At 38.6% G+C, this 122,465-nt stretch overlaps 1 protein-coding gene across 3 annotated transcripts; it reads right to left on the reverse strand.

The window, feature by feature from the left end:
- Nucleotides 1-31,856: 31,856 nt before the first annotated feature.
- LOC149846890 (omega-amidase, chloroplastic-like) lies at nt 31,857-99,451 on the reverse strand. Of its 3 annotated transcripts, XM_089998193.1 has the most exons (11): nt 99,077-99,412; nt 86,955-87,071; nt 76,390-76,456; nt 76,232-76,260; nt 75,921-76,014; nt 64,934-65,008; nt 37,623-37,701; nt 33,949-33,964; nt 32,511-32,591; nt 32,320-32,402; nt 31,857-32,232 (listed from the first exon to the last, which is right to left on the reverse strand). In XM_089998193.1, the coding sequence occupies exons 1-11, from the start codon at nt 99,350-99,352 to the stop codon at nt 32,151-32,153; spliced, it is 999 nt and encodes a 332-aa protein (XP_089854319.1). In that variant the 5' UTR covers nt 99,353-99,412; the 3' UTR covers nt 31,857-32,150. The 3 variants fall into 3 exon arrangements, with proteins under 3 accessions (XP_089854319.1, XP_089854318.1, XP_089854320.1); XM_089998192.1 differs by having other exon boundaries at nt 76,232-76,456; nt 99,077-99,413; XM_089998194.1 differs by lacking the exons at nt 31,857-32,232; nt 32,320-32,402; nt 32,511-32,591; nt 33,949-33,964 and adding an exon at nt 37,212-37,364 and having other exon boundaries at nt 76,232-76,456; nt 99,077-99,451.
- Nucleotides 99,452-122,465: the final 23,014 nt, after the last annotated feature.

The following is a 122,465-nucleotide window of genomic DNA, read 5'->3' on the forward strand; positions in this document are numbered from 1 at the left end:
ATGTTTTCATTTAATGCATTTACTCATTGTTGAATACATGTTTTTTCTTGAGTATGCATATTCATGTAAATTGCATGATATCAACAACTTGCATACACCTATCAATGCATGTTTTCACCATATGCATACATACTTGTCAATGCATATGTTTCTTTGAAATAACATCACATGCTCATTTTTATCAAGTGCACATGTACTGTAAATGCACTAATTCTATTTGAAACAAACATCAATGCATAATTCTTCTTCAAGTGCATACATAGTTGTAAATGCAATGCTCCCTTTTGAAATGCACATACACAAATCATACTACACACTATAAGTAAATTGTTTCTCAATGACCTGGACAACAACGCTAGCACAACACATTTATTCAATTCAGCACATGTATATGGGTCAACTATACATTACTTTGATTCAGCACATAACATCAATTCAGCACCCAAAACTTTTCATTCATAACAGGTATTAGAATTAACACACATGTACATAAACCTGATCTGGAATTTAACAAGCATACCAAATGTAAAATTTCAGATTTAATTAACATCAAGTAATATATAGAAATACTCCTTTTTTTTAACATATGCCCAACCGATTACTCAGATGGCTCAGCTGCCAACATAGCTCGGTCTGTCAGGCCAGCCGAACTGGGTTCGGTTGGTCTGACAGCCAGCCTACAGAAAAAGAACAACTCTCTTTTTTTTATAAGGCACTGCCAGCACTCAGCCGACTAGTTGGGCTCTGATCCAACCTAGCCGACTGAGTCGGTTGGGCCTGGCAAGGCACAACAGAGCGCAGGCTGAGCCTGCACATTATCTCCCAGAGTCTAGCAGTCAGTTGAGTATCACTTAGCTGGCTGCCAGGCGACCTATGCCCCCAAACACACCCTTTTTTTTGTTACCGTGACCCACCCGACCTAGTCGATTGGGTCTAGCCTGCAGCCAAACCACCCAGTCGGTTGGGCTGACTGCCGCAGGGACCTTGTCGGCTACAGGTCGGCTGGCCCAGCAGTAACCCAAAACAGAAAATATATATTGTTTTTTTTTCTTTTAAAACTATGTTAAATATACTTATAAGAATCGGAAATACTTACCAAGATTTAATTTTATCTTCTCAATCATGAAATCACAGATTTATACACAGTTATGCATGCTTACACCATGGATTTCACATGCTTTTTCATGCATTAACTGTATTAACATGTAAAACACAAAAAGCAACAAATCCTACCATGAAATAAATTCTGATTTAGTTCTAAAAATTACTATGCACAGAAAATACAGTTTCAAAAAGGTTTAAAGAATCAAAATGTCTTCACGGAAGAGGAATACATGGATTCTCTTCCATGTACTTTCAAGGGATCATATGGATCTATGTTTTTACCATTGTTTTAGACCATGGTAAAGCATGAAAATCGAATCGGTATTCAATTTCTCACTTAGGTCAAAGGAAGAAACCCGTACCTTTGATCAAACTAGAAAAATAAAGAGAATCAATGGTGGAAAAGGTGGTTGAACCGTTGGAGAAGAAAGCACTTCTTCTTTCTTATTCTTCTCCTTCCCTTTCTCTCTCTCCTCTTTCCCTTTTTCCTTTCTTCTCTCTCTCTCTTTTTCTCTAACTAAAGAGTGGGAGAGGGGGGTGACGCCCTCCCCTTTTTCTCCAGCTCTCTCTCTCTCTAAGTGAGAGTTCCCAAGAGGTGAAACTTTCCCTCTTAGTTTCCTAATTTTTAGAAGGAAAACTACCAAATGTTGACTTTTCCACATTTGGTAGTTTTCCAACTTTTTAAAGCTTTTAAAACTCTATTAAGTAAGTATGAGGGCTCTCTCTTAAGGAGTCCCACTATCCCTAAACCAAAATTCGGAATTAATGTTATTTAATTAATTAATAATTAAAATTATCTAAAAATTTTCAAAAATTACCAAATTAATCCAAGATGCTGCCTAACCTTATTTAACCCCAAAATAAAGCTTGATATTCAATTTAAAGCTAGAAAAATGTTAGGCTTGAATTTGGATCCAGATCCAAGATCCAAACCCATACCCAAAACAAAAAATTTAAAGTAAGACCTGGATCAAATTCAGATTTACGTAGGACCTAAATAGAACTCAAATCAATAAAAATTTGAATCTTAGGCCTTGGATCCAATCTGATCCAACTCTGGACCCAATTCGACAAATTGCTCAATTTTTAGAAAAACATGATTTTTGGGCCAATCGAAACTCAAATCTAGAAAAGTAAAATATCATCGCGCTCAAAATTCTGAGATGCATCCAACGATATATTACACAAATACCAATTTCCAAATTTCGCTAAAAATAACTCAAATTTCGCTTAAATTTAAAGGTCAAAATTAAAACTCTTTCTCACGCTTCGTTTGGCTCGCCTTGACCTTGTCGATGAGACCTGGGTCAAGCCCAGACTCAAAGACTTCAGTCTAAAAATTGAGCCTCAAACAATTTTTCTTCTAGACTTAGCCAAATTTTTGAAAATCTTCAAATTTAACTAAGTGTGAAAATACGCGATATTACATGCACCCTCTCATTACTAATGTATATCCCAAGGAAAATTGAATCTTTTAAAATGTAGCTAAATTTTTTCAACACGAGAATGATTGGACCCCCTCAATCAAAAACAAAAAATGTTGATAGGAGTGACTTCCCTTAGCCTCTATCCCTTGCCGAATCTTTTTTTTTTGTTTTATGATGAAGGAAATATTTGATCCAAATAATGGATTCAGTTGGGCCATAATGGTCTCACAACTGGAATCTGAACATCAACACTAATGGTGGTCTCTAAACTCACCATTAACCAAAAATGTATGAAATAATTATGTACATTAAAACACAATAAAACAGGGATAGAAACGGCTACACCAAGGGAGACTTTAAATTCATCCTTGTACTTACGCTAAGTGCATAAAATCCATGTGTGATCCCTCTTGACGGAAGTCGTTTCCCAAACACAAATTTCCTTCTATCTTCTTCCGTTTGTTTTCTCTTACCTCATTGCGCACACACCAGTCCTAAAAAACCCAACAGTGGTATCAAAGCTTTGTTACCGGGTGTGTGTGGGGACATCATGTAAGTGCATCTTGCACCAACCATTAGTAGTAAATATGACAGTCCTCATGCTCACATCAATCATGGATATCATCAGGTTGTGTTGGCACATGGTGTCCCTCCTCTAGATCTATCATCGATCCAGCTTAATGTCTTGTTGTCATCGACAATCGAGACCAAGGTGACCGTGAGTCAGGCATCAAGTACAAGGCAGCCGTAGAGGGTCGTTTGAGCTCGACAAAGTTGCTGGAATGTGACGGTTGTATAGCAAAAAACAAATCTAAGAAAAAAAAGGGCAGAAATATGTGGCCTCTTGCTATATTGGTGTGAGGTTGATGTAAAGAGGAGCACCACCGTTCTCAGTGGTTCTTGCTAATGGTTGCAACAAAAAAACTAAGGGAGGTAAAACCCCCAATTCAGCTACCTAGTTGCAGATGTAAAAAAAATAGGAAGAGCGCAAAAAAATGCATAAAAAGCAACTACGCATAAGGGTTGGATTGATGTCAGATGGATAGGTTGTTATGACACTCAAGTCGTGCATGATACTTCAAGTACAAGGTTTTGATGATGAACAAGTAAATCAACTGCATTTCAGCTAAGGCAATGAAGACATTGAAGAATTTGATGAAGAATCTTTGAAGACTAGTGTGCAAATGTTGAATTCATTAAAAGTCTTAGATTCTTGCAAGAGCCTTACTTAGAGTGCATATTTCAATTGCATTTCACCTAAAAAGTCTTTAGAAAAACTTTTCTAAAAGAACCCCTCATGAAAATCTTTTTAGAAAACTCTTTTCTTAAATTTTTGTGTTTATTAGTCGACCAATAGACTCACCAGTCGACTAATCCTTTCGCGCCATATTTTCTAAAAAGTCATTTTTGTCAAATTAGTCGACCGAAGGTTTTATCAGTCGACTGGATAGAACATGTGTTTTCTGGAAATTTAGCAGCAGTCGACTAATGATTTTATCAGTCGACCGGACAGAATGTATGTTTTTCATAAGATTTTAGCACCAGTCGACTGAAAGGTTTTTCAGTCTACTGATGATATTATCAGTCGACTAACTTTTCTCTAGTCGACTAAGTTTCAAAAGTTCAGATTTTCAAACGGCTCGATAAACAGATCAGTCGACTGACGATAACTGTGAGTCTACTAATAACTAACTATTAGTCGACTAACTACTATTTCAGTCGACTAATTTTGTCATTTTTCCTGAAACTTCAAAAAGGCGTGTCTTTTCATTTTTCAAACATTTTGATCGTTCAAAATGGACTGTTTTGACATCCTTTCATACCCTCAACATATGGAAACTTTCAACTATAAATATGAGTGCATTTTACACTCAAAATAACTTCAATTCAATTAATTTGAATCAATTACTCTTTGCTTTTCACTCATATTCATTTTCTCACTCACGTAATATTTTTCACTTCAGTTTTTCACTCAAATTCCTTTGAGAGATAGTGAATTCGTGAGTAGAGTATTTCTACAACCTCAAAAGCCAATTGCATCTCATTTGCATTCAAAAGAAGGGCTCATAGGTTGTATTGTAAGTTGTTACTTATTTCAATTTTCTGTAAAAGGAAGGACTCCTTGATTTAAAGAGTTATTTGCTTTCAGTAGGCGTGTTACTAAAAGTGGGACCGGATTTGGTCTATATGATCTTGTAGTTACACAAGGTTGATAGTGGAATTCTCAAGCGAGTTTTGCTTGGGGACTGGATGTAGGTCGGGAAAGACCGAACCAAGATAAATTCTTGTGTTTCTTTGTGTGTCTGCTTTTCAAATTGCAAAATTTGTTTATATTCTGCAGACAATTTTTAAAAGCACTATTCACCCCCCCCCCCTCTAGTGCTCGTTGCCTCGATCCTACTGCACTTTCATTTGGTATCAAAGCAGGTTTGCTATTATTTTGATTTGATCATCATCTAGCATGACAACTACAACATCTCAGCACAAAGAAGGATGCTCCTTTGTTTGTCCTTCTGTCTTTAACGGGACAAACTATGGATATTGGAAAGTGAGAATGACAATATTCTTGCAATCCATGGATCTCGATATTTGGAGAGTTGTTTCAGATAAATACCAAACTCCATCAACTGATTTCAGCTGATGGACTGATGAAGAGAAGAAGACTGCTTCACTTAATGCCAAGGCGATGAATGCATTGTATTGTGCCATTGACAAGGTAGAGTTCAATCGTATCTTTCAATACTCTACAACAAATGAAATATGGCATACTCTTCTCGTGACTCACGAAGGTACGTCAAAGGTAAAGGAATCTAAAATCGCCTCTTTGGTTCATAAATTTGAATTATTTAAAATGAAGCAAAATAAATCTATATCGGACATGGTAACAAGAATGACTGATATAACTAACACTCTGAAATCCCTTGGAAAAGAATATTCACAAGTGGATTTAGTCAGAAAGATCCTAAGATGTTTAACTCTTGAATGGGAGAGAAAAACCACTGCTATTGAAGAGACAAATGATTTAAACACTCTCACTCTTGAAGATTTGGTTGGTAACCTAATGGCATATGAAGTCCAACTTCAAGACAGACGAGAAGAAGAACCCAAGAAGAAATCTCTTGCTTTTAAGGCTACTTCTGACTCTGAAAATTCAGAAGAAGATGAAGATAAAGATATTGCCCTCATCACAAGGCAATTCAGAAGATTCATCAAAAAGGGAAGATTTCAAAGAAAGGTAAAGAAAGCGGATTCTTCCAATCCCAATGAAGTCAAGTGTTTTAATTGCAAAAAGGCTGGACATATCAAGAAAGATTGTCCTCTTCTTAAAATCAAGCCCAAGGACCAATTCATGAAGAAAAAGGTATTTCAAGCATGTTGGGATGATAATGACTCCTCTTCAGATGAAAAATCAAATAAAGAAGTCGCCAACATGTGTTTTGTAGCACAAGAAGATTCGGTAAGTCAATTTGACTATGATGAGTTATTAGAAGCATTTAATGATTTATATGCTAAATTTAAAAGTCTAAGTTCTAAAAATAAAGGGTTAAAAACTGAAAATTTAACTCTTGACTCTCAAAATAAAGTGTTACTTCAAGAGATAGAAGATCTCAAGAAGGAAAATTCTTGCCAAGCATTTGAGATAAAAGAAATTGGAATTAGAACCAATCTCTTACAAAAAGAAATAACTAGTCTAAAAGAAAAATCAAATGATCTTCTTTCTATAGTGACCAAATTCACAAATGGTCAAGAGAATCTAGAAAGACTTCTTGGTTCTCAAAGATGCTCGGTTAATAAAACCGGATTGGGATATAGTTTTTTTGATACTCAAAATAGACCAAACTATGTTGTGAAAAATCAAAGACTATTCTCAACCATTTATTCATAGAACTAAATTTTCTAGTTCTAATAGAAATGCATCTAATCATGAAACTTATAATCCTAGACATGATTATTCTAGAAATGCTAAATCTTTTTATAGAAAGAATATTTATTATCAAAGGAAACCAAAATCCAAATGGATATAGGTACCTAAGACTAACTCTCATGGACCCAAAAATAAAAAGGGGTCAAATTCTCTGTCTTCTAATTTTGTTGTAGGTACACAAAATAAGGAGCAAATGGATATTGGACAGCGGTTGTTCCAAAGATATGACTGGAAGGCTGGAGTTATTTTTCACCCTTCAAAATAAGGATGGAGAAACCGTCATTTTTGGTGACAATAACAAGAAAAAAGTAATAGGTATTGGTAATATTGGTAATCCAAAATTTCTCTTGATAGAAAATGTTCTTTTAGTAGATGGTTTAATGCATAATTTATTATCTATTAGTCAATTATGTGATAAAAGTTTTCATGTTTTTTTTAAAGTGATTTATGCTTAATTTCTGATTTTTAATCTAAAAAGATCAATTTTAAAGGTAAAAGAAGGAACAATGTGTATGAACTATATCTAGATGAGTTACCCATTTTTAATAAAAAATGTCTTATTGTTTCAAATGAAATTCAATGGTTATGGCACAAGAGACTTGGACATGTTAACTTTAAAATTATTTCCAAGTTATCCAAGAATGATCTTATAAGAGGCCTACCTAGAATACCATATAAGAAAGATCACTTATGTGATGTTTGCCAAAGGGGTAAACAAATCAAGAGTTCTTTTAAAGCAAAAGATATAGTTTCAACAAAACGTCCTCTTGAACTTTTACATTTAGATCTATTTGAACCATCTAGAATTCAAAGTTTAAATGGTAGCAAGTATGCTTTTGTTATAGTAGATGATTATTCTCGATTTACATAGGTGATTTTTCTAAAAAGCAAAAAAATTGCTTTTTCGGAATTTTCTAAACTTTGTAGAAGAATTACAAATGAAAAATCTACATCTATAATTAAAATTCGTAGTGATCATGGTGGTGAATTAGAAAATGAATCTTTTCTAAAGTTTTGTGATTTACATGGTATATCTCACAACTTTGCTTTTCCTAGAGCGGCTCTACAAAATGAAGTTGTTGAAAGAAAGAATAGAACTTTACAAGAATGTGCTAGAACCATGCTTCAAGATAAAAATTTACCAAAATACTTTTGGACTGAAGCAATAAATACAGCATGTTATATTTTAAATTATGTTCTTATTCGACCAATCTTACATAAAACATGTTTTGAATTGTATTATGATCATATACCAAAGATCTCATATTTCAAAATTTTTGGTAGTAAATGTTTCTTGTTAAATACCAAAGATAATCTTGATAAGTTTGATTCAAAATCAAATAAATCAATATTTCTTGGATATTCTTCTAGAAGTAAAGCTTATCGTATTTTTAATAAAAGAACATCTTGCATTGAAGAATCTTTACATATAGCATTTGATGAGAATTGTGAGCGGGTTATACCTCTAAGCGAAGGAGAAGAAGTAATACTTCAAGAAGAACCCTTGATAGAGAATACTTCTCAAGAAAATATTCCTCTTCAACCAGTTTGGAAAGAAGTTCCCAATCATCCACATGAACAACTTATTGGAGAAATAAAGAGTGGTGTCCAAACTAGAAGGCAATTAGAAAAATATATTTCAAATGTTGCTTTCATATCTAAAATAGAACCAAGGAATATCAATGAGGCTTGTGATGATGAATTTTGGCTTTTGGCCATGTCTGAAGAACTTAACCAATTTACTAGGAATGATGTTTGGGATCTAGTTGATAGACCAAAGGATCATCCTGTAATTGGAACAAGATGGGTCTTTTGAAATAAGCTGAACGAAAATGGTGAAGTCATTCGTAACAAAGCAAGGCTAGTAGCACAAGGCTATAATCAAGAAGAAGGCATAGATTTTGATGAAACCTATGCACCAGTGGCTCGATTGGAGTCAATTCGAATGATGCTTGCTTTTGCTAGTTACATGAACTTCAAGTTATATCAAATTGATGTTAAGAGTGCATTCTTAAATGGACATATCAATGAAGAAGTTTATGTAGAGCAACCTCCAAGCTTTGAAAATGAGAAATATCTGAAAAAAGTCTACAAATTAAAAAGAGCTTTGTATGGACTTAAACAAGCACCAAGAGCGTGGTATGAAAGACTACGAAATTTTTTAGAACAATCTGGTTTTTCCATTGGTCGGGTAGACTCCACTTTATTTATTAAAAATCTTAATTTAGATATTCTTATTGTGCAAATTTATGTTGATGACATAATATTTGGTTCTACTAATGATTCTCTTTGTAAAGAATTTGCTAAAGCTATGCAGGAAGAGTTTGAAATGAGCTTGATGAGCGAATTAAACTACTTCCTTGGACTTCAAATAAAGCAAACTGAAGAAGAAATCTTCATCAATCAGGCTAAGTATACAAAAGAACTTCTCAAGAGATTTGGGATGGACTCATCGAAATCAAGAAGGAATTCTATGAGTATAACTACTTCTCTTGATAAAGATGAAAATGATAAAAGTGTAGATACTAAGCTCTATAGAGGTATGATCGGATCTCTATTATACTTAACTGCTAGTCGACCTGATATAATGTTGAGTGTTTGTATGTGTGCAAGATTTCAAGCTAATCCAAAGGAATCTCATTTAACTGCAGTAAAACAAATTTTTTGTTATTTGAAAAATACTTCAGATTTCGGTTTGTTTTACACAAAATCACCTTCCTTTGATTTAGTTTCATATAGTGATGCAGATTTTGCAGAAAGTAAATCTGATCGCAAGAGTACTAGCGGAACTTGTCATTTCTTAGGAAATTCCTTAGTCTCTTGGTTTAGTAAAAAGCAAAATTCAGTGTCACTCTCAACAACTGAAGCAGAATATATAGCGGCTAGTTTAGCGTGTTCATAAGTACTATGGATAAAACAAACCTTAAAAGATTTTGGTTTGAATTACTCCACAATAACTATTTATTGTGATAACACTAGTGCTATAAATCTTTCGAAAAATCCTGTTCAGCACTCAAGAACTAAGCATATTAAAGTTAGACATCATTTCTTAAGAGATCATGTGTTAAAAGGAGATATTTCGTTAAATTTTATTTCCACTAAAGAACAACATGCCGATATCTTCACTAAACCACTTAAAAATGAAGATTTTATGAGAATTAGGAGAGAACTAGGCATTTGCTCATTTTTGGATTTATAAAAATGTTGATTTTTGAACAAAATCTCAAAATCGCATTATATTAGTCGACCGATAAAATTTCTAGTCGACTGATGTTTTAAAAATTTTAGAATCAATCGCACCATTCTTAGTCGACCGATAAAATTTTAGTCGACTAAATTTTTTTTTTAAAATTTTAACTAAAGGGACCTGATACCCCTTGGATTTTTTTTAAACACCGTTTTTTTGGCATCGTTTCACTTTTGCACCTTTTTTTTTTAAAGGAACGAAACCGTTAAAACAAAACCCTCTCTCTCTCTCTCTTTCCTCTCTCTCTTCCAAAAAACCCTCGGAGTGTCGTTCGAACCTATCATCGCCGGGATTTTCTTGCTGTGACAGGGAACGTTGGAATCATCTTGCAGTAAACGGCGCATCTTCAGATCTCGCCGGAATCCTCTTGTCGTGACGGTGTATCTTCAGCCATCGTCGAAATCCCCTTGTGACAGCCTTCTCACCCGCCGCCAGCCACCATATCCTCCTTTATTTCTGTTGCACGACGCCGGACAATATTTTCCCTCTGTCGGACGTCATTTGGAAGTCAACATCATTCTCTGCAACTATTTTTTTTTAGATGAATCTATTTTTTTTTTACCATGCCTCGTTCGAAGTCTGTATCTGCAAAAGGTTTAGGTTCTCCTCCTTCTACACCTTCTTCAAGACATGGATTTTCTCTCAGATTACTTTGAAATCCTCTTTTATATGATACTTTTGGATCGATTTTTGCACTACCTATTTTACCAGGACGAAATGTATTGTTTCATTTGTTTTCTCGTTACAAAATAAGAGAATTATTTCCAGGAATTTCACATCTTTTTTATGCCTATGCAGATACTCTTCACTATCCTTTTTTATTCACTTTTTTTATACGAATTTATATTTTGATCATGAAACTGGAGTTCTGTCCTCTCTTGTTCGTGATGTTGAAATCGAGTTTGATTCTAAACTACTTGGAGAAATCCTAGATCTTCAGACACTCTTTTCAATACTGTTGAACTGAATGATGAGAGAATTTTTGAACAAATTCTTCTTCCAGGAGCACCTCACTGCCCTCCTTTCAAAAATACTAATCTTTAAACTCGTGCATGCATTGCTGGACGAATCCTTGCCCACAATGTTCTACCTAAAACTGGCTCTTTTGATTACTATTCCACAGATCTTTCTACAGCTTTTTATGTTTTATTTGGAAATATTTTTGTAAATTGGGCCAATGTGTATTTTACAAATTTGTGGAAACAAAAACCATTTCTTCCTTATGGATGTCTTCTAACTCGTATTTTCAGACATTTCAAAGTTCCTTTAACAAATGAAAAATATATTGAGCAAAAGGAGTTCTTTGATCAAACAATTTTTAAAAGAATGAAAATTAAATATCTGCCTCCTTTAAATGTTGATCAAACTGAACCATCTGATCCTACTGAACCATCAATTTTTGAACCCTCACCATCTTTTGTGACACCTTTATCTCAAGCAAAAAGAAAGAAATTTTCTACAAGTCAAGACAATGATGAAGTTTTGCAGCGACTGGAAGCTTTGGAGCTGCATCAACGCACTTTTCGTGAAGATGTGACTCAACAACTTTCTTTGATTCAGAAAGATGTTACTGCAATCAAGGACTTGCTCAACTCACTTTTTTGATCTTTATGTTCTGTCTTTACTAAACTTTGATACTTTATGGGTTGTAATATTTTAAACTTGTATATCCATTTTGCTTATGCTATTTCTGCCCTTACTCTTTTGATTCTGTCTTTTTTATTCTAACAAAGGGGGAGAAAAAGATAAAAATCGAAATTGCAGGAGATCTTGCATGATGAATGGAAATGCAAACCAATCAATATGTGATATATGTGCTTTAAATGTACTAACTTTTAATGTTTTGCAGCATACATCTCAATGCTTCATCTTTGATTAAGTTTGTCATCATCAAAAAGGGGGAGATTGCTACGACACTGAAGTCGTACATGATACTTCAAGTACAAGGTTTTGATGATGAACAAGTAAATCAACTGCATTTCAGCTAAGGCAATGAAAACATTGAAGAATCTTTGAAGACTAGTGTGCAAATGTTAAATTCATTAAAAGTCTTAGATTCTTGTAAGAGCCTTACTTAGAGTGCATATTTCAATTGCATTTCACCTAAAAAGTCTTTAGAAAAACTTTTCTAAAAGAACCCCTCATGAAAATCTTTTTAGAAAACTCTTTTCTTAAATTTTTGTGTTTATTAGTCGACCAATAGACTCACCAGTCGACTAATCCTTTCGCGTCATATTTTCTAAAAAGTTATTTTTGTCAAATTAGTCGACCGAAGGTTTTATCAGTCGACTGGTTCAAATTGCAAAATCCGTTTATATTCCGCAGACAATTTTTAAAAGCACTATTCACCCCCCCTCTAGTGCTTGTTGCCTCGATCCTACTGCACTTTCATAGGCTCTACCAGACGACTGAGCCTTGTTGATCGGTTGGGTCCGGCAAAGCCACCGGAGAGGTGGGGGCTATATATGAGGTTGAAGACTAAAAAGAAAGGAAATCTAAAAAAAAAGAGGGAGAGAGGAATAATGGCCAAGAGGAGGAGAAGGGTATCTCGGTCAGGCCGCCTTGAACGGCACCGGAGGGAGGCAGATGTAGGTGGAGATTGCTATGCTTCCGAACGGAAGAATTTGGTGTCTTTTGACCACTATTGTGAGGAGGTCTGGTGAAGAAAATCAACTCTCCCCCTGCCACCGATTGACCAAGACAGCCCAATGTTGGCATTCAGCAATCAGCGGTGCACGGTGCCCTGTCAGAGTTGCTGCCAGAAGTGACTCAATGGTGAAGAAGAAGAGAAAAAAATAAGAGAGAAGGAGGTTAGAGTTTATCAATTTTTTGAGAAACCCTTCCTTTTATAATTAAATCCTTGGTTTTTTATATTCAGCCCTTAATATTTCTTGATATTACATTTTGGTGCATTTGCCTTTTCAAAATAGGAGCTCTATTTCTGGACAATTCTAGAAACAAGACTGCTCTCTCAAAAATACCTGAGACAGGGTCAGTTTTTTTTATTTTTACGAATCAATATTTAAACTTTCAAATATTGTTGAAAATCACCTGAATTATTTTGTTTAACTCTATAAGTTTTAATTATTATGTTTGAAGGCCCTGATTTGTTGTTTTGCCTATAATAGTCCTCTAATTTTTTTGGATTTACAGAAAAGCACTTTGATTTATTGAATACCTCGTACGCCTTATTTTGACTAAGACAGGTTTGGATCTATTATTTGGATCTTGAATTATTTCATGAATTCGGTATCAAGTTAAGGTAATCTACATGGGTTTAAATTTTTATATTCAATTTTATTTTATGACTCCAAAACTCATGGTTTGTTTTATGGATCCAGTTATAAAATGGATTAAGTAGCTACTCTAATAACGGAGGGTTTGATATTTCATATAGACTCATATTGGCTATATGAAGATCCAGAATATTTTATGGGTTTGCATATTGTTTATAATATACTTGTTTTTTGTATCTTTTTTAATCTTATTAATATATGGATCTAGTTTGGTTCACTTGTAATGGATCCATTAATTTGCATTTAAGCTCATGGTACGGTTTGGATCAAGTTATGATCCGGATTGAGGCTTTACTTAAAAAAAGATAAGTTTAGATTTAGATTACCATGATGGGATCCAGAATTTGTTAATATATTGGCATAAATTGATCTATAGTATCAAGCCGGATATTTGGACCTAATAATATATTTTTGGTATGTATCTAGTTTTGATTCAGATTTTTGATAGATCTAAATAGTACCATGCTAGATACATTTTAGATCTAAGTGCGGATAATCCTTTGCTTTTTGTGGTGTGGATCATATTTTGGTCCTAATTTATATGGATCTGGTAAGGCATAATATTGATCCAGTTTTTATGATGGATCAAGTTGAATTAGATTTGATGCTTGGATCAATAAAACTAACATGGGATTAGGTTGGATCAAGTTGGAACAAGTAGAATTCTAATAGACCTAGTTGGATCCGGTAAAGTAATATTGAATCTGATTGAACTTGAATAGATTTGAATAAATATACTTGAATGTGTCATCTTATGAGTTTTGAGGTTATTTAAATGTTGAGCAAATAACTCAACATGGATCAAGTATTGAGATCCAGTTTTAGAAGACTCAAAGCCCATGATATTATATAAACCCAATATGGCTCAAATGAAATATGTAAATGATTGTCATTCAAGTTTATTTAACTTGGTTATGTGAAACTATGTGTGGTTTTGATGCATGTATATTTTGGATAGTTCCTTATTGGGTCCGCTTATTGGACAGATCTAGAGATAGATCTAGAAAATATAATTTTGGTTATGGATCCATTTAAATTCGGAGCCTATGGATATGGATTTGGGCTATGGTCCTATGACACATTTTTGCTTTAAACTTACATGAGATCCAGTTTTACTATAGATCATGTTGGACTCAGTGATAACATCTCAAGTCAATTTTGGATATGGGTATAGATTTTTTTAGTGTATTCAGTAATGAATCTGAGCTTATATGTTGACATAATTATGGTTTAAATTGTTTATTATCATATTTGATCAGATTAAAACCTTGGAATGTGCTTATCATAATTGGCATATCCAAATGGTAATAGGACAGAAAATGATAACTCTCATTGAATATGGATATGGTGCATATCTAAATTGAATATGGATACGAGAACTTAAGTTTTATTGTTAATGCATATTGCTTCTAGTCTGTGATGTCTTTATGCACATATTGCTTAATTACAATACATTAGAAAAGTGAGAGTTGAATTATACTTTCATAATATGATGTATTTGTTTGAATATGATATTACACATTAAGGGTTATGATTTAAATTGTGACATGATGAAAAACTCATATGGTTGTGAGAAATCAGTGCATGAAATAAAGATGTCATGGCTAACCCATATCATATGTTAAAAGAATTATGGTTTGTATGATAATATAAAGACCACATGACTATGTAAAAATTAACTCATAGCATGTGTGAAAAATATCATACTTGAAAATGAAGAAAAGTGCACATAGTTTTGTGATAAATAACACCTAGCATGTGCAAAAACCTCATACTTGAATATGAATGATGAAAAGATCCAAATAACTATGAAAAATAACCCACAGCATGTGCAAAAACCGTGTACTTGAAAATGAATGATGAAAAACCATATGAGTGTGTTGAAGAATAACTTATAGCATATGAAAAAAACATCATACTTAGATATTGATATAACTCAAGAAATTGTGCAAGTTTATTTGATGCATGTTTTGTTATAAAGTGTTAAATGTGATACATGATACACCAATATAATTTGGTTGTTCGTCCTATATAATCAAGTGGAAGATGCTAGATCTAGATAATGGATTCAGACTGAAATCTGAACGGCTACACAAATGGTGGGCTCGTAACTCACCATTAACAAAAAAATGTATAAAATAATTATGTACATTAAAACACAATAAAACACTAATATAGAAGGCTACACCAGAGGAGACTTTAAATTCATCCAAGTACATATGCTAAGTCCATGAAATTCATGTTGTTTCCCAAACACCAATTTTCCTCTCTCTCCTTTCCTCTATTTTCTCCTCACTCACTGAGCACACACCGGTCCTAAAAAACCAACAAAAAATCCTTTGCAGAGAACCGGGTCATTTAATGAGCTTGCCACCCCTCAAAATGAAACTCAAGCCTTGTCAAATCTTAAATTAGTCTCTTAAATTAGTTATATATATATATATATATATATATATATATATAGATAGAGAGAGAGAAGCTGCTCACAAAATCGAAAACCTAGTCGTGCTGGACCTGTCTGACAGCATAAAACGTGGGCTTAACCTTGCCCCTAGAAAGTTGCCACGCTTTGGCTTGCTCATAAGTTTTCGGTATCAGGAAAACTGTGCAAAAGAAACAAAGGGATTGATGCTCCTTTGGCAACAAAGTGGAGGAGAACCTAAGAGTCCCCTTTTGACATATTCTACAGTTTGCTCCTTTGATCGAAACATAGCAGATCCTATTTTCGCCACGTTCAAAAGGGAATACCTTTATTGTCCTGTGGACCATGGAACAAGTGGGCCCTTAGTGACACCTTTCACTACACACCTGCGTCTCAATTTGAATACAAAATAAATGCTGGTTAGACAGGTCCACATACGGTCCTGAGGGGTTTTGAATTGCTCTAAAATGATGAGCTTAGTATCAACAATTTTTTAAAGCTTATGACTTATGAGTTCTCCAGGCGTCAATTTCATGGACATAGGCGGCACCTCAGAATAACAAACAGGTCTAGTTCATGGACCCCCACCCATTGGGCCTATACTCGCGCAGAGAAGAGACACTACGAGAATTGAAACTTGACCACCCGTCTCGTGGCTAAGGCCCTACCCCAAACCCCCGTTGGGGCAAAAACAAAAACTTAAACATGGTAAAAGAAACAAACAAGATATTACCTTAACTGCCTCCATTTATGGTCACATATATCGCACTATTTTTTGAAAAACTCGTGGTTTTACTGTAAGATTTTCCAAAAACTATAGAATCCTATGAAAAACACAATATTTTCAAAATATCACAATTTTATCCCGATACTATAGTGTTATTAATGTGATATTTATATTTTTATATTCTTTATATACTTTAAAATTTCAAATATACGACTCAAGAGGTCTTTGTGCCTTGTAGATTCAAGAACTCTTTTTTCTTTCTTCTCAGGAAAGAAAAAAACAAGGTGTTTTACCCAATGATTCAAGGAGCCTTTGTAGATGGGTATATTTGATGCATCGTTCCTAGCGTGATTCGGACAAAAATCACATTGAGAACGATGATTTTCAACAAACATTGGACGCGGCGGACAGCATTCCCCGCTTCCGCCGCGTCCTTATAATTATGCTCTTTTCATTCCACCCTCCCCCTGTTACTTTTTGTAACAGGGACAAGGAGAACACAACTTTTTCGACGGGTGCGCCTCTCCCCAGAAATTTTTTTTGACAGGCCTGTGAAGAGGTTGCTGTCGAGGAGGAAGGCGTATAGGCGGGGCAGGTGTCTCCCTCCGGCTAGCCTATGGCACGATTTGGGCGAGAAGAAATGCTCGATTCAATAGCAATCTGGTTTTGATTTTGCCTACAATTGCTTCTCCTCTTAGGTTTTCTCTAGGGTTCAATCACTCCGAAGGCTTCCCCTCTTTGCCTGCAAATTGATCCGTTGCGTCAAATGCGACTCGGTGGCACTGGCGGAGCAGGCGGACGACAGAGATGGTGGCTCAGAGAGGTGCCATGTGAAGGAGAGCAAGGTCTAGAGCAACAACGATGATAATGAGAGGAACAGGATCGGCAATTACAGTTACGATGAGGCAGAGGCTCTCACGGAGGAGATTGAGGAGGAGTCTCAGATTGTGGGTAAGGTCCTCAGGATTAGAGCGGTGCTAGAGAGTTCTAATGAGTTTTAAGGATTAGTCCTTTCTTTGTTACATTGGTGAAAATTTTCTGAGTTTTGGATGAATGATTTTGGGCAATGAAGAAATCGGTGCTTGACTCTGCTTGTTTATTTATTAGCCTTGATGGTGTACATGTTTTGATCAATGGGTTTTTGCAAATGCACAGTGAATTAGCTTGTCTTTTATTGTTATTGGTGGTCAGAGAGATGAATTTCTCTTTTTGGTTTCATTGTTTTATTTTGAAGGGGATGAGTTAAAGTTTTTTAGCTTCAAACGACGTTGCAATTCTTGATTCATGATGTATGTTGTGTATGGTTTTTTTCTGTCAATTGGGAGGAAAATGAGATGGTGGGCTAAAATTGTTTTCTCTTATGCGGTTGTGATGGATGTTTTGCTTTGTTTCTTGAGCATGGTACTCTCTGCAAAACCTTTTTGTGCTTAGGAGATGGTTGTTCTTGTTCGCTATCATAATTGAGTATTTTGTCATGATGTTAGTGTCTGGTTTTCTATCTTGGTATTTCTGTTTTGATAGTCTGATGCTTCCTTGTTCGACTCGTTGAGGAGGCTGCAATTGGTGTAGCTCTGTGGACACCTTGAAGGTGGACATAGCATGATCTTTTGGTTCTTTTCTTCCTATTAGTTTGCTTTGGCAACCATGATTGAAGTGGAACTTTGGTGAATTTTGTGTCCTTTTCTCAGACCACAGAGATTGAAAGACCTGATAACAGTTGAAGAAGCATGGGTCTAAGCAGATATGAAATATAGCAAAGACGCTTATCGGGTAAAACCAGTTATTCTTTTCGTTTGAGATGGTTCAAATTATTCCCACCTCTTTTCGTAATTGGATCCATATCCAAACAAAAACTCATAATAAACTTGTTAAAACATGTAAAATGGTGAACGGATCGGGTCATACGATCCAAAATGTAGTAATTTGACCCATTATCCATGGCTGTCCAAGTTGTCTGCACATCATCATCAAACAACAGACATTTGGAACATAGCATTTGAGTACGATCCAATCAAACGTTGGACTTTGAACAATTGTTACAGAATGAACAGAACCAATGTTCTATTCCATTCTTTTTGTTCATTTCATCCAACCCTAGACAAGCCATCAAACATACCCTTAAGTAGGGGTGGCAAAACCTGACCCAACCAGCCTCTTAGGCGGGTTCGGGTTTGGCTTAACTTAACCAGTTTAATAAACGGGTCAACCCGCCTAACCCGTTTATTAAACGGGTCGGGTTCGTGTTAGGGGTATGCCAACCTGGTTGACCCGTTTAATAAACGTGTTAGGCGGGCGGGTCAACCTGTTTACCCGAACCCGACCCGCCAACCCGTTTACCTGACCCGCCAACCCGTTTACCCGACCCAACCCGGGTCGTGTCGGGTTACCCGTTTAATAAACGGGTCGGGTTCGTGTTTGCCACAGCCGACCCGTTTATTAAACGGATCGGGTTCAGGTTGAGGTATGCTGACCCGCCAACCCGACCCGATTGCCACCCCTACCCTTATGGACAGACAGAGTACATGAAGGTGCAATTCTTTTTTTTTTTAGGAAAGTTAAAAGATTACATTCATCATGGTGATGAGGGATCACCAAAAAAATTGTCAGGAGTCAAATACAGCTTAGAAAGGGGAAGAGAACCAGCACAAATGAAATACCCATCAATCAAGGAAGGCATCCGTATGCTGTGAGTTGCTATGGTTGATCCGTTTCAGCCAAACGCAGATCATCATTAGGCTACTTCAAGGAAGCAAACATCTGGACAGCTTTCATAACAATGAGAAGAATCCAACTTCTTGCTATGTCATCCCATTGCTTCTCCCACAGTCCTTGTCTACCCTTTTCCAATATGATCTTTCCTAATGGGTGACATATTATAATAGAACACAATTTGTATAATATATAACGCACTGTTTTTAAGAAAAAATGGATATCATGTATCTTTTGTTTTATTTTAAAATAAACGATATGCAATATTCAGAATGGCATATTATACCATAAAATCATCGAGATGCCCTCATGTAAGAGCGATCAATTAAACAATATACTTTAATGACCATGAAATATGAGGACTCTCCATTAGCAGATACAATTTATTCTTCTATAGGGAAAAAATACTCAAGATTACATCACCTTTTCAACTTTCTCACGCGACCAACATAATAACAGAAACTCTCCTTTGTTAACAGAAATGGAAAAACAAGAATACATACCGGCAGACGTCATGGATGAAACCAAAGTTGGTATAGGTGCACGACGTTCTCCTCAGCCTATCGACGCCCACGATGAGCCCAGGTCATCAAGTCGATGGTGAGTAGGATCCTGGACCCAAATGAGAGAAAGAGAACACACCTTGGTTGCACTCATCAAGCAACCATGCCTCTTCATAGACTTTTGAGAAAAACCTATAGTAGGAGGTTGTAGTGGAAGGTTACCACAATCAGTGGTTATCATGCATGAGCAGTTGCAATAACTATCTTGTAACTCTCATGAATCATGTTATCCCATGATGTACTCATGTCAAACCGAGTCACATCAGGTTGGATACGATTTATATTTCAACATTCTCTCACTTGACCCATTGACATGAAAAATATTTCATCAAGGTTTTACTATTATCTCGATTTAATTTTCATGTGGATTCGCAGGCTATCCTGTATCACAAGAATGAATCTTACGAGTCATGGAAATGAACATTTATTTATGAAATATCATATTTCATGCATTATATTGCATTATAATATAATTCATTTTCAGTGTTTTAGCATGTTAAAATTACATTTATGAATATATTGGTCTCTAACTCATTCCATTGGTCCTTTAATATTGTTATTCTACTATTCTCTCTACCCAAATGAAAGATTCTTTAAGTAGAATCAATAATACACAAAACCATAAAGAATCAATTTAGTTTCACAAATGTGATCACATATAACCATAATGCATTGTCATACATCAGAAGGAATCAAACAGACTCGTCTCCTTTACATTTTAAGAATATAATTTCGGTGCTAGCCCTTTAGTAAGGAGATCCACAGTCATTTTTATCGTACTGATTATATCAATACACACTAAATGATTCTCAATCTTTTCTTTAGCAATAAAGTACTTTAACTCCATGTGTCAACACGAGGTTAAGCTCTTGTTGTTATTCGAGAATGACACAACAGCTTCATTATCACAAAAGATCTTTAGTAGTCTCTCAATAGAGTCCACAATCCCAAGACCCATAATAAAGTTTTTTATCCAAATGACCTAAGATGAAGTCGCGTATAGAGCAATGAATTTCGCCTCCATGGTATAAGCAGCAGTTTTAGACTGATTTTCGCTTCTCCATGAGATGGCACCACTTGTTAGTAGGAAGATGTATCTAGTAGTAGACTTTTTATTGTTGAGACATCCTCACAAGTCCGCATCAGAGTATTCAATGACCTTTAGGTGGTCAACCTTTATATATGTCAACATATAGTCTTTCATTCTTTGCAAATAGCGCATGACCTTCTTCACTGTCTTCCAGTGCGCAATATCTAGATTAGACTGATATCTACCAAGCATTCCCACAGTAAATGGAATATTTGGTCAGGTGCAGGTCTATAGGTATTGTAAACTCCCAATTGTCTAAGCATATGGGACAGTTGTCATCTGAGTCTTTTCATTATCATCCTGAGGACAGCCCTTTAGACTCAATTTATCTCTTTTCACTATAGGTGTCGAACCAGAAGAACAATTCTTTATCCCATATATTTTAAGAATATAGAATTTTTTAGAGAAGCCAAGGACACCCTTAGTTCTATCATGACGGATTTCAATTTTAAGGATATGTGCAGCCTCACCCATGTCCTTCATGTCAAAATGAGAGAAAAAAAAAATCTTGTATCTCGTGATGTATGTTCAAATCATTAGTTGCAAAAAGAATATCATTAACATATATAACCAGAATTATAAACTTACTCCTACTAGCCTTAAGGTATATGCACTGATTCATAATGTTTTTAGTGAATCTAAAGTTCAAAATCACCTGATTGAACTTTTTATACCACTAGTGAGAGGCTTGTTTAAGTCTATAAATTGACTTCTTCAATTTACAAACTAAATTATTTGAGTCATCTACACTTAAACAAGGAGGTTGTTGCATATATACTTCTTCTTCCAGATCGTCATTTAGGAAATCAGTTTTCATATCCATTTGATGTAGCTCTAAATCAAAATGAGATACAAAGGTCATGATTATTCTCAACGATTTCTTAGTTGAGACAGAAGAAAAAGTCTCATTATAATTAATGCTCTTCATCTGTGTGAAACCCTTTGCAACGAGCCTAACTTTATACCACTCTACTTGCCCTTTGGAGTCTTTTTTGGTCTTAAAGACCTACGTACAACCAATAGGTCTTACTCCATCAAATCTAGGTACAAGATCCTCACACTTGGTTCTTTGCCATAGAGTCAAGCTCTTCTTTCATGGCATTGATCCAATGTGTCGATCTTTCACTTTCAATAGCTTCTGTAAAGGTAAAGGAATCATCATCAATGTCTATGAAATCATTGGATTCTTACAAATACACCACAAAGTATGGATGGATAGCAGACTTTTTGGTCATCGTAGTCCTCCATACAAGTATTACAGGTGGTTAAAAATGAACCTCTACATCATGTTATTGTTGTATATTCTCATCAACAACTTGTTCTATTTGGGATTGACGTTCATTGACAAAAAAAATTCTGACATTATCCAAATGGACAATGATAGGAAAAACTGAGCCCTTATCCTTCGCAGGTATGAAACTTAAATCATGTATCTCCTCAAATTCAAAACTTTGAGATTCATCTATTCTAATAGAACTATTTTCAAGAAATTCTTCTTTATTTGTTTCTACTATTTGCGGTGTATGAGATGGACAATAAAACTTAAAACCCTTTGATCTTTTTGAATAACCAATAAAAAATTCACTAATTGCCCTAGGATCAAAGGTTTTTATATGTGGGTTATACAATTTAGCTTCAGCTGGACATCCCCATATGTGCATATATGAAAAATAAGGTTTTCTACCAGTTCATAACTCGTAAGGAGTCTTTTGGATAGCCTTCGTAGAAACCTTATTCAAAATATATAATGTTGCCCTAAGAGCTTTATATCATAAGGTCAAGAGAAGGTTTGAGTGATTCAAGATCACTCGAACCATTTTTTAAGCATATGATTTCTTCTTTTAGCTACACTATTCTGGTAAGAATTACCAGACATGGTATATTGAGGTACAATATATTCCTCTTTTAAAAATTGTGTTAATGGCCATTTCTTTTGTCTCATCTCAGTGAAATGACCATAATATTCACCACCTCTATCAAACTTAACCACTTTAATAACTTCATTGATCTGTTTCTCTACTTATTTCTTAAAGTCCTTAAAAACGTAAAGGACTTCTAATTTTTTAAATAATAAATAGAGATGCATATACTGTGAGTAATCATCTATAAATGTGACAAAATATTTTTCACTCCTATAACATGGAAAAAAAAAAGCCCGCAAACATCCATATACACGATTTTTAATTTTTTATTATTGTGTTTGGCATCTTTCTTATATGTGTTAGACTACTTAACCTTTATGCAGTCAACACATAGTTCTGTATCTGTGAAATCAAGAGATCCAAGAATTCCTTCTTTTATAAGTCTTTGAACTCTCTTTTTGGAGATATGTCATAACCTTCGATGCCAAAGCAAATAGGATTGATCCTCTTTTAGGTCATGCTCATTACCAATCATTGTGTTCTCAACGAAGTGAAATCTTGAATTTAAAATTTGGTTTTTAAATGATACAAACCATCATACATATATAGAACCTATAAGAATAGAATTTTTAACAATAATAAGCTTGGAGTTTTCAAATTTAAAAACAAAACCAAACTTATCAAGTTTTAAAATTGAAATAAGGTTTCAACTATAGAATGGAATATAAAATGTATCAACCAAATCCAAAATAAATCCTGACTCCAACAAAACTCTGCAGGTCCCAACGTTCTTGACATGCGAATGCATCTTATTTTCTGAGAAGATGCTCCTTTCATGCTTTGTTGGTTCCCTTTTGTTTAGAAATGCCTACAAAGAGTTGGCAATGTGCATCGTGGCACTAGAATCAATCCACCAACTATCTAATGGAACATGGATTAAATTGCACTCATGAGAAACAAATTACTTGTTACCTTTATTCTCGAGTTATTTCTTATGCTTCAGGCAATCCACCTTCTTATGTTTTTTCTTCTTACAAAAGAAACACTTTATAAAAGAACCTTCTGCCTGGGATTTGGCTTTTGCCTAAGAGTTTGAACTCTTTTTAGAGATTTTCTTCTGATTCTTCTTCTTGAAGGAAATTTTCTTTGCCCCTGGCCTATGTTTTTTCCGATGAGAGGCCATATGTGCACTTGGCACCCTCTCACCCTTCAGTCTTTCTTCCTCTTCAATACACTTGGTCAATAGGTCATTAAAAGATCATTCATCGTCATGTGTGTTGTAGGAGATCTTGAAGGGTCCATATTCAATAGGCAACAAGGTCAAAATCAGATGGATCAGAAACAAGTCTGAAATAGCAAACTTTATGTCATTTAGCTAAGATGCAATGTTTCTCATCTCTAAGATGTGTTGTTGGATGTGACTATTACCAGAATATTTTATAGACACCAACTTGGACATCAGTGTACTAGCCCTAGCCTGATTAGAACTAACGAACTGAGCCTCAATAGCTCTCAGGAATTCTTTCACTGTCGTAAAATGAGGAATGATGTTTCGAATGTTCTTAGCCACTCGAGATTGAAAAAACAACAGGCTAAGACTATTCGAGCGCTCTCAAAGGTAGACTTATGCTCGGTTGTACTCTGCTCTATAATAGTGGGAGGTTCGTCAATTCTAAGAGCCAAATTTAGGTCCATGTAACCCAAAGTAAATATTATTATTTCTTTCTAATCCAAAAAAATGGATCCGTCTAAAATAGAGATGTTACTAGAACTGTCAATGATGAAAGAAGTTAGTACTACAAGAAATGAAGAAAAAGAACTAATAATTGATCAAATGAGACTCATGTTGAAAAAGTAAAAATTGAGACTCATTATTATTTACCTTTCCTGAGACAAGCATAATTGGGTCATTATCATTCCACTTTGGTGGAAACGATAATACTCATAGGGCTTCATCTCTTTAATTTACAAGGAATTGATTTCAATTGGTGAAACTAGCAGATCATATAACCAACGGTAATTCAGTATTGTACATTTGAGTACGAACATGCTTCATGGGCTGGTATATACCTCTACTATTACATATTATTGAATTTGAAACATAATGACCTACCTTTGGGTATAATCATTGTTTCATAAAGTCACACACAATCATAATACTGAATCTTAACATTGTCCAAAGAATCCTCAATCAACACAACTCATGTCACTTTGGTAATTACATAAGTCAGTTAATCGAGATCTTTTATTGTAAACATATTTATATTATGGAGCATGCTCATTCACACATGATAATGCATGTATATTTATAATGAAATATGTATTATATCACCAAAAATACAAATTCATTCTTCAACTTATATGCATAAATAAATTTTGATGAAAACACATCACATATGTCATGAATTTAGTCATAATTCATGCATAACTTAAATAGCATCAAATGTATATAAAAAGTCATGCTTTCATGACAATAAACAACTATAAAGCATGAAATTGACAAAAACATGCTCTTGTGGGTAAAATCTGGGGTCCTCATACTGGAACCAATCTAAAAATGCTCTGAATCGATCAACTAAGGGTCTGAACCAGTCCTGAAATAGTCGAATCGGTCTGAAACATATACAAAAGCCCATAAACCCCTAAACATGAATGAAAAAATCTTTGTTCCTTCACTGATTCATGAAAACAGGGTCTCTATATTTAGGAACCGGTGAAAAACCAAAAAGAATCGATCAAAAATGGCTATAAACCAGTCTCAGAATGCATAATTCATGGACCTTATTTCAAACATGATATGATTCAATCCAGATCTAGATCCAGTTCTAATGCGTTTATGATCGAGTCCTATGTTGGATCCCACGATCCATGACCCGATCTAGATCCATACCCCATCCAAACCAGATCCAAATCGGATTTGAATCTACAAACCGACCCAGAACTAGACCCAATCCAAACAAGAATCGAGTCAGCTCTGGGTCATCGAACTGATTCAGATCTGAATCTGATCCATAAAGTATCCAGGTCAGATCTGGATCCTTGACCTGGTTCAAATCTAGATCCATATTCGTAAAGGATCCCGGTCAGATCCGGATCCTGGGTTTGGTTTGTCTGGTCAAACCCAGACCCTAAACCACAAATGGGTTCGGTCTCCAGGTTCGAGCCAGACATCGGGTCCAAACCCGATCCACCTGATCCATAATGGATCTGGGTCCAAATCAAGTCTGCCTCAGGACGGGCGGAGACCCTATCCACCCGAAACGGAGAATCTGGGTCTAGATCGGGTCCCCCAAACTCAGATCCAATACCCGATCCACACAGATCGGGTTCGGATCGGGCCACCCACCGAGTCGGGTTGCACTGTAGATTGCTACAATGGAACCCGATGAGCGTTCAATTTTAAATCGAACGCATTCGGTTTTACACATAAATTGAAAGCCCCACATCGCCCCCCTCTTCGGGCGACCACTGGCATTGGTGGTTCCGTCAGTGAAGGCCACCCCATGGTGACAGACTATCGTCGGCGTATCCTCCCCACCGGCGCCTGCGAAGATAAGGGGAAAAGATTTTGTTTTTTTTAACAAAGGGTTTACCCCTTCTACCAGGCATCTGCTAGTTGTTGTCGCCATTGGCGGCCGGTCAAAGCAGCCGACAACGACGACGGTGACCAGTCACCGCTAATGGTTGCAGTGACTGCAAGCAGGGAACTTCGGTTTCCTGTTATTACAGTGACGCTTACCATTGCCGGCAGCTTCCGACAACCGGTCCTGGATGCCGTCTGCGACGGCCACCCACTGGCGGCCAGCCGCCTAGTGCGCTAGGTCGTCCACAATGGTGGCATAACTGGATGGAACTGTGAAAAGGTTCTGCCCCTGCTACACTACCATCCAACCATCGCTGGATGCAGCCGTCTCCAGCAGCCGGTCGTCGACGTCCTGGGCTGTTTGGTGGTGGTTGTAAAGGTAATAGACTAGCATACAATGGCCGCCTTCGACAGCTGGCCACAACCTTTGGTGGCCAGCTGTGGATGACCACAGCCCATTGCCACTGGCAGCAGTAGGCAAAGTTGCAATGTAGGTTGGGTCTGGATGGGGTTGACCCCCTCACACCTCAAACCAAAACACCGGCCTCCGTCAGCGGCCGGCCTCCTCTGTCGATGGCGAGGGCCAGCTTTTGGCCGCCTGCGGCCAACCATCACGGCCACTCTGTTGGCGAAAAGGCTCCCTGTTGGGGCTACTAAAAAATATGGCAAAAATAAATGGGATTTTGGCGTGAGTACCGCAAGAACGTTGGTGCCCCCAACACGTGCAGCGGAATGCGAGGTGTGGGCCTATAACTCAAGAGAGGGGGGAACATGCTTTGATAACTCAATGTTGACATCCTTTAAATAGAATAGAATAAAATAGGAACGTAAAAGCAAGAATACATACTTGTTGATGTCATGGATGAAACGAGGGTTGGCGTAAGTGCACAGCATTCACCTCATCTTATCGATGCCCACGTCAAGTCGATGGTGAGCAGGACCTTAAAACCAAATAAGAGAAAGAGGACACCCTTGGTTGAACCCGTCAAGCAACCATACCTCTTTAGTGGTAGGTTACCACATTCAGTGGTTATCATGCATGAGAAATTGCAATAACTCACTGTAACTCACATGAGTCTTGCTATCCCATGATGTACTCATGTCAAACCGGGTCACATCAGGTTGAATACTAACCATATTGCAACACCCTTCTCTCCTAGGGATGGCAATGGACCGGGGGAAAGCGGGGCTCCGCCCCGCCTTGCCCCGTTTGGACCGGGGATGAAGGGTATGAAACGGGGATGGAGGCGGGGACGAAGGTTAAAATCCATCCCCGTCCGGAGGTGGAGGCGGGGATGGACTGGCACGTTCCCCCGCCCCGCCCCATCCCCGCCCCGGCCCATCCCCGCCCCCAACCCTTTATATTTTTACTGTTTACTAACCCTAACTCCCTTCCCTAATTTCCTAACCCTGGAGCCGCCGAGCCGGGCCGTCGCCTCTTCCCCTTCCCCATCCGCATTATCATTGTAGCCGGGCCGTCGCTGACCACCGTTGGCCGTCCTAGCTCGACGGGAGGGCGGAGCTCTACCGAGACGTACCCCTCTCCTACCTCTTCCTTACGAAAAATCTTCAGTACATCATCGTTAAGGTGCAGAGCTCCGATCTCCGACTCGTCCTCGGCGACGCTTGGGTGCGAATGCACACCAAGAAGCTTCGGCAGTACGTCGCTAACTACGAGTGCATGGCGTGGAGCGAGGTCGTGGCGGCCATAGCGGAGATGCTGGTGGTGATCGATGCCGAAAGCGCGAGGCGGGCTTTCAGGCGGTTCAACTCCGCCTTCGAGGAGGCATACCGGGCACAGACTGCGTCGATCGTGGTGAAGGACATGAAACGGGGATGAAGGCGGAAACGGGGACGGGGCGGGGACGGAGACGGGGCGGGGACGAGGACGGGGACGGGGAGGGGGTGGAGGACATGAAACGGGGATGAAGGCGGGGGTGGAGGATAAAATCCATCCCCGCCGCGGAGGCGGGGCGGGGGTGGATGATAAAATTTTGAGGCGGGGCGGGGGTGGAAACCTTGTCCCCCGCCCCGCCCCGCCCCACTGCCATCCCTATTCTCTCCTTATGATAGCCAAGTTGGCAATGGCCCTGATGGTATTTGAACCCAAAATCCATTGCTGAAGATAGTTTGAGTCTAACTAGTTCAGTTGTCTTATTTAAGACCAAATATTTTTTTTGAAGGGCAAGCTGAGGTTAGGCAGACCCCTATATCATTGGGTTTTGAACCTGCAACGTCCCAACACAAGGTGACGTGCACTAGAAGCTCTTACCAGACAAGCTGAGCCCCGTTGGTATTTAACCCCAAATATTCCCACAGTGAATGTCTCCACTTTTTTTTTAAGAAAGAAACAGAAAGGAATTTAACAAATTAAGTTCAATGCAGGGTCTGTCAAGGAAACAGAGTAGGAAGTGTTTATGATAGTGTTTTACTGTTTTCTGATAGCTTTAGCAGAAAAACAATTTAGGCAAAAAACATCCTCAAAATAATTTTGCTTGTACAGCAATGGGACAAACAAGGTGTTTCACAAGAAAATACACACATCTAGGTGAGCACCTTCAGAAGGCAAATTCTTTGTGTTCATTAACCAATGACAGAATATAAGATGCTCTCAAGACCGAGAAATTCAAAAGCTAATAGCAGTGTTGTGAGAGGCTTACGCCTCAGTACCTGAAGCGTACGCCTCAGAGGCTAAGCGCAAGCTCAAGGTACTGAGGCGATGTATGAGGCATTTGCAGGCTTGAAGCGCATGCCTCGCGTTGAGGCGCGCTTCGCTTCTAAGGCGTGCGCTTCATGTACAACCCACGAAAATAAAAAAGACAAGGGAGGGAGGGTTTCTTTTAAACCTTCATTCCCCCCCCCCCCCCCCCCCCTTCCCTTTTCGTGCCTCCCCCAAACCTCTTTAAAAATCGCAGAGGGGAGGGATAGCTTTCTCAGAATCTCAGCATGCACCTCCCTCCTCCTCGTCTCTCGCTCCCAGCACTGATGACCTCGTGTTTGACACCTCTCAGGGGAGCTGATGCCGCCTCCTTCCATGTGTTCCGATCAACACCGCCGATGACCTCGAAGGTATGCACCCTCTCTACCTCTGTCTTTTTCTTCTCCTTCTCCCTCCTTTCTGTTATGTTCGTCAGGAGGCCGGCGGCCCCTTGCTGCGCCTCTCCTCTCTCTGCATATGTCGGGGGAGCGGTAGGAGGTCAACGGCCCCCTGCCGCATCTTCCACCTCTCTCTCCCTTTCTGTTTTTGGCAGGCATGGGCTTGCCCCCTGCATCTTTTGAAATCTTGGCAGGAGAGGGGAGGGGAAGGTACCTAGAGAAGAGTTTGCCGATAGCAGAAAAGATGATGACACCAACTTCAGCATCGCAAAGAATGGAGAGTTCTTGGGCTTTCTTGAATAACCCTCTCCTCTTCTTTGAGAAGGTCACTTGCCTCGCTGTGATGTTGTCGATCTTCTTTATCTGGATCTTCTCTCACGCCATTTCAAGAACCACACAAACCTTGGAAATAGAGAAAGCAAACCACCATTCTAGAGAATAATAAACAGGCTATCGATGATATCAATACCACCAACAAAAGTCGTACCTCTTTTCTGAGTTGATTTGAGATTTCTTATTCATTCTCGATATTTATTAGCAGTGATGTCGTACCTCTTTTTTCTTTTCTATAGTTTTTGTTTTCTAGTTTTTTCTTTTCGTTATTTTTTTTAAAAAGAGAGGAAGATAAGTGTAAATCAGTAGAGAGAGAGAGAGGGTGATTTCTATTGTGATGTAGACTGTCCCGTCCGTATTTTCTTCCTTGTTGGCTTGGCAGAAAATGATATAATTACCGACGTACTAGCATTAATGCAACTACTTATCTCTCTTTTTTTTACAAAACTTTCTTACGATTTCAATCTTAGATCACATACTTAATTTGTTTAAAATATGTATTGATAAATAAACATATTAAATAAAATAAAAAATAAAAAAACATGAGAAGAGAAGCTTTTGAAAATTTTTTCCTTTACCTTTTTCTAGCATTGATCAAGATAAGTTTGTCTGTTATGAACATAGAGGAAACCAAATCCAACTAATGACTTGAGAGATATGGGTACACATGAAATGGTAACTACCCATATAAAATTTTCATTATTTTATTAATATTATATATTTTATTATTTTGATCATGAAGCTTACGCTTCAACGCCTCGAGGCTTACGCCTCACTTCATAACAGGCTCAACGCCTCGCTTCGCCTCGTCGCATTTAACAACCTTGGCTAATAGCATCTAATATTTTTCCTTTTGCACAGAAAATGACTTGCCCACTAATTTTGTTGACAGCTAATGGCATCATCATCTGATTCTCTCAAAATGCCTCTGGCATTTTCCACAGATGAAATTTTCTAATTCTTTTTTAAAAAGTACGTCATAATAGGTCGCCGATGAATTTTCAAATGTAAAGATTTTAATTTTGTGTCAATTTAGTTAGACTTACTATCAAAACAATTAGTTAAACTTAAGTTATTCAATTATGGTCATCACTATCGGCTATATTAAATTGTAAAATATACCCCAAGATCATAACATTTCAGGAAATTTTATATATATATATATATATATATATATATATATATATATATATATATATATATAGTCACTAGAATATGTTTAATAGAAATATATTGACTAGACTATAGACCAAGATTTTGGTGGGGGTTTTTTTAAATCTCAACGAACGGATGAAATCTACGTGCTCAGTTTTAATGGGACCAACTCTCAGAACCGCCAATTATGACATAACCAGGATCTTTCAAGGCTTGAAAATCAACGGCTCAAAATTTTCATAAATATTTGCGCATCTAAAAATTGTATTTTTTGTGAAAAAAAGATGATCTGATAGTCTTCCTAACAAATATACTGTGCCGAACACATCTAAAGGGTCAGATTTGCAAAAAAAAATCAAAAATTCCTAGTTCAAACTCCAATATATATATATATATATATATGGCAAATATATGGTGGTTTTGTACCATGATACTTTCCTGTAGTACGCACTCTTGTTTGCATAAATCTAACCATCAAATGGTGAATCTAACCATACAGATGTGTTCAACATGGTTTATTTATAATGTTATAATGTTTGCCAATGTCTAATACATCATAAGATCCTACTTTTGAAACGGAAAATCACCAGCTCAGAATTCATGAAAATAAGGGTGGTCTAGAAATGGTATAAAACATCATATTTTAGTCAACTTTAACACAAGAAAGTAGTAAATAGAACATGTTAAGCATAATCCAATTGCTAGATTTTGCATTTGGAGTTTAGATCCACGTAAATCAAGTGTGTGTATATAGGAAAAATATATGATGGTTCTGCACCGTGATACCATACGGTGGTACACACTTGTTTTCGTAGATCCATCCATTAAATGGAAATCTAGCTGTATGGATGTGTCTAGAATAGTTTATTTACTATGTTAGAAAGTTTTATCATGTTTAATACACTGAAAACATCCATTTTTGAAAGAGTGAAAATCAACAGCTCACATTGATGAAAATTAAGGTGGTTTAAAACTGGCATAAAATGTAATATTTGAGTCAACATTAATACAAAAATAATAAACAAAACATTCTAAACATGATCCAACGGTCAGATTTTGTATTTGGAGCTTAGATCTATGTAAATTAAGTACGACCATAGAAGCGCCCATATATATACTCAAATTGATCCGATAATGAACACAAAACCATGCCCATAAGTTCCATGCAATCAATAGATCAAGTTTAAGCTTCAAATTGAAGCCTAGTTAAGTCTAGCCTTCGCCCATGCACTTCTTTATAAACAAGTAATTCTATTTTTCTGAAAGGAACACGACTGTTTTAATCTTAAATTATAAGCTATTAAGGCAATAAGGATATCTCCACAACTGTTTGCATTTCATTATTTCATCTGTTCAATGGATTTACAGACATCCCCTTATCAGAGTTTCTAAATTTTCCACATAAATGCCAGGCTAAGATTTTGAAAAACCACGCATTCCAAACATTCCTTATTCTGGCATTTTTGCAGCAGTCATACATACAGTCAAGCAAGCACAATATTTGCCCAGATTTTACTCGCTGGTGAATAGTTATACAAAAACTCCCCTGTTAATGGAGTTCCTTTAATAATAGGTAATTAATTCCAATGCAAAAGCCTAAGAGTCGAAGGATTACTCAGTTTCCCTTGATCTCTGGATATCAACAAGTTGATACAGATCCCCACGCCTTTGCTTCTCCAGAGGAAGGTTCATTCTGCAATAAAAGTACATGAAACCATTGGATTAACCAAGAAAATAAAGTAGAACGGGGGACAAAGAAATTTCCAGACAAATCTTTAACCTTCTCAATTCAACTTGTGAGTAGTCAATTTCAGCTATTATGGTTGTCTCCTCATGCTCTGCTGTTGCAATTATTTCACCAAACTTCCAAAGGGAAAAGGGGAAAGAAAAAATAAATAAATAAGTTTCATCAACACCAGATCTTCCATAAAGTGAAACTAAAACAATAAACGGCCTTCTAAACATGCATACAGGTCCAACAAGAGTGGAGTGACCCCAGGCAATATAACCAGCACCAACATCTCGAGCTGGTGAACATGTTGCTACAAATAACTGCCATCCAAACATATACGAGTTAGCTTCCTCAAAATGCCTAAATCATGTCTTCATAAGGCAATGCTAGGAAAGAGCATGCATGAGTATTTTGCCAAAAGTAGGGATGTAAACGGTTCAGGTTCGGATTGGATGTGGTAAATATCATATTCGACTAATCGAATGTTGGCTAAATGGATTCTAATTCGGATGGTGAAAAGCTTATACCAGATCCTCTTTTTTACATGTAAATGAATTCGGATATCCATCAAATTCGGATATTTGTTAGATTCGGTAGCAAAAAATCAAAACCATATCCGCATCCAGTTGTAATCAGCTATGGTTTTGGCTTACCAAATGCAACTACATGGAATCAAATTCAGCTAAATATAGGATAAAATCTGATTCATTGACATCCCTAGCTGAAAGGCTGAAATACAATTAATACCGCCTCTATTTTGCCGACAGGCTGGAACACAACTATTGCCCACCTCTCTGAATGGCACCTTATATGACTAGGACTATTTATGTAACTTCTGAAGCTAGAAGATTCATGGTATTCAGTGAGCACATAAAATAGACCAGAAAAGCAGTTAAATGGCACAGCAATTTGATAAGCAGGTCCATATACACGTAAAAATTGTCACCAACAAAGAAACTAATTTTTTTCATTTCACTTGAGATGACTTCACTGGGGCTTGAATGGGCTTGGCTCTGATTGAAACCCTGCACCTGCCAGGGACAACTGTACCTGCCTCAGACTTACGAGGCTTACGCCTAGGCCTGATCATTGCCCCAAACATGGCTAAAAATTGCATTCATAATAAAAAAAGGCAGGCTGTTTCTTTTCCTAAGGTGCCAAGCCTGATTCCATCCCAATAATTAAACCCAGGGTGGGTTCAGCCTGGCCACACCAGGCTGGTTACTTGAAGCACATCAACCTGTCCAACCAATGTCCAGCCATAAACTTGACAAGGTAGATTTCAACAGAATCCATAAACTCATCCATTGATGGTGAAAACTTATTTCCAGTACATGCCAAGAGAAAAGGAAAGAATATTTTCTGCAAATAAAAGAAACTAGAAGCTTGTTGATCTTCTCTTAGTGGAACTCTTTTTTTAGACAAAAGATGCCTTTCTCATGATTTCAAAAAGGATCTGATCAGGGCATTAGAAGCCAATATATCCCCTAGTAAGTTTTCCCATGAACACACAGAAAGCAAAAACTTTCTCTGCTCTATAAAAAGAATATGCAGAAGTGCTAACCTTATTAGATATGCAGCGATTTGGATGCAGGCATATGAATGCAGAAATGGTAAAAGCAAAAAACTAATACTAGCAAGCAAATCTCCTGAAAGATATACAATACTAAAAATTACCTGGTTATCAACCGCCCTGTGACAACCAAAGGAACAAAATACATGATCAGTAATCATAATAACCAAAGAAAAGCAAATTCCATAATGCACTGAATAATCAATAACCAAAGAAAAGTATATTTCACAATGCATTGGATAACCCTACAAAAGAACCCATACAATGTATACCTGAAGGAAGAATTCAAAGCATGACGTTACTATTATATAAAGCATTTTTTCTTAAAAAGACTTCAATTAATTTCAAGGAACATAGCAAGGATGAAGATTCTGAATTCATACCGCATCTGATATAGGAAACTAATGTTGGATGCTGTAATTGTGTCCTCACATTATTTTTTTTATTCCAAAAAATCAGACTAGGTAGCTATCAAGAGCATTATGTAATTGGGAAGATGTGAGAGAGGTGTTCCTCACATTATTTTTTTTATTCCAAAAATTCAGACTAGGTAGCTATCAAGAGCATTATGTAATTGAGAAGATGTAAGAGAGGTGTTGAAATCATGTGTTGTTGCTCAAAGCTCCAAGAGACATGAATACAAACAATACCAAAAGCTATTTTACGAGGTAATAAGAAAAAGCCTCTAATACCTAGACTATGAATGCCGGAATAAAAAATGGCAAAAAAATACATAAAAGGACAAAAATACCTTAGTACAAAAGTCTATAAATCTATAATACATTATATTATATTATACAGACAGGTAAGACATTAACCTTTTCATACACCGCCTCACTAAAGATGGTAAAAGAGGAACCATTGTGGTTTGAAGATGAGTATGAAACCAAAAGGTACGTTCAGTCCTCACAAAGATTATGCAATATAGTGTTCTAATCACACATAAGATAAAAAGATGGTGGCATTGAGATACTCCTAACACATAGAGACAATTAATCTTAATATGCTTTATTTACTTATGAATTGTTTAGATCTTCACTTTGTTGCAGTGAAGTGAAGCTAATTAAGAAGTTATATACTATCCTGGAAGTGGCTGGAACCGTAGCTCCATATTGTGGTCGTTCTAATAGATAATGCGCTCTCATCTTGTTTCTTGTTACACCAAAAATCAAGAAATCGTCAAGAAAAAAACACAAAATCCAATGATTAAGTGTCGATCATGAACAGATCCCCAAAAAACTAAATCTCAACCTACTCTAAGCTGAAGAGAATATGTCAAAGAGAAGAAGGTGGTGTGATATTTCAAACTTATTGAATAATCCATAAAATTGCTATCACGCAAACTAATTAAAGAGCATTCATAAACTAACATGAACAATAAGTAATATCATTCTTGAAAATGGTTGAATAGATTAGACACAACTGGCAATAAATGGTAGAGGGTCTCTAAGTAACTCTCCATTTGTAGATCTAAGCTTGGAATTAACTTTAATTGGCATATCCACAGGTTTAACATCATTAGCTAAATGAGCCAGAGTTAACAAATTGCTGGTATATTTATGTTAAGATAATAAATACTCTCTTTTAGAATAGAAATTTTTAATCCTAGAAGATAACACAAAATATCCAAATCCTTCATTTCAAATGTTGAGTCATACAATCATTTATACTTTTATCTCAACCTATTAGCACATCTTCTACAGAAAGAGTGTTGAGCACCTATAGCTACATTCATAGTGTTAAAAGAAATAGGCTCAATGCAGATCGTGTTGATACATTGGTGTATATTCATTCGAATCTTCGATTGATTGACAGGTATAATTCAAGTGTTTTGTACTTTTGTTTTGATATCTTATAAAATATTTATCTATCATTGATTATTTGTTAGCATTCATATTTTGTATTCTTATTATAAAAAGGTACAACAATCGCTACAAAGGACCTAGTCAAAAATAGGATATTAATCTAAAACTTCCTATTGTAGAAGAAAATATGTTAAGATTAGAGGACATGCGTTAGAGAGATTTGGATAATAGTGCACAACAATCAAGCACTATTTTCAAATCCAAAACCAAAGATGCACAGTCAAGACCTCCATTGCTCTGATAATCATACATACAAATGAAGTTAAAGAGGATATAAACCAATCCAACAGGACTAGTAGAACTAGTGCAGATATACAAGAGCAACCATCAGTTCCCCAAGGTCGGATTGATCGTTTCTTTAGCAGGAGACCTAGGCAAGGTATGTGTTATGCATCTTGTGTTTTTTATTTTCACTTTCTTCTATGTATGTATTTCTTATATTTTAAATTAAGGTTTTTAAACATTTTAAGTTTTCAACATATTCATTATAGGAAATGAAGGAAGGAACAAAGGGCATGGTCATGGAGGGCGTGGAGGACGTGAACGACATGATGATATAGGAAGTTCTTCTCGATCTATTGTTGACCTGAAGGGCAAGAGAAAGATGACAGATTATTGATTGTTGACAATGAAATGAACTTTTGAATTCTTGATTATTCTTTTGATTATATGTAGTTGAAGTAGTTCAACATAGAAACTCTTATGTTGCATTAGCCATTTGGCAGTACTTGTAATATTTTGTTGGTTTGATTTTGGTGATATGTACTTTTGTTTTGAAGTTTTATGAAATGAAGTAGTGACTTATGTTAATTTTAAAGTTTATAACTTTATACTTTAATTAAACTTTAAATGCTTGAAATTAAATTATGTTTTTACTTTTTAGTGCTTAAATGTGTAATTTGTTTTATGCACTTAAAAATTTAACCATATCTCCATGTAATCTTTTAGTTTATTGATTTGTCATTTTCTATGTTGAAGAGATCACATCAAATAACAAGTCATTTGATTCTTTTATTGAAAAAGGTATGCTTCTTAATTAAATTTATTAGTTTTCTTAATGCATTATTTATTAAATGCTTGCATGCATTTGTTAAATGGTTGAAACAGGAATGTGAATTATGATGTTTTTTATGTATTATTTATTAAATGCTTGCATGATGCATTTGTTAAATAGTTGCAACCGGAATATGAATTATGGATCTCTTTTATGTATTATTTGTTAAATGTTTGCAACATGATGCATTTTTAAAATGGTTGCAACATGAATATGAATTCTGAATTTTATTTTATATATTATTTATTAAATGCTTGCAGTAGATGTATTTGTTAAATGGTTGCACTTTGTATATATAATTCAGTTTTTAGATACTCATGTTTTATTTTGTCAATGATAACATAAATCTTATATTTTGATAAATTAGAAAAAATATAGTTACATTTTTGCTTTTCTTTTGATTCATATTTGCTTCTTACTCGAATCCTAGGTCGCTTCCTTCTTCGTCCCTCCCTTTGAATCCTGATTCGCTTCTGGTTAGCTTCCTACATCACTTCCCTTCTCGCTTCTGAGACGATTCCCGGTTTGCTTCTAAGTCGTCCTGCGCTTCCCGCTTCCTAAAATTTTAGAAGTGCCTCGCTTCCGGCTCCCGCTTCCTCGACTGGCACTCATAGAGAAAACCAGATTACAATGATAATACTCAAGTATTTAGACTGTTTATGTCTTAAACAACAAATTTGATATGTACAAAATTCACATTGCAAATAAAAATATGATGACATTCAACATGTTACTAGAATAGTTTACACTATTAGATCTAGCTTATTCTCATGCCCGCTGACAAACATAGTTATAAAAGAGAAAATGAAAGAATTGTAATCATAATAGGAGCACAAAAGCAACCACAACTCACTACTACCTTGCCCGCTGTAGTAGTTCCCAATGCAATGGACCTGTAGTCATGTTAAATGCTCCAGGGTAGCACAAGAGATGAGCACCTGAAAACCAGATTGGCATCCTCCAATTCAGTTGTGGATTATCAGTAAAAGCAGAAAATGCAGAAAGCACTTCACATGTCAGTCATAGATTGTTTGCTCTTCCTATACTATGAAACCCTATTTGACAACTTGCAAAAGGATTCTGCTTTTTAGCATTTTATGATATTAAGCCAGTTAAAATCAAAAGAGAGTGACAAAAGTGGTCCAAGGGTAAACAACAGACAACTGACAACATTGATTCTTGGAAGAGGTTGTTAAGAAAAACCATTCCAAAATATGGCTAGAATCTGAACTGGGTTTACCATTTACAGGTGAAAACATACAGCATAAGTGAATGTTGGTGATGGGGCACATAAAGATCCTTGACATATAGAACATGCACAAACATGTATAGATGATGAACCGTGACAATTGTACTGATCAATGATACTGCATGTAGCTGCAGATGAAAGTGCACCACCATGTCACATAGGTACCGGAACAATTAAGGGTGCAAATATGGAGGGTACAACATGGAAATTTATGAACACATGAGTATGAGGTTACATCTGTGTGTGTGTAAGTTGAATTGGTGTGGGGATTTGGACCAGATCAGATCCACACCATTAACTGTTAAGATTAAATGTATCCTTTTGTATATATACATATATATGTATATTGTTATTTATACATATACGTACTTATGTATATAGTATAGTATATACGTATATGTTCACGTGTATACATATATATATATATATATATATTTATATACATACAATATGTATATATTATATATATTTATTATAATATATATATATATATTGTAAATATATATATATATTGGGGACTAAGTCAATCAAGTTGACTTAGTCCCAACGGCTAGAATTCTAGCCGTTGGGAGGCTTCTCCTTTTTTGGCTATTGAGAGGACTTCCTCTCCTCCTCTCCTTTACTTCTTCCTTCCCTTCTTTCTACAAATAAAGGTTGTGTGTGTATGTGTAAGGTAGAGAGAATGATGGGTAGTATTAGGGTTATGTATTATTATTCTTTGAAGTATTGTAGTGAGGCTTGAATGTAATTGTATTTTGTATTTTTTTCATGTCCATTATGAATAAAATTATTTATTTACATTTTGATGTGTATCCTTTAATTCTCAAGTTTGATGTTCAAATGTATAATGTTTTGAGTCTTGGAGATTATCATGGAGTGCGTTGGAATCCACACCATTTCGTGGCATGGTATCAAAGCAAGGCATCAGGGTCTTGGAAAGGATTTTGCATTCTGGTATGTATCTTCGGCTTCTTGTGTTTTATATGTATGATAAGTTGTAAAAGGAGTTATGTTAAATATATATATATATATATATATATTTTTTATTTATTGAAGTAGGTAAAAATTGTTGTGTTTTGATATGTCTTAGAATATGGATATCTATAGTGAAAAACTATATTTTGCAAAGATATATATGCTTTTACACAACTCATTTTCATTTGAATAAAAATATATTTCTATATTGTGTCTTATTGTGTATCCCCTTTGTGAGATTTGTGATTGTGTTCTTTTAGAACACCTCTTTTTTATTACCTTTATGGGTATTGTGAGTGTGTTTCTTAGAGAACACCATTGTAGTTATTCACTCAAGTTGAAAATGTGGCTTCTTAAAATATTATATTTTTTTTTGGCAAAATACTAAAATTCATATTTCTTAGCATATGTATGTTCTATCTTTGAAATTTTTAATATATTATGATATGATCAAGAATGATCTTTTATTATGATCTATTTTTTAATATGTTATTTCATATATATTGAGCAATATTGCTCTATTAAGTAAACATTTTTTTTTCAAATGACACGTGTTAGATTAAGATTTCCTTTTTGGTATATTCTTAAAGAAGACTTTATTAAATGGCATAAGTATGACTTGGTGTCGTATAAAAAATAAGTTCATCTCTTGTGATTTCTCTATTGCATATAGATATTATACATCATGCTTATTGAAGAATGTTACATTATGAGAAAAAATCTCTTGTTTAGTGTGATCATATATATGTGGATCTTTATGGCTCTTAGGGAGTATTTTATAAAAAACATCTATATTTTTTTTATGACTCTTGTTCTTCTTTGTGAGGATCGTATGTAGCCCTTAGATGGCTCTTTGTATCTCGCCTACTAGTGTTTTTTTATTTGTGTCCTTGTGCACTAGTGCACTTAAGTTTTTTTATATAACTCTTGAGAATCTCCATTTTATTGCCTTCAATTGCTTCACAATAGACTTATGATTTAGCTCTAACTTTTTGTGATATGTGTTGTCTCACTAATGAGATTTATTGATCTTTTTATATGTGATGTGATTAGTGCATTTGTTTTTTCATTAGTGGATTTATAATCTTTTGAAGGATTCTCAAACTTCATAATTCTGTCACTTTTATGAAAAGTGCTTATATTAGGCATGACTCGATATTTGCTTATTCAAGTTCATGAAAATTGTCATAAGACATCATGTATTGCATATAATTGCATCCATTGACATATTGTTGTGCATATAATTGCACTAAGTTTTTTTTATGCTAAGGTTTTTACCCAACTTATATTGAGTTTGATTTGAAACTTGTCTTTTCAAATCGAATATTTGATATAAACACACCCATTTGAAAATTGAATTATATGAGTATGTATTGCCTTTTTATGGCATTTTGATTTGTTCATCACAAAATTTTATATGATGCATCATCTTTCTTGGCCTTGTTGGTTTAGGGTTAGCCATTGAGGTGAGTTGTATGTGCACCTCATGTCATCTTATCAATCTAGATTTCTAAAGGTTACGAGTGACATGATGTCACTTGTCTTTGGTCTGATTGATGGTTGATTGGCCTCTGAACTAATTATTGTTGGTATTTCGAGTTAGTCGTTGAGGTGAGTTATCTGTGCACCTCAAATCATCTTATCAATCTACAATTATCAAAGTTTATGTATGTCGTGTTGACACCATTCTTAGATCTAATTGATAGTTGATTGGCCTCTGAATCCATATATGTTTTTGTTGATTCAGAGATGTTTGTTGGGGTGAGTTGTATGCACCTCGTTTTATGTCAGTTTAAATTGTCAACTTATGGTTTGGCTATAACTGATAGTTGTTTGATCTCTGGATCTGAGTGTGGTGTTTCAGTCATTTGTTGTATGGTCATTATTATTATAGATGATTATAACTCTGTTTATCTATGATGGTTATCTATTTTTGAAACTATGGTATTTCGGAAGATGGTAAAATTGATATTTTTATTAATAACATTAGTATGCTTCCATTACAAGTTTTCTTACCTCGAGTGTCTTTTTCTTTTATGCCTCTTATCTAAATGTCATTATATGTAGACAAGAGATGTTTGTTCACACCTTTGTGTGTGTTTTTAGCCCTTTATTGGCATTAAGATTATACTCTTGATCTAGTCACTGATACAGTTACTTTTTTAGTGTGTTACTTTTTTAGTGTGTAATTATATGTCGACAAGAGATATTTATTCACACCTTCGCATGTGTTTTTAGCCCATTGTTGGTATTATACTCTTGATTTAGTCGATAAACTTGACTTTTTAGTGTCATTATATGTAGACAAAAGATGCTTAGTCACACCTTCGTGTGTGATTTTACCCCTTCGTTGGCATTATGCACTTATTCTAGTCGCTGATACACTTGTTTTTAAGTGTCATTATACGTAGACAAGATGTTTATACACATCTTCGTATGTCTTTGGCCGTTTAGTGGCATGTTAATTATGCTCTTGTTCTAGTCATTGATACACTTGATGTTTGAGATTTGGAGGCCTAGGAAGTAATTGCTTGTGGTGGTTAAACTAGTGTTTTAGTTTGATTCATTCATTATAATGTATGAGATTTTTAAAATCTATTCGTAAATTTTTTAAACTCATTTTCTCTTTTATGAGAAATGGTTGTTGAAATATTTTCATGCATTTTGCATTGTATATGCTTTACTTGCATGAGTTATCCTATGATTAATTGTCTTGCATAATTTGCATAAGGTTATGTTTTTTCAAGCATATATTCAATAAACAAATATATATTTTAATTTTGCTTGTGTTGCCCTTTGTTGGCTCTTTGTATTGTCCCATAATGGACTTGTGCTTATGCACTTTTGTGCTTGTATTGTGCCTTCGTATTTTTGTATTGTCCATGTTTGGACTTGTATTTGCTTTTGTACTTTGTTTTTTATAATTTTGCATATTTCATTACATGTTTTTCTAAGCATTTCATTAGTGAAATCTCTTATGTGTATGCCCATAGTGGCTATTGTGTGTATTTGACACTTGGTATTATCTTTTGAAAAATTAATGTTTCTTTAACACTTTTGTCTTTTATATCTTCCGCTGTGTAAAATTGTCTTGTGATTTTAACTCTTTTGTGAGTTCTTTCTTTAGTAATCACATCTTTTATGTGATAAATATATGTGTATTCACTTTAACTAATGCATGTTTTCATGTATAATTAAAATGATAAAAGTTCATCTTATTTGAAAATTAATGTTTGGTTCTCTTTAAATGATGTTAACTTAGATAATTTTTATATTGTGTGCTTGGCCATCCTCTCTCCATAATATATAGCTAATATAATTATCCTTTGAAATCTTCTTAAGATATATTTTTGTATAGTTGGGTGTTTTGTTAGCTCTATTTACAGGTTTGATGATAATTAAAAATCTCCTGTCTAATGGAGCATACAATAGAGCACCTCCTGAAGGAAGCTATGAATGAAAGAAATTGATGAAGACAAATGATATTTTATGTAATGAGTTGCTTATTTGCATTTGCAAACTTACAGTGAGTCACTGGAAGTTTGAGGGGGGCTGTTAAGATTAAATGTATCCTTTTGTATATACATATGTATATATGTATATTGTTATTTGTACATATACATACTTATATATATAGTATAGTATATACGTATATGTTCACATGTACACTTATATATATTTTTATATACATACAATATATATATATATTATATCTATATTTATTATAATATATATATATATATTTACAATATATATATTGAGGATTAAGTCAAACAAGTTGACTTAGTCCCAACGGCTAGAATTCTAGTTGTTGGGAGGCTTCTTTTTTGGCTATTGAGAGGACTTCCTCTCCTCCTCTCCTTTATAAATAAATGGTGTGTGTATGTGTAAGGTAGAGAGAGTGATGAGTAGTATTAGGGATGTGCATTATTATTCTTTGAAGTATTGTAGTGAGGTTTGAATGTAATTTTATTTTGTATTTCTTTTCATGTCCATTATGAATAAAATTATTTATTTACATTTTGATGTGTATCCTTTAATTCTCAAGTTTGTTGTTCAAATGTTTAATGTTTTGAGTCTTAGAGATTATCATAGAATGCATTGGAATCCGCACCATTTTGTGACATTAACACACATGAATGGCATTTGTATAAAATATTTGAAAAAAAAGGCACCTCTTTCTAAGTAGGCTTTTCTTCAAAAAGAAAAAGGAGGGGGGCAGGGAGAGGGGCATGACCCCTATTTTGTCCCCTAACCACCCCCACCCCCCACTCCCCCCAAAAAATTCCCTCTGATGATGAAGAAGAAGAAGATGAAAGAGATGGAGGAAGAAGAAGAGACAATAGATCTCTCTCCCTCCCCCTTTGCTCCTTGTTCTTCTTCTTCTTATTCTTCTCCTGCCAGTTATTACGCCAACTGGCAGGAAGGGGAAGGGTAGGGGGATTGTCTCTTGGGTCAGATCAAGGGCCATACCAAAAAGGCCCCACCCCTCTGACCAGGTCAACTAAAAGAAAAAAAGGTGGATTTGGATCATGACTGTGCTGGGTCTGACCGAATCCAACTCAAGCCATACTCAACCCATACCCAGTACTTATGTCAACATGGGTACTAGGACCTGGATGGTGCACCAATGTTGAATAGACACCGCCATAATAGCTCACATATTGGGCTTTGATTATAAAAAGTATATGTTCCCAAAATATCTCATAGCCTTACTGCAAGCCACTTGAACTTAGCTTATTGAATCTGTCATAAACACTCATTTTTCAGCTGTCTTTGCATAAAAATGGCATGTTTAAGAAAATGGCAACAGGTCCTTGTGAGTTGTGTCTAGCCCCCCCAGCTTAGAGCTTCTTGTGAAAGAGTTTTATATAGATATTTAAAATATAATGTGCCTCTGGACCTTGACAATTAATATATCAATGTCAGTAAGTTTGAGTGTCTGCATGTGCATGTGTATTTGTCCACAAGAGGAGTGCATAACCAAAATGCTGTCCTTCAATCCTTTCCAATAAAAATGTAATAAACGAGACAGCAAATTATGAAATCCTCATTATATTCCATGCCTTGAAAGCATAGTTTAAAAACCAAGTGACTTTTCACTCAGTCTAAACTTGGCACTTAGGCATTTTGCACCCATGTGTTTGTGTGTGTGTGTGTGTGAGAGAGAGAGAGAGAGGATATTAAACAATAGCAGAAAAGTCTATAACATCAAAGTTATTGTCATGTACGTAACAATTAAAATCATGTTTTGTGATGTAACTCACATAAAGGATCAAAAACTATTAGGTGTAGAAAATAGATTCCTCAAATTTACGAATCACTAAACTAGTGCACTGAGTATCAAAATCATTTAATTACTAATGCATAAGTGCATAACTATTCTACTCCACAATCAACTATCATGAAGAGAACTTGGTTGTGAACTTGTGATATTAATAAAGCAATCAAAGTTTTAAATGCAAAAACAATATCACAAACACAGAGTAATAACAGCAATTACAAAATTACTTCCATCTTCACGAAGGTTAGCATGAAATAAATTCATGTACAAAATAAGACAAGTAAACTTTGTCTCTATCGTCACAACTACTATGGACAACATAAATTATGTGTAGTTAAAACCTAAAAATCTGAAAATGACAAGGTAGATAAACGTGGACTGGTTGAGGGGAGTGACTGAGTAGACTCAGTCAACTCACGAGTTTCTAAACTACGGTTAAAAGAATAGCCTTTTTAGGTAATTGTGGCTCAAAATATAGTTTCATAAAACAGTATTATATTTGAGGAACCACTATCGTCAGAAAATGTATGGAAGGTAGAATTATTACTTAGTTTTTTAAATGTAGCCATGTATGCGGGTTTGTTTGCTCATATTAAAGTTCTTGAAGTTAATTCTCTTTAAATAGGTCCATGAGAAGTAGTGGAATGTGTCCCCGTTTAAGAATTAAGGATCAGACTTTCTCCCCCTCAGCTCCTACAGTTTTATTTTCAATATACGCTATGTGCTCTCAAGAACAAGATAATAAGCTCTAGATTTAGTTTGAAAGGATCCTGACGAATACAAAATTGACCAACGGATGAGAACCTAAGGATATGGAAAACTAGCAAGGAGGAGGGCTAAATTCCCAAACATTAGAGTGGATCCTTTTTTCTTTAACCAATAAAAATAAAATGTCATGAAAAATGGTACATATTGAGGTAGGTGACAAGAAGTCATCCCCAGGTAAATGCATTGTTATGAAGACAAAAAGTTTAAAAATGTAGCACTTAGGTGGTGCCCTGACCAACAATGGTCTTGAAAAAGTAGTACTTTGTATATCACATATGTCATACAGAATTTACCATGTATTCTGGGTCTGGACATTATACCGGGTCCGGATATTATACCAGACCCGGACCCATACTGTATATCAAAACATAAATACAGGTTTTAGGTCATAATTTCATTATTGAAATCGTGACAGCCACAGCCCCTCTTCTCCTCTTCTTCTCTCTTTCTCACAAAACAGATTCTAGTGAAGAATCTCACATGGTATCAAAGCCGAGATCCACCTAGGGCTTGAAGGGGCTTCCAAAAGGTGCGACCTGACTGTTCCAATCAAGAGAGGTTCGAGGTTTCTTATTTCTTCCATCTCTTCTTTTCATAAGTTTTTTTTTCTGTCTGGAGGATTCATGTCTCACGTGGATCCCTAAAATCGTTCGAGGTTTCTTATTTCTTATTCTTGTCTGGAAGGATCACGTTTCACATGAATCCCTAGTTTCAGGTGAATCCCTAAAATTGACCCATCTTCTTCGTCTAGAATATTCAGATCTGGTCGTGTTTCTGCACCAGATCTGAAATACTCCACCTCTGCGCATTCTTCTTTTTCACTTGAACCGAAATATTCAGATATGAGCATGAAGTTGCATTAGATCTGAAATATTAAGTTTCCTTTTTTTTTTCAGACTTTATATTTGATAGCAAATTTCAATCTGAGTCTACTCTATCAAGCGTCTACACTCTACAGTATATTTCTTCTTGTTGTCACATCTGATATTCATATAGCATTCTGCCTTCTATCCACATCATACCCATATGCGTTTTGTCTGAAAACACAATCAGTTTTAAATTTTGTTCAAAGTGTGTTGTTCAGAACTTCTTATTGCGTTAATCACAAACCTTATAAATATAACAAGAGGAAAGAAAATTTAGATCTGGTTCTCCTTTTGAATCTGAAATTTTCTGATCGCCAGTTTCTTGAAGGTTGCCCAGCTTCAAAAAAAAAGGGGGGGCGACCAACAAAGTTCTCTGGCAATAGATTGGGCACTTCATGAATACCCTTGTTAAAAAAAAAATCATCATGGATTCCCTTTCTTCTCAATCGAGTCTTCCTTCGAGTTTCCTCAATCAGCTTGTTTCCGAAAAGTTAACCACCTCAAACTTCTTGATTTGGAAGAGACAAATCATTCCTTTTATAAGGAGCCAAGGTCTCTTAGGTCATCTGGATGGAACCACTCCAGCTCCGATAGAATTTATTACGAGAGAAGAGAAAGATGATAAAGGGGCAACTTCAATTGTGTATGTCAAAAATGCAGAATATCTCAACTGGGAAAGGAAAGGCCAATCAGTAGTTGCATACATTACCTCTACATTGTCTCAAGAGGTTCTTGTTGCAATCCCTGACAATTGTACAGCCCTGCAACTTTGGGAGAGATTGGTTCAGACGTATTCACAAGTTTCATAGACGATGATGGTTTTTCTCAAGAGGGAATTCCAGCTGCTGAGAAAAGACTCCATGACCATCATGGAATATCTAAACAAGATGAAGACTATCACAGACCAACTTGCAGTTATAGGATGTGCAGTGAGCGACAGTGATATGGTGCAACAAACTCTGAGTGGACCGGGATCCGATTATAATATGATTGTCACTTCACTGTTGTGCTTGCCTGCTCTTCCTACTTTTGATGAGTTGCGGGATAAATTAATTCAGTATGAAATGACTCTGAAAGGATTTTCTGAAGAAAACCACGCTCATGCAAATTCTCAAGAAGTTTTTGCCACATAGGTGACTTATGGTCGAGGACAGGGGCGAGGGGGACAAGGGCGAAATGGACACGGAGGATGTGGATTGCTTCCCACTCCAAATATGTTGACCCATGCTTAGGGACAAAGATCTATTCTCACTTGCTTTCTTTGTAACAAAATGGGGCATATCAAGGAGAATTGTTGGCACAATCCTGAAAATAAAGGAAAGCCTCCACAGACATAACCAAAAAAGAAGTCTAGCAGTATCAAAAGCAGTGGAGAGATTAGAGATCTTTTGATATCCCCCTTGTCAGAATTGAATTTAAAGCAGAATGACCAAGGAACTTGGTTTGTTGACTCAGGGGCAGCAACTCACGTGACTGGTGATGCAGGTAAACTTTTTAAACATATTCCTTATTTTGGTAAAAGTAAGATTGTCACTGAAGATAGATCCTACCATCATGTTTCTCACGTTGAAAAATCTGTCATTCCCATGTCACATTCTACCCTTGAACTTTATGATGTCCTTCATGCTCTCAATATCAAGAAAAATATTGTCTCTGTTTCTAAATTTGTTGATGATAATCATACTTAAGTCGAATTCACTCCCTTCTCTGTGTAGGTCAAGGACCTTCGCACGAGGGAAACGTTCGCTGAAGGAAAGAGACAAGGCAATATGTATGTCTTTCAAGAAGCTCCATGTCATTTTGTCCGCTCTACTCATCTGGATTTGAAGTCTTCGTTAGAGTCGTGTTCTTTCCCTTTAGCAAATGTTTTAGTATTTCCAAATGTAATAAGCCTTTCCTATGACACAGTCGATTAGGACATTGTGGGAGTCATTTTATTGAGAAACTTGCTTCTAATAATCTCATTCCAAAAGAAAGTTTCAATGTGGATGAGAGAAGTCAAAAGTGTTCCAGTTGTCTTTTGTGCAAAAGTCATGTATTGCCTTTTCACTCCGTTAACAAGAGAGCTTCAAAGCCTTTTGAGATAATATGTTCTGATGTATGGGGGTCTGCCCCAGTTGCCTCTGGATCTGGAAGTAGATACTACTTAATTTTTGTTGATAGCTACTCTCGATACACCTGGATATATTTCATAAAAAATAAGTCAGAAGTTTTTCTTTTGTTTCAAAACTTTCTCTCCTTAGTAAAAATCAATTCTCTGAGTCCATCCAATTTTTTCAATGTGATGGAAGAGGAGAGTTATCATCTAGTGACTTTATTTCTTTTCTTCAAAATAATGGGATAGGAAGAAGGGTGTTTTGTCCACACACACCTCAACAAAATGGGATTGTTAAGCGAAAACACAGGCATATCGTCGAAAGTGCAATGAGTATGCTACATGACAGTAATCTTCCCATCAATCTGTGGACAGAAGCTTTTCATTCTGCCGTACATGTGATAAATAGATTGCCAATGGTTATTTTGGAAAATAAGTCTCTTTATTAGTGTCTTTTTGGGGTTCATCTTAGTTATCATGATTTACGTGCATTCGGATGTGTTTGTTATGTGCACATTGATCGGTCCCTGAGAAACAAGTTTCAGGACAAGGCTCAAAAGTGTAGATTTGTGGGATATGCAGAAGACTACAAAGGATATAGGTGTTATGATCCCGCTAACAGACGTATCAAAATCTCAAGAAATGTTGTCTTTGATGAACAAAATTTTAATCACAAAGCTGGCACAGCGGATATGTCCTCTACCACAACTGAAGTTTATTATCCTTGGCTGAACTCAAAACTTTTTGTCAGTCCCAATGAAGTTTGTTCTCCAGATTGTGTGCAGCCGAAAGAAGAAATGTTTGAGACTATTGGTGCATCGAGATTACAAAATGGAGAAGATGTACTATCATCGGTACCAGGCAGATACAAAGGCATTTCCTATACTAGACAAAGAACGACCGCGTTAGACCTTTTAAATCACGCCCCAGCAGATGCACCTACTTCCTCTCATATTCTTGAGGTCAGAAGATCCAATCGCATGCAACATCCTATTGATAGGTGGGTCAGCTATAACAACTTCTGCTTGGATTTTCAGCTCTTTTTAACTGCCCTCAATAAAGAAGATGAACCTATTATGTACTATCAGGCAGCCACTTCTACCAAATGGGTAGAAGCCATGAATGATGAAATGCAAGCCTTGCATGAATGTGGAACCTGGGAAATTGTTCCGAGACCACCTGACAAAAATGTTGTCAGATGCAAATGGATCTACAAAATAAAGTATAAACCAGATGGGACCATTGAACGATACAAGGCAAGACTGGTGGCAAAAGGGTTCACCCAAGAAGCAGAGCAAGACTATGATGAGACTTTTAGCCCAGTGGTGAGAATGGGAACGATTCGAATTATTCTTTCCTTGGCTGTTGAAAATGGATGGAAGCTGAGTCAACTTGATATAAAAAATGTAACGCCCCAAAAGTTTGACTCGAGAAAGGAAAAGATTTGAAATCGAAACACCTTTAAGGAAAAATCAGAGTTGCAGCAAGAATTTCAAAAGATATCAAAGGGTTTTAAAAACACGAGTCAAAGCTTCTGGGTACTTTAGCAAAAAGACTCATCACAAATACAAGTTCACATTTTTAAACCAAAATAGTGAGCAGAGAATAAAAAGTGCATTTATAACAGACAGAGTTAATTTATACAAGGCAGAAGGTGTTCACCCCCAAAACAAAAAAAGGGTACAAAAACAAAATAGCCAACGAGTCGACGAGAGAGGCGAAACTTTGACCTCGTAGCTTCTGCACCACCACCAAAGAAGAGCTACCTGTCACCTACACCCATAAAGGAATGGGGTCAGTCCTGAAAACTGGTAGGTGCGTAAAAGAAGTAAAATGAACTAATCTAAAGCATGCTTGAACAGAAGCAAGCAGAAACAGATACAATCTACGCAAGTGAATAGCAAAGCTAACCGGTATGTCATAAACGTAAGCAAACTAGTAATACAGTGATATCAATATAACTGTAAGCAATCATAAACAGTCTTATCATGCATACCTTCCAACTATCGTAAGTACAAACAGATAGTGAGGTAAAAGTAACAGTACGAGAACAAATAAATGTGAGCATGCCATAAGTGTGATCTGCTTATTATCTGGACATTGTGGGTACGCACAATGTATGAACGTAGAAACAATCGAGAACCTTTCAGGGGTCCATTATGCCATATATCTTATTATACCCTGAAGGACTGACTGAGTCCGCTCCTAAGGGGACGACCTGTGGTCGAGAGAGCAAGTCCCCAAAGGCTAGAAGGGGCCCATGGATGCATCCAACTTCTGCAGAAGTGCCGGGCGACTACCACCTAGGATACTTATGGTGACGCCAACTCCCCTACCTTCGATGACTAGGGAAGCCGAGCCTTTGCTCGAAATGGCCATGAATGGCCTGTCCACCGAAGGGTTTGTACCATCCATCCTCTCTCTTGATGAACCAGCCCGAACAAGCACGATGAAGGGTTATTCAACTTCATCACCTTGCTCTATATGCCCTGGTCTATTCGACCCACTCGAGCATCTTGCCTGTGAAGGCGCATGATTATCGCTTAGTGAGATATTCAAAACCGAACATAAGACTCATTCACTCTGCACTACGCATTATAGCATCGCATGATACTGCTAAGTTTAAAGCCATAAGCCGCAAAGAATATATAAAGGGGCTCGAGTACTGACAGCAATCTCTAAAAGCACCTGCAAGGCAGAACAATAGCAAAATCGAAGTCTATATAACATAGGCAAGAAATGAGTCAACATAAATAAGCAAAGCAACAAGTAAAATGCACAAATATAATAGCCAAGGCGCATAAAGCGCGGGGCAACAGAAAGTAAAGTACTGCAAAAGTAAACAGGACAAGGATCGCGAAACCGCGTCCTTGAAGTTAAAAAGACGAAAAGGAAAGCCTAGGCACATATAGCGCGGCGGCGGCAAAAAGTACAATACTGAAATGTAAATAGGACAAGGATCGCGAAACCGCGTCCTTGAGTTAAAAAGACAGAAAGAGAAGCCTGGGCACATATAGCGCGGCGGCGGCAAAAAGTACAATACTGAAATGTAAATAGGACAAGGATCGCGAAACCGCGTCCTTGAGTTAAAAAGACAGAAAGGGAAGCCTGGGCACATATAGCACGACGGCAGCAGAAAGTAAATGCTGGAAAATGAACAGGACAAGGATCGCGAAACCGCGTCCTTGAGTTATAAAGACATACATATACGTATATAAGCAGATTCTTTTAAATATCTTCCAATTAGTTTAGTTTAGTTTAGTTCATTCAAATCCTTTCACGCAACTTTCCCCTACCTTGGGGAGTCGCGGATCACTGCACGCCTGCGGGCGTAAGTTCGAAGGGTCTCGGGCCACGAGACACGCGAGCGCTCAGCCGTGCAACCTGTACGCACTAAAGAGGTCAGCAAGCCAGAAGCAAAACAAATCCCAAAAGGGCGAGCGATCAGCAAGGGCTGAGCCCTGCTGACAAACAAAGGAGACGACAGGGGGCCCTGCTCCCTGTCGCCAAACAGAACAATGACAGGGGGTTCCGCCCCCTGCCAGCAAAAACAAAGGCAAGGGGCCAGGCCCCTTGCCGCCAAACAAAAAATGGTAGGGGGGGCCAGGCCCCCTACCTACAACCAGGGGTGACAGGGGGCTCCGCCCCCTGCCAGCAAACACAAAGGCAAGGGGCCAGGCCCCTTGCCGCCAAACAGAGAATGGTAGGGGGGCCAGGCCCCCTACCTACAACCAGGGGTGACAGGGGACTCCGCCCCCTGCCAGCAAACACAAAGGCAAGGGGCCAGGCCCCTTGCCGCCAAACAGAGAATGGTAGGGGGGCCAGGCCCCCTACCGACAACCGGGAAAAAATGGCAGGGGGCCCGGCCCCTTACCGATAACCGGAAAAATGGCAGGGGGCCAGGCCCCCTACCAATGCAACAAACAACGGCAGGGGGCCAGGCCCCTGCCGACAACACGCCGGCAACAGGGGGCTAAACCCCCTACCGACCAAACAGACCCCAGCAGGGGGGGCGAAGCCCCCTGCCAACAACCGGCCGGCGATAGGGGCTAAGCCCCCATCCGACAAAACGTCGGTGTCAGGGGGCCAAACCTCCCCCCCCCCCTGACACACCGACGATGGCAGGGGAGGGGAGGACCCCCCCCCTGCCGACAAGGAGGCTCGGGCAGGGGGGGCGAAGCTCCCCCTACCGACGAGCGGCCGGCGACAGGGGCTAAGCCCCCAGCCGACACAAGCACAACAGCAGGGGGGGGGGGGGGCGAAGCCCCCATCCTACCGGCGCACTGTCGGCGACAGAGGACCAACCCCCTGTCGGCCGACGAGTCCGCAGCCCACGGAAAAAAGGAAAAGAGGGGAAAACGCGTACCTCACAACAGTCCGGCGGCAAGTCGCCGGAGAAGAGGGAGGAAATCGGCGGCGAAAGAGCACGAAGGGGGGGGGAGACACCACCAAAGTGTTGGCCGGAGGGCGGTCGGACCTTCGCCGATCGGTGCGTCGCCGGAAACGAGCCGAGAACGAGAGGGGGGAGAGAGAGAGAGAGAAAGAGAGAGTCGAGCGAGGGCAAATGCCCTCGCCCGAGGCACCCTACCCCCTTTTAAAAAGGGGGGGCGCGCACCGGCTTCTCGAATGTTCGAGAAGCCGGGTCCGGGTCCGGCATAGATCCGGGTCCGGCCCGGATCCGAGATCGCCCACTGACCAGGACACGTGTCCGACACGTGCCTGGCGCGTGTCCGACACGTGTCGGACTCGGGGTTTTTTTTTTCCAGGTATTACATTCTTCCCTCCTTAAAAGAATTTCGTCCGCGAAATTTTATTACGAAAAGTTTCAAGCATACAATTCGGGGTATTTATCTCTTACATCAGCCTCTGGCTCCCAAGTACATTCATCGAAGCCATGGTGTCGCCAACGAACCTTAACAAAAGGTATCGTCCTGGATCTCGTCACTCGCTCGCAACGATCAACAATCTCCACTGGTCTTTCTTCGAAGGTTAGGTCATTTCGAACATCCACGTCGCCAAAGCAAACAACATGGGATGGATCGTGGATGTACTTTCGCAACATAGACACGTGGAAAACGTTGTGAATCTGAGCATATTGCGGAGGTAACGCCACCCGATAGGCCGTCCCACCTATCCGCTCCAAAACTTCGAAAGGTCCAATATACCGGGGACTCAATTTCCCTTTCTTTCCAAAACGGAAAACACCCTTTGTCGGAGATACCTTTACAAACACCATATCTCCAACTGCGAAGAAAAGCTCTCGACGACGTCGATCGGCATAACTCTTTTGCCGGCTCTGAGCAGTACGAAGACGCTCCCGAATAAGATGCACTTGTTGGGTATAGTGCTGGAGCACGATGGGTGACTCGAGCCTTCGCTCACCTACCTCATCCCAATAAATTGGTGCCCGACACGGTCTCCCATATAAAGCTTCGTATGGGGCCATGCCGATACTTGCGTGGTAGCTATTGTTGTAGGCAAATTCGGCCAAGCAAACGTGAGAATCCCACTCTCCATGCCAATCAATCATACAAGCACGTAGCATATCTTCCAGGGTCTGAATAGTGCGTTCTGACTGCCCATCAGTCTGAGGGTGGAAAGCTGTGCTAAACTTTAGTTTAGTTCCCAAGGCTTGCTGAAGCTGCCCCCAAAATCTCGAAGTGAACCTCGGATCACGGTCGGATATAATAGAGATTGGCACTCCGTGCAGGCGAACGATCTCCCGAATATACATATCCGCAAGGCTGTCGAGCGACTGGCCGAGACGGAAAGGCAAGAAGTGCGCGGATTTAGTGAGTCGATCAACTATTACCCAAATTGCATCGTGCTTTTTCTTCGTTCGAGGTAACCCGACAACGAAGTCCATAGCGATGTCCTCCCACTTCCATAGTGGGATCTCCATTAGCTGCGTGACTCCACCCGGTCGTTGGTGTTCGATCTTGACCTGCTGGCAAGTCAAACATCTAGACACGAACTCTGCTACTTCACGCTTCATGCCGTTCCACCAAAAACTCCTCTGTAGATATTTAAACATCTTTGTGCCTCCGGGGTGGATGGTATACTTCGATCCATGCGCTTCAGACAAAATTTCATTCTTCAGGGCAGGGTCACTAGGGACCCAAAGGCGATCTTTAAACCAAATACTACTGTCTTCCTTCAGACGGAACGAAGAACTGTCCCGAGCCGCACTCGCCTTAAACCCCTCATAGCGTGGATCAAGCTTCTGCCCAGCAATGATTCGGGTAGACAACTCTGGAAGGACTATGAGGTTTGATAAACGCAACGAACCTGTTGGAGAAAGGAAAGGTTTCCATGAAACAAAATCCTCGATCATCCTCCACTCAGCAGCCAACGTGCTGACCAAAATTCCAGAGGATTTGCGGCTAAGGGCGTCCGCAACAACATTCGCCTTTCCTGGATGGTAGGAAAGCGAAAAATCGTAATCTTTAAGAAACTCAAGCCATCGCCGCTGACGCATATTGAGATCTTTTTGAGAAAAGAGGTATTTGAGACTCTGGTGGTCAGTGAAAGCCTCGAACTGCACACCATATAGGTAATGTCGCCATACCTTTAAAGCAAAGACTACCGCGGCTAATTCAAGATCATGCGTAGGATAATTCTTTTCGTGCGGTTTGAGCTGACGAGAGGCATATGCTATCACTCGGTCATTCTGCATAAGAACCCCGCCCAGGCCCGTCCTGAGGCATCGGTATAAATCACAAATCCTTCTTGGCCAGAAGGCAAGGCCAGGATAGGAGCAGAAGTAAGTCGCTCCTTCAGAGACTGAAAGCTGGCCTCGCAACTATCGTCCCATAAAAACTTTGTCTCTTTCTTCAGCAGCTTGGTCATAGGTTGAGCAATCTTGAAGAAATCCTGGATAAACCGGCGGTAGTATCCAACTAATCCCAGAAAGCTTCGAATGTCACGCACATTTCTTGGTTGCTGCCAGTTCAACACAGCCTCAACCTTTGCAGGATCTACGGACACCCCATCCTTCGAGATGACGTGCCCTAAAAACATCACTTCCTCGAGCCAAAATTCGCATTTGGAGAACTTAGCAAACAAATGCTTCCTTCGCAAGGTCTCCAAGACAATGCTCAAATGCTCTCGGTGCTGTTCTCAACTCTTAGAGTAGACCAGGATGTCGTCGATAAACACGATCACGAAGGTGTCTAAGAAAGACCTGAACACTCGGTTCATAAGGTCCATAAAAGCTGCCGGGGCATTAGTGAGTCCAAAAGGCATAACAGTGAACTCAAAATGCCCATACCGAGTACGAAAAGCTGTTTTCGAAACATCGTCTTCCTTGATCCGAAGCTGATGATATCCGGATCTAAGATCAATCTTGGAGAAGACCCTAGCTTTCTGCAGTTGATCGAACAAATCCTCAATACGCGGTAACGGATATCTATTCTTGATCGTGACTTGGTTGAGCATTCGATAATCAATGCACAACCTCAAAGATCCGTCCTTCTTCTTCACGAAGAGAACGGGAGCCCCCAGGGTGACACACTAGGGCGAATAAACCCCTGAATCATAAGCTCCTGAAGCTGCTTTTTGAGCTCTTCAAGCTCAGCGGGTGCCATACGATACGGAGCCTTCGAGATAGGTGCGGTGCCGGGCAACAAATCAATACAAAACTCCACTTCTCGGGGAGAAGGAAGACCAAGCAATTCTTGGGGAAAAACATCGGGGTAATCACGTACTATATCCAACTCGTCAATGGGGGTAAGTGTCTCCACTGACTGAATGAGATTTACGAGAAAAGCGGAACATCCCTTTCGTAAGAAGCTCTGTGCTTGAAAAGCTGAAATCATTTTGGTCTCTCGTACCGATCGTGGAATCCGAAATTTCACCTTCGAAGAGCCTGGAGGAGACAGAACAATTCTACCCTCACGGCATAAAACCTTGGCATGATATTTGTGCAACCAATTCATGCCCAGGACAACATCAAACTCAGACATTTCGAGCAAAATGGCACAGGCTGGCATATGTCGCTCAGCCACAACCACATCTAAATCTGGCAAGTAGGTGACGCAAACTGTATTCTTCCCAATCGGATTATAAACATTTAAAGCAGAGTCTAATTGAGATATAGGCAATTTCAATTGTGCAGCAAAACTTGCAGAAATAAACGTGTGTGTAGCACCACAATCGAAAAGAACGAAGGTTGCACGATCTGCAACTAAAATCGTACCTTGCACGAGATCTCCTTTAGTCAACTGCTCGGCCGTAGCGGTATAGACGCGCGCAGGAGCTTTCTTCACGCCGCTGGTCTGTGGCTGCTCTGGCAGGGTCGATGATGGTGCCTGAAGCTGCAGGGGTGGCTGGGACGCACCGGTGGCCTGCTTGAATTCGTCTGCCGCCTTCTTGCGGCAATCACGAATGAAATGGCCCATCTTGCCACAATATAAACAGCCACCTGTCTCACGAGGGCAAGGCTGACCCGCGTGAAACCTCCCACACTTACCGCAAGCTCCACTAGGCGGTCGCCGTGGCAGACGATACTGGTTTCGCTGCCTTTTTGCCGGGGGACTTGACGGTTTCTCTCCTTCCACCTTTACAGGCAGAACTGGCTGCTTACCTCCTTCAACCTTGATGGGCAACAACGGTTGCTTGGCCTGACTACGCTGCTGCGTCCGTCTTCGATCACCACCAGTCGTAGGTGGCTTCCGGGTCTGAATGCTCTTGGAGCGCTCCCATTCGTCATTGAGGAAAGCAGCTGTCTCGACAGCTGCCGCTAAGGTTGCAGGCATGCTAGTAAGAACCTTGTGCTTGAGTCCTTCTTTCAGGCCTCTAATAAACTTCCGTGCCCGCTCACGCTCATCCTCGAAGAGGTTGGGACAATGCCTCTCCAGCTGTTGAAACTTGGCCGCATACTCATTCAAAGTCAAGCTGCCCTGACACAGCTCCAAAAACTCCATCTTCTTTTTCTCCCTTGCATGAGGGGGAAAATAATTGTCGAGAAATGCTTTTCTGAAGGTTTCCCAGGGCACCGTGCCAATGCTTGAGAAACGAATCCTGCGGGTGGTATGCCACCAAATACGAGCCTCATCCTTTAAACGAAAGGACCCAAATAGAGTCTTTTTCTCCTCAGGAACCGTGAGGACGTCAAAGACTCGCTCAATCTCACTGACCCAGTATTCTGCCTCATCCGGGTCCGCTCCGCTGGAAAAAACAGGAGGGTCTAACTTTAAGAATTTCTCGAAAGAGACCCCCTGCTCTGGAGCCTGACTTCTCTGCATAGTCCCTTGATTTCGAATTGCTTCGGCTAACGCATTCAGAGAATCCATAATGAATCCCCTGCGTTCGAGCCCGTCCTCCGACAAATCCTCATCTGGTCGACGAGCCATCCTTAAAAACACATAAAATGCGTTAGAATGCACCAAGACAATTAAGAAACAAAAGATATTTCATAGATCTTAAGTTACCGCATATACAAAAATTCCAGCGATGCTGGTATACAAGCCAAAAGAAAACTTTATCCGCATGAGAGTTCACAGCCTCTCTTACAAAATATTGAACAAAAATTTACAAGTACTCCCTTCTAGGGACGTTCAAACTGGCGAAGGTATTCTCTCTTATTCCCCGTACGCCTAAATCTGCGTCGAGGGACAAAAGGGAGCGGCTCATCCGAAGGAACTTCCACATCATACATCGGAGTCGAAGGTGTATAATCCAATGAAGCCGAGCCACTAGTAGACGAATCTGAAATTTCAATTGGAAAATCCACACCAGGAATAGGGAGAGGAGGGCCCTCAGAGATTACTGGGGGCGAAGGTTCAAGGACTGCTAAAGGTAAATCTGGCATGTTAAGGTCAGGGATGACAACTTCAGCAGACTCCTGAACCACCGGTGGAGGTGGGCGATTAGCCCAACACTCTTCGCAGGACACCGTATGTCCCCTCCCCATATGGAAGCCCCTACCTCTAACCGAACGAGCGCGCATTCGGCGCCCTCCCCTGCCGTGGTGGCCACTCGGACCAGCAGACGGATCCATTACACACAAGTACTGTTCAAGGTAAAAGTAAAGCATTAATTTTATCAAATCAAGAAAATTAAATGTCTACTTACAGTGCGGTGGGAAGCTCGATGTCAAAGCTCAACCATTCTCGTCCTGGCTCTGATACCAAAAGTTGTAACGCCCCAAAAGTTTGACTCGAGAAAGGAAAAGATTTGAAATCGAAACACCTTTAAGGAAAAATCAGAGTTGCAGCAAGAATTTCAAAAGATATCAAAGGGTTTTAAAAACACGAGTCAAAGCTTCTGGGTACTTTAGCAAAAAGACTCATCACAAATACAAGTTCACCTTTTTAAACCAAAATAGTGAGCAGAGAATAAAAAGTGCATTTATAACAGACAGAGTTAATTTATACAAGGCAGAAGGTGTCCACCCCCAAAACAAAAAAAGGGTACAAAAACAAAATAGCCAGCGAGTCGACGAGAGAGGCGAAACTTTGACCTCGTAGCTTCTGCACCACCACCAAAGAAGAGCTACCTGTCACCTATACCCATAAAGGAATGGGGTCAGTTCTGAAAACTGGTAGGTGCTTAAAAGAAGTAAAATGAACTAATCTAAAGCATGCTTGAACAGAAGCAAGCAGAAATAGATACAATCTACGCAAGTGAATAGCAAAGCTAACCGGTATGTCATAAACATAAGCAAACAAGTAATACAGTGATATCAATATAACTGTAAGCAATCATAAACAGTCTTATCATGCATACCTTCCAACTATCGTAAGTACAAACAGATAGTGAGGTAAAAGTAACAGTACGAGAACAAATAAATGTGAGCATGCCATAAGTGTGATCTGCTTATTATCTGGACATTGTGGGTACGCACAATGTATGAACGTAGAAACAATCGAGAACCTTTCAGGGGTCCATTATGCCATATATCTTATTATACCCTGAAGGACTGACTGAGTCCGCTCCTAAGGGGACGACCTGTGGTCGAGAGAGCAAGTCCCCAAAGGCTAGAAGGGGCCCATGGATGCATCCAACTTCTGCAGAAGTGCCGGGCGACTACCACCTAGGATACTTATGGTGACGCCAACTCCCCAATCTTCGATGACTAGGGAAGCCGAGCCTTTGCTCGAAATGGCCATGAATGGCCTGTCCACCGAAGGGTTTGTACCATCCATCCTCTCTCTTGATGAACCAGCCCGAACAAGCACGATGAAGGGTTATTCAACTTCATCACCTTGCTCTATATGCCCTGGTCTATTCGACCCACTCGAGCATCTTGCCTGTGAAGGCGCATGATTATCGCTTAGTGAGATATTCAAAACCGAACATAAGACCCATTCACTCTGCGCTACGCATTATAGCATCGCATGATACTGCTAAGTTTATAGCCATAAGCCGCCAAGAATATACAAAGGGGCTCGAGTACTGACAGCAATCTCTAAAAGCACCTGCAAGGCAGAACAATAGCAAAATCGAAGTCTATATAACATAGGCAAGAAATGAGTCAGCATAAATAAGCAAAGCAACAAGTAAAATGCACAAATATAATAGCCAAGGCGCATAAAGCGCGGGGCAACAGAAAGTAAAGTACTGCAAAAGTAAACAGGACAAGGATCGCGAAACCGCGTCCTTGAAGTTAAAAAGACGAAAAGGAAAGCCTAGGCACATATAGCGCGGCGGCGGCAAAAAGTACAATACTGAAATGTAAATAGGACAAGGATCGCGAAACCGCGTCCTTGAGTTAAAAAGACAGAAAGGGAAGCCTGGGCACATATAGCGCGGCGGCGGCAAAAAGTACAATACTGAAATGTAAATAGGACAAGGATCGCGAAACCGCGTCCTTGAGTTAAAAAGACAGAAAGGGAAGCCTGGGCACATATAGCGCAACGGCAGCAGAAAGTAAATGCTGGAAAATAAACAGGACAAGGATCGCAAAACCGCGTCCTTGAGTTATAAAGACATATATATACGTATATAAGCAGATTCTTTTAAATATCTTCCAATTAGTTTAGTTTAGTTCATTCAAATCCTTTCACGCAACTTTCCCCTACCTTGGGGAGTCGCGGATCACTGCACGCCTGCGGGCGTAAGTTCGAAGGGTCTCGGGCCACGAGACACGCGAGCGCTCCGTCGTGCAACCTGTACACACTAAAGAGGTCAGCAAGCCAGAAGCAAAACAAATCCCAAAAGGGCGAGCGATCAGCAAGGGCTGAGCCCTGCTGACAAACAAAGGAGACGACAGGGGGCCCTGCTCCCTGTCGCCAAACAGAACAATGACAGGGGGTTCCGCCCCCTGCCAGCAAAACAAAGGCAAGGGGCCAGGCCCCTTGCCGCCAAACAGATAACGGTAGGGGGGCCAGGCCCCCTACCGACAATCAGAGGTGACAGGGGGCTCCGCCCCCTGCCAGCAAACACAAAGGCAAGGGGCCAAGCCCCTTGCCGCCAAACAGAAAATGGTAGGGGGGCCAGGCCCACTACCGACAACCGAGAAAAAATGGCAGGGGGCCCGGCCCCCTACCGATAACCGGAAAAATGGCAGGGGGCCAGGCCCCCTACCAATGCAGCAAACAACGGCAGGGGGCCAGGCCCCCTGCCGACAACACGCCGGCAACAGGGGGCTAAACCCCCTGCCGACCAAACAGACCCCAGCAGGGGGGGCGAAGCCCCCTGCCAACAACCGGCCGGCGATAGGGGCTAAGCCCCCATCCGACAAAACGTCGGTGTCAGGGGGCCAAACCTCCCCCCCCTGACACACCGACGATGGCAGGGGGGGGAGGACCCCCCCCTGCCGACAAGGAGGCTCGGGCAGGGGGGGCGAAGCTCCCCCTACCGACGAGCGGCCGACGACAGGTGCTAAGCCCCCAGCCGACACAAGCACAACAGCAGGGGGGGGGGGGGGCGAAGCCCCCATCCTACCGGCGCACTGTCGGCGACAGGGGACCAACCCCCTGTCGGCCGACGAGTCCGCAGCCCACGGAAAAAAGGAAAAGAGGGGAAAACGCGTACCTCACAACAGTCCGGCGGCAAGTCGCCGGAGAAGAGGGAGGAAATCGGCGGCGAAAGAGCACGAAGGGGGGGGGGGGGAGACACCACCAAAGTGGTGGCCGGAGGGCGGTCGGACCTTCGCCGGTCGGTGCGTCGCCAAAAACGAGCCGAGAACGAGAGGGGGGAGAGAGAGAAAGAGAGAGAGTCGAGCGAGGGCAAATGCCCTCGCCCGAGGCACCCTACCCCCTTTTAAAAAGGGGGGGCGCGCACCGGCTTCTCGAATGTTCGAGAAGCCGGGTCCGGGTCCGGGTCCGGCCCGGATCCGAGATCGCCCACTGACCAGAACACGTGTCTGACACGTGCCTGGCGCGTGTCCGACACGTGTCGGACTCGGGTTTTTTTTTTTCAGGTATTACAAAAAATGCATCCTGGCATGGGGATTTAAAGGAGGAAGTTTACATGGAACAACCACCTGGATATCACGAGCAAGATTGTAAAACACATGTATGCAGGCTAAAAAGAGCTATCTATGGCCTAAAACAAGCATCTCGTTCTTGGTTTGACAACTTCTCACTTGAGATTCAAAAGCATAGATTTTCACGCTCTCTACCGGATCACTCATTATTCATTTTTAAAAGGCAGAATGTGATCACCCTATTACTAATCTATGTGGATGATATTGTCATCACAGGAAACTCTGGAGATCACATCAAAGAAGTGAAAAACCTATTAGGTCAGAGGTTCAAAATGAAAGATCTTGGTGCCTTGCATTATTTTTTTAGGGTAGAAGTCGATAGCCGGGCTGATGGCTTGACTCTCACCCAGCACAAGTATACGATAGACATTCTCAACAAGGCAGGTATGAAAAACTGCAAACCTCTAGGAACTCTAAGTGAACTCCACCAAAAACTAAGTACTCATGATGGAGACCTGTGTGAGGATCCACCAGGTATCGCAGTCTAATAGGGATGTGACAGTATCTCACATTCACTCGACCTGATATTGTTTATTCAGTCAATCAAGTGTCTCAGTTTATGCATGCACCACGTACTGGACATATGGAGGCGGTTAAGAGGATACTCATATATCTGAAAGGAACAATTGGAGATGGGTTGATATACTCTCCAAAATCGTTTGGCAAGGGTATGTGTGAGCTTACTGTATATTGTGAAGCAAACTGGGCAAGGGATCCAGATGAACGAAGGTCTACATCAAGATATTGTGTCTTCATTGGAAGAAACTTAGTCTCTTGGAGTAGTAGAAAACAAAAGGTCGTCGCTAGATCAAGTACTGAGGCCGAGTATAGATCCATGGTTGCCGCTACTGTCGAAGTCACATGGGTCAGGCATTTACTAACTGAAGTGGGAGAAATGATCTCTCGATCCACGTTGCTGTGTAATAATCAAAGTGGTCTCAACATGTCATTCAATCCAGTACATCACAGTCGTGCTAAGCATATTAAGATCGACCAGCGTTTTGTAAGACAAAAAGTTGAAGAAAAAGAGATCGAGCCTGAATTTGTTAATACTGAAAGACAAGTAGCAGACATATTTACAAAGGGCTTAACAAAAGATCGTTTTTGGATGCTTAAAGACAAGTTGTTCGTGGTTTAAAACCATGATCAACTTGAGGGGAGGTGAAAAAGTAGTACTTTGTATATCACATATGTCATACCGAATGTACCATGTATTCTGGGTCTGGACATTATACCGGGTCTGGATATTATACCAGACCCGGACCCATATTGTATATCAAAACATAAATACAGGTTCTAGGTCACGATTTCATTATTGAAATCGTGACAGCCGCAGCCCCTCTTCTCCTCTTCTTCTCTCTTTCTCACAAAACAGATTCTAGTGAAGAATCTCACACTTCTTGGGGTCCAAGTTGATACCAACACATCTTGAGCTTCCTCTTCAGCATTAGCTTAGCCAGGATAGCCTATAGGTCATAGTTTTAATCTTGGAAATACCAGTTAATTCTTTCCTACTGAAAGGGACCACCACGTTGATTCAACCTTCTATCTACATGCCTTCAACAATTTTTTTGCCCCTTGATCCACATTCCCATTCATAATTTCTGGAGAAGAATGTACAGTTTCAACTTCCACCAGGCCATCTGGCAAACAATTCCTGAAGTGGGAACTTTCTGCCAAACAATTGTTGACCTGGATACTATTCTTTCAAACAAATAAAACTGCATTCTTATCATGTATAGACCCTTGGAAAGTTATTGAAGATTGATTGCTTCCCTTTGTGCTCAATCCATGCAAATGCTCATGCTCTTGGATCAGTAGATTAATGCAGGCAATGCCACCCAAGTCAAATAGAGCATGATAGCAAAACTGCATCATCGTATTTTCTACAAAGTTCTCCCCATTAATATCATTCATAACATTTATGTTTGGACTGAGAATTCTGTCCTTAGTAATGGAAGGAACAGAGCAGTCTCTCCATTCAAGTCATCTTCAAGTGGCGTAGTAAGGCTTGAATCAAGGGAAGTGAGCAGCATAGGTAAAGGCAGGAGCTTCTGTTGCTATTTGTTCTCCAGATCCTCCTTCATCCCCTCCAAGCCAACTAAGCTAAATAAAGTCAAGCACCAAGTATACTCCACCCATGTGGAAAACATGTGTAGGCTATTAGAGCCTTCCAAGATCAACTATGCTAGCTAACTTTTTGTTACTATTACTAAAAATTTGAATATATCTTTTCTCAAGCTTACTCACAAAAAAAGTGAAGGGGGGCACATAGAAACTCAAGGTTCGATCTGTGGACTTGCAAATGCATAGAGAGGTGGTAAAAAGTTGCAAAGAAGACCACCCTATCCACAGCCAATAGCTCATTACTCAATTCATTCAGTTTTGCCTCGGGACTTAGTGGTGTGAACCCCGTGATTACTGGGTTCTGTTATGCTATATAAATAAAAAAAGAATTGCATGAAATGGCAGATATACATTGACAGAAAATATTAATTATTAGGTAATAATAGGATGATGAAATTAATATTTAAGCATAAAAAATGAACTATGGAAAGCAGATTCATCATATTTATGCTAATATACAAAGCATCACAATCATCTAACTATTAGTGCATATGAACTATCAAATTCTACAATCAACCGCCATATAATAAAAAACTCAGTTGTGAACTTGTGACAAAGTAATCAAGATCTTAAAATGAACAATTTATCATGAATTTAAAGTGGGTAGAAAAACTAGACATGGTGTCTTAATGAAAATTAACATGAGAATAGTTTCATGTACAATTAGAACAAATAAAACTCCGCTATAATCAGAATTCATATATGATATATTACTTGTGTATAAAAAGTTGAAAGGTGCATCTGTGTGGACCAGGGGGGAAATCAATCGATTTTTTATGAGTCAATGTCAACAGGCTATGTTTTTAAGCTATGTTTCTACACATGGCTGTAATCATAACTGAATTTTAAGCAGTTTCGAACAGTATCCGCAAGGAAGAGGTACACAGTTGAAAGCTCAAATTTACATAGACCCAAGCCCTTTTCCACTTTGGTTTTGCTTTCCTTGCCCAACTGACAATCTCCTAGTTCATATTTCTCCTTAAGACATCAATTCCACCAATAGTAATGCAGGGTTGTAAATTGTAATCTGGAAGAACCATTTAATTACGAGAGCAAGAGAAAGGATCCCAAGACAACATGGCCTTAACACATCACCTCCTTTGGTAGGGCTACTTTACTGGCACGCAAGCACATGCACACATGCCCATAGGCATGTACAAATGCATGCACATGCACACAAGCAGGCAGAAATATATGTAGAAAAATTAATGCATACATACATACATATATATACATGTGTGTGTGTTTCTGGTGCATGAGCAACCCATAGGAAAAATCAAAAACATGTTTCAATCAATGCTTCCAGACAAAATAAAGAGTGAAACTGATGTGACTGGATAAGCCAATCATCTTTCAATAAGTAAAGAGATGGACCTCTTGCAGCATACAACATGGCTAGCTCTTGAAAGCGGATGTCATAACATATACCAATACCAATTCGCCCCACATCTGCAACCAAGCAGTGATCATAAGGCTTTTTTATGCCTGAATAATCAGTCAGTCAAAATGTATGCCTACCTAAAGTATGAAAAGTTGCAGCAAATAATAGAAGCAAAAGAGAGAAAAAATTCCAGTCCACAGAAACAGGGAGCACACCATGAGAGAATCTTGACAAGGCATGATTCCACAAAAACAAGAATCTTACCTAATAATTCAAGTCATAGTGCTCTTTGGTATTCTTTATGGTTAAAGCCAACAAAGATCAGGTCCTAGATATAACTTACAAAAGTTTAAACAACCAGGTATAGAATATCCTCATGACTGAAGCAACGTAAAGACCTAAAAAATGAAATTTATAGTGACACGATTGAAATAACATGGATAACCCAAAAAATGAAAATCTCCATCCACTACATGACTGGAGAAAACCCAATAAGATAACCACTATTAGCATACCATCAAGAGCTGAACCTAACTAATTGCTTTAACTGATAGCTTTATATTCATGATAACAAATTACATCTAATGATCCTCACAACTTTGCAATCAAACTCACTGCATCAGAAACTCTCATAAATGATGATAATAAGTTAATAACACACAAGAAAAGGAGCAATTTTCATGCCATTGAAATTTCAATCAAGCATGTTATTCTTTGTCAGAGTTTATCAAAAGTAGCACAAAATAGTACAAACACAAGTCAATCAGTATGCTTTCCTTGTCAGAGTTTATGGAAAGTAATGCAAAATAGTACAAACTTCACCAATAGACATCAGTCATGGGTAAACTTTTCCCAATATTCAGGAAAGAATAGAAGGGTCCTAATAAATGCAAATGTACAGACACACACACACACATACACACGCAAACGTACGTGTGCAAGTGAAAACTCATCATGCATGATAATGAAACATTAATATAAGCTAATTTGCAATAAGATCCAAACATAATCCATAGTTCCAGCTAGTCATATACATGGCTCATTCCACAAGTGCATCCACTGTGGCCAAATGGATATGTAATAGATAAAAGGTCAGCATTGGTGGGCATAATGTCATAGAAAGAGAAGCCTAATGGATACAGTTTTGCAACCAAACACTAAAACCAACGACTGCAATTTAGATGGAGTGGAGCATTACAAACTTCATAAAAATAAGTAGATAGTTAAGAAGCATCCTGCCGCTTGGTGTTCCTGAAATTGATAATGGAACCATCTCTAGAAAATGTTGTGGCATGCAGGACCACAGAGGTTGTGCTGACACGTTGCAGGTTGCAAAGACCCGAAGATTCTGTGTGGTGTGGTAAAGATAATTTGCAGTAACAATTAGCCTCCAATACTCTGGAAACTGGTCATAACCCAAAGTAGCAGCAGTGAGAAATCGATCCTCTGAAACCTGCAGCAATATAGAGAGAAAGAGGAAGAAGTAGAAGATGAACAATGGAGAAAAGCAGCCCACGATAATCTTTCTTGGCTGTCTCTTCTTTTCATTGATATTAATATTACTGATTAGTGTTCAGGTTTGACCTGATTACCCTTAATACAAAGTAAATATTACATAAGTGTACATTCAATACAAGGTGGATCGGATACAATAGGACCCGATCCAGACTGACTCTATTTTCTTACAGCCTCCCTCAAGCCATACATGCAGATTGGATCATGGACAGCTTGCTCTTCAAGAACCAGAATCTTGCCTTTGTAAGTCCCTTGGTGAAGATATCAACTACCTGACTATTTGAATCAACATACTTCGCTTCAATCTCCCTATCTTCAATCTTTTCCCGAATAAAATGTTGATCTATTTGAATGTGTTTTGTCCTGCCATGATGGGTAGGATTCAACAAAATCTTGATAGCACTTTGGTTGCCACAGTATATGATAGAGCACCCAATCTTTTGATTCAAAGTAGACAAAAGATGATGAATCCAGGTGACATCGCCAACTAGATATGCTATAGAATGATACTCTGCACTTGATCTAGCCACAGTACGTTGTTTCTTGTTACTCCAAGATATTGGGTTATTTCCCAAGAAAACACAATACCCTAAAATAGACCTCCTCATATTAGGATCTCCTGCCCACTCTGCGTCTATGAATCCAAAAATAATTAGAGGATCATGTCAATTGGGAAGATAACATAGGTCGCCTACCTTAGAATTCATTTTATAGCTTTCATATGCCCTTCTTAGGGATAATGCATAAATTGTGACACCTTACCATAGTTGTGAAAAGTGTGCCTCACGGCGCAAAAAGCGCGCCAAACCACGAGGCAACACCCCTTGAGCCTTGAGGCGCACTGATAAAGAATAAATTCCCTAAGGTGTGCGCCTCATAGGCTATGAGGCGTACACCTCATGGCGAGGTGTGCATCAGGGTTTTCGGGTAAAATGGGTGTTCGGGTCAAATGGGGGTCAAAGCCCCCATTTGACCCAAAATGAGGGGAGGCCCGAGGGTTTAGGGCACTCACATCTCTCTAGCCCTCCTTTCTCTCTCATCCCTCTCTCGCTATCTATCTCGTCTGTCTATCTCTCCCTCTCTCTTTCGGTCTCTCTCATCTCTCGCTTTATGTAATTTGCAGGCTTTATATAATCCATTGAATTATTTATAATTTCTGTTATGAATGTAAATTTTGTTTTCCTTCTCCACAGATAATTTCTGTTATGAATGTAAATCATGTTTTCCTTCCCCACATAAAATTTTTGTTATGCTTTACCCAATAACAGATGATTTCTGTTAAGAATGGCCTTGCTATTTTCCTTCCTATTTGTTAGATACTTACATAGATCAAGTTGTTGCATTAATGTTACTTTTACATAATCTCATATTTTCCGGTATTTATTTGAGATTTTTTATTTCTTATTGGTTGTTGCTTCATCAATAAAGAATTTCTTTTATTTATTTGTATTTTTAGATATTTTTTAAAGTTTTTTTTTAAGTTTTCAAAAAAAAGGCTTACACTTTGCGTCTCACTTCATTTTTTGGTAGAAGCTTTGCTACCCGTCAACGCTTTTCACAACATTGCACCTAACTTATTGCATAAGTGATATCTAGGCAAGTAAAACTCAGGTATTGCAGCACTACTACTATATTTTTGTAGTTCCTTACATCTTGAATGGGTTGTCCTTCATCAATCCTCAATTTCTAATTAACAGGCATAGGAGTAGATATTGGCCTACAGTCTTTCATTTCACACCTTTTAAGCAAGTCTATGAAATATTTTTGCTGGGAAAGGAACATTCAGTCTGCAGTTCGTTCAATTTTCACTCCTAGAAAGAATTTGTGATCCCCAGATCCTTCATAAAAAAACTTGCTTTCAAGTATTCTTTTAATTTTGTCGCATGCATGTCAAAACTACCAGTAATCACAATATCATCAATATATATTAATAGAATGGTAATTTCATATTCTCCAATGCAAGTGAAAGGAGAGTAATCTACCCGACTTCTCTGAAAAACATATTTTTGGATATCATTTGAAAATCTTTGAAATCAGGCTCTTAAAGGATGTTTTAATCCATACAATGATCGCTGTAGAAGACAAATCCTATTTGCTGGATTTCTTTCTGCAAACCCCAGAGGTTACTCCATATAGACCTCCTCTTTAAGCTCTGAAAGCATTCTTTACATCCATCTGATGCATCCTCCAATCATACATCATGGCAAGACAAAATACCAACTAGATAGTCCCCATTTTATTCACAGGGCTAAATGTATCATCATAGTCTAACTCGTGTTCCTGTGTATATCCTTTTTCTATAAGTCGTACTTTAAACCTTTCCATACTGCTATCTGCCTTTTTTTTACCTTGTATACCAGTTAGCAGCCAGCCACGTTTTTATCAATAGGTATGTCCACTATCTTCCATGTTCTATAAGTATGTAATGCACACATTTTCTTCATTTATGGCCTCAATCTGTCGATAATCTTTGACCGCTTCCAAATAATGTTTGGGTTCTCAAATCTCCATTATTGTATGAAAGTATATCTGATAACCGAGGTTGAAGGCATCATAACACACCCACTTGTCGATAGGGTGCTTTTCTCGGGCTGATTTGCAGTTCAGTCTGTGTTTCTTTTTGCCATGTGTCATGGTTTATTTACTGAACTGAATTGTTCTGTCTATTTTGCCCTTCTTTGATAAACTTGCCCATACTGTCTGTCATCGATGATAGACATGTCTGCTGGAGGTAGATGAGGTGATGGAATATCTTGTTCATCATCAGAGGAGACATGTTGATGTATCCAAGAAGGATCAATTGTATCTTCTTTTTGTATAATGTTATGTGGGTCGCCACACAAAAAATCACCATGAGCCTCACAACAATCTGCATTGGTATTTTGCAATAGAGACATGTGCATCCAGTCTTGCATATCATTATATAGAGGAGACAAGAGAGATTTTTCTGCATTAGAGTTCTTTTCTGTAAAAACAAAGTTATCCTCATAAAAAATGACATGTCTGGATATGATTATGTAACGTTTCACTAGATTCCAACAGTGATACCCTTTATGCTCATCATCATACCCCACGAATCTGCATATTGATGCTTTGGGAAGAATTTTGTTACACTGAAAGTGATCAATGTGCACATAGCATACACACCCCCAAACCTTTAGTTCAGTCAATGAGGGATCTCTTTTAAATAAGACAGAATAAGGTGTTTTGTTGTCAAAATTTTTCATTAGCAACCTATTTATGATATGCACAACAGTATGGAAAGCCTCACTCCATAATCCCAAGCCAACTCGACTAGCATGAATCATCGTTATCGCACTTTCAACAATGTGTTCATGCTTCCTCTCAGCTATGTCGTTCTGTTCAGGCGTATGAAGGCATGATTTCTGATGTATTATGCCATGAATTTGTAAATATTCCTTAAAGACAATGGAACTGTATTCGCCTCCCCCATCACTATGGAAGCAAGTAATGGTTTGCCCAAACTGGGTTTTGACATGGTTATGGAAATGACAAAACAAGTTGAACACTTCGAACTTTTGCTTCATGAAAAAGACACATGTATAATGATTGTACCCATCTATGAATGTCAAATAATATCTACTCAAAGAATAAGAATCAACGGGAGTCGATCCCCAAACATCAGAATATACAATTTCAAAAAGGAAAGAAGCTCTTTTATTGATAATTTGGAAGGAGAGATGACTTTTACATAGCAACTAGAACATAAATTAGTTGTTATCACTAGACACTAAACCAGAACTAATCAAGGACTGCAAAAAAGGATGACCAAAATGCGCCAGATAATGAGGCCAAAGATCAATCGACGATTTCGAATGAGATTGAGACTCAGAAAAGAACTAAAACTTTGGAGATTTCTTTATCACATAAAGATTCCCTTTTCTCTCTCCCTCAACATATGTTTCCTTCGAATCCAGTCCCTTCACACAAACAGACAAATGAGTAAAAATAACAGAAGAATTATTTTTCTGACAAAACTGAGAGACAAACATAAGATTGCATTTGAGTCTGGGAACAAGAAAAGTATTAGACAAAGTTAAAGAACACTGAAAACATGAGTTTTTCCTATATGGGTGATGGGGTGAACAGTTTCATCGCCTGTAAAAAATTTACCATGGCCAGTATAAGATTTGAGTTCAGAAATTTTACCCTCATCACCTATAACATCATTGCTTGCTCCTGAATCTAAGATCCATGTCTTTTCCCTAAGTCCTTTTGTTGAATCCACTTGCATCTGCTGAAAAGCCGCAGCCAAGGCTTCATGATTATGTTGCTGCTCATTTCCCAGATGAACTTGAATGTAGTTGGTATTATGCTCCAGCTTTTTCGCTCCAGCTGCCACTCCATAACTGGGTAAGTCCAACAATCAGCCGCACTATGCTCTCTTTTCTTGCATAGCTGGCAGGTAAGAGCTCCATGATTTTGAAAGCTCTGATGCTGCTGAAAAAATTGTTGTTACTGTTGCAGTAAGGGAAGTAATCATCTTCCCCCTTGTCCATAGCTCCTGCCTCTGCCTCTTGATCTGAACATCTACCTCTATTTGTCCCCACATTAATATTGAGAAATTCAACAGGCTTATCTCGTTGGTCATCACTCCCTTTAAGAACATGTGAGGCTTCAAATTGCAGTAAGATAGGACGAAGTGCCTCATATGTAGAGAGTTGCGGCTGACACTCTAGAAATATGACCAGCATAGAGTATTCTGGCCTGAGTCCAGCAAGAGTTTGTCTAACTTTATCCTTTTCAAGGATAGGTTGTTCATCAGCAATGATTTTCATCTTATTCATGTACTCCATGATAGAAGATGAATTCCTTTTCATGTTCTGAAACTAGGATTTCAAGGGCATTCACCTGGATTCAGAGACCTGGAAATAAACTTCACGAAGTTTATCCCAGAGTTCCTTTTCTCTCAAACCCATCATCCAGACTGACAAGGACTTCCGGAGAAAGAGTGGATAAAAGGTATGCTACAAACAATTTATCCTGGTGAATCCACTGACGGTCTGCAGGGTTTCGCGTGAGTTCACTCCCATTGTTCCCTTCTCTATCTTTTCTCTCTTCCAAGTATTCAGAGGGCATAGGATCATAGTCAACTAGGTGCCCAATCAGATCCATACTCTCTCTATGAAAGGAATGATTTGATGTTTTCAAATGAGATAATTTGAGGTAGTTAATTTTTCAGGGACAAGATGAGAAAGAAGAGAAATGTTCATGGAAAGAGGAGTAGGAAATTGAGCCATTTGAAGATTCTTGGGTGCAGAAAAGGGTGTTGTGATTAACAGAAAAAAAAATGTGAGCTTTTTTTTCTCTTTGCCCTGCTCGACTTTAACAGAGAACCCTTTAACTGTGATGACCCCAGATATAGGGTATTCGAAGGGGGTCAATTTTAATGAGTTTCCTTTGAGGGACGTGAATATCAAAAGGGACATGATTTTCAAGAGGAGAAAATCACGATCACTGCTGGGTAAGATTTACAGCAGCAAAACAAACCTTGCTTTTTTTTTGGTATAGTAAGAAAGGGAATAACGTGAACAGCAACACGTATCTTCCCTTTTTTTTATTAAGGGCAGAAAAGAAAGAAGGAAATATTATATATATATATATATATCCCTCCTTCCTTTTTTTTTGAGAATATTGGTTCACCAAAAAGGTGAACAGCGATAGAGAAAAAGAGGGTTTTGAAATATTCTGATCCGATTGAGATAAAGGAATTGCGAAAAGGGGGAAGAGAAGAAGAAAAAAATGAGAAATGGATGAGAAAGATAAGAAAATCATGTGAGATGGAAAGAAGAGGTAACCATGAAAAGAAGAGAAAGATTAAAAGGAAGAAGAGAAGACAGATCTGATTAGGGCCTACTTGGATGAAGATGTTGGCTCTGATGCCATGTGAGAAATCGAGCCTCCAAAATCTGCTGCAATACTTTAGAGAGAAAGAGGAAGAAGTAGAAGATGAACAATGGAGAAAAGCAGCCGATGATAATCTTTCTTGGCTTCCTCTTATTTTCATTGATATTAGTATTACTGATTAGGGTTCAGGTTTGACCTGATTACCCTTAATACAAAGTAAATATTACATAAGTGTATATTCAATACAAGGTGAATCGGATCCAATAGAACCCGATCGAAACTGACTATTTTCTTACAGCAGCACCTGACAACTATATGCAGAACCATTGTCCACATTGGCATCAGGTTGGTTGCTAATGTGGAACCCCTCAATCCACGAAAATAAATAGGAAAAAGGATAGCTGTTGTCCAGCACATATATCTTATATGAATGTGTGACAGAGAAGGTTCAGCATGTTTTTTGAGGCCTCCCTTTCTCACCTGGCGACTATATGCAGAACCATTGCCCACATTGGCATCAGGTTGGTTACTTGGTTGTTAATGTGGAACCCCTCAATCCACGACAGTAAATAGGAAAAAGTATAGCTATTGTACAGCACATATATCTTATATGAATGTGTGACAGAGAAGGTTCAGCATGTTTTAAAGGCCTCCCTTTCTCACCTCACTATCAGTAGGCCATTGCTAAGGGCGAGAAACCATTCAGAGTTCAGACCCTTAATTATTGCAGAGGCCAGATGTTCATGAACTATGGAACTAGGACAGAGGTCTGCAGAAACAAACTAGGATATATGTGTAATGAAGCAAGCGGAAATACAATGGAAAACCCACTAAGAACAAGAATACAATAAAGAGTGCACACGCACCGGTCCACCAAGGGACAATACAACAATCAAGTGAAAGCAATCACAAAAGCACAAGTGCATACAAGAGCCACTATGGGCAAGCACAATATAAAAAATAAAATGTTATTCAGTTGAGAAATGCTAGGAAAAAGCATAAGAAATACGAGTGTGCCTTTAAATAGGCATACTAGAACACACAAGGGCTGGTGCAACTAGACATTGGAGCATCCCCAACGGCTACTAATATAGTCGTTGTGACCAGTCCAACGTCTAGTTGGACTTGGCCCAACAGCTATAAAGTACACAAAAAATACAAAAAACAATTTACCAATCAGCCCCTAGTGGGCTGACACCTATTATATCTGTGAAAAGACTGAAATACCCCTGATGGGTATTTCAATTTACATAAAAGAACAATATATATACACACATATATATATACATAGTACATTTACAATACACTATATTTTAACACTACCCTCAAACTTACGGTGTGTTCACCGAAAGTTAGCTAAGAAGGGATAAAAAACGAGGTAAAGGAAAGGCCTTAGTGAAAAAGTTCACTAGCTAACATTCTAAAGTCACATAGGGCAGCTCAATAGTTCCTCTCAAGTATTTCTCTCGGACATAGTGGCAATTCATCTCTATATGCTTGGTTCGTTCATGGAAGGTGTGGTTGCTTGCAATGTAGATAGCACTCTTATTATCACAGCACATCTTCGAAGGACTAGAGATGACTAAGCTCATATCTTTGAGAAGACTCCTCAATCAGATAATATTCATAGTTGTTGTCATGGCTCGATATTCAGCTTTGGTTATAGAGTTTATCTGGGTTCTCACTTAGTGTCTTAGGCTAGTAAGAAGCAGAAAAACGGTGTCATGTTTGAGTATGAAAGAAGAATATTTTGTCACATGGGTGCGGGTGCGGGTGCGGGTGCGGGTGCGGGTACGGGTGCGGTTGCGGGGATGCGGCAAAAATATATATAAAATATATATATATATATATATATATATATATATATAAAGTCCAAAAGTTGGACATAAATGACCCTGGGTGCGTTGACTGCACCCAGGGTTAGGTTGACCGCATCGGGTGTGGGTGCGGGTGCGGGTGCGACACCTAGTTGGAGAATCCCTGTGACATATATTAAAAAAAAATTCTATGCAAAACATTTTTTTAAGTCAGAAAAAATTGGACCAAAATGACCCTGGGTGCGTTGACCGCACCCAAGGTCGGGTTGACCGCACCCGCAGCGCGTCTTGTCAACGCGGGTGCGGCACCCTGCTAGCCGAATCCCTGTGACATAGAGAATATTGTACTATGACAGCCGTTACCATAGAAATTGCATGGATTAAACATATATTATTCAGTTTGCATCAACATATATCCCAACCGGAGTGTTGTGGCCATCTCTACAAATCTGGTTCAGCATGGAAAAATGAAACATTTAGAGATAGATCATCATTTTATCAGAGAAAAGGTAGAGGCAAAAGAAATCCAGCCGATGTTTATTAGAGGAGGAGACCAGGTGGCCGATCTATTTACCAAGGCTCTTATTGTAAATCATTATTAGAACTTGAAATCCAAATTGTTCATGGTTCTTAACCATGTTCAGTTTGAGGGGGCATGTTAAGATTATAGTACGTGAATCGGGTTTGAATCCAGATCCAAGACCCAATTCACCATATACAGTTGTCTTTTATTCACGTACCGGAGGACAAAATTGTACTTAAGCATAGCTGAGTTATATATTTATATATGATGAGGCGTCACCCTAGGATGGGTTGAGGCGTATTCAGTTTCTAGGTCTTTCTCTTCTCCCTCTTCTTTCTTTCGTCTGTTGTGCAGGACACATCTTCCAAGAGGATATTTCACAATATCTCGAGGGCCAGATGTGCAAAAAAACTGAAACAAAAAATTAAAATATTACATTTTTTCACTAGGGCGTTCCCTACCCATGAGGGTAGAAAATATTACCCCTATATCAATATCTATATATATATATATAGAGAGAGAGAGAGAAAGACAGGCAGACAGACAAACGTCTCCGTCTCTTTTTCTTGCTCTGAGTTGAGGAAGAAGCATAGTTCTGGTATCTTCATGGAGACCCTCTCTGCAGCAGACCAAAACCTCCCTCTCTATCAACCACCTGACTGGAATCCCCAGTTGTGGCATTGCCTCCATCAGACCAGGGTAAGTTTTCTCCTCTGGTAGAACCTCTTTAGACTTTGTCAAATATAGAAACAAATACAAAGGAAAATTTATTTGCACATAAGATACCCTATATAGTGTAACCTTATCTATCTCTTAATGAGCTTATTGAACCCTTGTCAAGCAAAGTTTAATAATCGAGCCTGGTTCATTTACTAAGAAGATCCTAATTTTAGGATTGAATTTGGTTTGTTTACCTATTGAATGAACTCTATTAAACTCTCAGTGAACCTAACTCATGCAGTTTGCAAACTACTTTGTTTGATGCCCATCCCACCCCAAGAGTAGTTTCCTCTGCTCCTTCACGAATCTCCATTGGAAGCCGCTTACAACCCTAGAATAAACATCATCTGGCAATGCTATGATGCTTGTAAATCAAGTTGGTGCATAAACACAATATGAACAATAAGAAGATATATTGACACATATTTCTGATTCATATCCTTTTGTACCATTTTGAATTTCTATAATATTTACACCAGTCAAACCATAAAGTTATCAAACATAGAGACCTTGTATGAGCAAGCAAGAGCTACAAACCTGTATCTACGATAGTTGGTGCTTCTCCTGCAGTAAGTGTTTTAGATTCCTTGAAAGTAATCCTCCCTGGAATGTCAATGTCAAACAGGTGTATCTGCAGTTAAAATGTGCTTTCAGTCGGAAATCTCACTTGATCAGAACTATATTACTATTTTTATAGTAAAATAAGAAAAGAAAGGAAAGGAAAAGAACAAAGAAGCCATCAGAAGACATAGACTGAGTAATGATAACTTCTTTCTTTGTGGATGCCTGTAAGCAATATCTTTGGTTTGGCATAACAGCCTTCTACTCATATAAGTCAAATTCCTGACCTTTCGATGCTTAGCTTTCAGCTTTCCATCTGCACCGAAAATGCAACAGGTATTGTATAATCGATCACCACAGCGTTCTGGTATAGACCCACCAACTATTGTAATTTGCTTAAGGCGAGCAACTTCAGACAGCATTGAGGATGATGGAGATGCATTACCACCAGCATCAATGTCTTCTGCATATACTGGAAAGCTCTCATTTGAATATGGACTGTTCCAGATTTCCTTTACCACAAAGGCAAAAACAGGTCGATGACACATTAATGTCACATTATATTAAAAGGAAAACAAAATACTGATCTATAATAGAGAACATTACCACAGTTAACATAAACATGGACAGCAGGAAAAGTCATTGACAAGTCAAACAAAGATGAATGATAGAAGCATACAATATTATCATCAAAAATATTTAACAGCAGCCAATGAACAACTCTTCCAAGGGGAAGTTAGTATATCTAAATATTCTTCAAGCTTTCCCATACGGTATTCTCTTCATAATCATCAGAAGGTAAGCTTACCCTATATAAGCATGCCAATTACACCTAGCAGCAGCTGATTCCAAAATCTGAAAGTGCTTATGTGTAACCAACTGAACATCAGCAGACAAAGAATATGGACTAGCGGTCAACAAATTGAGCACCAACATACTATATAGTCATTAATTCTTGCAATTAGAAGCCAAACTCCACAATGCACAAGCATCAATCAATCTAATTCTGTAGACTGTTTACATCAAATAGAATCAATCAACAGTATCCTGGAAGGAAATTTACAGCGATAACTCCTGTTTTACTTCCTGAAAGTAAACAAGAAAATACCTACTACCTTCAGAATAAATTTCTCCATCGAGCTTCAGATTCACTGTGCATATGATGAAAACAAACAGCTCATTGATGAGCTCCACAGCTTTAGACATCCAGTGTCATCGTCATTAGCAGCATCAGCAAGCCTTGCCCCATTTACAAGAAGTTCGCTTTAAATCCTATTTCTCCATTCACTGCTACCATAGGAAGACGAAAATCTGAGGTGCTCAATATTCTTTCACATGGTATTCACTCAAATCTTTGTTGGTCCCCCATTCCTACTTAAAATCAGCTTATAACTAACAACAAAAATCTCCATGTAAGGGTCACCTAAAAAGTTGATAAGGGTCAATCGATGCATTTTGCTGGATATTTGCACGTATTGTCCATGCTTAGTTATAATTCAAATTTCACCATTGAAGAGAGGAAGTGCTGAACCAAAAAATAAGGACATTTAAGATGGTTACATTGTCAGAGTCGCATTTTGGCAGCATAGATTTCATAATACCTGCCTGCAATTTGATGTAGAGAAAATGGAGAAGAGAGGAATGGAGAAACCTTATTTTGAGGGAAGGCATTCCTTAAATCCTTCATTTGGGATTTGACTCATACTAATATTAAGAAAGGCTGAAATCCTCTACGTCTCTATTTCTAACAACTGTTGTCTAAGTGAGCACAGTGTGTACCATGGAAAGTTTGAACTTGATCAAATTTGTGTCATGCATAAAATTAGACAATTTGTCTTGATGTCTGCACACTGAAACTCAATTAGAAATGTCGTTCAGTTTCTTCATTTTCCACCTTTTGTTCAGCTAATTGTTTATCAATCTCAATGTGTTTTGTTCTGTTCCGTTGAATAGAGTTCATTAAAATGGATATTGCCCTGTGATTGGAAGGGATTTCCTTATCCTCTGATGAAAGTCATTGCATGATGCTTATCCTCTATGAATTCTAGCTATTGCCCTGTATTTCAGTTACTCTGTGAGTCCAAATGCAAATTAGTATGAACAGTAACTAGATACTCACCGTCTAGTCTACAAATTTCCAGCCCAATCAGCATATAAATAAGCCACAACAATGATTATTTGTTATAAAGGAGGTTTGACATGGGATCGATAATCCTCTGGTGTTGTACAACTGTTGAGCCATGTTGACACTAGTGGCTGGACAATGGGTGGACCGGGCCAGCCTGGCCTGTTTACTGGATGGGCTTGACCAGGCCGTTGATGGGCCAGGCCTGGTCAAGCCCGACCCATTGACCAACTGGGTCAGGCCGGGGTCTAATACAAAACCCACGGCCCACCAGTTGGGCCCATGGTCCTAATTAGGACCAGGTCAGGCCAGGTTGCAAGTCATCGTATATTCACAACATTTCTCATTTGTTTCCTTGAATATATAGGTTCTTTAAACGAAAAATTAAAAGATGAAAAAGAATAGATGGGATCCAAGATGGATCCATTTTCTGAATCACATACTTGACCATATATATATATATATATATATATATATATATATATATGGGTGCTTCTATGGTGGTACGCACTTGATTTACATAGATCTAGGCTCCAAAAGAAAAATCTAGCCTTTAGATGATCTTTAGCATGTTCTATTTACTATTTTCATGTGTTAAAGCTGGCTCAAATAAGATGTTTTATGTCATTTCTAAAGCACCCATATTTTCATAAATTGTGAGCCATTGATTTTTTTATCATCTTAAAAATGAATCTCGTGGTGTATTTGACGTGATAAAACCCTCTAACACAGTAAATAAATCATACTAAATACATCTGTACTGCTAGATCTATCATTCGGTGGCCAGATCCATGGAACAAGAGTGTGTCCGACAGTAAGGTATCATGGTACAGAACCACCATATATATATATATATATATATATATATATATATATATATATATATATATATATATATATATGTGGGGGGGGGGGGGGGAGGGGGTGGGGGTTATATTTGGTACAATCGGTTGTACCTACAATCTAGTTTGAATCTCGCGATGCTAGTTGTTTTGACACAATCTAAGCTCATAGATGTGTTCAGCCTGCTCGATTTAGTAGGAACCAACTCTAGGATCATGTTTTTCGAAGAAAAAACGTGTTTTTATGAGGGGAAAAATCGACGGCTTCATAGCCATTGATTTTTGGATCTGGAAAAACCTGCATACAGGTCAGATTCTGGAGATCCAAAAGCCAGTTCCCGCTAAACAAAACATGTAAATCACAACTATAGCGTTATATGTGAGTGAAAAAAAAAAGGGGAGGGGGGGGGGGCATTTGCTGAGTCGATTGCACCTACAATCGACTGTAACAAATCTTAACCCTTTATATATATATATATATATATATATATATATATATATATATATATATATATATATATATATATATATAGAAAAAGTGGTAGATGTGCAACCCTTAGGAGTGCAGTTACCTGCGCAATTGCGCTGGTCATCCATCGCGGGGCTTGATGGACGGCCAACGCAAAAAATGCTAAAATGCATTGGGATCTTTAGGGGCGGTTTTGACCACCGCTAAAGGGAAAAAAACATGCAAATAGTGTGTTTTGCCCCCTTTTTCACATTTTTTTATTGTGGTCGTCCAACACACCCTGTAATAGACGGCCACAGGCATTCCATCAGTACCTGCGCACCACTCTATATATAGCCCACAGATAGCCCGTTAGCCCGAGATTTTGTCGGGTTGGGTTTAAGCCCGGTTCGAAATAAGGGGCTTCTCCTGAAAACTAGGCCCAGGCCTAATCCATTCAGGCCAGGTCATGGGTCGTCTGGCCCGTTGTCCAGCCCTAACTAATACTTCATGGGTACAGGTCATGCAATATATGACCCGATCCAAACCTAAGTCATTACCTATTATGTCAAATCATTTCATCCATTCATCTGGTTGTTTTCATCCATTCTTGTATTGTGTTTGACATGCACACACACACGCACACACATGTTACCATTTGGGAGGCCTACAAAAGATGGAAACTGTTGGACTGAGACTGTCCATGTGCATGTGCGGCACACACATATGCACATGCACACGCACATCCATCCATATGCACACACACACATGCACAAATATATATACATATATATTATATTGTAATATCGCGTATTTTCACACTTAGTCAGTTTGAGATTTTTCAAAAATTTGGCTAAGTATAGAAGCAAAATCGGTAAAACCTTGATATAGGTTACGTCTTTTGAGTCTGGGCTTGGCCCAGGTCTCATCGACAAGGCCTAAACAAGCCACTTAAACGTGAGAAAAAGTTTTATTTTCAACTTTTAAATTCAAGCGAAATTCGGGTTATTTTCGAATGAATTTTAGAAGCGAAATTCGAGTTATATATCATTGGATGCATCTCAAAATTTTGAGTGTAACGATATTTTACTTTTCTAAATTCGGGCTACGATTGGCCCGAAAATCATGTTTTTCTAAAAAAGGACCGCCTCGACGGGCCGGGGCCGGATTTGGATCGGACTGGATCCAATGCATTTGATCCAAATTAATATGGATATGGACTCTGTCCAAGACCCATATTAATCTGGAGTTGATCCAGCCCAAGACCCAATTAGGGTTTGGATATGGATTTAGATTTTGGATCCAGATCCAAAACCCATACCCAACAAAATCTAGCTTTAAATTCACTTTTATATTTAAATTAAAGTTAATTTAGAGCTAAGAAGACTCCCAAAAAGATAAGGTACCCTCTGAAAGTTTCTGGGTATTTATTTATTCATAATTAATTATTAACTAATTAATTCTGAAATTTAATTTTTATGATTGTTTAGTACTCCCTTGATAGAGTCCTTATACATGCTTAAGTAGGCTAAAGAAGGTTTTAGAAAGTCTATTTAAATTGAAAACTTTGAAAAAGTCAACACTTAGAGTTTTGAAATTTTCGGAAACTAGATTGTTAGAGTCCATAAAGGGGGAGAGTTCTCTCTCTCCAGCCCATCTAGAAGGGGTTGGAGAGGGGGGGGCGTCACCCCCTATAGCCTATAAAAGCTAAAAAAAAATGTCTAACCCTAGAGAGAAAAAGAAAGAGGGAAAGAAAGAGAGAAAAAAAAAGAGAGAGAAAAAGGAAGAGAGGAAGAAGGGGCTTTCTTCTTCAAACATCCAACGTTTTTACCATTGAATTTTTTTTTTATCTACGTAAAAGGTACGGGTTCTTCCCTTGTTTCAAATGAGAAAAAGAGCATGGATTTGATTTCCATGCAAGATTTTAGTAGAAATCCATGTGAAAAGAGTAAATCTGAATATTTACTCTAAAATGGGTTTTATGTTTCTCTTTTTTGGGGTTTGTTTTGAGGAAAATACACATTAATGCGTGTATTGTATATATCTCTCATTATGTGTTGTGAATCACTAAAATCCGGACATATTTACCATGCTTGAAACATGTGCAAATCTGGCCCAGCTTTAGTGCATAAAAAATCTTGAAAACGGAATGTAAAAATAAGCATTTGCATGTATTCTTGTAAATGAATTGGTTGTACATGCATACCCAATTGAAAATCTGCATAAGCATCATTATTGTTTTATGAGTATATGCAAATCTGAACATGCTTATATTATTGAGTGTGAATATGCATATGAATGCTGAAATATGAAACTATACATGCATGCACAAAGGCGTAGCTAGGGGGGGGCAGAACTGGGTTGTAGCCCAGTCCTGCCTCCCGAAACAGTTAAAAAAAAAAATTAAAAGCCCAGTCCTATCTCAGCCCTGATTCCATATGAAATAGATTTTTATCCATTTTTGTAGCCCAGCCCAGTCCTAGCCCAGCCCTGACTGCAGCAAATAGTTTGATTTGTCCATATGAAATAGATTTTTTATTAATAATTGTAGCCATTTTTTATTTTATCTCAAAAAAAAAATTTAGGGGGCGCTGCCCCCGAACCCCCGACTGTCACACAAATAATTTTTTTTTTGCTACACCCCTGTTTGCCCCCTCACATGAATCCTAGCTACGCCCCAGTGCATGCATAACTGAATGAAAATATGTATATTCATGCATACGTGAATTGATGTGTTTTTGCATGGGTTCATGTTAAAACAGTAGGTTTAGTTGTATGTTCCATGACAATTATTTGTATAAAGAATTCATGTGAAAACTGAATGTAAAACTCAGCATGTGCATGTATATATTGCAAGCGAATTTGTCTATATATGCATACCTAGATGTAATTCTGCATAAGTGTGCTCACTTGTTAGTGAATCTGGATATACAGGTATATCTGAATGGAAAATTATATGTACATACATGCTGGATTTTAAATACGCACATGCATGCGTACCTGTGTGATAAACTTGCACACACATGCATACTAGAAAGCATATATATATATATATATATATATATATATATTTTGCTGTTTTGTTGGGCTTACGGGCAGGCCCAGCATGCTCTCAAGCCCAGCAGTCGGCTGGCAGGTGCAGGCCTGCCAAGCCTACTAGGCCCAGCCGAGTGGGGCTCGGCTAGGCAGGTCTTGAAAAACAAAAAAAAGGGGTGGTTGGCTGTCATACTAGCCGAACCTGTTCGGCTGGCCTGACCAGCCAGGCCCTGTCAGGCCCTCAGGCCCAGCCGAGCAGTCGGCTAGGTAGGCACTTTAAAAAAAATGATTTTTTTTTTGTACTTAATGGAAACCAGAATGCAAGTTCATGTGGTCACATAAATGTTGGGTTTTGTTTATGAGATTAGACATAGTTGTGTTCATGCAAAAGAATGGAATATTTGTATGCTTACACGTAGTATCTCATGCTTAATTAAAATATTATTGCATAGTTGTTTTCATGTGCATGTACATACATGGAATTGATATGTTTTTGCATGTAAATGATTGCATGAGTGTTCACATGTTTGATTAAAATGATTCATGAATGGAAGGATGCATTTGACATGAATATGTGAATTGAATGAAAGCATGCATTTAACATGAAAATGTGAACCCATACACATGCATCTGAATGTTGTTGTTTGATGCACATTTCTATATTGGCATACATGATTGTGCATTGAAAGGCATATGAAATGAATGCATAGTGGTATGTTATTTATGATTTTTGCATAAGAATGCATCGATGATCAAAATGGATCATCGTAGGCTGTGTGAGCCTTGAGCACGTGTTGCTCTTTATTTTAATTGTTCTATGCATTGCAAAAATCAAATGTGATATTATTGTTCTAATTGCATTGTTCTATGTTGTCACGGGTTGTGGTCCCATGAAGAGCTTCACATAGGGATTTGTGAACCTGTGTTATTAATTTTGCATGATGAATTGCAATTTAAAGAGAATGAATTAATAACAAGATAAAAGAAATTAAAAGAACAGTGTAATTTATGCTGCCTTGATGTCCCTTCTATAGTATGAGAATCTTGGACATTACGATTTTGGGGAAACCGTGAGGATACTAAAAGTCTGTATGCGTTGTTGTGTCACTGAACCCGATATTAAGGTTATTCTCTTGTTCACTGTTTTAGGGAAAGTCTGTCACTTTGTCGGAGAGTGATGTGTAGACACAACTGTTGTTTTGGTATACCAAGAAAGTGGCATCAGTGGATGTGGATTTTCCTATTGTCCCGACATTATATGTAGATTTTCAATATTTCGATAGATGGCGTGGATTCCTGATATCGATCGAGGGCTAAGTGTGAAACCTAGTAATAAAATACAAATTGTGTGGTAAGCTACAACTGAGGACCCACTTGACCTCGGAAAACTTTACCCGTTTGGAGTATCCGCGGGCAACGGTAATAAAAAGAGGAACTAAAGTTTGTGTGGATTTAATAGGGACATGCATATAAAAAGAAAACTCTGATAAATGATAATAATTTATTCATGCATGTGCACTGAAATCATGCATATTCCTGTTATGCATCAGATCATGCATATTTACTTGTCATATATGGGTAATTGCATGATATGTGTTTTCTAGTGCATGATAATTGTCTTTAATGCTTAATTGATGTTTTCTATTGCTTAAGTGATTATTTGAATTATGAATTTGTCATAATTGCATCCCTCTAAAATATTGCATGAATTTTATTTGTGCTCTTTTTACTTATTTGTTTCATTATAAGGATTCGTACACAGAATTCTTTGGATTCTGATACCCCTACTTTGGTATTTTTTTACAGTCTCGGAGGCCTAGTGAAGAGATTTACTTTGCGAAGAGCTACGAGAGCTATGCGACTTCTGGGCAAACTTTACTTAGGACAGTGTGGCTCTTCTTTTTGCTTTATTTATATTTTATTTGCTTATGTCTCAAAGTCTATGCACTTTAATAAATAAAGTTGGTTTGTGTTGGAAGATGGGTATAAGATCACTTGTGGTGGTGGTTGTGGTTAAACTGTAAAGACCCTGGGTTTCTGGGAATGTTTCCGCAGTTGAAAAAAAAATCCACTTTTTCACGGGTATGAGTTGGGGTCGTTATATATATTGTAGTAATACATATATAATAGTCATACCCCTGCACCCATACTTTTAGAAATTTACATGCATCGGACCCATAGCTAATTGGCATTTTTAACTACATCCAGATGAGTAGTTCTTGGCAAGCACATGAACTAGCAATATATATTACAAGCATACACTATCTTAGGCTTAGTAAAAGTTAAATAGTGCAAGGCACCAACCCTACTCTTGAATTTCTCTAGTTTCAATAACAGATCTTCCTTGGTCCTCTTCATTCTGGTTTCAAGTGTTATGGGAATCATCACGGGTTTCCAATCAATCACACATGTACATTTAAGTAGATCAAATCACATACTTGTGTTGGGTAGACTTCATGCCTTGATTCCTTCTAACATGTTCTATATTGAAAAAAATATGGTAAAGGACCTAAATACTTCATTTGGAATTGATCTTGCAACAACTTCTTAATACGTGACATATCATCTTCATTATTCAATGTGCAAAGATTTCTCCATCTACAAACAGTAATCTAATCACAATTCCATGTCTTCCTTTTGAAACAAACAGGGAAATCTCAATTGTTTCCTAAAAAAAAGAACAAGAATAATTGACACAAGTTCATTAAAACCCACGAGCTTTGACCAGTGCATGATATTCCAAAACAACTCTACCTCTTCCTTAATCTGGCATTAATCAACCCTTACTCTACCACACGCATAGAACTGCCTATGAATTTTCTGTTCTTTGCTGATAAAACAACTCATCCTATATTTAATTTTAATAATTGAGGACATTTTACTCGTTTTGTTGGCTAAAGAACATTCAAATGAAAGAATTTAGGAACACGTGTCTTTGTAAGGAAAATGATAAAAGCAGGCAATCAAATGTAATAATCAAAATGTTGGCAGTTCTTTCTAAATAGCTGTTAGGTTGGACTGCTTTTTGTAATTTTCTCAAAAAGAAAATTCTCGATACTGAAGAGATAATCAGGACCTACCTCTTAAATGACACACAAATCAATGAAGATATGCACATTTATAAAACAATAAGATCATTAGAACAAGTGCAAAAATATACATAACTGTGGAAGTGATAACGAATTCCAACCCATAATAGAAAGAAGCAAATCAGCTGGAGGAACACCCAAACATAAAGCAGACCATGAAAGGGAAGCACAAATATGAAACCAAGAGCACCAAGAGCAGACCAATTAAACAAGTACATAGAGTTTAAATGACGCAGTTAAATAAAAGTTCTGCATTGTAATTTCTGTTTGAAAGCAATTACCAATTAGAAAATCTATCAAACACAGACTATATTCCCTAAAGGACCTAGTACCCAAGGTCTATGCAGCTAAATATAAATTGCCATCTATCTATGCAGCTAAATAGAAGTTACCTCTTCTATGCAACTGCTTCAATCGAAACAGCAGCTTTTTTTACCTAATTAAAATGTATTGCAAGATATACTTAAAAACATTAGAAACAACCACATGAAGTAAAGGTCATCTGCTCCAAAAAATACATGTTATTCTGGCAGAGAGGAGGGTTTACCCTTAAAGATAATTTCTCGTGGCTACAAGTTCTTGTTTATTTCATTGGCAAGGCAAGCAAATGAAGTTTTGCCTCATCTACTGTACAAAGACTGGGAGATATCTAACCTGTTAAATTGGTGCCATTTAAACCATACTTTCTGGCATGTTTTATTTATGTTTTATCAAACATCTGAAAAACATATTTAACATTGATCAGATTTCCATTTTCCTGTTCTCTGTTTTTGCTGTTCAAATTTTTTATTAATTTTCATTTCTTAATTTCATTTTCCACATTTTTTCCACTAAAAGACTTTCTTTTATCCCCATTGTCGGAACTTCCACTGCCACTTGACAGCCAAAGGAATGCTCTCCTAAAGCTGGAATTGCACCTGCTTAATAGAAGAGGAATTTTATCCACTAAAAGCTCAACCTATTTAATTAGAAAACCACTGATTGCCATTTCCTCAGACAATATGACCAACGAGAATGGCCACATGCTATTTCAGGTCTATACTCACTTCTGTTCCTCACTACCCAATCTCAATGGTATAACAGATGCATGGATGTAGATAAAGATGTATATGCATGTCTCCCAATATATGTGACATTAATTCCATGAGTACATTCAAGTATAAATCCACTTTCACACCAATATATGAACAAGAAAGTTTTTGAATAAATGATGAATAAGCCTATTGAATATATCAAGCAACTGCCAACCGTTTTCTTCCCACTTTGCTTTTCAAGATCTAGAATGCTAACGCCATTTTGTTGAGAAAGCACCGTACAACTTCAAAATATAGCCAGACCATTTTTCACCCATAACAGTAGCATATTAAGTTACAACAATCAGTAATTTCCAGGTATGAACCATGTATCTCATATACTAAATCTGAACAGAATTTTGTATCCATTAGCTGTCAAACTGTTTAGTTTGCTTACAGGTAGGACAACCAGTTGAGCACCCTTTTCTGCAGCTTCTTCAATTGCATCACGTGTATGAGCAATGTTTTTCCCTTTATCTTCAGTAACTGACAACTGGCAGAGAGCAATCTTGAACTGAAATAGAATAAAATTTATTAGTCACAGTTGAGGCAACAAACTCAAACAAACAAAATGACATGCAAGTTCATTTGTACTATAAAATAATTGAGGTGTGACATCAAAAAGGGAACTCCCATATATCTAGCATGCATCAGAACGTATGTATGAAAAATGGATATCTGGATGTTTCTATATTTCTGTATATCTTGTATCATTTTCAGAGAACCCAAAAAAATATAAAAGCACACGCTTCCTAGCTGCATGAGTCACCAAAGTTTTCAGAGTTCACCATGTTTGACCACTAGCAATCCATTTCCCTTTTTCTTTTCTAAAAACTAAAATGTGAAATTTCATGAATGAAAAAGCAAAGAAAGGAGACTAAAGCTTCTAGGAATTCCATGTGCAGTGAAATTTAAAAAAAAAAGTATCAGAGCTTATAGGAAAAAGAAAAGTATCGTACTAACCTTAAAGTGTGCTAAGTTGCTAACTCTTGTGTGTGTGTGAGTGTGTGTGTGTGAGTGAGAGAGAGAGAGAGAGAGATTATGGCTCACTCAAGCATTGATTATTGGGTCTCCCATACGAAAAAATGGATTCCTACCGAAAAAACACCTGAATCGTCAAAAGGATTCAATCCTACTGCCAATCAGAGATATTTCATGAAAATTTAAAACTAAGAAGCTGGCATTAATCATGTCCTCCCTTAAGGTGCTTGTGTTTTTGGATTATCCCATATGCGAAAAAGAGCCACCAGAATCACAGCCACAAGCCCCAAATAAAGATTCACATAAACTCCAGAAAGAATATCCAGGCTTGATGAACCAGACAAGTCGATTTAAAGATATTCAATCTTCCCAGAATATATTATATGAATCCAGTGTTAAATTATATGTAATATCCTAGACTAACTAGGATTTGTTTAAGTCTAGTTAGAATAGGAATTTTATTTTTCATTTTTTGTACATTTTTAGGCTTTTTGACTAGTCAACGTTTGACCTAGTCAATTTAGAGTCGTTGGGAGCCCAACGACTTCCTGTCCTACCTCTCTTCAATGCATTATAAATATGGGGCAAAGCCCCCTCACTTTGTATGACTTTTAAGGGTGTTTTACCAATTCAATAAATACATTTGTTTTCTTTTCTTTTGTATACCTTTTTCAGGTATCATTGAATGAACCCTTGTGGTTCTTGTGTGTGATCCTTTTTCGGTATTTTAGTTGGAGCTATTTGAAGCTTCGTTTGGTGATGATCCAAGAATTCATTTTCTTACATGGTATCAGATCTTAGCGATCAAGCTAAATTTATTTTCGGTGCATCGGGAAATGTGTCATTCAAAAAGTTTGGAAAAGAAGTGAAGTTCTTTTCAAAATCGTGATCGTGTAAAGAGCTTGGAGAAGGATTCGTACTTATTATCGGTGGTGGAATACTTATTATCCTCTCTTTTATCTCTTCTCCTTTTTCTATCTCTCTTCTCTCTTTATTTATTTTTCTCTCAAAACCTTATAAAATGGATGACAATGATAATGTCACCATTAAACCCATCAAGCTTAACAATTCTAACTATGTTACATGAGCTTCAATAATGAAGCACCTCATGTGGGGAAAGGGGTTGTAGAGATTAATTGATGAAACCGATTTGGAACCTAAGTTAATCCTTATAAAGGTAGAAGGAGATAAAGAAATACCTCTTACGGAGATTGAGAAAAACAAATTTATTACCACTTATGAAAAAAAGTGAAAAGAATGAAGAATGGGACATACCAAGATTATGTCTTAACTCATAAGTAGTGTCGACATCAAAAAATGTTCAAGTCTTGCAAAATTTGAATATGCTAACGATACTTGGGACTATCTTAAGAGCATGTATTCTCTTAAAAATATTGCATATGTATGTAACTTACAAGACAAAGTTAGAAATATGGTTCAAAGAGACAAGAGCATTAAAGAATACTATAATAGTTTATCCGAATTATAGGAAAAATTGGCTCTCCTTCAACCTAAGTGGCATTGTCCACAAGACATAAAACTCCACCAAAATAAATGTAGAGCACTATTTTCAATTTATTAGTAGAATAAGATCGGTATTTGAATCAACTAAATTCATTCTCCTTCATCGAGAAAAGGTTCCTTTCATAGAAGACACAATAAAAGAGTTGAGCATGGAAGAGAATAGGCTCAAGAAGAGAATCTCTAAAAGTGATGATGACTCGGTTCTAGCTGTATCTAGACCGAGAAATCATGTTCATACACACAAACCTCCACACTATGGGAGGACTAATGATGAGAAGCAAGGAAATGATTTTGAAAAAAGAAAAGTCATTTCTTAATATTGTCGAGAACAGGGACATGTAAAGACTTATTGTCCAAATTGAAGAAATCCTATGAAAAGAATGTTGCTTCGGTCGAATCTCCACAAGATTCAAATGAGACATCCATTGGAAGCATGTTCTTAACATAATTAGTGGAGGCACTTCAACTACTACTTAAAGGAGCATCTTCATCCACTGGAGCCGATGTTTTCTCCATCGGCATTTTTGATTCCGGTAAATCCCTTTGGCTTCTTGACTCAGGTGCTTCTTTTCATATGACACCAAACATAGATATGTTATCCGAATGTCATAACTCAAATGAGTCGAATGTTTTTACCGTTGATGAAACATCTCTTGAAATCAAAGGAATAAGAAATTTTGAAAATATTTCTCAAAACTTAAAAAGATTTTGTATTCCACAAATTAGATATATTCTTAAACTTAATCTAAATCTTTTATTTGTCTCTCAATTATCTGACCATGGGTGTAATGTTTTCTTCTCCTCTCGTAGTTGTTGAGTGTAGGATCACCAGTCAAGGAAGCTGATTGGGGAAAGCCATAGAGAAGGAGGCTTGTACTACATAGATTTTTTGGAAATACCCAAGAGTACGTTATGTTGTAATGTCCAGAAAATGAACTTGGATCTATGGTACAAAAGACTTGGCCATCCTAATATATCCAAGATCCAGTTTTTTTCAAAGATGAAAAAATTTTGTAATTTTGAAACTTTTACATATGAAAAATGTATTCTTGGAAAAATGAAAAGATTACCTTTTTAAGAAAAAAACTTTGTTTCTTCACGACCACTTGAGTTAATACATTCGAATGTATGGGGACCCGCACCTGTTATATCAAAAGGTGGTTTCATATATTATGTAATTTTCGTAGATGACTTTACAAGACATACTTGGATTTATTTTCTTAAACATAAATCTGAAGTTTTCTCACATTTTTAAATATTTCATAATCTAGTCAAAAATCAATTTAAGAATGATATTTCAATTTTTCGCACTAATTAAGGAGATGAATTTTTATCAAAAGAATTTAAAGATTATTTGAACCTATACGGTATTACGCATCAAAGATCATGTCCCTATACTCAACAAAATGATTTAACAGAAAGAAAGCATAGGCATATGATAGAAACAACAAGAATTTTACTCATTTCACATTAAGTACCAAAAACTTTTTGGGTCGAAGCTACTCTAACTGCAGTTTATCTTATTAACAGAATGCTATCTTATTAACAGAATGCCATCTTCTTCACTAAACAATATTCTTCATGTGAAAAAACTTTTCAAGCAAATTCTAGATTATTCTAGGTTGAGGGTTTTTTGGTGCAAATATTTTGTTTTGACGGATAAAAATGATAAATTCTCTCCTCGCTTCATTCATTATGCCTTTTTAGGATATGCAAGTCACCAAAAAAGCTATAGATGTTTTGACCTTAAAACTAAAAAATTATATATATCAAGGAATGTATCCTTCTTAGAAAAGGAAAGTTCTTTTAGTGAGAACCCTACGAAAATAGATGAGTATTCTTTTTTGTTGGACTTAGTTCCAAAGATTAATGAAAGTGATATTGATGAAAGTCAAGACGATCAAAATGATACGATAAGTATCAGAATCATTTAGTGATAATCAAGATTGTATTCAATATTATAGGCAAAAAAATTTAGAAAAAACATGTGCTCTCGAAAAATATACTAAAGAATATGAACAAATATCAACTAAAAAGTCATCTAAAGTGTCAAAAGTTCTCAAAAAGTTTGTGTCCTATGAGTCTTTTTTACCATAATATCAAGCTTACATTGCCTTGATACACTCCTACAAAAAGCCTTCTAACTATGCTGCAGCAAAAGAACAGCCTTAATGGGTCAAAGCTATGACAGAATAATTAAAAGCCTTAGAAAAAATAAATACCCGAACCATTCAAGATATTCCACTAGGCAAAAAACCTATAGATTGTCGATGAGTATACAAAGTTAAAACCAAGAGTGATGGCACTCTTGAGAGGTTTAAAGTCTGATTAGTTGACAAAGGCTATTCCCAAGAATAAGTAATAGACTATGAAGAGACTTTTACCTCAGTTGACAGTAAGGATTCTAATAGCTCTTGCCTTTGTAAAGAAATGGCATATATACCAAATGGATGTCAAAAATGTATTTTTTAATGAAAGCCTAGCTGACAAAATATACATGAACCACCACCTGGCATCAATATTCCTAAAGAAAAAACTCTTCGTTTAAATAAGGCTTTATACGGACTTAAACAAGCCTCAAAAGCTTGGTACGATAAGTTTAGTCAAGTTATGCTTGATTATGGTTTTCAATCTTGTCTTACTAACACAGTTTTGTTTGTTAAGAATTCTGATGTAAGTATTATTATTTTTCTTCTCTATGTAGACGACATGATCATCACTGAAAGTGATAAACAAAGAGTTGACAATATTAAAAAGTTTCTCAAAATACACTTTTAAATGAGTGACTTGGGTTTTCTAAAATTCTTTCTTGGAATAGAAGTTGCTTATTCCCCTAAAGGCTATTTGCTAACTCAATCTAAATTTGCTCTAGATATTGTTGACAAGTTTGGTATCTCAGATGGAAGACAGGTTGACACTCCCGAATTTGTAAATGTCAAAATGAAGATTGATGATGGAGACCCGCTTGAAAATCCAACACCTTATAGACAACTTGTCGGGGCACTGTCTTATCTCTCCATTACAAGACCTGACATTGCGCATGTCATTCACACAGCAAGCCAATTTCAACATGCTCCTACTACTGTCCATCTGGGAGTTGTTTTATGCATTATTAGATATATTAAAACTTTTATTTTTTGAGAATTTTTCTTGTTTGCTTCTTCTTCCTTAGATTTAACTGCTTATACTGATGCAGATTGGAGAAGTGATCCCAATTATCGACACTCAACTATTGGTTTTTGTGTGTTTTTAAGTGAATCATTGGTTTCTTGGAGGTGCAAGAAGCAACAAAAAGTCTTGCTTTCGTCAACTGAAGCCGAGTACAGAGTCATGGTTATAACCACCATGAAAGTAGTCCAGCTAAGGCGATTGCTTCAAGACATGGGTGTTAAGAGTGCAAGAGCATCACGACTTTGCTTTGATAACAAAAGTTCTATTTAAATTGCCAGCAATCGAACATTCCACGAACGAACTAAGTATATCAAGATGGAATGTTACTACGTACGAGAGAAATTTCTACAAAGCACCATTGAGCTTCCCTATGTCTTCTCAGAATATCAAATGGTAGATTTCTTTACCAACCCTCTCGCTGCTCCTCAATTTCACTTTCTCTTGAAAAAACTTTCGGTTATCCAACCGTAAGTTTGAGGGAGAGTGTTAAATTATATGTAATATCCTAGACTAACTAGGATTTGTTTAAGTCTAGTTAGAATAGGATTAGTCTAGTTAGAATAGGAATTTTATTTTTCATTTTTTGTACCTTTTTAGGCTTGTTGATTAGTCAACGTTTGACCTAGTCAAAAAGCAAGATAGTCATTGGACTCTCAACGACTCTATTTAGAGCCATTGGGAGCCCAACAACTCCCTCTCCTACCTCTCTTCAATGCATTATAAACATGGGGCAAAGCCCCCTCACTTTGTATGACTTTTAAGGGTGTTTTACCCATTCAATAATTTTTTTTGTCTTCTCTTTTGTATACCCTTCTTCGGGTATCGTTGTATGAACCCTTGTGGTTCTTGTGTGTGATCCTTTTTCGGTATTTTGGTTGGAGCTATTTGAAGCTTCGTTTGGTGATAATCCAATGACTCATTTTCTTAACTCCAATTGAAGAAAGAAGCATAAAACATTGACATTGAAATCAAGAATATCATTCGGAATGCAGACCCTAGACAACACTATCAAGCCACTTATAAAAATTTTGGATGAGCGGTGGGATTATCACTGCTAGAGAGAATCATAAATTGGATATCAATCAACCACTGAAATTCTTGATGCTCTTGTGGAATTCTGGATGAATTTCAATGCCAATTCAAAAAAACTCAAATCCCGTCTAACGATCTTGTGAACCAATATATTATTCTTGATAGTAAAAATATAGGTGAATATTAAAATTATTCTTGAAAACAGAAATCACAATAAACCAAAGGCGGTTTATGTCATATCCTCGGGAAAACAGAAAACAAGCATTTATTTGAATGAAACAATTGGCTTCACGTAACGCCCCGGATTTCCAAAACAAAACTTAGTCAAAAATTCATGGATTTTTTTTCAGCGGAATTTAGAAAAGGTCTTTAGCAGTGAAAATAGACAATATTTAGTCATCGATTTTATAAGATGTCAGGCAAGTCACAGGTATATGGCCAAGCACTCATTGACCACCTAAGTATTTCATTTACGCAAATCAAAACGAGTTATTTATTAAAAACAACACTGATTGGTAAAGCAGTATTCTATAAAACTGGTTTTATAAATAAAATGTCCAAAACAGTCTCGATAAACTCTGGAACTCGATGTCGTCCTGCTACGCATATCATATCGTAGGTGCAGTATCTGTATCCCCCATAAAACGGGATCAAAATCATTGTTGGTTTGGTAGGAAAGCATTCCAATTCTAACAAGTATAAAACTTGAAAACATGAGGAGCCTCTTCAAGGCCGTAATTAAAACATTGTAGTTCAAGTCTCCATGACTTAGCGTATAAACATGAAAAGCCTCTTTAGGGCCGCAGTTGGAACATCGTAGCTCAAGTCTCCACGACTTAGCATATAAACACAAAAAAACCTCTTTAGGGCTACAGTTGCTACGAATCAAAGCAACAGCTCATCGAGCTTAGCTTAGTCATGCGGATACAATTTGGGTCATTTACTTGATTGGTCTAGCAATGTACCGATATCAATACCTTTCATAAGGTGATGCATGAGTAACACTAATGCACATTTATTCATTCATTTATTCATCATTGTACCTATAACTAATGCATTGTTTTGATATTTACTCGTTCACCCCTTGGTATGCGAGAGAACTTAACTTCGACGTCAAACAAAGTCATGTGGGGGTTTATTATACTATGTCTTTTGTATACCCCAAAGACTTGAGTGAGCCTATCCATAGTGGGGCAACATTTTTAATGTTGGGAGACCCCCACCAAGCCATTTCGGATGTATCCTTTTACTGCAGTAGCGGGGTTCAATCCCTAGATCTTAAGGATAACCCGACCTCCTAACCTTCGAGTGACGAGAGGTCACCTAAACTCTTTGGTCAATAACATCATACAAGTCACTCGAGGTGGTACCATCACTGTCATGCCACGGTGAGCGCAAGTCCTGAAGGGGTTCGACAGAATAATCTTTCTTATTAGGATGTTTAGTACCACTTAGAAAATCCAGTGCATTCTACACTAAGGGAACATGTATCTCAAACCCACTTAGTTTTCTGAAGCACAAGCCGGTTCCCGTGTGGTCAAAGACTACCATTATGTTTTATTCATATGCATGCAGGACCTCACTCTTGGCATCTATGGCCTTCACGAGCACTTCACCCCTTGCGGATGGACAACCAACTCCGGCACAACGGCCCTTACAAGTCTTGTTGTAGTATAATGTTTCACATGGACATGTATAAACAATGATCGCTTTGGATCGACTGCTCGGCGTAAGTAGCCACAACGAGCACTGGCCTAACAAGGCGCATCAGCCCTTACGAGTACGGTGCCCTTTAAGGCGGAAGTGGAACGAGCCATCCAGGAAGGGTTCTGATAATGGGGGCATTATCGTGCCATTTATACTAGCTCAGGCAGGTAATTTGCCAAAAAATTCGGCAACACTTCCTCTATTTAACGAAGAAAGCATGTCGTACCTTTTTACTACGAAAGGTAACTTGTCAGAAATTTTGACAACACCTCCGTTGTTTGACGGAAAAAGCGCTACGCTCTTTTAGGCTCGGTGAGCATCTTGTCAAAAAAAAATATCAGCAACACCTCATTTCTTTGACGGAGAAAGCGCTATGCCCTTTTAAGCTCAGTGAGCATATTGTCAGAAAATTTGGCAGCACCTTCTTTCTTTGATAGAGGAAGTGCTACGCTCATTCGGGGATAGATGTGCACTGTTGTGCGTACTTTGCATCTTCTATGATTTATTGAAAACCCAGGCCTTAGTTATGCCATACGCTAGTGACTTAGATATTTACGTAAAAACGGTTTTGCGCAAATTATGAAACCTTTTCAATAGAGGTTTCTTCGTCAAACAATATCCTGAATGAAGAAGGGTATTTGGAATCGCTTTGGCAATAGGGAGCAGTCTCCATTTGCTTATTTATGCATAGCTATATTTAGTAAAAGTGAGAGTCTGTGCACATAACAGCGCGACAACAAATATAAAAAGCGTAAGTAAGGCTCAGTGGGTGAAATCGAGCTAAGTAAATTGCGTAAAGCAGAAGCCTTAGCATCGCGACGGTAAGACAAAATGCATAAGCAAACTACGTATATATTGCAGAAAGCAGAAGGCTTGGCATCGTTCGGTGCGACGACAAGACAAAATGCATAAGTAAAGTACATATATATTGCGAAAAGCAAGAGCCTTAGCGTCATACAGCACGACGAAAAGACAAAATGCATAAGCAAAGTATATATATATTGTGAAAAGCAGAAGCCTTAGTGTCATACAGTGCGACGATAAGACAAAATACATGTATACTATGAAAAGCAGTAGCCTTGGCACTGTTCGGTGCGCAAACCTACCAAGGATCGGCGGCGGTAGCTCAACGCGACGTTGAGGCACTCCTAGGTCATGGTTGGCACGTCCTTTATGTCTGGTACAGTCATAAGTAAGAGTGTTTCTTGCAGAACTCAGCAGCGCAGCGAAATGACAAGGTTTAGACCAAAATCGGATTGGACCTAGTTTAGGTCCAACTGGGTTTGAGCCTACCTCAAGTGGGCTAGGCTAGGTCAGATGGGTTGGACCTAGTCAAGGAAATTGTAGAATAGGTCAAGCAGTCAGGAACAAGGAGTTTTGTCCCAACTAGGTTCGGTCTAGGTCAAGTGGGTCCAAGCTTACCTCAAATAAACTCAGTCTAGGTCAAGTGGTATTGACCTAGGCTAAGACCAAAATAAAGGAAGAGAGACAAAGGCTAACCTGATAGGTCAAGTTGACTTGATCCAACTGGGCTCAACCTAGACTAGGCAGGTCCAAGCTCATTGCAAGAAGGCTTGGTCTAAGTCATCTAGGCTTAACCTAGACTAGAACCAAGTCAGAGAATAGAGAAAGAGAGAGGGCTGTAATTTTTTCTAAAAGGAGGAATGGTCTCCTCTTATTTATAGACAAAAATATAGATCTTGGATCTATGTGTGGTCTGGTTTTGATTCGGTTAGTCTACCTCAGTGTTTTAAAACTCGCCGAGTAACGTTGACTCGGCTCGGCTCGCCCCTCCAGCGAGTCAACCCGGCAAGGCAAACTCGGTTTGCCAAAACTCGGGCTTGACTCGGGCTTGACTCGGCCTGACTCGGCTTGACTCGGCCTGACTCGGGCGAGTTTTGGGATGTTTGAAATTTGTTTTTTGAGTTTCAAATTACAGTTTCGAAATATATAAGTACATATATTTTAACAAGGGTTACCCCCAGATTTTGTATAAAAAAAATAAAAATCATTTAAAGATAAAAAAGCATTTAAATCCATAGAATAAAATCACCATGTTGTTCGAACTACTGTTCACCCTGTGTTATCAACTTATTCTAGCAAAATATTTTAAAGAAATGATTCTCACTATATATGGCGGGTCAACTGTGCCTATGGGAAGTCACATTTAGGTTTCATCATCCATTTGTTATGTGAACAAGCATTGTACATATTCAAATATTAGTAGTCTTTTTATAGTTGTGCCATTAATATATTTCCTGCATAGTTTTATACATGAGAAAATTGCTTATTTATGTTGATATTGGGCATTCTGTAAACTTTCAATATGCACATATATCCCTGTTTTACATTTATGGATTTGTTAGAGAGGGAATTAAAACTTTTAAAACAAGCTAGCATATATGATTGGCCATTTTAGGAACCTTAGGTAGTAGCAGACTCAACTCATGGTGACCAAATCCTCTAATTCAAGTCATGAATTAGTCAAAGTGCTTGTATAGATATCAAATTCAATTATTCAAGCAAACCTCTATAGCTCTTTGCAGTTGTTTTTATATTCTTACAGACATTTGGAGACTATGTTTACTCAAAAACATGGTTTTAGACAAATTATATATTGTTTTTCTTTTAAAATCAAAAGTTAACAAAACCCGGTCCGAGTCACCGAGTTGACCCGCCGAGTCACGAGTCAATAAAGAACGAGTCGAGTTCCGAGTCACGGGTTTTAAAACCTTGGTCTACCTAATCTAAGATCCAAACTTAATAGCAAAATAACATAATGAGATACATATCCATGTGGGGCCCCACTTAATAATTACATTGAATATTTATATGGATTCCACAAGATATTTTTAGTGAGATGTTTTTTATAGGACCCACGTATTTTTGGGGTTTCGCTGATATTTTTTATAAAAAAAATCTAAGTACATCATTTTCTTCGTCTAGACGAGACGAAGTAGATTGGCTGCAAAATCTCCTAATTTTGTCATGGGAGAGAGTTATAGTTCCTTAACTGTGAGGATATATACATCCTAAGTATAATTGGCTCGATAAAATTCGTTCTATTCACATTCTGGGTTAATATAATAATTTTACATAAAATACCTCTTAGTTTTCTTCAGAATTTTTATTGGAAAATTGTGGGTCTTATACTTCTCGTGCACATGAATACGGGGCAAGAAAAGGTATAAACCCAAAGATTGAACAAATGGTCAGTTAGTCCAGCTGAAATTGCTCGAAATCATCCCAGCTGGTTCACTAGCTCTAGAAGGAGAATCCTCGATCTGAACAAACCTGTTGACCACTTGCAAATTATTGAGGGGTTCAGTTCTAGATTAACAGCAACTTTTATTTCTTCAGACAAAGTAAGTGAAAATTGATGCCGAATATATACTAAGACTCTAAGTTTAGGCCTCAAGATTTTGCATGGACGAACTCTGCTTCCCACTTCCACCATTAGTTTGCGCTATCACCTTAATGAGACCTCACTCTCAAGTTCAGCATTTGGGATATCCCATGAATCTACAATAGATTCTTCCTGGCATCTTTACCAGGAAAAGCATCGTATCTCTGGATTGTATTCAAGTACAGAACCCTTAACACAGACCAGTTCATTGCGCCAATCTCTCAATTGGGTGCTATAGATGCGGTCATGAAGTGACATTGGATTGTTATAGATCTCCTACTATAGCACTTTGATAACTGACCAGCTGCATTTCAACCCAACTCCTTCACCTGCCACAGAACTTTAACCTATCCATGAGAACTTCGACGACGCATTAATCACAAAAAACTCTTACACATTGGTGCTAGCCCATTTGCTCGTCACACCCAAGTTTTTGAAGTTAGATCCTTGTTAGCAAGATTTACAGAGGCATGATGCCGTATAGCCTCCAGATATAGGGCTTGAGATTATTTGGGTAACCATCTGCTCCCATCTTATAAAGAAGCAAGAGTGAGCAAAGGTCTTAAACCTACCCAGTACAAGGCAGATGCCTCTTAACTAAACACTACAGAAATGTATCTTAATCGAGCCAATCGAAACCCTCTCTGAATAGAACTCTCACCACCAACCACACACACACACACACACAGAAAGAGTACCTTGGAGACTGGGGGCGAGGGCAAGGGGAGGGCGGAGGGACGGCGGGATTCGTCGGGCTTAAAAACGGAAGCCATCGAGGAAAAGGCGCTGGGCTTGGGAATGATTTGAGGAGAAGGGTAGACGAAGCACAGCCCCCTCCGGGTGTTGCGAGAGGTCAGAGAAGGAAATGAAGAACACCAATGACGTGCGGGCAAGAGACGAGATGGATGACAGGCCAAGAGGCGGCCGAAACGGAGCGCCGTAGATGAAAAAGTGGATGAACAAGGTAGCGGCATCGAGAGTGTTTTGTTGTCGCCTTCAGTCTTGCTCTTGCCTTGGCATCGCCCCGGATGGAAATAGCGCGCCACCTACCTGTCGCCTTTTTTATTCTTCTTTTTTTTTTTTTACTCCCAGAGCTCGTTTGCATGTCACGCAAAACACATGTTTTCTGCGCAAAATTATGAAAAAACGTGCAGTTTCTATGCAATGACACAAACCAAAAAAACGAGATTTTAGTGGGGTAAAATACACGGACTCGTTTTCCGACCACCACCCCCCCCCACCCCCCGGTCGGGAAACGAATCCAGGTTTTTCTTTTTTGCCTCCTTTCTTCTCCTTTGCAACTCATATTTGTTCTCCTTTACTGCTGAGCACAACCCAAAAAAGGCAAACTCCAGCCGAGCATCGCGTGAATGTGAGTTAGGTTTGCCCCTCTCTCTCTCTCTCTCTCTCTCTCTCTCTCTCTCTCTCTCTTTTTTCTGGTGGTGGGTTTTTGCCTGTGATGTTGAGGTGGGTTTTTTTTGGTAGGATGGTGTGTTCTTTTTTTTTATGATATGTATACTGCATCCATTTCTGCTAATTAGCCAATTAATCAACCTCGATGAATGTCAGAGAAGAGGGAAAGGTCACTCACTACTCTGAGCTAGAAGATTTGGGTAAATTTAGACTCGCGGTTCACTTCTATTCACGTGTATCAATATGTGTCATCACCATTCAAATGATCAGGGAAGCCGAAAGCCCCTTTTTTCCATTAACCCCCTAGGCCTTCGGATAATTTGTGTAGACTCTTGACTTATACAAGGATGAAAATCCAAACCTATTGGAGAAATTTACATATGCATTGTTTTTTTTTTAAGACAAGCTGGATACAACTATACCATTGGGTTTTGAACCTGTTCCCAACACAAGGTCACGTGCACTAGCTGCTCCTGCCAGACAAGTGGAGCCCCCATTGGTTTAAGTATGCATTGTTGGAGAAATGGAGTTTTATCATTCCTATAACAAATCAAGAAGAATATGCCTTAGTCCTTTTCTCAAACTTAAACGCAAAGACAAATTGTAAAAGAAAAATATGGCAATGGTAGAGTGGAGAAAGAGATTAGAAGAGAGAAGTGAAAGGGATAGCGTACGATGGATTTTTGCCTATGGTGTATAAGCATGCTTTGTGTATATATATGTAACGATTTGAACTGGGGCCTCTTGAACCCAGGTTTGTGGATGTTAATTTTCAGAGAAAAATTATCAAAACAACCTCTAAAATGAAGGTAGAACTTTTTTTTTTAATAACAAGTTCTACATAAAGATAAGTTCATTCATTCAACATCAGTGTTCATCCAAGATCAAAAACCAAAATACATGTTCATAACATCAAATAAAATACATAAATAAATCAAAGTACTCCAAATACTTCTAGATCCACCAGTAACTGAGGTCAAGTCCACAAGTCAAGTCTTTCTGTTTACAGTTGCTTCTTAACCTATAGTTGTAATAAAGCGAGGGTGATCTACAATTGAGTAAGTTCTCATTTACAAATAAGATATGATCCTTATAAATGTAGTAAGTTCTAAGCTTATATTCTTAATTTAGCTTTTCTAACTAAGCACACATGTTATTTTTATATTTTATTCTTCTTTACTCATTCTCTTTCCTCATTCTCTTTGTAGACATTTTCAATGACATACTCTCCATTAATCAGATATTTTGAAAATAGCCTCCTAGAGCATAGCAACTCATGTAAACAACTCCGGAGTCTATGGTGTTGGTCACACATCTGAACCACTTACAACATCATAATCCAAACCGATCCAAACTATGGACTCATAAACATTACAGTTTTGCTCACTGATTGCAAGCTAGTAAACCAAAAATGGCTATCGGTAGTTAGCCGAAGAGCTTGAAAGGCTATACCTGTAATATCGCATTTTCGTACTTAGTCATTTCATGAGATTTTCAAAAATTTGGTTGTGTGGAAGAAAAATCATTTGAGTCTCAATTTTTAGACTGATGTCTTTAAGTCCGGGCTTGTCCCGGGTTCCATCGACAAGATAGTAATGAGCCAATCGAAGCGAAATAAAGAGTTTTATTTTCGACCTTTAAATTCAAGTAAAATTTAAGCAAAATTCAGGTTATTTTTTAGCAAAATTTAGAGTTTGATATTCATGTAATATGTCGTTGGATGCATCTCGAAACTCTTAGCGCAACGACATTTTATTTTCCTTGATTCGAGCTACGATTGGTCCAAAAATTGCATTTTTCTAAAAAATTAGCAGTTTGTCAAAACGGATCCGGAGTTGGATCGGGTTGGATTCAATGCCTATGGTCCAAATTATTGTGGATTTGGATCTTATTTAAGACCTACTTAAATCTGGATTTAATCCATATCTTGATCCATTTTTATTTTGGGTATAGGTTTAGATTTTTTTATCCAAATCTGGATCTAAATCCAAGCCTCATGTTTTTCTAGCTTTAAATTCAATATAAAGCTTTAATTTGGGGTTTAATAAGGTTAGGAAGCCTTTTGGGTTAATTTGGCTATTTTTGAAAGTTTTTAGATAATTTTAATTAATCAATAATTAATTAATTATATTATATTAATTCTGAATTTTGGTTTAGGGCTGATTAGGACTTCTTAAAAAAAGAGTCTCTATACTTACCTAAAAAGAGCTAAGAGAATTTAAGGACTTTAAAAAAAATGAAAGTTTTAGAAAAGTCAACATGAGAGTTTTTAAAATTTTGGAAAACTAGGGAAGAGTTTCCCATATTGGAGACTCTCCAGCCCTTTTAGAAAGGGCTGGAGAAGGGGGGGCGTCACCCCCCTCTCCCTCACTTTATATATTAAAAAAAAAGAGAAGGGAAATAAAGGAAAAGAGGGGAAGAGAGAGAGAAAAGAAAAGAAGGGGAAAGAAAGGAAGAGGGAGGAAGAAGAAGGCTCTTCTTCTCCAACCACCCAACTTGTATCCTCTTGTTCTCTTCCAATCATTATAATGATAAGGGTCTTCTTTTGTATCCAAGTGAGAAATCGAATGTCGGATCGATTTTATGCAATATTTTTGTTGGGAAATTCATGGAAAAAATGTGTGGAGTATGTGTTTCTTAAGATCACATGGAGGATGATCCATGGATCGTCCTCCATGGTTGTATTTTTGTATATTTCTACCTTTCTCATGAAATAAAATTTATGTATTATATAACCAAATTTTTATTCTTCGTGGGAGTGGTTCTTTTGGGAACCCCTTTGTTAGATATCGATTTCCATTGGTGGATTTCAATATGGGATGTGTATATGCATGCAAGTATGAGTTGAAATCATGTTGTATACATATGTTTTTCAGAAAATGTGTATTTAATGATGTGTTATTGAAAACATTAAGTAAATATGTATTGTTGCATAAGTATTCACAAATGAGCTTTATTGCTCTTGTTGATTTTTAAACACGTCTATAGATTTATCAGGTTCGTATCATATGTGAATGTGACCATATTAAATCTGCATGTTTGGTCTATAAATCCATAGAAGCATGCATGTATACCTCTGATTGATGCTTTTATATATGTTTTTCATCTGGATCTATATGCATAGTTGGAAATTTGCAAGGAATCAGGTCCTTATAGGACCCATAAATATTTCTTTTAGGGACCGAATCAGGGCCAGACCTGTCACTGTTTGACAGGTCTGCCAGACCCGACTGGACTGTGTCTAGCAGGGTTGGCAGGGCCTGCCGAGCCGCAGGGCTTAGCCGAGTGGTTCGGCTGAGTCGGCCCAGGTCAAGATAAATAGAAAAAAAAAAGAGGGATGTTTTACAATATATATATATATATATATATATATATATATATATATATATATATATATATATATATATATTTGTTGGTTGGTTGGGTTGTCAGCTGGCCTTGACAGTGCAAACACAGGCCCGGGCTGGGCCGGCTCGGCTAGCCTGGGCTGGTAGGGGTCTGCCAGGCCCAGTCCGGCCCTTGGGCAGGACTGAGACAAGCCTGCCAGTCCACTGCTAAGCCCGGTCTGGGGTCAAACCAGACCCAACCGACCAAGGTCGGCTGGGCCTGTATGAGACCTCAGTCGACTAGTCGGCTGGGTGTAAGCCTAAAAAAAATATACATATATATGTATGTATGTATAAAATATATAAATATATATAATAAAATAAATATTTTACAACTATAAGTATATGTATGCGGTTTAAATCGATGATTTGAGTTACACAGTGCATTGATGGGTACATGTTCTTTTCAAAAAGAGAAACATGGTATTAATAGTATGTGTATTGAGGTGTAGATGTGTATTTCAAAAAGAAAAACAACACATAAATAGTTACATGCATTTCTATGTTTATGCAGAATTTGATTTGAACATGCATTTGCTAAGTATATGCAGAATTTAATGAGTACATGGATTGATTTATTGAGATCGTGAATTGGCATGAATATACACACTTGATGGGAATATGCACTTACATGAGCACATACAATCAAAGGAAATATACATTAGCATGAAAGAATGCACTTGACATGGTAGCATATGAATTAAGTAAATACATGCTTATGAATATTTTTGTTTCATTCGCATGATAAAGATTTGCATATATGAATGTGCATTTAAAAAGCATGTGGTTTATTTTCTATATGGCATGTTGTTATGATTTTTGCATATGGTGCATCGATGATCAAAATGAATTTCGTGGGTCGGGTGGGCCTCGAGCTGTGGTTTACTCTTTTATTTATTTTAAATGCATCGCAAAAATCACATTAATATTTTATACTGCATTGCACTGTTCTATGTGTTTCCACGGGCGGGAGTCCCGTGATGGCTCTCGCAGGAGTAGATGCGAGTTGTTGCCTTTGTTTGCATGCTGAATTGTAAATTAAAGAAATGGGATAATAATAATCTAATAAAAATAAAAGAACAGTGTTGTCACGGGCCTATTTCCTTCAATGGGCCAGCGCGGCGCGACGGTCCTTCCTTACCGCCGCAAGCCTACTCGTCAGCTCGCTTGCCGGTCGCGGAAGCTTATGATCAGAGTGCAAGAGAGCAAGAGAGAATAGAGGGAGAGAAGTTGCAATCACAAGAAGCAATCACAACGAGGGTGAACAAAAGAAAGCTCAACGCATTTGATTCATTCACAATTTTGCCCGCAGGCTATTACAGTTCAAGTATACGGGCTGCCCCTTCGGGGTATTAATTCACCTGAACCGGGCAGCTTACATCAGACCCAACAAAAGCAAAACAGACTCTAAGCGCAACTGTACACTGTAAGTCGCAAGGGAACATGCTCCCCCCTTCAAATCATGCGCCGTCCTCGGCACCATCTGTTTTGTGGTAAGCCCTGACTTCAGCCGGGTAGCGGCTGTTCATTCGAAATGCAGGCTCCCACGTTGGTTCCGCTGTTTCCTCCCACTGCACCAAGTATTTCTTCGCTTGCCCCAAGTAGTTGACCTTGTGACGAAGGATCTGACTGAGGTGCTTCTCGGCCCGTTGTGCTGCCGGGGCCCTCTGCATGATGGGAGCGCGTTGCGGCACATTGCGTTCCGGGTCTCCATCATCTGGATGGAACTGCTTGAGGTTGCACACGTGGAACACCGGGTGCACCTTGAAGTCTGGGGGCAACTCTAGCTTATATGTCAGCTTGCCCACCTTCTTTGTGATGGTGAAGGGTCCCTCATACTTTCTGAGTAGTCCGCGGTGCCGCCCGCGGAAGATGCCTGTGCGACCAGGATATAACTTCACCAACACTTGGTCCCCAACTTGGAACCCTGCGGGCCGACGGTGTTTGTCCGCCCACTTCTTCATTCTCTTTGCCGCTTTGTGTAAGAATGCCTTCGCCAACTCATTCTACTCGTGCCAATCGCGAACAAACTGATAGGCGAAGGATGGCCTTCCCTTTTCTTGTGCGGCAAGCGTGTGCAGGGTCAGTGGCTGCTGCCCCGTGGCTATCTCGAACGGGCTGTGGCCTGAGGACTCGCTCTTCTGCAGATTATAACAAAACTGTGCCACATCAAGGAGCTTCACCCAATTTTTCTGATTAGCACTAACAAAGTGCCTAAGATACTGCTCCAGAATCCCGTTGATACGCTCTGTCTGCCCATCAGTCTGCGGATGGAAGCTAGTTGAAAACAGCAACTCAGAGCCAAGTAGCCGAAATACTTCACGTCAGAACTTGCCCGTGAAGCGAGCATCACGATCACTCACAATGTTCTTTGGTATGCCCCAGTGCTTCACCACATGCTTTACGAACAACTCTGCAGTCTTCTCTGCAGGGCACTCCTTAGAAGCTGAAATGAATGTGGCATACTTTGAGAAACGATCCACCACAACCAAAATAGAACTGAGGCCCTCTACCTTCGGCAGACTAACAATAAAGTCCATAGAGATGCTTTCCCAAGGACGTTCTGGAATTGGTAGAGGCTCAAGGAGACCGACAGCCTTCTGGTTTGTCCCATTATCTTGCTGGCAGATGAGGCATGTCCGCACATACCCATCAACATCGTCTCTCATCTGCGGCCAATAGTAGCCGCGCTCAAGGAGTGCTAAGGTCCGCTCCTGACCAGGATGGCCGGCCCATAGTGTATCATGGCACTCCTTGAGTAGCTCTCGGCGAAGGCTTCCCCACCGTGGTACAAAGATGTGTCCCCCTTTTGTTACAAGGAGGCCATCCTGTAGCCAAAATCGCTGAGTCTTCCCTGCCTGCGCCAGAGAAACAAGGTGTTGTGAGGTCGGATCCTGCTGTGTACCCTCGCGGATGCGGCTCAGCAATGCACCCTCCAAATGCACTTCAGAAGGCTCTGCGCGCGCAGCAGCTAATTCAGCCCTACGGCTCAGGGCATCCGCCACAACATTGGTTTTTCCAACCTTGTACTCTAAGGCAAAGTCGAACTCAGCCAAAAACATCTGCCATCGAGCTTGCTTGGGCATCAACTTCTTTTGTGTCTGAAAATAGCTCGTGGCCACGTTGTCCGTCTTGACGACGAACTCGGCACCCAAAAGGTAGTGCCGCCAGGTCCTGAGGCAATACACAATGGCGGTCATCTCACGTTCGTGCACTGTGTACCGCCTCTCTGCATCCTTCAGCTTACGACTCTCATATGCGATCGGATGACCGTCTTGTATAATAACTCCGCCAATGGTAAAGTCTGAGGCATCAGTGTGGACTTCGAAGGGTCTCGAATGATCAGGCAGTCGCAGCGCTGGCTCCCTCACTAAGGCTTTCTTCAAGCCATCGAAGGCATCTTGGCACGCTCCTGTCCAAAGCCATACTCGATTCTTCTTTAACAAATCCGTGAGGGGCGCAGCAATGAGGGAATAACCTTCGATAAAACGCCGATAATAGTTTGCCAAACCAAGGAATGACCGCAATTCTAGCACTTTGCTTGGCGGAACCCATTCCTGGATGGCCCCTATCTTCTGCCCGTCCATACGCAACACACCACGCCCCACAATGTGGCCAAGGAAGCTGATCTCCTCCTGCCCGAAGAGACACTTCTCTCGTTTGACACAGAGGTCATTATCCTTCAGCACCTAAAACACTGTTCGCAAGTGCCCGGCATGCTCCTCCATGTTGCTGCTGTAGATCACGATATCATCCAGGTAGACTACCACAAACTTGTCTAAGTAAGGGTAGAAGATCTGGTTCATTAAAGTCGTGAAAGTGGCTGGAGCATTTGTCAACCCGAATGGCATTACTAAAAATTCGTAAGCACCATAGCGAGTGACGCAAGTTGTTTTCGGCTCATCACCTTCGGCAATCCTCACCTGCCAGTAACCCGATCGCAGATCTAGCTTGGAAAAGATACGGGCACTGCCTAGCTGATCGAACAAGTCTGCTATCAATGGCAATGGGTACTTGTTCTTCACCGTGACCTTGTTCAAAGCCCGGTAATCCACATATAACCGTTTAGAGCCATCATGTTTCATCTGAAAAAGGACTGGGGCACCAAATGGGGCTTTTGATGGACGAACAATGTCTGCGTCCAACATCTCATCTAACTGCCTGCGCAGTTCCTTCAGCTCAGCTGGCCCCATACGGTATGGAACCATAGCAGGAGGCTTCGCTCCCGGGGTCAACTCAATCTTGTGGTCGACCTCGCGTCTTGGCGGAAGACGCTTTGGCAATTCCGGGGGCATCACCCCCCGAAACTCCTCCAACAATGGGGCTAGGGTCGGTGGCACTGCTGCTTCAACCTTCTCTTCCTCTGCGCGCACTGCCACTAAGAATGTCTGCTCCCCATGCTTGACACCCTTCTTTAGTTGCATTGCCGACAACACTGAAGACTTGCCTTTCTGCGTAAGGCACTGCACTGTGTGGGACAGGTCTGACTCCATGATCGTCAGCGTGTTGAATTTTGGCAACATCATGACATTCTGGCTTCGCAGAAACTCCATACCCAAAATCATCTTGAAATCGTCCAGGGGCACCACAGAGAAGTTGGCTTTACCGACCCAACTTCCCACTTGAATAGCCACATCCCTTGCTTCACCAAGGATGGGCTTGGCCTCAGAATTTACCGTTTTAATGGTCCTCTGCTTTGGCCCATGCTTCAAGCCCAACCGCTCTGCCTCTTCCCGCGAGACAAAGTTGTGTGTGGCGCCGGAGTCTATCATTGCTGAAGTAGACTTTCCATTCATAATAACTTCAGCGTACATGAGTTCCTTACTGACCTGCATGTTTTTAGTTGCACAACTTCTAACTGCATTAATCGATCGCATAGCGCCCATCCTCGGTTGCATGGTCTCAGTGTCGATGCATTCAGTATCGCTGCATTCTTCCTGTGCAGCATTGGCTTGCCCGTCGTCCTTTACAAGGCGCTTTGGGCATTGCTGGGCGATATGTCTATCACCACAGAACCAACATGTCACAACCGCACCCTTGTTGCTGTTGTTATGCTTTGTGTAGTTCTGTTTCTTTTCGGATTGATGGCGTGTCGACGCCTCACCTTTATCGTTGCGCTGCTCATCCTTCTTGCCTCCGTGGTCAGGTTTCTTCCCAACTTTGGTTGATGGGGTGAAAGGTTTGCGCTGAGTATCAACTAAGCGCTCAGGCGCCACATATGCATCTTCCAAAATACGGGGGTTGCTCCTTTCCACTTCGGACTGTGCCCATGGTTGAAGTCCCACAATGAACCAGTTGAGCATGTCGTCTTCTGGCATGTTAGGTATCTCCAGCATAAGCTTCTGGAACGTTCTGACATAGTCTTGCAACGAACCAGTATGTTTGAGTTCACGAACCATCCGATAAGCCTGTCTCTGCGCATTTCTTGGCATGAAGTAGTTGCGCAACTCTACTTTGAAGTCGTCAAAGGTGTATATCACACATTGACCCCTCTCCATGTCATTGCGCTTCCGCCTCCACCAAGCGATAGCATCACCATCAAGTAAGGCCGCTGCAGCATTGATCCTCAGATCTTCAAGGGTCACATTTTGGATATCCAAGTAGTCTTCTACTTTGAACAAGAAGTTCTCAATGGCCTTGCTGTCGCGAGAACCATTGAATTTTGCGGGTCTAGGTACATCAATCCTTGATGGTCTCTCACCATTTCCGCCATTCAGGGTCACCGTCCGCTGTAACGTACGGTTCCTCAACTCAAGATCGGTCATTGTAGTCGTCAACGAAGTGACCTGCCCCATTAGTAAGTTCACCTGCTCTTGCAGGCTCGCCACCACATCATTCAATCCATTGAATGATTCACATGCGCGTGAAATCGCTTCATTATGCGAAGTCACATCTTCCACCAACTTGTTAACAGTTGCAACCAACTCTTCTTGGCCCCGAGGTGAATCCATCTCCTCAGCTTCGACAACTGTCTTGCCTCTGGTGTTGCGCAAGTGTTGATAAGGCGCCACGATGTCTTGCTCACAAATCGCAGCCTGTCGGCGTGTCTGTCGACACCGACTCCGGAGTCCCTTCCCCAGCACGAGAACGGGCTCTGGTACCACTTGTCACGGGCCTATTTCCTTCAATGGGCCAGCGCGGCGCGACGGTCCTTCCTTACCGCCGCAAGCCTACTCGTCAGCTCGCTTGCCGGTCGCGGAAGCTTATGATCAGAGTGCAAGAGAGCAAGAGAGAATAGAGGGAGAGAAGTTGCAATCACAAGAAGCAATCACAACGAGGGTGAACAAAAGAAAGCTCAACGCATTTGATTCATTCACAATTTTGCCCGCAGGCTATTACAGTTCAAGTATACGGGCTGCCCCTTCGGGTATTAATTCACCTGAACCGGGCAGCTTACATCAGACCCAACAAAAGCAAAACAGACTCTAAGCGCAACTGTACACTATAAGTCGCAATGGAACAAGTGTAATGTACTTTCTAAATATCTCGTCGAGAGTACGAGACTCTTAAAGTTGCGATTTTCGAGAAACTATGAGGATACAAAAACTCCATGTACGTTGTTGTTGCCCATGAACCCGATATTGATGTTCTTCCTCCTGGCCACGATTTTAGGAAGTTTCTGTCACTTTGCCTGAGGGTAGTGTGTAGACACAACTATTGTTTTGTTATACCAAGAAAAGTGTCACTTATGGATGGGTGGTCCTTGGTATCCCTGACTTTAGATGGGTGATCTAATGTTCCGAAGGTTGTTTCGGTTGGGAGCTAAGTTTGGAACACAATAATAAAATATAAATTGTGTGTTAAGCTAACCTGGAAACCTAACTTGACCTCGGGGATTTTTACTTGTTTGGTGTATCCGTGAGCAATGGTAATTAAAAAAAGAAACTTAAATTGTGTGCATTTAATAGGGACATGTGTATGAAAAGAAAATTTCAATAAGAGACAATAATTTGCTCATGCATTGCACTGAAGCCATGCATATTCTTGTTATACATTAAGTCGTGCATGTTTACATATTCTCTTAACTGTTAAATGTAGATGAATGATAATGTTGTCCCCTAATGCATGTTAAATGGTTGTATTGCTTAAATTGTTATCTCTGTTATTTATTAAATATTTTCTCATGCTTAATAATTGTCTCTATTGCATGAATGCTTAATTAAATTATGGATTTATTGTAAATGCATTTCCTCTAAAATATTATATGAATTCTTATATGTATTTTTTTTGCTCATTTGTTTCATTAGAGATACTTGTACTTAGAATTTGGGTTCTGACACCCTGTGAACACCCCAAAATTTTCAAAAAATTGCAAAATTTCCCTTTTGTCCCTAGCCCCATCCTCTGAATAAATTAGGACAATTTCTAATCAAAATTCTATTTATTTCTCGGATTCACTGGAATCCAAATCCACGTTCTATATCTGACCCAATCTCTGATCCAAATCGGATATCTGAATCTAATTCTGAGCCCGGATCTTCTGTTTTTCAAAAATCAAAAAAATCAATTCTTTGTATTTTCTCAGAGGTTTCCTCTGGATCCAATCTCAATTTGAGATCCAAACTCAACATTCTCCTAAAATCTCGGATCCGGACTCGTTTTGAAACCCATTTCTGAAATTTAACCCTATATTTCCTCAAAATCCTCTTTTGTAAAAAAAATAAAGTTTTAAAACAAAAATTTCACAAAAATACTTCAAAAACCTAGTTTGGATCCCGTTTTCCTAAAATTCCTCATATTTTTAGAATTTTCCTCAAAAATATGAAAAGTTTTCAAAAAAAATTTGTAGCTTTACACCATCTTTTTGAAAATTCTTGTAAATAAACCTTCTTTTCAAAAATTTCTCAAAATTTAAAGGACCCCTTTTGTAAAAACTCTAACGGCCATTTGTTATAAAACAGGGCCGAGGGGGGGTCGATTCTCCCATCCGTTTTCCACCCCACCATTGCTTCACGCATCCTTCTTCCCCCTTCTCCAAGTTCTCCTTCTCCTCTTTCCCCTATTTCTTATTTCTTCTTCTAATTTTTTTTCTTTTGATCGATTGAAAGAATCGGATCCATCTTCAACCTCCACTGGAAGCATCAACACTCGATCGAATAAACTGTAAGTGCCTATCTCTACTTCCTTCCTTTTTCTATTTTCCTTCTCTTATCCTCTCACACAATTCCCTCTTTCCTTGCTTTTCTTTATTTTTCTGAGTTTCCCTGCGTGGTTTAAATAGTAAGTCTCATGTGTGGTGCTGATCTGCATATAGCAGCATCGGCTCACACAGAGCAACATCAATGGAATTTCATATTCCTACACATTTTTTCCTTTTAATTCCTTATGTTTGATCCCTTGTTTCATTTTGTTTATTATACTGCTTATATTCCAGCATCTCCTCTTATGCGTGTTGTTGTTCATATGGATTCCAGCATCTTGGTAAGAGGATTTTGATTTTCCCTTGTTACATTTTAATATTTATGGATCATTCGATTTTCTACACCTGATGGTAAAAACTGATGGTCCACTCATGATGTTTTCATCGGTTTCATGTTATATCTTCACCTGATTTCATTCTTCACAGCGTTCACTCATTTTGATTTAAATTGTCATCCCCATTACAGTGGTTCATTAGCATTTTTTGCATCCATTGAAGCACATATTGCAGCATCCGATTCATTGGATTCTCATCACATGTTTCCTACATTCTTTTTTTTCGCATCAAGTACACTTTGCATTTACTATTGTAATATGGATTTTATGTTTTCTTTTGGTTTCGTTCTCCCTGCTTGCTCTTTTTCTCGTTGGTTTCATTCTATTAGTCATGTTTTTCTGCATTATCATATCACCCTCTCCATACTTGAAAATCTCATTGCTCTGCGTACCCTTAGCCTGTACCCAAATAGGTTTACAGGATCGTTCCCTTCTGATCTAGCTAGCCTCTCTGTCTTCTGATCTTCTTCAAAACATATGTAAATATGAGCTTTTGAAGTTCATAAAATCAGAACCACACAAAAGTTTATACCACAGAAAATAATTAAAGAATTAGGGAACTCGTGGTAGCATTTTTACTCAGCAGCCATCTTCCATTGATCCCACGCTTTTCCTGTAGTTGTGTTTGATTTACTTTGCTGGTTGTTCTAGTATTCTGGGCCCTTTTTATTCAACGCCCTCCTGCATTTTCTGTATCTCACGCAATGCACCACCGATCCTCCACCCAACATCATTTATTTTAAAATCCAGATCAGAGTTGGGGCAACACCCAGCGTGTGATCTGGATTCGCTGTGGAGGTAAATTTTGTACTGATTTGTCTTCCTCCAAACCACGGTCCAGAAGATTGAATTTGCTTTACGCCAAGTAGGAATCGGCTCATCCTGTACCCGAACAGCAGAAATCCTTTTACTGCTTAAGCTTTGAGAATCTGACATCTAAAATTGATTTGCTAATCTGTTTATTGCATTAGATTTGAAAGATCGATGTCTGCATTTAAGTCACTGTAAATTTCTCTTTCACTTGCTGAAAATCCTCATTTCTTGCTATCTAGACTCGTTGTAATTCGCCATGACACTAGCATGTTCACCACACATGTATGTAGCATATACATCATCTTCCCATTTCCTACGCTAGCTGCACACCCACTACACTGCCTCTAGACATCACCATATAGCATATCACACGGCACCTGTTAATTATGCTTCATCCTCTTTACACCATTCATTGCACTTAGTATCTGCTACCCTCCCCTTTTTCTGTATATCACTCATAGGACCTACATTCCATTAACCTCTCTTAGAAGCCTGGAAATTCTGGTTTAAGGAAAAGGATAGTTTAGTGGTGCTTTCTTGAATGCTCTAGTTCGATTGTCCCATTTTGAGCAAGGTAAATATCATTAAGTCCAAGCTGGCTAGTGGTAGTTCAGCAATATCTATCTACTGTGACAGGTTGTATCATCTTAGCATGTCATCTTTTTTTTAGCAAAATGTCCTCTATTAAAATCTTAATTCCTTGCTGCACTATACAACAACATCACACCCATTCCCATCCACCTATATTAGCAACCCTCACCATATTCCCTGTACACACTTCCGCTATTCCCTGCAGCATTACCCATTCCCTGCAATTTCCATCACACTAACACCACTACTCCCACTGTAGCAACACATCTCCTGTCGCACCTTCACCACTTTCAGCATTTGCACTTCCATTACCTGTTACACACCACCCTTCATTGTGGCTTTACTACCTCTGCACCCCATTACAGCAAGCATCTTCACTTGTGCTGTTGTATATTGCATCCACCTTCTCACAACACTATCGCATCTCCACCCCCCTCACATTGCCACTTGATATCCTTGTTTACACTCACTATCATTCAATATTCACCATTCACAGCAATACCCGCTCCTTGTACACCATATCTCCTGTGATTTTTTGCTACCTCCATCATTACCCCTCACTATTGTCACCACTTCGCAGCATCTATACCACATTGCAGCAACACACCACACCTCACACAACTACACTAATCCCCCACTGCACCTATGCACGCTCATTGCACCATCAACATTCATACTTACCATCTCATAACACAACACCATCTACAACACCTTAAATTCCTAACACCCACAGCTGCTGATATCACAGCACTCAGACCTCCTTATCACTCCCCTGTGCATTCACAGCACAGCAGCCCCATAGGCTGCTGTGATTTTCTGCACCGTACCCATCATACTTTCATTGTCTCCTTCACAACACTTGCCAGTCACATTACCATGCTTCCTGCCGCCCCTACCATCCATTTGCACTACATATCAACATTACACTCAGGTTGTTGCAGTACCATTAACGTTCACTGGGCCTAATATCCAGCACATCACATTCACAACATTCTTACATGTATTAGCCACATGTGCTTCACTGCATATCAGCACTCGTATGCAGAGCCAGACCTGTAAAGAGGCCAATGAGGCTTGGGCCTCAGGGCCCCTGGGCCCAAAAAAATTTTAGGGGCCCATTTTTAAGGCCCGAGCTCCCCTATTTTTATTTAATATAATATAAATATTTGAAATATTATATTTGTTTAATGTGAATGCAAATTTTATTGTTATTTTGATTCTTTAAAAAAAATTCGGAGGCGCTGCCCCCGAACTCCTACTATTAATAGGGGGCCCATTTTTTCCCTCTGCCTCAGGCCCCATAAAACACAGGTATGGCTCTGCTCGTATGCCTTACCTTTGCGCTGGCTGCATTCATATGACTTCCATCACCACTTAGACACTGCATTCATCACTACTGCACTTATCCTCTTCAGCATGACACTTACCTGCCATACATTCATTCAGGCGCACCTGTACCTCCACTTACCATAGCATTTCATAACATTTCCATTTGGTTCATCAAATTGTTGTATCCTCATTAGTATTTCATAGTATCTTTTCAAATGGCCACATCTTCATCATCATTACATATATCTCTCATTAGGCATAACCTCTTCTATTAGCTCATGTTTTACATATGCATTATAACATGCATTTCCTCATTAGGGTGGTACATTACACATGTATTCTAATATTCATTTTCTCATTAGTTTAGGATATCATATATGCATTTTTACATCCATTTCCTCATTTGCTTAGTGTATTAAATATACACTCCAATACATGTTTCTCATCATCATAATGCTTAGCATATGCATTTTCTCATCATCATATGCATTCTAGTTTCAATGCAGTCTCATAGTTCGCTTTTCATATTTTGTATTTTGTATTATGCTAACTTAGTTTTTACAGAAAATATGTGAAAAATGCTAGTTTCCTTCTTAGATTAGGGATTTTAATTTAAATTTTAATTCAAGATTGTAATAATTAGATATTAATGAGAATTTTTATCTTTCTAGTATTAGAATAGAATGTATGAGCATGTAAATCTCATAAATTACCCGTTTCATCTCATTTTACTTTTATTTCAAAAATCCACAATGGTAAAACACAAATGACATATGCACATTTCTAATAAGAGGTAAATAATTCCAAGTAGATGATTCACATTTATGCCAATAGTCAAAATCTGAATAATACTTAGGATTTTTAGCTTTTATGGAATAACACTTGACCTTCACTTGGGTCTCTTTTGAAAATCATCATATTTCTCTGAAATTTTCTTCCTTTATCAGAATTTGATATGTGGATTAACTTAAAATATATTCATGGCCATAGTCAAGATATATTGAAGGTTAATTTCATTGCAAATCCTATAAAGACACCAAAAAATTATTTTATTCTTTATTAGAGTTTAAATATAGATTGTATTATAATATATTTGTAACCATAGTCATGAATGTATTATAATTCTAATCTTATTTCAATTCTATTAAAGAATAAAATACGCTTTTAAATTTCAATCTTTAAATTCTTTCAAAGCATTCATCATTTAGGATAGAATTGCATTTCAAATCATTTTTCAAATTCCAAGTGATTTCTGAGATAAATTTTCAAATGTATTTCTCATTTCTAAAATCATTTTCAATTTTTATTTACAAATTCAAAATCATCTTTTATTCTCAAATCTTATTTCAAAACTCCAACTTTCAAATTCATTCCTGATTTCAAATTCAAAATCATATTCTCAATCCAATTTCAATTTCAGATTCTAAATTCAATTTCAATTTCCAACTTCATTTCCAAGTTCAAAATTCAATTTAAAAATCAATTCAATATTCCAATTTCAAAGTTCAATTCAACTTTGAAATTCCCTTCTGATTTCAAATTTCAAGTTTAAATTCAAGTTTTATTCTTTATTTTTATTTCAAACTCCAAAACCACTAAGTCCTATCTAAATTCTGAGTTTGTTTCTCAAATTCAATTCACTTTGAAATTCAAAATCAAGTTTTGAAATTGACTATGAGTCTCAAAATCGATTTTCTCTAATTCAGTCCTAATTTCAAAACTTATTTCAAAATCACTTGAAAAAATCCCAAAATTTCAGAAATACTTCCTCAAAAACATACATCTTTACATTTTCATTGCACAAGCATGATTCTTTGTGCATTTTAAGATTTCAGAATAAGCATTTAGACAAATTTAGGCAAAGCAAAAGGCATAAATTCGATCCTTGGTTCAATTACCTCTGGTAAAGGCGCTAGGAACGGTTGAACCTCGTACCGACGAGCGAATCTTGTCTCTCCATTTTTCCCGCAAATTTTCAAAAATAGAGGCAAGTAAATTTTTAAAATCTTTTTCAAATAAAGGTCAAGTGAAACCTTGCAAAAGAGTTTCTTTTCTTTCTTTCTTTCTTTCTTTATTTCTTTCTTTCTTTCTCTTCTCTCTTCTTTTTTTTCTTTTTTCCCTTCAAAAATGAAAAAATGGCAAAAAGGAAAAAGGAAAGAGAAAAAAAAAAGAAAAGAAAATTTTTTGCATGATCACACACCCTTACTTCTGCGGTTTTTCGCAGTCGCAAGGGATCAGTGAAACGACTAACTTCTAGGAGAGTTACGAGTGTCACACTTGCTTGACAGTTCATAGAAGGACAACGTGACTCAATTTTTCTTTATTTACTTTTATGTCATTTAAATAACTCTGATATATCGCTTGCTATTATTGTTTAAACACTCCTCCATTCATAATTAATAAATAATAAGTTGCTATGATTTGAGGTGATAAATGTAAAATCCCTTATGATATGTGGTTATCCAATTGAGAGTAGAATTGTAAAGGCCCTGAGTGTCTGGAAATATTTTCGCCATTGATTAAAAAAAGTCCATACTTTTTAAAGGGTATGAGTTGGGGTCGTTACAATATCTGCCCCCAAGGTGCTATACATGCCCCAAGGTTTATGGTTCATGCTACATCCTACATGTGTCCAATAGACAATTTTTTTATCCCATAAGGGTTACCCAGGAATTTCTCAACAAATCCTGAGGCACAAGTGAGGTCTACACACCTCAAACAAAACCCTAGACCATGTCCTTCCTAGTAAACTTTTTTATCATTATCTGTGTTGTTACCCTAGGTGTATTTGTAACGACCCCAACTCCTTTCTTTTCAAAAATGCAAGAAATTTTTTTTTTTTTATACAGAAACCTTCCCAAGGATCTGGGGTCCTCACAGTTCCACTTTCCATTGGATATCCCATCACCACAAAGTACTGACAATCATCATCAATGAGTAGCAACACCAACCAGTTATTTATGAACCGAAGTAAATTGTTATTACCATTCTTTATACAACCAAAGAGTACAAGAACTGAAGAGAACAATGGAGTCAAAAACAAAAATAAAATCCCTCTGCCACTGCCGAACTATCCACTCCATAATGTGAACCTCGTCCATCCATAGTGAACAGCTCATCTCTCACTGCCCTCCATTTCCTGTAAAACCAACGAAGTAGAAGGGTCAGAACAAAATTCTGAGCACTACTAATTCAAGGAAATTAGGTGAGACAAAGATCATAAGTAAGATTTCATATGTTGGTTTGAGTGAGTGCAGATACAACCAACATGCAACAATCTAATCCTGCACAAGTGTAACGGATTATTTATACTCACGGCTAAAGTACAGTAAGGCAGTAACACATAGCAGTAATAAAACATTTCAACATGCTTTTAAGAAATGAGTTGCATACATTTACCATATCATGAACTAGAGATCATTTCAATTGATGCATGACCTAGTGCAAAGAAGAAAATGCATGGCTTCCTTATTATCTTATATTTAAGTTTGAGTTTTCTTTCCATATGCATGACCTTATTTAATGCATACAACTTTAGGTTTCTCCTTTTTAAATTTCCATCGCCCGCGGATACACCAAACGGGTAAAAACCCCGAGGTCAAGTAGGTTCCCAGGGTAGATTAGCACACAAATTGGTATTTTATTACTGGGTCCCAACCTAGCCCTCGACTGAGTCACCCTCGGAACATTAGACCTCCCCATCTAATGTCGGGGACACAAGGGACACCTCACGCCCACAAGTGTCACTTCCTTTGGTACCAAACAAATTCACAGCTGTGACCATCACCACCACTCCCGGGTAAAGTGGCGGGTTCTCCCTAAAACCGTGGCCAGGAGAAAGAACCTCCATATCGGGTTCTGGGGACCAAAATTCACGCACACGGAGTTTTTGTATCCTCACAGCCTCCCCAGGACTGGAAACTCTAAGATCTCCATTCTCCAGATGGAAGACCTCAGATCAAAAGTTACACTGTTCTTTATTATGTTTTTATTTAATTCAGTTCTAAATTCTGCAACACCCTATGCAAAAGTGAAGTGTAAAGCTCGCATACGCCCCTGCGAGAACTCATATGGGACTCCCGCCGACGAATACCATGTGAACAGTGTAGTTGTATGCCACCATCTTACGTTGTGTAAGTGATGCAGCCAAATGTGGAAACAAAACCAACTTTCTTAATAAAGTGCACAAATTACCCCACCATATGCATGTACTATCCATGTACAAGTGTCTCTATGACACCCCCTACCTCTTATGCATTCATCCATCGTTCATAGATTCATGACAACAATCCATGCATGATATCACATTTTAAAACCCACATTGATCCATATATGCACATGAGGCTTTAAACAGTACATACTTCCATGTAACATGCCACATATTTCAACCAGCATTCATGATTAAGACAACCAACAATATACTAACCAAACTCCCATTTAAATATCATGAAATGAAATACTATCATTCATCCATCCATCAGGATGGTGTAAAAATCCCAGCACCTACTAGAAGAAGTAGTTAGGCTTGCCACACTCAGCCTTTCGGCCTACTGTCTAAGTAGTTCACACTACTTAGACTGCTGGCTGTACTAGCTAGATGAGAGCATCCAGCACATCCCCTGCTCATATTACTGCATATATACCACAAAAAAAAACAGAGAAGAACACAAACATGCTAGTCCCCTACGGCTGGTGGTCTTTATACAAAGAAAACCACCCTTAGCAGCCGACCATGGAGAGACAGTAATGGCATAAAAATACTAATATTGGCAGCCATCGGTACCCATTGAAGGTATCCAACGGGGCGGCTGCTGTCATGCCTGTTACAACATCTGTGCAACCCTTGTAACCAATCTTTTCTATTATAGGATAACAGATTTGACACAGCAACCACAATCTTCTATTACTTCCTCCACATTTCAAGAGTACAAATGTGTAAACTCAGACATAGCAAAATCCTTATACATGCAACAATAACATATTTAACTTCATCGTATTAATAACAAGAAACATGATCTAAATACACCCTCAACTTCATCGATTTTCCCTGCTTTTAAACTACCGTTCCCACGTTATATTCTGAGCAAATAAATTTCAGGTAGGCCAAAGAAATTATCACATTATGCATGCTGGAATTTACTACAAATCAGAGCATACTAAATATAGCAAAGGACTCTAGCTCAACACACCCATACACCCCCAGCCTGTGCTCATCGATTTCCAGGCTAAAAAACCCCCAAATTCGGGGTATTCCCAGCAAGAACTGGGCTGCCGTAACCGATTGTCTTTGCCCTTCACCGATCCCATGTCGGCCAAATTAAAACCCTTAGGATTTAGGGTTGGACCAGCATCATTCCCCCAACCCGGATCGTTACCCCTAAACCCCTCTTTTCATTTCTTGAAAGGAAAAAAAAAAAAAACCCCGTAACAAATCCGAAATCCTATCCCCATAACCCCTCACATGGAAGATCTGAAACCCCAACCTCACCGATTTGGGGTTTTAGGTTTAGGGCTAATGTAAACCCCCAAACCCTACCCTCAAACCCTCATACAAGATCGAACCCACGTTCGATCCCTCACCCATTTCCGAGAATAGCCGTACCTGATTACGGTGATTTCCGGCGGCTGGTGGCTTCCGGCGTGAAGAGGTGCAGGCCGATCGTGTTTCCCCCCCTTACAGCCGTGAGGGAAGATCTTCGCAAGCCTTGACAGGTGCAGAGGGTCGAAGCTCCTGCCGTGAAGGGCTCCTTCCTCCACTGTGTGCGCACCGGTCGAGAGAGGGAGCAAGGTCGAGTGGGGGAAACAAAAAACCTGGATGTGGGGGCTTCCCCTCCTCTATATAGCCGAGCTTCTCCCCCTTCCCACCTCCTTCCGGGAAAAGAGGGGTTGGTTACGTTCAGCGTAACCTCCCCCTTTCACCCTTCTCGCCTCTTTGAAAATGCAAGAATCGTGCTTGAGGCACGATTCTTGGTTTTTTTTTTATTTCAAAATGCTCGCACTCGGGTCCGGGTCCAAACCCTGCGACCCGCAACACCCGATCCAACATGAGCATGGATCCTGGTCTTTCAGGGCTAATGGATCCTCAGTGGATCCTTGCGGGTCCAACTGTGGATCCGACCCTAATACCTGAGTATTTTCCTAATTAAATTCATTATAACAATCCGAATTTAATACCCATTTATCGATTCCTTTATGGGTCCGGATATCGGGTCCTAGACCCAAATCGACTAAATATACCCTAATTCTTCCGGATATTACAGTATTATTCTCTTTTTCTTTCATTTCTCAGCATTAGTGTATTATACAAGATTAAATGTATATTTACTAACTACATTTAGCATGTAATCACAAATACACACATTAATTATAAGGATAAGGATCCATCCCAAAGGCACATCATAAATTTATCACATCACGACACTTACAATACTCTTTCCAATGTATAAGTGTGACATCCTTAGAATAGATCATATTCTGAGAACCCTAGAATTCTACTTTCCTTTCTCAAAGTCAAATATTCCTTTTCGCAACATATTAAATGTGTCAAAATATCATTCTTATTTTCACAACAAGGTACATTCATGATACGAGTCGTATCATCTTACGACATTTACATAACATTATCAAGTACTGAAAATAAACATGTAATATGTGTCACAATCTTTATGCATCTGACTGAAAACATCAGAAATATATATTCCTAAGCATACTATTTAATTGATTTATTCAAACATGAAATCACTAGCATACTTATAACACATAAAATCATACGACAAGATGCATATATGAACAAGCATTTATCTTATTTATCAAGAGAGTAATTTGCAAATGTTCACTTACCTAGATTACTCAATTCTCAAACTAAAGAACCTTGGTCTTCCTGCAAATCCTGATGTGAAATAGGTAGAAATCCAAATAATTACTAAAAATATCATTAAAATCATGTCTTATATAAAATTACAAAAATACCCTTAAACCTCCTTGCCAAACCATAATCTCACATTCTCAAAGTTTGTCATCTTGCCACATGTCAATAGATCCTCTCGAAAGGAAAATTTCATAGATCCAAAAATCACCCAAATATGATATCGGAGTGAAGAATTATGCACGATTTACTAAGTCAAGTGCAAAATGATCTTTTCACCTCTCAAATAGATCGGGATTCGAATAATAAACCTCTTGAAAGATCCAAAGTATCTTCCTAATTTGATTCTTGAATTCTGAATCAGATCTGACCCGCATCTAAATCCTAAAGATCCAACACGAAACAAGTATATATACATTTTTTTTTACTCTTTGACCAATTACCCTAAGTTGGCCAACTAGTAAGGAGTAGTTTCCTGTTCATTAGAGGTTGGGGGTTCAAAACCCTAACTCCACCCTCTCGTACCATTTCTCAACTTTTTGACAAATTATGGACTTATTGAACTTAGCCCAGACCCAGCCTGAGCTCTATCCAAATTGAACCTACCTAACCCAGACCTATCCTAGGTTGGGTACAGTCCTATCCTCACATTAAACCTAACCCAAACTCAGCCTAGTCTAGGTTTAATCAAAACTGGACCTCCCTGATTCAATTTTGGATTCACATCCAATCCAACCTAATATGGATCTCAGACTGAACAGAGATTCAGTCTCTTATTCCCACACTAGTTCCAGATCCGATACGACAGATCATAACCTAGTTCATTCTGGGTTTGGTATAAATTGAAACCCACACTCAATCCAGTTTGAGTTTGGGTCCGAACTGGACCCAAACTTGATCCACTCGGGTTTGGTCCTACTTGATCAAAAACTTGTCCCGATCCAATTTGGTTCAAATTTGATCCGAACCACACTCGTTCTGGTTTGGTCCACTGCATATGAACCAGATCTAGTCCATGATGGAAAATTGAGACAAATCCTTGTGTCGATTTCCCCCTCTTATATATATATATATATTATTGAATATTTTTATTATATATTTTTTATACTTGGTTTGAGTCTCACCCCGACCAAGTTGGTCTGGGTTCAGACCCACCTGACCCTATCTGGTTCACACCCAGACCAGGGTCTTTGGCTGACTTGGTCTGGTTAGAAC

Source organism: Nuphar pumila, chromosome 2 (assembly GCF_984573655.1).
Source record: "Nuphar pumila chromosome 2, dmNupPumi1.hap1.1, whole genome shotgun sequence".
NCBI lineage: Eukaryota > Viridiplantae > Streptophyta > Magnoliopsida > Nymphaeales > Nymphaeaceae > Nuphar > Nuphar pumila.

Coding starts and splice junctions, on each gene's coding strand:
- LOC149846890 (XM_089998192.1), bottom strand. CDS start 99,352: ATGCCGCTACCTTGTTCATCCACTTTTTCATCTACGGCGCTCCGTTTC. Junction 87,072..99,076: donor CCTCGCCCCCAGTCTCCAAG/GTACTCTTTCTG, acceptor ATTCTATTTCAG/TTCAAGATTGCTCTCTGCCA. Junction 76,015..76,231: donor TGAAAGCTAAGCATCGAAAG/GTCAGGAATTTG, acceptor TTTTAACTGCAG/ATACACCTGTTTGACATTGA.